Genomic DNA, 144,179 nt, shown 5'->3' on the forward strand with positions numbered 1-144,179 from the left:
AAGGGACACACACTGGGTTTGATTCTGGATCCATGAATGTGAGCCATGGTGGGACATCCTGGAGATGTTCAGTGCTGACCTGGCTCACAGTCTTGCTTTCCATCCCCATTCACTTAAACGCAGTCCCTCCCCAGAGCCCGGGCCTGCACTGCACCTCTTCCCCGGGTCACACTGGATTCAGCCATTTCAAGCAACTGCTCCACCCAGTTACCCTAGCTGCTGCCCATGACTGCCGAGCCTCCCAGGTTTGCGGTTTTCTCATTCCCATTCAGTTTAGTTCAGTTGCTCAGTCGTGTCCAACTCTTTGCGACCCCATGGACTGCAGCATGCCAGGCTTCCCTGTCCATCACCAACTCTGAGAGCTTGCTCAAACTCATGTCCATTGAGTCAGTGATGCCATCCAACCATCTCATCTTCTGTCATCCCCTTCTCCTCCTGCCCTCAATCTTTCCCAGCATTAGGATCTTTTTCTAAGGAGTCAGTTCTTCACATCAGGTGGCCAAAGTATTGGAGTTTCAGCTTCAGCATCAGTCCTTCCAATGAATATTCAGGACTGATTTCCATTAGGATGGACTGGTTGGATCTCCTTGCAGTCCAAGGGATTCTCAAGAGTCTTCTCCAACATCACAGTTCAAAAGCATCAGTTCTTTGGTGCTCAGCTTTCTTTATAGTCCAACTCTCACATCCATACATGACTACTGGAAAAACCATAGCTTTGACTAGATGGACCTTTGTCAGCAAAGTAATGTTCCATTACATATACTTTGACCTTCTGGAAATGTTGGTCCCTTGATCTTTCTAATTTATTTTTCTTTTACTTTTCTTGGCGCCTCCATCTCTTCAAATGGCCCCAGACTCCAAGGCTGATCATTTAGATCCTGCTCTTACCAACACCTTTTATTCCCTTGCACCCTCTTCCTCTGTAGCATCTCAAACAACACTTCAAGCCTGGCTCAGTGTTATAATCTGCTTTCCTGCTTACTTAATTACTAGAGAAAAATGTCTCAATCTTGCAGAGAACACTTACAAATCCTCCACCTTCAGCTGCACCCTCAGCAACTACCTCAATCCTTTCCCTGCCTGGTTTCCCTGTCAATTGTTGTTGTTATTTAGTCACTAAGTTGTTTCAAACTCTTTTGTGACCCATTGGACTGTAGCCCGCCAGGCTACTCTGTCCTTGGGATTTCCCAGGCAAGAATAACTGGAGTGGGTTGCAATTTCCTTCTCCAGGGGATCTTCCTGATCCAGAGATCGAACCCAAGTCTCCTGTACTGGCAGGTGGATTTTTCACCACTGAGTCACCGAGGAAGCCCCTCCTTCTCTCTTGCCTCCTGTGTTACAGAGAAAACCTTAAGAGCACCTTGCATGCTCTCCCTGTCACCCTCCCACCTAGAAATGTATCAACACCCACTCCCTTCCTTACTGCGTTTCCTCCCATGACAGAGAATGGACTGTCCCTTCCGCCCAAGGCCAGCCCCCAGCCTCCTCTGCTCCCTCACAAGCTACACGCCATCTCTCTTCCTCTGCCGGCTCCTTTCTTTCAGCTTCTAAACGTGCTCCAGCTTCTCCTCCTAGACCTCCCCTGCCCTCAACATCCCCTTAGCTGTTGCCCAACTTCTCCGCTGCTCACCCAGACTGCTCGAGAGTCAGTCTCCACTTCCTCACCTCACACTTGCCCCTCACCCTGCTACAGCCTGACTTTCACCTCCAACCAGCTCATAAAACAACGTTCTGAATTGAGAGCGTTTTTATCTTCCTGGACCTCTCTGCTCTATTCTGTGTGTGTGTGGCAAAACACGCATAACGTAAAAAGTACTGTCTTACCATCTTTAAGTGTGTAGTTCAGTAAGTAGTAAGTATATGCACAGTATTGTGCAACCATCTTGTAAAACTGAAACTCTGTAACCGTGAAACAACTCCCCATTCCCCTCAGCCTCTGGTAACCACTATTCCACTTTCTTTAAATCTGACAACTCTAGAGAACGTATATAAGTGTCGGTGTGTGTGTGTGTGTGTGTGTGTGTGTGTGTGACTTATTTCACTTAGCATAATGTTCTCAGAGTTCATCCATGCTATAGGATGTGTCAGAATTTCCTTTCTATTTAAGGCTGAATACCATTTCATTGTGGGCTTCCCTGGTAGCTCAGACAGTAAAGAATCTGCCTGCAATCACAGGAGACCTGGGTTAAATCCCTGGGTTGGGAAGATCCCCTGGAGGAGGGCATGGCAACCCATTCCAGCATTCATGCCTGGAGAACCCCATGGACAGGGGAGCCTGGTGGGCCACAGTCCATGGGGTCACAAAGACTTGGACACGACTGAGTGACCAAGCACAGCACAGCACAGCACACCATTTCATTGTATGAAGAGACCACATTTTCTTGATCCATTCATCTGTTGATGGACATTTCAGTTGCTTCCACCTTAGACTACCGTTTGCTGCAGACACATGTATGAAAATCTGAGACCCTGCTTTCCATTCTTTCGGATGCCCAGAGAAGCGGGGTTGCTAGATCAGATCATCTGCTCCATGTTTAAAGCCCATCGTTTCCTCCTTCCTAAAGCTCTCTGCTCCACTGTTTCTGTGGACACCGTCCTTGTTGTCACATCCAGTTCTCTTTGTACCTCGCTTTCTCCATTTCCTTTCTGGCTCTCCCTCTGCCTGCCCTCGGGGTCTGCGCCCATCAGGATCCATTCAGAAAAACAGAAACTGCCTTTCAAAGAGAGGGTCTTTGATGCAGAAAGTTGGTTATAGAGTCAATGGAAAGTTGAGAGGATGTGAAGGGGGATGTCAAGGTAGCCCAGCTCAAAAGCCACAGGAAGCCACTCCCACTCCCAGAACTGGGGAACAAAGGAAGAGATGAGGTGAACCCTCATCGTCGTTGGGGCTCAGGGTGGGCCTCCCCAAAATTTGCCACCATGGCATATTATTTTGAATTAAAATTACTTAAGAAACAGGCTATGGGGACGTCCCTGGCGCTCCAGTGTTAAGATCCATGCTTCCACCGCTTGCAGGTTCTATCCCTGTTCGGGGTACTACAATCCTGCTTGTTCCAAGGTGAGGCCAAAACGAGAAAGGAACAGCCTATAAGAAAAAGACACCCGGGCACTCCTCCCTAAAAGCAGGAAATGAATCTCCCCTGTGAAAGGTGCCCTCCTTGCACCTGGAAGAAGGACGCCCTCGTTGCCAGAGCTGGGAATTCAGGCAGACAGGTCTGTATCCACAAACCCTGTTACTTCTTTAATGTACCACCCCAAGCCCAAACTCTGTTTAGATTCTTCGCTAATTACATACCCAAAGTCTAGGTTTCTTTGTCCTGTCAATTCTTCACAAGTTTATCATTTATCTAAAAAGTATAAACGTGCTTATAGACATCTATAAGACCTCCATGCATAAACAACCTGTTTTGTTTTTTTTTCCGCCCTCCTATTAAACTCTGTTATATCCGTTTTAATTATTGGACCAGCCAAAAGTACACAAGAAGGGTAAGGGGGAAATGTCCCCTCCCCCACATCCCCAAGGGGCGACTAGAAGTTCTCTGGACGCTCACCCAGGGTGCTCAGTGCTGAGACTTGAGTAATAATGGCAATTAGAAGCAGGAAGAAACTCCATTCTGCCCCCTTCATGCTTCCCTGTCTCCCTTTAGTGGGTCTCACTGCCAGAAGCCAGCAGGAATCCAGCTGGTAAGGGAGGCGGAGGTGGGGACGGGAACCGGAAGTCCCAGCTGCAGCCTCAGCTAGCACAGCCTAGAGGGCAGATGTGGAGCTGGAGACATTGCACAAGCGCTGAGCCTGGGCTTCTAGCCTGGGCCCACCATTCTCACTAAACACACTTGAGGGGAGGCTTTTCAGTTTTCTAGGAGTAAACTCTTACGTGCTGCCATGCCAAGCTAAGTTGCTTCAGTCCTATCTGACTCTTTGCAACCCTATAAAATGTAGCCTGCCAGGCTCCTCTGTCCATGGGATTCTCCAGGCAAGAACACTGGAGTGGGTTGCCATGCCCTCCTCCAGGGGCTCTTCCTGACCCAGGGATCGAACACGCATCTTTTCAGTCTCCTGCATTGACAGGAGGGTTCTTTACCACCAGTACCACCTGGGAAGCCCCGGTAAACTCTTATGGTGACACCCAAACTTGTCTCTTTCTACTGAACTTCAGACATGTTTTTCCTTCAATTGCCCGCTAGAAATCTCCAGTGCAGTGGCTCACAAATTGAACAGGCTACAAACTGGACTCGTCATCTTTCCTCCTCAGCCTGCTTCTAACCCTGTTCTTTGTCTCTACCAGGCCCCACTTAAGCCCATTAGCTCATCCAGAAGCCTGCAGTCTCCTCCTCTCAATAGCTTCTTTGCCTCTCATTTATCTCTTCAGATCCTCCCTCCCTTCTGCTCCATCTCTGCTCCATGGTCCAAGTTTGGGCCCTCATTCGGTTCCCCCTGGAGGATTCCATAACCTCCTCAATGTTCTGTTTCTTCTTGCCCCCCTTAAACTTACACAGTTGCCTAAGTGGTCCATTCAAAACCCTTCCTTTAATAAACTCTTTGGGGCTTCCCTGGTGGCTCAGAGGTTAAAGCGTCTGCCCGCAATGCGGGAGACCTGGGTTCGATCCCTGGGTCGGGAAGATCCTGTGGAGAAGGAAATGGCAACACACTCCAGTATTCTTGCCTGGAGAATCTCATAGAGGGAGGAGCCTGGTAGGCTACAGTCCACAGGGTCGCAAAGAGTCGGACATGACTGAGCTACTTCACTTTCTTTCTTTTCTTTCTTTCGGTGGGTCCCACTGTCCTTCCCTCCTCTGGCCCTGCCTCTCCTCCCCAGCTTCATCTCTTGCCCCTGCTCCCCTATCCTGTACTCTGCTCCGGCAATTCTGAATTGCCCGAGTTATGCTATTTCTTCGGAGAAGGCAATGGCACCCCACTCCAGTACTCTTGCCTGGAAAATCCCATGGATGGAGGAGCCTGGTGGGCTACAGTCCATGGGGTCGCTAAGAGTCGGACACGACTGAGCGACTTCACTTTCATGCATTGGAGAAGGAAACGGCAACCCACTCCAGTATTGTTGCCTGGAGAATCCCAGGGACAGGGGAGCCTGGTAGGCAGCCGTCTATGGGGTCGCACAGAGTCGGACACGACTGAAGAGACTTAGCAGCAGCGGCAGCAGCATGCTATTTCTTGGGCTTCCCAGGTGGTGCTAGTGGTAAAGAACTGCATGCATGCTATTGCTCATCTTTTGTTTTCTCTGCCTGGAAAACCTTTCCTCCTCCATGGCCCCTTGGAGCTAATGCTGTGTGGCATTAGGGAGCTTAGTTTCCCAACCAGGGCCAGAACCTGTGCCCCCTGCATTGGGAGCACAGAGTCAACCGCTGGACCATTAGGGAAGTCCCTTCATGAATTTCTAAGCCAGTTTACCTCCCCATCTTAAACACTCTCTGGGACTTTGTGCTTCTCTCTTTGGAGAAAATATCTCAATTATAAAATTGTATGATTGTTTAATGTCTGTTTCTCCCACTTAGTAGCTGACAAGCTCCACAGAGGCAAGGACTAGGCTTGTCTTGGAGTCTTAGTGCCTGACTTGATAACCAGCACATAGTAGGTCCTTGCTATGGTTTGTTTCTTGCTATGGTTTGTTGAATGAATGTCAATTAATGTTTGAATTAAAATTAATGTTTTCCTTTAATTTAATCTCTATGTGAGAGGATGGATGTTCATTAAACTTATTGTGGTAATCGTTTCATGATGTATGTAAGTCCAGTCCTTATGCTGAACACCTTGAGTTTACGCAATGCTGTGGGTCAATTATATCTCAGTAACACTGGAATAAAAAATAATATGATGCAATTAAATGAAAGTAATGTTTCCTCACCCTTATCTCAGATGGGTTAGGTGTGTCCTCTCTGTGTCCCCATTATACATGGTTCTTGTTCAGTCGCTCAGTCATCTCCCACTCTTTGTGACCCCATGGACTGCAGCCCCCCAAGCTTCCGTGTCCTTCCCTGTCTCCCTTAGCTTGCTCAAACTTGTGTCCATTGAGTCGGTGATACCATCCAACCATCTCATCCTCTGTTGTCCCTTTTTCCTCCTGCCCTCAATCTTTCCCAGCATCAGGATTTTTTCTAGTCCGTGGGATCACAGAGAGTCAGATGTGACTTAGTGACTGAACACGCATGCAGGCACTCAAGAAAAATGTTTAATGAATGAATGGAGCCTCTTGAGGGGAAAAGAATAGGATCAAAAGTGGGAATTCATCGTAGGACCCAGATTTGTGCATCATCTCAATGGGTTACATTTAAGATTGAACTTTTGGGGTCAACCATCATTGAGGGGAAGGAGGGAGAGGAGATAGCAAAGGCAAGGCCAGAGATCCAGAGGGTTACTGCACCAGGGACATTAAAGAAAAAAAAAGAGTTTCAAGAAGGAAGGACAGTCTGCTGGGTCATATTTTGCTGAACGAATAAGGAAGTTGAGGACTCAAAAAAAAAAAAAAAAAAAGGGTTTAATTCCCCTAAAAAGAGGAAGTTCTGCACAGTTTTTAAAAACACTGTGGAAATGGAAGCCAGATTTATGAAAAAGAAGAAGGGAATGGTTTCCCAGGAGAGAGCAGAGACGTGGACTGTTTCTTGAAAGGGCTTGGCAGCGTGGAGGCGAGGCCAGCTCCCCTATTTGGATAAAGTAAAAGGAGCTCCCGAATACTCCCTCTCATGTTTTCTTCTCAATTCTCCTTTCTGTCCTTAGAAGTACAGAATGGGTTGAATTCATGACAGAGAGTTCAATTTCCCATTTCTTGCTGTTAGCATATTGTTTATTGAATACTATTTTCACTGCTGGCATAAAATAACATTCTCTTCCTTCCCCAAACTTACATAAGGACTCTGGTGACTTTTCATGTCTATTCAGAAATTGTGAATGAAATCTAAAAACATAAAGTCTTTTTTTTTTTTTTTTCACAAAAGGTGCTAACATACATTTTTCTACCAAGAAAAAGAAAATTGAAAATGCTTTTAAAAAATATCTTCATGGACTCTCTAAAAAACATATTCTAGAGCAATTTTACTCCAAGAGTAAGAATGTGGAGAATAAATTACTTTCTTAACATGTCTAACAGTATGTGCCTCTGGCAACAGGGAGAGACGTGAACAAATGCCTCTTAAGAAGGATCAGAAGATGACAAACAGGAGTTTTCTAAATTAAACACCTTGGAGGCTGGGAAATCTAGCCAAGTTTCAACCTGAAAGCAACCTCTGCAATGCTGGCCAGATAAATCTGCCTTTGAGTCATAAGGCTGAATCACCAGAGTGAGGGAAAGCCCAGGCAACACTGTCCCAAGCAACGCTCAACAGGTGACAATGGAGGGAAATTTACTGAAAGTCACCAAAGACCTTTTGACAGAGAATGTCTCAACATAACTGTGAAATTGGAGCTCTGATGAAAGAAATTGCTACAGGAGACTATTTTCCAGTAATGAGAGTTGAACTCATAAATTGCCAACAGGTGGAACGAGGTTCCTAGCTGAACTCAGACAAAGGCAGCCTTACTGGGAGTATGTGAACTCGGACTGAGAAAAGTTTATTCATTTTCAGCAAACTCTACCTGGAATTTAGCATTCTTTTCAATTATGGATGTAGGTAACAAACTACTAGGATTATAGAAACCATGAATTTTTGTACCGCCTTCCAGCTATTGCAGGCACTATGTAACACGATTTACACTCATCATTACTAGTTATTCAGCCTATCACTAGATTTTTATTTAATGCATTATAAAGTAGCATATGTATCATAATGCCAGAAATTTGAGGTTTAAAAATATTTTGTAGCTTTATTACATTATAATTAGATCTTCAGTGACTCCATGTATTTCATTTTATGCATTAAAAAAAAAATTCAGAGGAGTCTGTAAACTTCATCAGACTCTCAATGCTGACCATTACACACAAAAGATTAAGTACCCTGGCCTAGTACTTTATGAATAAAGCTTATGGTTCATCATTTCTAGTTTCAGGCACAAAGATATGGACAAGATTTATACCATTTGGTGCCTTAGTAAGTTAGAATCCAGATACAATTTTTGCAAGGTTGTGTTGCTTAGGACTGGTCATTTACTCCATGTTGTTCTGTGCAACTTAATTTTGGTTCAAGTGTAATAAAGGAAAGATGTTCTACCTCCCTTTGGATGCCTGTTAAGGCAGAATGTTCCCAGTTAATTGCTGGAACTGGTGTAGACCCTGACTCGAACCATCAGAATGGAATCAAATCTCCAGAGTGGTCCTGGGGTCCCCCAGACATTCCTAAGGCAATGAATGGCTATGGAAAGAACACCTAGAATTCCCAGGCCAGGAGTGCAGCTTGGTGCTGGTGGTGATTCATTCTGGGAAGCATTTCAGAATGCTAGTAAGTCTAAGGTCAAAGAGCACTGGAGGAGAGGCAGCTAGGTTTCCTTTGTGGTTAGACCACATCTTGTTGATGTAAAAAAAAGGTGAAATATACAACTTAACAATGTCAGAGCTGTTTTAGGTTTCTGATATTCCATGTACCAAGCATTCATCATTTATTGCTCAGTAGGAAAACATATTGGATAATCAAACTCTCTTTATGAATTCAGGTTCTGTAGTTACCCTCTTGGCCAGAGAAATCTTCAACACTTTATAGAAATATGTCCCTGTACTGCCCCCAAGAGATAGAACCGCAGAGCTAGCTTTTCATCCCATGTAGTCAGAGAAACACGAAGCCTGCCTGGTCTATTAAGGACCTGTATACAGAATTATACTCAAGATACCAGGAACACTATTTGGATAATCAAGGCAAACATTCCTAAGAGTTTGTTCCTAGACATCACTCAGACTTTGCATGCATCCTATTCCATGCAAACATTCCACCTGGTGCCTAGCTCATAATTACACATCTGGAGAATTAACAGAAAAATCGCACTGCTCATGATTTAAGCATTACAAATCCTCACTATGAGAAGGAAAGACTAATTGCATTTTCCCTGGCTCAGGAAATATTTGAAGGTATACAAAGTAACACTGGCTTATTATTCTATACTTAGAAATGATAGAAAAGCTATGATAAACCTGGGCTTCCCAGGTGGCGCTAGAATAAAGAACTCACCTGCCAATGAAGAAGATGTAATAGATGCCAGTTTGATCCCAGGTGGGGTAGATCCCCTGCAGGAGGGCATGCCAACCCACTCCAGTATACTTTGCCTGGAGAATCCCATGTTCAGAGGAGCCTGGCGGGCTACAGTCTATAGGGTCGCAAAGAGTCGACATGTCTGAAGCAACTTAGCTCACATACATTCATGACAAACCTAGACAGTATATTAAAAAGCAGAGACATCTCTTTGCCAACAAAGATCCATATAGTCAAAGATATGGTTTTTCCAGTAGTCATGTATGGATGTGAGAGGTGGACCATAAAGAAAACTGAGCACCAAAGAATTGATGTTTTCAATTTGTGGTACTGGAGAAGAATCTTGAGAATCCCTTGTATTGCAACGAGATCAAAACAGTCAGTCCTAAAGGAAATCAACCCTGAATATTCATTTGGAAGGTCTGATGCTGGAACTGAAGCTCCAATGCTTTGGTCACCTGATGCCAAGAGCCAACTCATCGGAAAAGCCCCTGATGATGGGAAAGATTGAAAGCAAAAGAAGAACGTGTTGGCAGAGGATGAGACGGTTAGATAACATCACTGACTCAATGGAAGTGAATTTAAGCAAACTCCAGGAGATAGTGAAGGACAGAGGAGCCTAGCATGCTACAGTCCATGAGATTACTAAGACCCCCCATTCACAGCAACATGAGTTCACAGAATCTAGGACTTCAGGAGTCTACTGTGCTTCTCAAGTGCCAATGTGTGTGGAGCCACCTGAACCTGTTCTAACAAGCTCCCAGGTGATACCAAAGTTGCTATTCCTGGAGCCCTCCCTTAAGGGTTTATAGACAATGATGGTGCCAGGACTAGGATTTAGAATAAGTAACACTTAGCAGCAGCAGCAGCAACACCACCAAGCAACCAGCTCAGGAAGATCTTAGGGGCAGCCTTAGCAAGACCGAATCACTTTGGATCACTTAGAGGGTATTTTCACAATGACAATGACAGTAGTAAATTTTTGCCTTACTCTTTCCAGGTTTCTTGAAAGTCCTAGAGAAAAATAAATTGTGATGCAATATCATCCATAAGCATCAAAATGCTACTTTTCCTTGGGGGTAAAGTTTCTTCTATTATTAATAAGCCTATGATATTAACCTCTCTGTTCTTCACAAAGATTTCCAGAACTTTCCTTAAAATATTTTGGTAATGATGCTAAGTCACTTCAGTCGTGTCCAACTCTGTGAGACCCCATAAATGGCAGCCCACCAGGCTCCCCGTCCCTGGGATTCAAGACACTGCTTATTATGGTATTAGTTGACTGTTTCAGACAGTCTGCAAAGTTAGATTTATTTTAATTATGTAAGGAGTTGTTAGCACTTTTTTGGAGGTAATTATCATCATTAGCATGTCATTGTATTTTGGGAATAACAAAAACATTATTGTTTCTTAATGATAGTATTTACCTTCACCAAACGTTTTTATGTCTCACTCCCAGACTAGGCTAACAGGTTTGTTGCTACAGTGTCTAACACAAATATCTTTTGTGTTATACTGTTTACTTTCTCTTGTATTTTTAAACAGTTTGCATTTTTAATAACCCTGATTTATTGAAGGATAACTCCCAGTGCCACAGTCAGAATTCATTATTAATACTGCCTATTCTAAGAATTGTATTTATACAACTCTAACAAATAGAGTTGTATAAATCTAGTGATTAGGACAGTCTGTTTTTGCTATAGATAATGTGCCAACCTGAAACCAATGATGCTGCTCACATATATTCTCATTACAAAGAGACTGACCTTCCATAATTCTCTGGAACCTCAACAATATGGATTTCCCTTATGGAAACATGGGCTTCCCTGGTGGCTCAAACAGAAAATAATCTACCTGCAATGAGGGAGACCCAGGCTCGATCCCTGGCTTGGGAAGGTCCCCTGGAGAAGGAAATGGCAACCCATTCTAGTACTCTTGCCTGGAGAATCCCATGGACAGAGGAGCCTGGCAGGCTACAGTCCACGGGGTCGCACAGAGCCGGACACGCCTGAGCGACTGACACTAGCGCTATGGAAGCACACTGTGGTGCTGGGGTGCAATCCAGCTGCTCCAGAGCGCGCCCTGGCAGTCCAGGGTGTCCAGTGCTGGGGCCGGGCTCATCCCCGGTTGGGGAAGAAGCCGCTTGGCATGGCCTAAAAATAAGGAAGTAAATCAAGCCGCTCTATTTCCATGGCATGTTTTTCCAAGCATTTTTCACTGATCTGGAGAAAGTGGGCAAATGTGTATCCATCTCAAGACAACTGGCTACACACCTCCTTAAACTGTGCCTCAGGAAGAGTTTTACAGGAAAGTCGTGTAGCTAGGTGTACACCGGCAGCCTGACCCTCATAGCTCCTCCCGCTTCACAGGTGGACCAGCCAAACCAAAGGCAAACCCAGAGATCCCAGCCTCTATTCCCAACAGCGCAGGACTCACACAACCATTCCCCACCCGTGTCCTTTTCTATTTGTTCTGCGACGTGCCCCAATTACCTATTTCCTCCTCCTTGTTTGCTGTTGATTTGGGCCTTGGCACCTTGTTTTACCTGATCATCTGCTTTGTGATTTACCCTTCCATGAAAAGCTTGTGCCTTCTTTCCAGGCTCAGCATCTCTTCTATTTTCTGCATGACTACTTTTTTTGGCTGCTCTGCAAATCTTGTGAGATCTCATTTCCCCTACCAGGGACTGAACCCAGGCCAAGGAAGTAAAAGCATGGAATCTTAACTGCTAGGCTACTAGGGAACTTCCCTGCATGGCTATTTTGACAATCCCACAAGGCCTGGTGAGCCACATTCTGGGCAGCCAAGAATGGTCCCTTCCTTTTTCTTAGTGTGTCTAGTGGACAACAAGGAAGAAGCCTAGAAGAAAGGTATTAGATCCACAACAGTTTCCACAGGGAATGTCTGCTCCAAAAGAAACAGCAATGCATAATGCAAATAGTTTATTTTATGATCCCCCGGAGAAGGCAATGGCTACCCACTCCAGTATTCTTGCCTGGAAAATTCCATGGACAGATGAGCCTGGTGGGATACAGTCTATGGGGTCACAAAGAGTCAGGCACAACTGAAGTACTTTCATTTTTTCAAACATGTATTTGTTGGAGTGGATATAAAATTCGTGCAGTAAGGTGTATAAGTTATGTCACTGAAATCTGACAAATGTTTATACTTGTATACACTTGTGTAGCTCCTGTCCAGACTGTGGTAAAGAATGTTCCCTTGTGTCTCTTTTCAGCCAACCCCCCTTAAACCTGTTTTACTGACTTCTATCATCAAAATTTCTCCTTAAGGAATTCCCTGGAAGTCCAGTTGTTAGGACTCCACACTGTTCCCGCTGTAGGCCCAGGTCTGATCCCCAGTTGGGGAACTAAGATCCCATAAGATGCATGGTGTGGCCAAAAAGATTAAAAAAAAAATTCTCCTTAAAAGCTAATTTCTTTTTCACTCAGTCATTTCTGTACTCATAGCACCAAGTAAAGTGTCATGATTGTCTCTCACACACACTAAGTCTAGCTTTTTAAGTATTATAATAAGCAGTATTAAAGTAAAAAATTATTTGCTTAATCCCAGAAAAATCAAAATTAAGAACTACAAACAGCCTTTCCCTAATTTTTTGTTCTGTAAGAAGGACTGTACTTTGGGATGATACAAATGGATCTTCATCACAGCTGCTTGGAGCCAGCTGTGTTTCAGAATCTAGAAACTTTGGGATTTGGGAAAACATTCCAAGGAGCATACACTGTATGTTTTATAATGTCCTCAGTGGGATCTGAGGTAGTGCCATAAAAATATTCATATTACTAAAGAGAAATATATGAATACTTACATCATGTTGGGAAACAAAGACTATAGACAGATGTGACAATTTCTTATTTGTCATCAAATAAACTCTGACACCACCAAAGTAACAGAATCCCCCCAGATGGGGAAAAAAACATTTTGGGTTGTATAATTATGGATAAGAGTTAGTGAACTTGTATGTAATATATTAAAAAACTTCTCTGCTTAAATCAAGATTCGCTCTTATGTTGTATCCTCCACCAAGCCTTCTAGGTAACATACGTTGAAGAAATAATTACTTCTGGGAGTACCTCTCTGCTTGCCAGATGAGATGCTGCTGGGATTCATGAATAAAGCCGATTAGATCTTCTAATTTACTGTTAAATTTTGTTTTTTTCTTAGCAGATTGGAGACAGTGATGGGCTCCAAAGTGAATTTCCAAAGGCCTTTGGAGACAAGCAAGCAGAAACATATGAACGGCACCCAAGAACTCTGAGTTCACTGTATTTTTCACCATTCATGAGAGCTGTTGAATGAAAACATATTTCCTAGTATGGAGGAAGCCGGGCAGCAGTGGGAGGCAAGAGGCTGTGCGCAGGGTGCAATGGTTACCCTCAGAAGCTTCTCACACTAGCAGCCTATCTCTCCCATCAAACTAAGTCAGCCCTGCATGCATGACCTCTACCTGACCATACAGACACATGCAAGAGATCTCATGATTGAAGATGCCTGCTCCAGAGCTATATTGGGCTTCCCTAGTAGCTCAGAGAAGAGTCTGGAGAGTCCCTTGGACTGCAAGGAGATCCAGTCCATCCTAAAGGAGTTCAGTCCTGGGTGTTCATTGGAAGGACTGATACTAAAGCTGAAACTCCAATACTTTGGCCACCTCATGCGAAGAGTTGACTCATTGGAAAAGACCCTGATGCTGGGAGGGATTGGGGGCAGGAGGAGAAGGGGACGACAGAGGATGAGATGGCTGGATGGCATCACTGACTCAATGGACGTGAGTCTGAGTGAACTCCGGGAGTTGGTGATGGACAGGGAGGCCTGGCGTGCTGCAATTCATGCGGTCGCAAAGAGCTGGACACGACTGAGCAACTGAACTGAACTGAACTGAGTAGCTCAGACAGTAAAGCATCTGCCTGCAATGCAGGAGACCCAGGTTCAATCCTTGGTTCGGGAAGATTCCCTGGAGAAGGAAATGGCAACCCACTCCAGTCTTCTTGACTGGAGAATTCCATGAACAGAGGAGCCTGGCAGGCTACAGTCCATGGAATCGCAAAGAGTTGGACACAACTAAGCAACTAACACACACACACACACACACACACACACACAGAGCTATATTACACAATTCCATCTAATCTGATTTAGGTGATACGATGGTAATGTTGATGAAAATAATCAATAAACAATCTATGAGAAGAACCAAAAAGAACTTCATCTGAGCCAAGCCGAAGACTATAGCCCAGAGACAGATCTAGTGGAGGTGATGGAATTCCAGTTGAGCTATTCCAAATCCTGAAAGATGATGCTGTGAAAGTGCTGCACTCAATATGCCAGCAAATTTGGAAAACTCAGCAGTGGCCACAGGACTGGAAAAGGTCAGTTTTCATTCCAGTCCCAAAGAAAGGCAATGCCAAAGAATGCTCAAGCTACCGCACAATTGCACTCATCTCACACGCTAGTAAAGTAATGCTCAAAATTCTCCAAGCCAGGCTTCAGCAATATGTGAACCGTGAACTTCCAGATGTTCAAGCTGGTTTTAGAAAAGGCAGAGGAACCAGAGATCAAATTGCCAACATCTGCTGGATCATGGAAAAAGCAAGAGAGTTCCAGAAAAACATCTATTTCTGCTTTATTGACTATGCCAAAGTCTTTGACTGTGTGGATCACAATAAACTGTGGAAAATTCTGAAAGAGATGGGAATACCAGACCACCTGATCTGCCTCTTGAGAAATTTGTATGCAGGTCAGGAAGCAACAGTTAGAACTGGACATGGAACAACAGACTGGTTCCAAATAGGAAAAGGAGTTCGTCAAGGCTGTATATTGTCACCCTGCTTATTTAACTTATATGCAGAGTACATCATGAGAAACCCTGGGCTGGAAGAAACATAGACTGGAATCAACATTTCCGGGAGAAATATCAATAACCTCAGATATGCAGATGACACCACCCTTATAGCAGAAAGTGAAGAGGAACTCAAAAGCCTCTTGATGAAAGTGAAAGTGGAGAGTGAAAAAGTTGGCTTAAAGCTCAACATTCAGAAAACGAAGATCATGGCATCCGGTCCCACCACTTCATGGGAAATAGATGGGGAAACAGTGGAAACAGTGTCAGACTTTATTTTTCTGGGCTCCAAAATCACTACAGATGGTGACTGCAAGCCATGAAATTAAAAGACGCTTACTCCTTGGAAGGAAAGTTATGACCAACCTAGACAGCATATTCAAAAGCAGAGACATTACTTTGCCAACAAAGGTTCATCTAGTCAAAGCTATGGTTTTTCCTGTGGTCATGTATGGATGTGAGAGTTGGACTGTGAAGAAAGCTGAGCGCCGAAGAATTGATGCTTTTGAACTGTGGTGTTAGAGAAGACTCTTGAGAGTCCCTTGGACTGCAAGGAGATCCAACCAGTCCATTCTGGAGGAGATCAGCCCTGGGATTTCTTTGGAAGGAATGATGCTAAAGCTGAAATTCCAGTACTTTGGCCACCTCATTTGAAGAGCTGACTCATTGGAAAAGACTCTGATGCTGGGAGGGATTGGGGGCAGGAGGAGAAGGGGACGACAGAGGATGAGATGGCTGGATGGCATCACCGACTCGATGGACATGAGTTTGAGTGAACTCCGGGAGTTGGTGATGGACAGGGAGGCCTGGCGTGCTGTGATTCATGGGGTCGCAAAGAGTCGGACGCGACTGAGCGACTGATCTGATCTGATCTGATCTGAGTTGTGTTCTGCCAGACTACAAAATGGGGGAGGCTTATAAAAGGCAAAGCCCACAAAACTGATTAGTTGTTTGTCAACAATTAGGATTGGAGCTGGCAAAAATTTAGTTTGCTTATTCAGCGAGGATTGGTTGGGGTTCAAAATGGTGACATAGTTATGGGGGAGGCTTTGAGACCATAAAGTTGCAGCTGCTAGCAGCCATTGTTTTGAGAAAATCTGGTGGTGTCCTTGAGTCTGATTACAGCTCCAAAAACTCAGGTTCTCAGTAATGCAGGAACGTGTCTGAAACCACATCCACAATGGCCATCAGACTTTGTTTGAATGCCTGAACCACAGTTATCCCATTGTGAGTTTTCAAATGCATTGTTTACTTTCATGGTTATAGCATATGTGCAATGCACGTTTAATAGGCCACAAAATAGGCTGTTCTAGGTAGCATAGGAGAAGGCAATGGCACCCCACTCCAGTACTCTTGCCTGGAAAATCCCACGGATGGAGGAGCCTGGTAGGCTGCAGTCCATGGGGTCGCTAGGAGTCGGACACCACTGAGCGCCTTCACTTTCACTTTTCACTTTCATGCACTGGTGAAGGAAATGGCAACCCACTCCAGTGTTCTTGCCTGGAGAATCCCAGGGACAGGGGGGCCTGGTGGACTGCTGTCTATGGGGTTGCACAGAGTCGGACACGACTGAAGCGACTTAGCAGTAGCAGCAGTAGCAGGTAGCATAAGGTTTAAATTAAATCAAGTTTAAGACAAAATGACTTTCTCATACCTCAGTGTGAACATTTCTTCCATCAGTAACAAAAAGGAAATATTTTTTAAAGCTTTTCACTGTGTTTAGATTGATGTGGAAGCACTTCTGTTTAAATTTATTATAAAAGTCTTCAGAAGGGAAGTCAAATGATAATTGCCATTGCAGAAACAAAGACTGCTGGGATTTTATATTTTGGAAAACCTAGAGAAGCAGGAAAAGAATTTTAAAATGTTCATTTTGAGTTAACATCTCAACATTTCAATTTATGAGGTCATAAATGCAATTAATGAAATAAAAGAAGTAATCAGTTCTTCTGAACTACTACCATGCTTTGAGCTTATTCTTTACATGTTGCCTTTAAATTTTTTATAAGGAAATGTTCAATTATACACAGACGTAGAGGATATAGTATAACAAGCCCCCTTAAAGACAGGACTCAGTCTTAACAAATGGTGGCATTTTGCTAATCTTGTTTCAACTATCATCATTTTCCTCCCTAGAACAATGTAAAGGAAATTCATGACATCATGATTATGTCATTTCATCCATAAATACATACCTAACAACAAACTTCTCTTTGAATTCACCCATGTGAAAAAATGCTTTATCTCCATATTATAAGGTAGACTCCTTGAAGACAAGCAGTTTATCTTTTTCATTCCTGTTTCCCAATTAGCTCATCTCAGAAGAAACTTTTTAAATTTAATTAATTAATTTTATTTTTTGGCTGCACCAGGTCTTCACTGCTGCTCTCAGGCTTTCTCTAGTTGCATCGAGCAGGGCCTACTCTCTAGGTGCAGCGTGCAGGCTTCTCACTGCCGAGGCTTCTCTTGTTGCAAGCACGGGCTCTAGAGCCTGCAGGCTTCAGTAGTTGAGATGCGAAGGTCTAGTTGCCTTGAGGCGTGTGGGATCTTCCTGGACCAGGGGTCAAACACATGTCCCCTGAACTGGCAGGTGGATTCCCAACCACTGGGCCAACAAGGAAGTCCTCACCAGAAACTTTGATATACACACAAAATAAACTACACTCTGAGGATTGCTTAATGAACGCACGGCCTCAGACAGTGGTTCTTAAACTTGAGTATGTATCCAAATCAACAGAAGGACCTGGCAAAACACAGATTACTGGTCTCCAACCATGGAGTTTCAGCTTCAGTTGGGTCTAGGGTGGGGCTTGACTATGTGCATGTCTAACAAGTTCCCAGGTGATGATATGACCATCCAGAACCACGCTTTGAGAACTCTTTCATTAGAACAGAGAAGACGTCAATAGTCTAAACCTGCCCACTAATTATTCAAACATTAATCATATGTGAGGACTTAGGAGGAATACAGGGAGAAATGATTTTTATAAACCCCCACTTTCATGAAGCTTATATTGGATGAGAATTACTTTAAAAAGAAATACATGCACGAGAACTATTAAGAAACACAGGAGCTGAAGTCTCACATCAAAAGATTCTTATGTAACTGGTATAGTGACCGCAATGCATTGTTTTTAAGCTCGAAGGTAATTCCAGTGTGTATTTACATACTATTACACTAGGGTTTGGGCTTCCCCAGTGACTCAGCAGTAAAAAAAACCCCACCTGCAATGCAGGAGATGCAGGTTTGATTCCTGGTCGGGAAGATCCCCAGGAAGAGGGCATGGCAACCTAGTATTCTTGCCTGGAGAATCCCATGGACAGAGGAGCCTGGCGAGCTATGGTCCATAGGGTCACAAAGAGTCGGACACAACTGAAGAGACTGAACACGTATGCACGCACGCACGCACACACACCAGGACTCACTGAAGAGATTAGAGTTTGAGTTATGAAAGAGATTTTAATAGTTTAAGTGGGGAGAGGCTTCCCATTTCCCAGGCTAGGGGTGGGGGTGCCATTAGTTCCAGATGCTCTTTCTGGTCTTTCCAAGACAGTGAACTGCACATAAAAATACTCAAAAGTATTCAGAGTGTACACAGCATAATTTGTTTCTCTCTTCCACTTATTAGTGGTAACCTTGGGCAAGTCAACCTGTAACTCCTTTTGTAAAATGGGGATAATAATTATACCTATATCATAGTGTTAAGACAATTAAGTCATTTTAATATATACACAGGGAGACTCAGAGCCATGCTTAGCAGATAATAAGTGTTCATTGCATAATTATTTATTGAGCATCATCTACATGACTGGCAGAGAGACTGAGTGAGAATGCTTCACTTGTATCTGTATTCCTTTAACTTTACAAAGCCCTTGCTTATTTTTCATCACATTTCCTCCTTTCAAGGGCCTTTGATACCGGAAGGGGGAGTTTAATTTGGTCCACCTGACAGGAAAAAGATGTTGGGTGATTTTTCAAGAGTGTGATAGATAGAATCGTGTATTCAAACCTCCCAAAGAGTACTCTTTCTTTTGCTATAAATAAGCAAACAAAAACAAAAAAATTGAACTGAGGAATTTGTTCAACTCCTTTGCAGATATACCTTCCTATATACACATACATGTTCACAGGGATCTCGACCATCTTCTATCATTCCCAGATGATCTATAAATGGGATGTCTAATCTATCGATAATCTATATTCTACTTGGAGTTGTATTTCTCATTCAGCTGTATTTCCAGTCAAGGACTGTCAGCTCCTAACTCCATTTTCTGAAGAGAATTCTACATTTCAGAGAGGTCCTTTCATTCTCTCAAGGAAATTCACAAAGTGGAAAATGTAAAACAAGTTTGAGTAAGAAAGTCCTCTTCTGCAACATACCCATGCATACCGAAAGTTAATATAGCAACTAACATGTTCCTTTCATGTCACAGGTACTTGGAGATAGGTTACATAATGAAAGCATAGGAAAAAAGACAGATATAAGGAAAACATGAGTAATCATTCACAGAGACATAAAATCTAAAACCTTCCAAACTTTCTCTGATGGTTTCTATTAGCAAGGACCACTCCAAAAGACACAACTCCTGTAATACAGTGGTTGTTATTCTGTAATACACTGTAATACAGTGGTTGTTATTCTGCAACCAGTGAGGAATTTTCTGTATGATTGCAAACAAATATGTGGAAACTCATTCCAACACTTTAAACACAATTCTCTTAAGCTTTGAAAAACACTGTACTCTTTTGAATTTACCTTTTTAGCCTCTATCCAAAATTCTTGCTTGAATTGAGCTATTTCATCTGTAAGTGATGCTATTTTGATACAGTAATAATTAAAGTGAGACACCAAGATGTCTCAGTTCAAAGTTAAAAGGCTAAGTGCGATCACATACCACATCCCTAGGTCTCCAGAAATAATTTAAGCATACAAACAAATTTCAAGTATAGAATTATTTTTGAATGAATTTAAAGGGCCAGTATCTAATATAGTAGGTTAGTGGCACACAAAATCAAAGCAGTAATATTATCATTATTAATACAGTAATAAAATTTTAATATTAATATAGTAGTAAGTATTAATACAGTAGTAAAATAGCAACTTTAGATCTGGCATCCTTAATTTGACCTAATGGGAATTATGAGCTATCCTAAAGAAACAAGTATAAAATTAAAATAATATGACAAGATTTCTGTGCATTTTAACAGTAACTGTTAGATGTCATTGTTAGTCCAAACAACAGAAAACCTTATTTGAGGTGATTTATTCAAGCAGAGGTTTATTTCACAGAATAAGAAATATGGAATAAGAATCAAGGTGGACTGTGGCTCAGTAATACTATTGGGGATCCAGGTGCTTTGATCCTGCCAATATACTTATAGGCCTTCATCTTCTTGCTTTTCATCCTATGGGCCAATAATGGGTGCCAGGACTTCAAGCATTTCTGGTAAGAAGTGGGATGTGAAACAAAAGGTACATGCCAATTGAGTCTTTCTTAAAAAGCCTTTCCTTCTTTTAAAAAGGCCTTTTCCAAAGTCCCATCTAACAGCTTCCATATATGTGGAAGACTCCAACAGGGTCCTCTTAGACCAGCACGGTCCCACTGAAATATAACGTAAGCCACAAACTGGAGTTGTACATGCAATTTTAAATTTTATGATAGCCATGTTAAAGAAGTGAAAAGAAAGAGATGAAATTAATTTAAATAATGTATTTCACTTAACCCAAAATATCAAGATATTATTTTGAAATGTGATCAATATTTTTAAAATTGACATATTTCACCTTTTTTTTTGCACTGTTCTGGAACTCAGTGAGTATCTTAATTTAGAGTTGTCATATTTCAAATGCTCAATAGCCATATATCACTGTACTGGGAGGAAGCCTCAAACGATTCCCCAAAGTGACTAAGAAGTGAATTGGGATGGACCAGCAAACCAGCACTGTCTGCCTCTTTGACATGAACAGATATTTCATTTACTAAGGAATGAGCTGATCTCAATTTAACCGAAAGAAATCCCATCCATGATAAGCTCTCTGCAACCCTTCAAGTTGGGATGATTCTACTGTAGGACGGACTGTCTTTCAAAGACAAAATAATTTTACCTCTACTAATGAAGCATTTATAATGACACATAATTTTTAAATTTTCTGTTTTCAGCTTGAAGCATCTTGACAGTTTCTGGCAAGCAGGGTTGAGGTCATGCGTATTTTTAAAATACTTTTATTTATTTATTTTTGGCCGTGCTGGATCTTCCTTGCTGTGTGCAGGCTTTCTCTAATTGCAGAGCAGGAGCTACTCTGTTGCAGTGCACAGGCTTCTCACTGTGGTAGCTCCTCTTGTGGAACACAGGCCCTAAGCACTGGGGCTTTAGAAATTGCAGCAGGCAGGCTGAGTAGTTGTGGTCTGCAGGCTCTAGGGAATGGGCTCAGTAGCTGTGGCACACAGGCTTCGTTGCTCCAAGGCATGGGAAATCTTCCCAGAGCAGGGACAGAACCCGTGTTCCCTGCATTGGCAGGTGGGTTCTTACCCACTGCACCAGCCAGGGAAATCCCATGTTTTTTCTAGTCTCTCTGTTCCATTGATGGTTACTATAGCAGCCATAGTCACCATTTATCCTGTAACTACTAGGAAATGGCAACCCACTCCAATATTCTTGTCTGGAGAATCCCATGGACAGACAAGCCTGGCGGGCTACAGTCCAGGGGGTTGCAAAGAGTCAGACATGACTGAGCTGCTAAGCACACACTGTTTCCCCAACATGCCCCACCCTTGGATGCTCAGACAGGCACGGCTGCTCCAAATTTTACAGGATCGTCAGAGTTTAGGAGGCTAGAATCCACTTTTCTCTACTTCTGCTCAATCTTCTCTATCCTACATTTCCATCACTTCATGTTCTCATTCCATTTGCTTTGCCTCTTCTTCACCCTTTACATCTTTAAAATTCTATTACTACACTTTAAAAGCACACAAACTCCATTACAGCAAAGCATTTTCGGTGGCCACATTTTCTGAAATAAGGATGAAGAACTATCCTCCAATATCATAACCATGGGTGAATTATACATATATTAAGGTAGGGTCGCACTACTTTCACCATGTCCATTTAGGGTGCCAGTGCTTTTTTCTGAGAGAGAATATTCGAATATCTACTTATGGGGATGGTGATGACAGTAAATTCCCTGCGGGTCAAAAGTTGTGTCAGCCCATGGTTGATTCATGTGAATGTATGGCAAAACCCATTACAATATTGTAAAGTAATTAGCCTCCAATTAAAATAAATTAATTAATTTACAAGAAAAAAAAAAAGCTGTGTCAGTAACCATGGAGAGCAGCAAAGAATTTGGCAGAAGAGCAACTCGAAGGCAGACAAAAATTGCTCAAAAACATAAAGTTGTTCCTCAAGGGCAGAGGCTTCACATTTCCCAGGCCCGCTTTCTTCTGCGTCTCCATTCTCCTGGTTGGCATCCTGGTCTTCGAATCTCTGCTTTCCTCTCCCTGCCTCCACAGGCAGTCGAGGAGCGGCCCACACGCCCAGCCTTCGTCGCTTCCCGCGTTCGGGTCCTGGTGCCCGCCGACAGGTCCCACCCCGCCCCATCCCCGGCCTCGCCCGCGCCTGCGCAGAGCCTCTTCTCGCGCGAACGCGCGGCCATCTCCCCCGACCTACCCCAGCGCCCGTCGCCGGGATGGGAGGTCTGCGGTTAGCCAGCCCCAGCTCTTTCCGTGGGGCGGCAGCTGTCCTCTGCGTGTCCGGACTCCTCCCACCCTACACGCCTGCGGGCTCACTCCTGGCGATCGGGCCCATAAGGGCACCTGCCAGACCCCCAGTTACCTCAGGCTACCGGGCAGAGGAAGGTCCTTGGAAGCTGGGACACGGGCGCCGGCGGCGAAGCCCCTCCCCTTGGGGCTGGCTTCCTGCCTCCGCATTGGCCCGCGCGCCCGTCAGTCTCACCCCCTCCGTGGGGCCGCCGCGGCGGTTCTCCCCAGTCAGTCTCCTCGCTGCGCGGGTGTACTGGCTGCCTCGGCTCGAGTCCAGCAGAGCCGGCTGGTCGGAGCCTGAGCTGGCGCCGGCTCCCTCCGGGAAACCTCGGGAAGGGGAGGGCCGCACTCGGCCCAAGCTGAGCATCGTCCGGGTGGCCTGCGGGGCGGCGGCCTCTCCGCCGGCAGCACCACCTGTCGCGGGGCAAGAAGCGGGGTAAGGGTTTCGCGCGGCGCGCGGCCGCGGGCCCCCGGGGCCGGGAGTTCCGGGATGCGAGCGGGCGCCGGCCTTCTCACCCCGGCGGGCGGAGCCGCGCGTTCGGCCCGCGAGGACCCGCTGGGCGGATGGGAGACCCGGGTGGAGGGAAAGGAGCTCGCCGAGCCCGGGCTGAGAGCTCGGGGAGCGGTCGGGGAGCGGCGACACCCTCTCTGACCGTGGACACCTCTTCCCTTGCGCACGGTTTAGGAACGCGACTTAACCGAGCGAGATTCGCTGGTCCAGGGCGCCCCCCTTCCCGACCCGGAGAAAGGCCCGGTGGCCTCCGTAGCGCGAGCATCTTTTCTACCTTATATTCCTGCTCCCCTTAAAGACCGATTTTGTGGCTCTGAATCCCTTTGTCAAATAGTTCTCATTTTCTGCAGGGATGGATTAATGGCAGGAGTTAGACACTGTGTGTGTGTGTGTGTGTTTGGATCGTTTCCTCGCTTTAAAGGAAGTTTGTCGCAGGCTAGAAAGTTCCAAGATTGGAACGATTCTGACCATGTGAAACGACATCTGTGGACTAGCATTGGCAGGTGTTTCTTTGACGCAGGTGATATCCATTTTTGCCTGTGTGATGTTACACAGTGAGGTCCTGGATTTGACTTTCTTGGTCCGGAGATAATTCTAGAAAATTTACTTTGCCATTTGGTGGGAAGAAGCTTAATCCAAACAACGAATCTCAACAGAAGTGCTTCCTTACAGAACACTTTCTCTCGTATCTGTTTATCTTCTTAATGTTTATGGCAATCACTTCAAAACAAAGCAGTTGATAGCACTGTAATTTGTTTTAGTGTTGCAATCGATAACAATGGAAGCACGGATTAATGTGGCACTCCACTCCAGTACTCTTGCCTGGAAAATCCCATGGACGGAGGAGCCTGGTGGGCTGCAGTCCATGGGGTCGCTAAGAGTCGGACACGACTGAGCGACTTCACTTTCACTTTTCACTTTCCTGCATTGGAGAAGGAAACGGCAACCCACTCCAGTGTTCTTGCCTGGAGAATCCCAGGGACAGAGGAGCCTGGTGGGCTGCCGTCTATGGGGTCACACAGAGTCGGACACGACTGGAGCGACTTAGCAGCCCCAGCAGCAGAGGCCGGAGCGCTGTTTCCTGCAAGAATTACCTCAAAATAATGCCCTGAGATTGTTATTCTTTATTATCTCCGGTTTAGAAAGAGAAGGGAAGCTGGTGGCCTAGTGGTAAAGAAGCTACATGCCGATGCAGGACCGCAGGAGACACAGGTGCCATCTCTGGGTCCAGAAGATTCCCTGGAGTAGGAAATGGTAACCCAGTCCAGTATTCCTTCTTGGAGAATCCCATGGACAGAGGAGTCTGGTGGACTTCTGTCCATGGGGTCACAAAGAGTCCGACGCGACTGAACATGCATGCATTACAAAGGAGGATTAGGAAGGTTAAGTAACTTGCCCAAGATCCCAGGTTTTAAGTGGCAAAGCCTGGATTCAGATTCAGGTAGTCTAACTTAATAGCTTCAACCTCCTCTTAACCTTGTATGCTCCTTAAACATTGTTCATGTTGTAAAGCTAATTGCAGTGTTGTGCTCCTAAGTTTTGATCTTTAGTTGCCAAGCTTTCTGGATATTAAAGAAGAAACAGCCGTTTCCTTACCCCTCCCATATACACACATATTGTAGTAGTTACACAAATGCTAGGTAAATATATATTGTGTAACTACTGTAACAGTTAAGTTACATGTTACATTACATGGTTTGCAGAAGTAAAGGGAAAATAGCAATTTTCTTCTAGTAGTGGACCTTTAAATAGTCAACTTTGAGCACTGCTTTGTAACCTGTATCTGATTCTTTTATGGTAGCAATAAAGACTTGAAAGTTAAGCATAGAGGGAAGAAATGCTGATATAGCTTTACCATATGTTAGAGAAAATGTTGGGCTATGCTTTTGTAGAAGTTTTGCATTTTCTTGAGAACTAAAACTTCCTCAATGGTAGTAGTTTAGTTGATAAGTCGTATTTGACTCTTGCAACCCTATGGATTGTAGCCTGCCAGGCTCCTTGGTCCTTGGGATTTCCCAAGCAAGAATACTGGAGTGGGTTGCCGTTTCCTTCTCCAGGAGATCTTCCCAACCCAGGGATTGAACACTGGTCTCCTACATTGCAGGTGTATTCTCTACCACCTGAGCCACCAAGGAAGCCCAATAGTTATTCTTGCTCAATGCCGCTGCTGCTACTGCTGCTGCTAAGTCGCTTCAGTTGTGTCCGACTCTGCCTACTCTGCAGCCTACCAGGCTCCTCCGCCCATGGGATTTTCCAGGCAAGAGTACTAGAGTGGGTTGCCATTGCCTTCTCCGATTCTTGCTCAATAGTACTCCTAAAAGAGAATTGCTTACAGGTTTCACTTTTATAAGGTGTTTATGTATAATGTTTTTGTCTTTCAATATATTTGTTATGAAAACACTTTAAAATTCATAAAAGAAATACCCATTTACCACTTGAGAGTATCTTTTGTAAATTGACTCTTACTATGAAGCTGTTTGTGCATAAATTGTATTTAATTTCATATAAAAAGTAAGCTATTTTAAACTGCATTACATTTTATATTAAAGTAAAATTATAATCTGTTTTGGTGAATTTCAGGCCAACTCAACAACCATATTTTAAAACATAAATAACACTAAAATGTGTAGTTGTTTACTAAGGATCAATATTGGAGAAAATTCATACTAAATATCAAAGTTACTCCACATATGATTTAATGAAATGGTAATCATTTTATTAAAAGCTAACTAATTGAAAGTAACCATTTTAATTATTATACCTGCCTATTACACCTGCCCTGATCAATATATACAAATTTTTAAAGTTATGAAGAATATATTGATTATATTGTTTAGGATAACATTTGATATTTGCCTGGATCTGTATGCCATCCAAATTCTCATTCTTGACCTAATGATTTCAAATCATTTAAATAAATGTTAGCCATGATTATCCTCATAGCCTCATGTTTTTAAAGTTATATAGGGGTTCTTTTTTTAGACAAATTTTTATTGAAATATCGTTAATATACAAACTTTGTAGGCTCTTAAAATGGATTTCACTTTGGAAGATGATTCAGAAACAGCCTTTTAGAAGGCACCTTCTGACCTCCTTAGTTTATTACTACTGATAACAATAATACTTAAATAAATAACATAGAGCACTTAGAGGGCACTGTGATAAGCATCTTACATGGATTATGTGATTTTAATCTTAAAATGGCCCTATTTAATAGGTCCTGTTGTTTATCATCCCTGTTTGACTGCTACTCGAGGAGATTGAGACTTAACTGTGACCTAGTCAGGATCATGGAGCTAGTAGTGTCTTAGGGGCAAAGCTAGAATTTAAGTCCCGTGATTTGATCATAGAGCTTACTTTCGACCACTCTGCCGGATTGCCTGGATGTGGATCTTATTGAATGAACCAAGTGAAGTAGTCAAGCTCTTTGTGATGATGATAAAGCTTTAAGGGGTTGATGCTACCGCTGCTGTTTAGTCGCTCAGTCGTAGCTGACTCTTTGCAACCCCATGGACTGTAGCCTGCCAGGCTCCTCTGTCCATGGAGTTCTCCAGGCAAGAATACTGGAGTGGGTTGCCATTCCCTTCTCCAGGGGATCTTCCTGACCCAGGGATTGAACTTGGGTCTCCTGCACTGCAGTCAGATTCTTTACAGTCTGAGCCACCTGGGAAGCCTTGAGGACTTGATACTATATTTAAATATCATCATAACTGCACACAGCTGCTTAATAGGTTCCCTTCCCTTCCCTATTTTGTTGATGAGAAAAGTGAGACCTTCAAGTTAGGGGTTCCCAGACTTTTGGACTTCATCAGCAAGTTTAAAAAAAATAAAGTGTGTGTGTAGGTAGGCAATTGGGATCCCCAACTTTTAGTTCCATCGACGTTATGGACCTTTTTTAGAACTACTACAATCTACCATCCCCATCCTTTAAAAAAAAGTTTGTTTTTTATTTTTAACCACCAAAAAGGGAGGAAGATGATAATTACGACGTGGAAACAGACAATAAATTTAGTGTCATGAAAAACTATATTGTCCTAGTTTTTCTCATTTGGTTATAGGTCAGTGAAAAATGTGTTCCAGACTGATGCCAATTCAGAGACCATTTGGGAATGCTTGGGTGACACAATGATTCCAGACTGGTAATTAGCTGAGTCCAGATTCAGACTGAATGCCGAGCTTATGCTCATTGCACCTGGTCATAAACAGGAGAGAGGGTATGCTCAATTGTGTCCACCTCTTTGCGACCGTGTGGGCTGTACCCGCCCAGTCTCCTCTGTCCATGAACTTTTCCCGGCAAGAATACTGGAGCAGGTTGCCATTTCCTACTTAAGGGGATCTTCCTGACCCGGGGTCTCCAGCCTTGTCAAGTGAATTTTTGACCACTGCACCATGACTTCTCTCCAATTGACGTCTCCATTTCATTGAACTTCTGCTTTCTACCCCTAGCTAGGCAGCTGGGGAGAGGAATCTTCAGCAGTCAGTGACCTAGCAGTTTCAGTCCCAGTTGGGTTTAGAAATACCACCCAGAGTGTGAACTCACTGCCCACCCGCCCCTCCCTGCAAGGCAAGGTGAATGACACACCAGAGGAAGAAACCACAGGCATACCTCAACATCCAGGAAACTCGAGTAGTAAGCAGCTTCATTTTCCATATTTATTCAAAATGGGAAGCCCCACCTTCTTTTGTTTCCTGTTTTTACTTAACTCATTTTTACAGTTCTTTCATCCTGTCTTATAATATGAGGAGTTCAGGTGTGCGTTTTCCCCCTTTTATCTTGTTGCCTCCAGCTGGTATTAAGCCTACTGTCTGTCTCTCTGTCTCCTTAGTCCTTGGTTCTATTTTTGGCAGAAATGGGATTTTCTCCTTAAACTGTTTTTTGACTGATGCCTACTTGTTTTAAAGACATTATTAAAGTTACTTTTATTTTTGTATTTTACTCTCTATCACTTAGTAATAAAGTAATAATTTGAGTGCTATGACACCACTTCTATAAGTCTTTAATATTTTTCTGCATCTGTTCTCTCGTTTGATCATTACAATTATCTATGAGGTAGATTTGACAGGTAGTCTTTATTTTACAGAATAAATTCAGTATTTGATGGAAGCAAATTTATAGCCAGGAACTGAAGATAGAAGATTTTATGTCAGAATGTTGATCTTAAGTACTGAAAGGAAAAACTTGTTTCTTCCTACTCGCAGGCTCAGTTCTTTTGGCCACCAAGTGTGTTTTTTCCCCACACCTAGTTCTCCCCTTCTAGGCAGACACTGCCTGGGTGTGCTTCAGCTGAATTCTAACACTCTCTACCTGGAGATAGCTTCCAAGCCCACAAGTTAAGGACTCACTTCAGAAAGACTGCCCTCACTTCAGATGCCAATCAAAAGTCCCAGGTTTTGACCCATGCTTCTGACCAACTGGTTGTAGATCAGGGCTTCCCACACCGCCCTCCTCAGGTTAGATAGTTTGCTCTTCTGGCTCACAGAACTCAGAGAGACACTTATTTGCAATTACTGGTGTATTATAAAGGGATACATCACAGGAACAAATGGATGGAAAAGATACATAGGTCTGGGTATTGGGGCTGGATGCAGGAGGGCATGGCACTTCTTTATCCTCTGGGCTTGTCAACCCCGAACACCTAGATGTGTTCACCAACCTGAAAGCTCATCACCTCTCCTTGTTCAAAAGTCTTTACGGATCTTCATCTGTATTGGTCCCACCCCTTTTCCCTAGGGACCTGGAGTGGTACTGCAAAGTTTCCACTCTAATAATTACTTGATCTTTCTGATGATCAGCTCTGTTGTGAGGTTATGCAGTGGGCTCATCCTAAGTGAGTTCAGTGAGTTCAGTAGCATAAACTCAGGTATGGTCAAAAGGGTCTCCCTATGAATAGCAAAAGATACTTCTGTCACTCAAAATTTCAGTGGCTTTTAGGAGCTCTGTGCCAAGAACTGGGGACCAAGACCAAATATATTTTATTATACTTGTGGTATGACAAAATGTTGCTTTTTTTTTTTTCAGATAGTCTTTGATTTTAAATTAAAAAGTTTTTCAAACTCTTTTTTAGATTTGCCTACGTCACCACTAGACTACAATACTAATCCAGTCTTTTGGTACCAAAGTTTTAATTGTGATAAATAATGCTTTCTCTCCTGGAAGACCCATTGAAACATGATCAGCACTACAGTTTCAATTTCTGTCTTTTCAAAATTTATTTTGAAATACTTTGAAAGACTTGGTTGTATACATTATATTTCATTATACTTCATTAATTCTTCACTGTGTATTTTTAGAACAGGGATACCTGTAAATATGGTTATCAAACTCAGAAAGTTTTAAAGTATACAATACTTATAAAGTTATAGTAGATTTTCCAGTTATGCCAGTTATCCCCAATCATGTCTTTGATAGCATTTTCTGGGATCAGATTTTGCATTTAGGTGTCTTGTCTTTTTAGTCTTCTTTGAATTGCAGTTGTTACTTAGTGTTTTTCATGACATGAACATTTTTGAAGAAAACTCGTCTGTTATTTTATGGTATGTCTCTCGTGATTTTTTAAATGACTGTTATTGAAATATATTTAACATAAAACACTGTGAAAGTTTAAGAGGTACAACATATTAATCTGATACATTTATATATTGTAATTATTGCCATTGTACTGGTAATTAGCACCTCTGCATGTTATATAATTATAGTTTATTTTCAGTTATTGGAATAATTAAGCTCTAGACTCCTTGCAGGTTTGATTGTAATACAGTATTGTCGCCTGTGTTCACCAGGCATTAGATCTCTTGGACTTCTCTCTTACGACTCTTGTTGGAAGAGTCCGACGTTTGTACCTTTAAACAACATCTGTCCTGTCCCTTACCTTCATTCCCATCTCTCATGATTCTTGATCATTTAGATTGCTTGATTCTGCAGCCATATTTAGATACCACATTTATATAAAATATCCAGAATAGGCAAACTCAACACAGAAGGCAGATTGGTGGTTGCAGGCACTGGGGTAGTGGGGTACACCGCTTAATGGGTGTGGTGTTTCCTTCTGGGATGATAAAAATGTTTAGGAACTAGATAGAGGTGGTTGTGCAACATTATGGATTTTCTAAATCCCTCTGAATTGTTCATTTTATGTTATGTGAATTTCTGTTCCATAAAAATTAACTTAAAATCCTAATGTAGATGATTTTGCTGCACCCCCATATACAGCCTGGATTTCTCCTCAAGTAGAAATTCCATTAAAAGCTGTTGCGTGGAGGTTTCCCTGGTGGCTGGCTCAGTGAGAATCTGCCTGCCAATGCAAGAGACACAGGTCTGATCCCTGGTCTGGGAAGATCCCACATGCCGCAGGGCAGCTCAGCCCACGTGCCACAACTATTGAGCCTGTGCTGTAGAGCCCAGGAGCCGAAAGTGCTGAAGCTCGAACCCTCTAGAGCCTGTGCTTTGCAACAGGAGAAACCGCCGCAGAGAGAAGGAAGCCCGTGCATTGCAACAGGAAGGTAGCCCCTGCCCACCGTAAGCAGAGAAAAGTCTGCGCAGCAATGAAAACCAGCACAGCCAAATAAATAAAATCATGTTAAAAAGCTGTTGTATGATAATTACGATGGTTTGTGATGATTAAAGACATGAGCATTGTAAATTGATTTTTAGTGGAAGAATTGATACACAGAAGAATCCATTATATATTCTCATCAGTAAATATTTAAGATTTAATATGTAGTTTTCCATTTTGAAAAATTCCCATAATGTTTGTGATGAATGTGAAAGGACAAAAACATGTTTTCTAGCCAATTTGCATGATTTTAAAATAGTAATAGCTTTTCTACAAACAACGTTTTAGTACATTGAATGTAAATATTGACTTTATTAGTACCTTAAAACTTGAAGTCTAGATTAAGAATCAGATAGTTTCTCTTCCTCTGAATGTATGTATTCCAGGCTTTTTTCTGTTATAAGTCTCCCACACAATGTTTACGTTGAACCTTAGTTCAATCGCTGAGTCATGTCCGACTCTTTGCGACCCCATGAATCGCAGCACGCCAGGCCTCCCTGTCCACCAACTCCCCGAGCTCACCCAAACTCATGTCCGTCGAGTCGGTAATGCCATCCAGCATCTCATCCTCCGTCGTCCCCTTCTCCTCCTGCCCTCAATCTTTCTCAGCATCAGGGTTTTTTCCAATGAGTCAACTCTTCGCATGAGGTGGCCAAAGTACTGGAGTTTCAGCTTCAGCATCAGTCCTTCCAATGATCACCCAGGACTGATCTCCTTTAGGATGGACTGGTTGGATCTCCTTGCAGTCCAAGGGACTCTCAAGAGTCTTCTCCAACACCACAGTTCAAAAGCATCAATTCTTCAGCGCTCAGCTTTCTTCACAGTCCAGCTCTCACATCCATACATGACCACTGGAAAAACCATAACCTTGACTAGACGAACCTTTGTTGGCAAAGTAATGTCTCTGCTTTTTAATATGCTGTCTAGGTTGGTCATAACTTTCCTTCCAAGGAGTAAGTGTCTTTTAATTTCATGGCTGCAGTCACCATCTGCAGTGATTTTGGAGCCCCCAAAATAAAGTCTGACACTGTTTCCACTGTTTCCCCATCTATTTCCCATGAAGTGATGGGGCCAGATGCCATGATCTTAATTTTCTGAATGTTGAGCTTTAAGCCAACTTCTTCACTCTCCTCTTTCACTTTCATCAAGAGGCTTTTTAGTTCTTCTTCACTTTCTGCCATAAGGGTGGTGTCATCTGCATATCTGAGGTTATTTCTCCCGGCAATCTTGATTCCAGCTTGTGCTTCTTCCAGCCCAGCGTTTCTCATGATGTACTCTGCATATAAGTTAAATAAGCAGAGTGACAATGTACAGCCTTGACATACTCCTTTCCCAATTTGGAACCAGTCTGTTGTTCCATGTCCAGTTCTAGCTGTTGCTTCCTGACCTGCATACAAATTTCTCAAGAGGCAGGTCAATGGTCTGGTATTCCCATCTCTTTCAGAATTTTCCACAGTTTATTGTGATCCACACAGTCAAAGGCTTTGGCATAGTCAAGAAAGCAGAAATAGATGTTTTTCTGGAACTCTCTTGCTTTTTCCATGATCCAGCAGATGTTGGCAATTTGATCTCTGGTTCCTCTGCCTTTTCTAAAACCAGCTTGAACATCTGGAAGTTCACGGTTCACATATTGCTGAAGCCTGGCTTGGAGAATTTTGAGCATTACTTTATTAGCATGTGAGATGAGTGCAATTGTGCAGTAGTTTGAGCATTCTTTGGCATTGCCTTTCTTTGGGATTGGAATGAAAACTGACCTTTTCCAGTCCTGTGGCCACTGCTGAGTTTTCCAAATTTGCTGGCATATTGAGTGCAGCACTTTCACAGCATCATCTTTCAGGATTTGAAATAGCTCAACTGGAATGCCATCACCTCCACTAGCTTTGTTTATAGTGATGATTTCTAAGGCCCACTTGACTTCACATTCCAAGATACCTGGCTCTAGGTGAGTGATCACATCATCGTGATTATCTGGGTCATGAAGATCTTTTTTGTACAGTTCTTCTGTGTATTCTTGCCACCTCTTCTTAGTCTCTATGCTTCTATTAGGTCCTTACTATTTCTGTGCTGCATTGTGCCCATCTTTGCATGAAATGTTCTCTTGGTATCTCTAATTTTCTTGAAGAGATCTCTAGTCTTTCCCATTCTATTGTTTTCCTCTATTTCTTTGCATTGATTGCTGAGGAAGGCTTTCTTATCTCTCCTTGCTATTCTTTGGAACTCTGCATTCAAATGCTTATATCTTTCCTTTTCTCCTTTGCTTTTTGCTTCTCTTCACAGCTATTTGTAAGGCCTCCCCAGATAGCCATTTTGCTTTTTTGCATTTCTTTTCCATGGGGATGGTCTTGATCCCTGAACTTAACATTCGCTGTTTAGATGTTTCATACCCTGCCACACTTGTGTGAATTACAGAAAGGGTAAATATTTGGCTAACTGTAGTAGGTAATGTGTAAACAGTAGCAATGATTATTGTCATGGAAGGACTTGAACTGTTGTCAGAAAAAATAAATCTTTGCCTTCACACTGTTGCTTACTCTTTTATAATCCCTTCTATCTATAGAAACACAAATGTACTTTGAAAACCTTTTCATTTGTGGAAAGTGAAGCTTTCTAAATCTGCTTTTGAAAACTTGTCCCTGATATACCTACAGTTCTATAATAGGTTTCTCATTATCTTTATTTGCTTTGTTTTTCCCAGGTGAGAAAAAAGATGCTGTCCAGGTTTAAAATAGTCGCCACTCCTTGTTCTCTGGCATGCCGCCATTTGCACACAAAAGAGAAAGGCAAGCCACTTATGCTGAACCCAAGAACAAACAAGGTTAGTAACATTAACACTATCATACATTTTCTCTCTTCCTGGTAAAGGTTTGATATATTTTAGATAGATATAGTATGAAAGATTTGTATTGTGTGGCTTTATACTAAAACTGTTCGAAAGTGGGTTTTTTTTTCTTGCATGAACTTTTCTCTTTTCAGCGTTGCTTTATACCTTCTAAATTTCACCATCTCAATTTCTACCATCCAGAAAGAGTTGACTTTATTTCCTAGTTCTAGCTTAAAAAAAAAAAAAAATCCAAGAATAGCAGATAGGTCAAGAGTTTTGGCCAGATGCAGTATATTTAGATTGACTTCATTTAGTCATTTTATTGCTTTTATAAATAAATGAATAAATGTTCTATAATTTCCTAATCCCTGATGGATCATTCATTCTCACTGTACTTGGACGGAAAGAAATAGAAGAGGCCTTTTCTTTTCCCCCTAGTATGCTTACCTGCACAATGAAGAGTCTAGTTAAGGGATTTTTATCAATATTGTGTCTGAAGGAAGATAACTCAGGATCAGCTAAAGTGGGTGCACTTCTGTGTAAATCAGGAGGGCATTGTTGTGTCCACGAGCAGAAGACAGGTTTGTGAAACAAGTGGTGATGGAAGACAGAAAAGAGTAGAAGGGCAGGTGAGAGGAAGGTTGTTTCTGCTTTCAGGGCATCCGTTTTAGACTATGTCACGTTCACTTACTAACTCCGGGCCAGCAATTTAAGAATTTTATCAACTTTTATTATAAATGCTCAATACGTAAAATTATTTCTTTAATAACCATTTTGATTTCTCCTGCGCATTATAAATAATGGTTTTGAGTGTCCCTTAAATCTAGGGACAGATTTAAGGTAGGAGATAGGCAGTAAAACCTTGTGTGGCCAACTCATTTATCTTTAGCAATAGGATAAGCATTTTTAAATGAACTGTGTAGCTTATTAAATGAACTACACAGTTCATTTAAAACTACATAAAAACTCAGGGTTTTAACCCCTTTACATTTCCCAGTCTTAGATAAAATCTTATAAAGAGGAACATGACACACAAAGAATTTAGTGATTTGACTTTTTTTTTTTTCATTCTAAAGGTTCAACAGTTTTATAAGGTCTTTTCCAGAGAACTAACTTTTGGTTTAATTTTTAATTTTTCAGTTTTTTTTTCTGTTTTCTATTTATTTTCACTCTAATGTTTATTATTTCCTTCCTTTTCGCTTCAGGTTTAGTTTGTTCTCCTCCCCCGCCACCCAGTTTCTTAAAGTAAAAGATTAAATAATTGATTTGAGATCATTCTGCTTCTTTCCGCTACATCTACAGCTACAAATTTCCCTCTTAAAATTATTTTCACTGTATCCTATAAGGTTTGGTGTGTGTGTTTTAATTCATCTTAAGGTATATTCTAATTTGCCTGTGCTTTCTTCTCTGCCCACTTGCTTTTTATAGGACTGTATTAAGATTCCCCAAATATCTGTTTATTTTTATTTATTTTTTTCCCTTTATTTTTAATTTCTAATCTTGTTACACTGTGGTTGGAGATCATACTTCGGAAAACTTAAAACCTTTTAAATTTATTGAGACTTGTTGTATGGCCTGACAAAGGGTCTGTCTATCTGTACAAGGAGAACATTCCTTGTGCAGATGAAAAGAATGTGTATCCTGCTTCTGATGAAGGAGCATCTGCTGGGTCTAGTTGGTTTATGGTGCTCTTCAAGTCTTCTTTTTCCTTGTTGATTTTCTGTCTAGTTGTCTTCTCCATTATTGAAACTGAGATACTGACATTTTCAGCTTGTTGAATTATCTTTCTCCCTAATTCTGTCAGTTTTGCTTCATGTATTTGGCCCTCTTTTGTTATCTTACAAGTATGTTTATATACTTAATGGAGTGTATCTTCTTAACTGGAGTGACCCTTTCAGCAAAAGGTCCTCCTCTAGTAATGTTTGTTTCAAAGTCTGTCTTCTCTGTTACTAACGTACCTCTTCCAGCTCTGTTTTGGTTACTGTTGGCATCCTGAATCTTTTTCCATTCTTTTACTTTACACCTATTTGTATCTTTGAATCAACATGTGTCTCTTGTAGTCAGCATGTAATTGGATCATGTTATTTTATCAGTTCTGCCAGCCCTTTTAATTTTAGAATTTCATCCATCTACATTAATATAATGTCTAGTAGGGTATGATTTATGTCTGCTATTTTGCTATTTGTTTTAAAAGTCTTATGTGGTTTCTGTTCCTTGTGTTAAATGTTTTCCATTATACTATTTAAATTCCCTTGTCTTTTACTGCCTATTTCTGAGTTCTTTTCTCAGTGGTTTGCCCTGGGGACTACAGTTACTGTCTTTATCACAGTCTAGTTCAGTTTGATACTAGTTTAATTAAATAGTTCACCAGAACTTTGCTCCTGTAGAGGTCTATCTCCTTTTGTGCTGCTTTTTTGTACAAATTATATTTTATACATTGCATAACCATCAACACATGTATAGTTATTATCTTACATAATTGTCTTTTAAATTGAGTAAGAGGCAGAAACCTACAAAAAATATATTTGCACTGTTTTTTATATTATGCAGTCATCTCACCCATTTTCTTTATTTCTTTGCATGGATTTGAGTTACTGTCTTGTGTCTTCCATTTAGGCCTGAAGGATCCCCTTCAGGATTTCTTGTGAGACAGGTCTGTTAACAATGGATTCTCTGTTTTTATTTATCTGGGAATGTCTTAATTTCTTCATTTTTGAAAGATAGTTTGTAGAATTAGGAAGTTCTTGGTTGACAGTTGATTTTTCCTTCAGCACCGCCTATGGCTTCCGTGGTTTCTGATAACTTAGCTGTTACTCTTTTTCAGAATCCCCTGTATGTGATGAGTCACTTCTCTTTGCTTTCAGATTTCTCCTTTTGTCTCTGGCTTTTGACAGTTTGAATAGGATGTGTCTGGGGTAGAGCTCTTTGTGTTTTTCTTGATTGGAGCTATTGGGCTTCTTGAATGTGTGGATTAATGCTTTTCATAAAATTTGGAAAGTTTTTGCCCATTATTTTTTCAATTATTTTTTATCCTTTTCTCTCCTCACCTCTGGTACTCCTGTTATGTATATGTTGGCACTCTTGATGGTATCTTTCAGGTCTGTTCATATTTATTCCATATTTTTCCTTTCTCAGACTGGATTATCTCAGTTGACCCATGTTTAATGATTTTTTTTCTTCTACCACTCAAATCTGCTTATTGAACCTCTTTAATGAAATTTTTATTTCAGTTGTATACCAATTTGAGAATTTGTTTGGTCCCTTTTTATAGCTTCTCTGCTTATCAATATTTTCTGGTTAGTGGGAGGTTATTCTCATTCTTCCCATAGTTTGTTAGACAATGGTGTTTTTTAGTTTTTTTGATGTATTTAGAGTAACTAACTTTTTTCTTTTTTTATTGAAGTATAATTGATTTACAGTGTTTCAGGTGTATAGCAAAGTAATTCATGTTATGCACACATATATATACTTTTTCAAACTCTTTTTCCTTATAGTTCCCTGTGCTATACAGTATGTCCTTGTTGTTTATCTACTTTATATATAGTAGTGTGTTAATTCCAACTTATTTATCTGGGAAACAACTAGATAAAAACTAGAACAACTAATTAAAAATCTTTGTCTAGTAAGTACAATATTTGGACTTCCTTGGGGGCAATTTCAATTAACTGCCCTTTTTTCTTATATACGAGTCAGACTTCGTGTGTTTTTTGTTTGTTTGCCTTTATGATTTTTTGTTGAATAGTCATTCCTCCCAGGGTTTGTAGTGTTGCTGTTGTCTATTTAGTATCATTTCTGAATTCTTTCTTCTTGTTATATTTGCCTACTGCAATCTCTGCTTTGTTAACTTAGTAATCAGGGAATGATTAAGCAGAAACTTAAATACCTGGAACCATTCTTTGCCAAGGAGCTCTGTGTATCTGTGGGGGTGTGCCTTTAATTTTCTTTCTTGCATTCTCAGTTGTGTCCGACCCTCTGCGACCGCATGGACTGTAGCCTTCCAGGCTTCTCTGTCTGTAAGACTTTATTAAGGCAAGGGGAGGGTACCCCAAGGAGACTCTTCCAGGGGATTTTCCCGACCCAGGGATGAAACCAGTGTCTCTTGCATCTCCTGCATTGGCAGACAGATTCTTTACCACTTGAGCGACCTGGGAAGCCTGGGGCGTGCCTTTAGTACTCAGCTAAGCAGTTTACAGGGCTTCCCAGGTGGCGCTGGTGGTAAAGAACTCACCTGCCAATGCAGGAAACAACCAGGTTCGATCCCTGGATTGGGAGGATCCCCTGGAGGAGGGCATGGCAACCCACTCCAGTATTCTTGCCTGGAGAATCCTATGGACAGAGGAGCCTGGTGGGCTACAGTCCATGGGGTCACAAAGAGTTGGATACCACTGAGGTGACTTCTCTGAACTGTGGTGTTGGAGAAGACTCTTGAGAGTCCCTTGGACTGCAAGGAGATCCAACCAGTCCATTCTGGAGGAGATCAGCCCTGGGTGTTCTTTGGAAGAAATGATGTTAAAGCTGAAACTCCAGTAGTTTGGCCACTTCATGCGAAGAGTTGACTCATTGGAAAAGACTCTGATGCTGGGAGGGATTGGGGGCAGGAGGAAAAGGGGACAACAGAGGATGAGATGGCTGGATGGCATCACCGACTTGATGGACATGAGTTTGAGTGAACTCCGGGGGATGGTGACGGACAGGGAGGCCTGGCGTGCTGCAATTCATGGGGTCACAAAGAGTCTGACACGACTGAGTGACTGAACTGAACCGAACTGAACTGAGGTGACTTAGCACAGCGCAGAAGCAGTTTACAACTATGTGTCAGCCTTCACTTCCTGTTTACACAGAGCCTCAAGGCTAGCCAGAGGTGGCTCAAGTCTTTCCTGGACATGCTTACAGCTATGCATATGACCCTCTAGGTTCTTAAGAATATGTCTCAGCTTTTCAAAGATCCCCCTGAACTTTTCAGTTTTCCTTTTCTGTTTTTTTGTTAACCTGTTGTTTGCCCCATATGTTATCTACTGCCTTGGGGAGATGCTGCGTTAAATAATTACCTCTGATTGTTTACAACAAACTGTTCTGGGGGCTGGGGGAGAAGGCTATTCACACTGCCCGAGCTGCAAGTCAGGTCAAATAAAGACAGCCTTGTAGATAGGGTCTTCAGGTCTAACAATGACAGTTACCTGGATACTGGGCTTTAGAAGAATCTCCGACCCTTCCTGCCTTTCTCCAATGACAGCCAAGCTCTAATTTTCAAAGTGACTGCTTCACAGTGTTTGCTTTTTCAAGGTTACTGTGGAGCTGGGGAGGGGAGAATAGGAAGAAGGAAAGTTAAAATGCCATGAAGCTTTCTGTTCTTACTGAAATTCAGCAGTTTTTCTTGAATAAATGATCTCCAATTGCTGAAACCTTTGGTTAGTTTCCGGAATTCTGAACTTTTGGCCAGGGTTCTTGTTGCTTTTATGAAGGAAAATATTTTTTTAGAAGTCACTGACATCTCTTTGATAACAAAAAATTTAACCCATAGCTGAATACCAGAAATTGAAAAAGTTTATTACATAGGTTAATTTGTCTTAAGTATCATTTCTTCTTCCCTCTTCCCTCTGTTCAACCTCATTCCTGTCTAGTCATGGTAACCTCTTAGTTTGGTTTGTATTCTTTCAAACTGTCTGTTGCTTTAATTTTAATATGTGTGTGCATCTGTATATAACATGTAGTTTATGGGGATTTTCTAAACATAAAATAGGGAGTTTGTTTTGATTTTCAAGTTAACTTTTTTTCCTAACTGTGTATCTGGCAGGTCTTTCCACTATACACTTAACAACATATACAGATATGTTTATCTGTATGGAAGTGTCATAGGTTCGTAATTCTTCCATAATTGATGGACTTTTAGTTTGAAATAGACAGGAGAACTAGAAACCGTGCTACAACTAATCTCTTCGTATGTACCTCTTTGTTTATGAATATTTCTCTAGAATAACTAGGTAGAAGTAGAATTGCTATATGTGCATTCAAGATAGGGAAGCAATCTCAGTGTCCATCAACAGATGAATGGATGAAGAAGACACACACACACACACACACACACACACACACACACACACACACACACTAACAATGGGATAGCACACAGCCGTCAGAAAAGAATGAAATTCTGCCATTTGCAACAGTATGGATTGACCTAGAGTATTATGCTTAGTGAAGTAAGTCAAAGACAAATGCTGTATGATAATCACTTATGTGTGGAATCTAAACAATAAAACAAGTAAATGGATGTAACAAAACAGACTCACAGATATTGAGGACAAATTAGTGGTTACCAGTAAGGAGAGGCAAAGGGAGAGGGACAAGGTAGGGATAGAGAATTAAGAGATACAACTACTTTGTATACAATAAATAAGCTACAAGGATATATTGTACAGCTCAGGGAAATATAGTCATTGTTTTATAATAATTTTAAATGGAGTTTAAAGAAATTGAATCACTATGTTGTATACTGGAAACTAACATATTGTAAGTCAATTATACTTCAGTTAAAAAAATAAAATATGTGCATTAAAAAAAAAATCTAAGAATACTTTAAAATTGGCTTTCAAAAAGCCTAGAGCAATTTATATTCCCAGCAGTGGTATGAGAGTAATTCTTTTACTATATTCTTACCAGTACTAGATATGATCAATCTTACAAATTTTTGAAAGTCGGGGCCAAAATGTTATCTGGCTGATCTTTTTATGTTTAAATTACATTTGGTAGGTTACATTACATTTGTTACCCCTGTAATTAATAATTTTTAATTCTTTTATTTTTTTCCTTTTTAGGGGATGGCATTCACATTACAGGAAAGACAAATGCTTGGTCTTCAAGGACTTCTACCTCCCAAAATAGAGACACAAGATATTCAAGCCTTACGGTTCCATAGAAACTTGAAAAAGTTGAATGGCCCTTTGGAAAAGTGAGAGTTGATTAGACGTTTAGTTTTTTTTTTTAATTGATGTTTTGATCAAAAAAATTGGGAGTACTATTATGATGGCATGAGAAATAAGTCTCATAATGAAACTTGTATTTTAGTTGATTTATTTTATAATGATTATATTTCCTTCACTTCAGTGAATAATTCCCTTATTTTCACTGTAGTAAAATTCAGCAGGAATCAGTTTTTTATAGTTAAAATCACAGAGCTTTAAGGTTTGAATTGAATGGTAGAAGCAGAGACACCCATTCTGTTCAGCTTTTATTGATCACCTACTTTGTGTGCTGTTGCTAGCCACTGAGGATATAAAATGAGTAATAGACAGGGTGGCCATATAATATATCATCCAATCCAGGACACTTTGGGGAGTGAAAAAGAGGTAAATGAAACTGTCCCAGGCAAACTGGAATGTATGGCCACCCTGGTAACTCACAGCCTGCCTTCTAGGAGCTCATCCATACGGAGTTATGCTATGACCATCATTGTAGCTGTACTGCAGTGTGCAGGACAGCGAGGAAGAGGGACGTGCAGAGTACATTCTGAAAGCATGAAGATGGATGCCTTCTGCAGCCTGGGAAAGCACTTCCTGGAGGAAGTGATGCTTTAGTTGAATTTGAAACAGTATGTTACAGGGAGCAGGCAAAATGAGAAGGAAGGACAGGGTATTTTGGGTAAAGGGATCAGTCTGACTATAGGACTAAAATATTCATTTGGTTTGTAAAGCATAGGGGATTATTGGATATTGGTGACAAGTGAGACTGGTTTCTTTGACATTATGGGGCATAATGTCAAATGAGTGAGTGAGTGAGAGTAATGAGTGAGAGACTACACACATATACATACATACACACATGTGTGTGCTGTGCTTAGTCACTCAGTCATGTCCAATTCTTTGTGTGACCCCATGGACTGTATCCCACCAGGCTCCTCTGTTCATAGGATTATCTAGGCAGGAATCCTGGAGTGGGTAGCCATTCCTTCTCCAGAGGAACCTTCCCAACCCCAGTCTCCTACATTGCTGGAATCGTTACCGTCCGAGCCACCGGGAAAGCGCATATACGTACGTACGTACATATGTACGTGTGTGTGTATAGTCTCTCACTCATCACAGAGGGGAAAGAAAGTCAAAAAGTGGTGTGAGGGTCACAGAAGGAGTAGGGTGTTATGGGACCTGAAAATCGGAAAATCTAAAATTTATGTATGTGTGGTGGGGGATGGGAATGACCGAAAAAGACAGCAGAGAGTGCGCCACCTCCGCTGCATTTGGAGAGCATGAGTAGAGAGGACCCTGCCTGCGTAGAGGGTGTTCCAGGCAGCAGGTGCGTTGTCGTGTGCTGCAGTGCCAAGGTGAGAGTTCTGGTGCGTTTGAGAAACTGAAGCAAGTTCAGTACAAAGACGAGGCTGGAAAGTAGTCAGGGAAATCTACTTAACTATTTTAAGAGCTTAAGGCTAATAAAACTGGTGTTTGAAAGCCATTCAAGGAGAAGAGAACTGATCAGAGGTATGTTTTTAAGAGAATAGATTGGAGCAGGGGAAGTTGTTTGTATAGAGACTTGTTAGAAAGGGAGGAAACAACTGTGTGAAAGGTATTTAGCAGATAGTCTCTGTAGGACCTGTGGATTTATTAGGTTGGGATTGGGGAGGGTGGGAGAGGAAGAATTCAGGAATGGACTCCAGATGGATTCCCATTTGATCAGATGGTAGCAGGAGGAGGAACAAAAGAGAGGAAAAAACAAGTCTATTTTATATTTAATTCAAGGTGATAACTGATTTTTCAGCCCAACATCTCCCTATTTTCTAAACTTTATTCTTTAAAAGCTGTTATTTATAGTTTTATATGAATTAACCATTGCCTCCTTCATGCTGCTTCTGTGCACTATAATAGACTTAAAATGCTTCTAAGTTTCCTGGATTATAAACTCCACGAGAACAGGGGCACTTCTTACATCTCTGGAGTTTACGATAGTGCCTGGCACATATTTAGTATTTAGTGAATATTTGAATGAATGCCACTTTATTTTGTTTTCTTGTTTACATGTCAATCACCTTGAAGATTAGCTCCTTAAGGGTGAGGTGGTGGTTTAGTTGCTCAGTCGTGGCCGACTCTGCGATCCCTTAGACTGTAGCCCACCAGGCTCCTCTGTCCCTGGGATTCTCCAGGCAGGAATACTGGAGTGGGTTGCCATATCCTTCTCAAGGGGAATCTTCCCAACCCAGGGATTGAACCCAGGTCTCCTGCATTGCAATCAGATTCTTTACCGGCTAAATTACGAGGGAAGCCCCTAAGGGTGGGGGCCTCATGGTAATTTTTGCATTTCCAGTGCCTGGTTCAGAGCCTGACTCACAGGGCTCAGTAAAGGTTAGCTGTTGCTTCTGATTCTTTTCATCATCATCATTTACCATTTAAGTGCATTTTTATTTTTTAATCCTGAGTATTGCATAAGGATATATAGGGTTTTGTTTTCCAGGGGGAGGGGATCCTCAATTGTACATGTTTAAATTTCATTTCAAAGGCTAAAATCTTTAATGCTGTCTGATGTAGACATTATTTACTGTGCTCAATTTCAGATACATCTATATAATGGGAATACAAGAAAGAAATGAGAAATTGTTTTACAGAATACTGCAAGATGATATTGAAACTCTAATGCCAATTGTGTATACACCAACAGTTGGCCTTGCCTGCTCCCAGTATGGACACATCTTTAGAAGACCTAAGTAAGGCTTATTTTTAAAATATTTTTGCAAATTAACTATTATATAGGAAAAAAATCAGCACCGATTACATTTCTATTTTTTGTGTTGCAGTCTTATCCAACCACAGTTCCCTTCCTTAAAAACTTTTCCCTTCCACAAAAACTTAATTTGGACAGAAAGGGATTCATAAAAATCTAATGTGTCATATTCTTCATTTTGTAGAAATAGCATCATTCATTCCTAACCTTCTTTAAGTTTTGATTGTTAGAGAAATTGTGCATTTTTGTACCGAAAAAATAAGTATTCTCCATTTTGGTAGCATATTCTGCAGAATAATCATAAAACTTTTTGACAATCTGGCTGACTAAGAGAGTAAATCTCATTTTTTATCAGCATAGTTCAAGCACTTCCAAATATTTTAAGTGGAAAGGATGCTGGGGTGAGCGTTGGCTCAAGCCTTTGAGTAAGTAAGTTACTTTATCCCTCTGAATCCATTTATCATAAAATAGGGATTTCAGTACCTTTAAAAGAGCTGCTGAGAAGGTCAGATGGGGAAACTGATGTGACAGTTCTTTATAAACTTTTAAGTGTTGTGTAAGTGCTATTTTTACTTAATTTGAGTTTTCTTGTCTTGTTCCTCTAACCTGTAGTCATTTCCCACCATCCTTATATCTTTCCAATGTCCTGCTTACATACTGATACAAATGTAGAAATTCAAACACCATGTGACAGCATTTGTCCTCAGTCTCCTCTCCTCTAGTCTGGTGGCTCTCAAACTTTAACATGCATATGGAAACATCTGTGGGACTTACTTAGTGTTGATCCTTGCCAACTTTTCCTCTCCTTCCTATTCCCAAGATTCTGATGAAACAGAGAAAGGTCTGGAGGTCCGGATTGTAATGAACACCGTCGGTGATGGTGTTACAGGTATTCCCCGGAAGACACTTTTGAAAACACTGTCTGTTCTGTGCTATCAGTTAATGTGTCTAAACATTTCTGTGATATGGCCCAGCTCTTCAGCTCTTTTATCGTTTCATTTTCACTTAGAGTAGTAGTATTTCTCAGTTCAGATAAAGGGAAGATAAAGGGAAAACAAAAGGATCCTGATGCCCTGCTCCCCTCCACCATACACACAGAGGTTCTGATTCCTTTAGTGTAGAGTTGGGCCCAGGTATTACTGTTTCATTAAAGCTCCTGGTGTGATTTTGTTGTGCACCAGAATTAAGAACTCACATGAAACATAAAGAGCTTTTGGATGAGGGCAGATTCTATGTATCATTTATGCAGTGACAGTGGGTTTTTTTTTTTTTACGTAGGAGATGGTCGGTGAGTCTTGGTTGGTTAACTCCAGGCCAGTTAAATCAGAATCTCTGGGGTAGAACCCTGGAATTTTTAAAAAGCTCATCAGATGATTCTACTATACTAGGTAGCTATGGTTGAGAAACTGTTTAAACTGCTTTGAGCTAGGATAGTAATGCCAGAGTTAAGATGTCAATGAGAAGAATGGATAAACAAGATCCTACTGTATGGCCAAGGGAACTATATTTAGTGTTCTGTGATAAGCCATAATGGAAAAGAATATCAAAAAGAATGTGTGTGTGTGTGTGTATGTATATATATATATATATAAAACTGAATCACTGATGTACAGCAGAAATTAACACAACATTGTGAATCAGCTATACTTCAATAAAAAAAATTTTTTTAAAGATGTCAATGAGAAAGTTAAATATAAGAACCTGTTGGCCCTCATTTCTACTTGCCCTGTTGTCCAGAACCTATGTTTCTTTCTCTCTCTTTCCCTTCTCTCTTCCTTTTTTGAAACCTGGATTGATTATCTCAATTGGATAACAATATACTGTATTTAGAATAACTTTTTCCTTTTTCCTAATGCTGCAAGGATGTATTTTTTATTTGAGATTACTGTAGTTTTCCTCTCTCCCTTCCTGCTTCTTCAGATTTCAAACTCCAGTGACTTTTAACAGTAGTTTACTTAGTGGTTTCATGTTCTGTTGCATTGATGGGATGTCTTTATATTGATTTTTGGAGGTATTTTATGGAGGTATATTGAGTTTATTTGAGCAGGAGATATGGATACATTTCTTCTTGGGTAAAATGATTGCATCATTTAATAAGAATCTTTGTTGCAGCTACTGTGTGAACAATGCAATTACAGCTTCAAGTAGCTGAAAATATTTGAAAATAAACCAGTGTTACTTAGATCTGCTTGGAAACTACACTGTGTCTTGATGTTTTTATTAAAATATCTAAATATTCCAATTATGAACAAAAACTTAGAAAAAAACCAAAAACTGTCATGAAATGCAAAGGTGTTTTTGTTCTGTTGCAGGGGATTATTTATTTCAATCTCAGACAGAGGTCATGTTAGATCAATTGTGGATAACTGGCCAGAAAATCATGTTAAGGTACTAATAGCACAACCTTCCTTTCACAATGTTTTTTCTTCCTATGTAAGTTACCTCTCAATTTCCAAGAACAGTTTTTTTCATTGTTGCTCTGTTTTACTTTATACTTACATACATGCAGATTTAGTGCTCTGAGAAAATCATGATTGTCTTTACAAAAGGGGATGGTATAGAGTTTGCCGTGGGAAAGCAATTGCAGTAAGGTGAGCCTGCTCACTTCAGTACCACTGGTACCTCCTGCCTTCAATTAATATTGTTCTAGGTAAAGAAAATACATTAAAATGCCCTAAAAACTTCTATTCTGGTGGGTGATGAGGAGGATTCATTATGTCTTTTTTCTTATAAATCCAAGGTAGATTTAGATTCTTAATCAATCTGGCTGTCTTTCACAAAACAAAAACTAAGGACTTATTTAAGATCTTTTTGTAGGCTTTTGTGTTTATTATAGGCAGTAATCTTGCTTGCCTTTGTTGCGTGTCTTCCTCACCAAAATAATCTTTGAATTATCATTTGTTCAAAGAGCCTAGAAAAAATTCAGTCAGATCATTAAGTTCATAGTATCATCTTAAAACTTTGTAGGTATATTTTTTATTTTCCATTTTTTTCACCATTGCTGAGATTTTTCTTGTTTGGCTTCAGTTGTTGTTTGGAGTAGCATGTGATTTCTAAACTCCAGATGGCAACACACTCCAGTATTTTTGCCTGGAGAATCCCATGGACAGAGAAGCCTAGTGGGCTACAGTCCATAGAGTCGCAAAGAGTCGGACACGACTGAGGACTTCACTTATTTTTCTCTTAGGATTAATCCTTATCAGCAGTTTGTTCCTCCCTACCCTGTTTAGTCATTTGAACATATTTAAGTTGATCCTCTAGTCAGGGGGCTTCCCTGGTAATTCAGACAATAAAGAATCGGCTTGCAATGCAGGATGTCCAGGTTCTTTCCTGGAGAAGGAAATGGCAAACCACTCCAGATTCTTGCCTGGAGAATTCCAAGGACAGAGGAGCCTGGTGGGCTATAGTCCATGGGGTCACATGGACATGACTGAGCGACTAACATTTAACACTTTCTAGTCAGAAGCATTCTACTCCTAAACCAGAGACAAAGAAATCAAATCTAGTTAATTCTCCTTTTTACATCTAGAGTCTAGAAATCCTCGAATTTTAAATATTCTTGGGTGGTTTATTTTAAAAGTTAGTTAAGAAACAATTTTATTTTTTAAAGTGAGAGTGAAAATATGTGAAGAAAATATTTTTTTAATTTCTTTTTTATTTAATAGCTTTTCTGAGATATGATGCACAGACAATGCAATTCACCAGCTTAAAATGTAAATTCAGTAATTTGTAGTATATTTGGAGTTGTACAGCCATTATAATTTAGAAGACTTTCATCACAGCTCCCTCATCCCCACCCGCCAGAAAAGCCCTGTACCCATTAGTGGTCATTCCCTTCTCCCCAGCCCTAGACAACCACTAATGTACTTTCTTTCTCTGTAGATTTACGTATTCATGTGAATGGAATAATAGAATACGTGCTATTTTGTGATGAAGAGAGTCTTTTTTAAAAATGCTTTTGTTTAGTGCTCCATTTTGGAAAACTTTTAATTGGTATTTTTTTTGTGATTAAGGCTGTCGTGGTGACTGATGGAGAGAGAATTCTAGGTCTTGGAGATCTGGGTGTCTATGGAATGGGAATTCCAGTAGGAAAACTTTGTTTGTATACAGCTTGTGCGGGAATACGGCCTGATAGATGTCTGCCTGTGTGTATTGACGTAGGAACTGATAATCCGGTGAGTAAAATTACTTTCCCTCTCTGATCCTTCTCCCACAGCTTTATTGCATCCCTCTTTTAAAGATAAGAAGAGAAAATTCTGTGATTAGATGTTAGCCTTTTTCTTAAACCTCTTTTAGTATCTATATGAATAACAATAGATTAATACTATTAAAAGTTTTTTAAGAAGAGCAATATAGTTATATTGTTATAATAATTATTAACTTTTTTATACTTTACAGTTTCTATTTTACAGAATATGTTTACATTGGTTATGTAACAAAAAACTTCACATTTATGTTTGTTCTGTTTTATAGGCCCTCTTAAAGGATCCATTTTATATGGGTTTATATCAGAAAAGAGATCGATCACAGCGTTACGATGACCTAATTGATGAGTTTATGAAGGCCATTACTGACAGGTATTTTTTCTAAAGTTTGAGTATATGAAAGCGTCTTAAAAAAATAGAACCACTGTTTTGTTTTCCTTTATCTTTTGTGAAGATAGAGGAGATTAAACGTTTGAGAACTTTGGTTCTTTCCTGCCCAGTTTGATGTACTGATATGTGGTAGTAATGCTCCTGCTTTGCTTTCCTCAGTTATCTGACATCCTGAGCACACTGAAATCTTGAAGTCTATACTCACTGCTCCTAAGTAATACCTTCACTGTGCAGTTCTTTCAACCCTCAGCATCCAGGCTCACTTCACCATTTCAGTGAAATTCTTGTGCAGCTTTCATATTTTAAATTTTGGTCTTTTCTCTCCTCCTGTCTGCAGCATCTGACCAGGTTTTCCACTGCTACATCCTTGAAATTTTCTCTTCTCTTGAACTAAAAGACTTTCCTGACTTAATCTTTCTCTAGCCGTTTTTGTTTCCTTTGTCATCTCCACTGATTTTTTTCTTGTTCTCTTCTGGTAAATGTGGGTGAGTATATAGTTCTTTCCTCTTTTGAGTCATGTAGCCTGTGACTTTTATGCTTGTGACTCTCAGCCCATGAAAACCTATCTCTGTAGTCCCACCTTCCTCTGAGGCTTGCATTTCCAATAGCTGGAATCCTCCCTCTAGAGGTTTTGTTGCTATCTCCTTCCCTTTCTAAATTGTCTGAAAGTGAAAGTGAAGTTGCTCAGTCATGTCGACTCTTTGCAACCCCATGGACTATAGCCTACCGGGCTCCTCTGTCCATGGGATCTTCCAGGCAAGAGTACTGGACTAGGTTGCCATTTCCTTCTCCAGGGGATCTTCCCTACTCAGGGATCGAACCCAGGTCTCCTGCACTGCAGACAGACGCTTTACCTGTTGCCTATCTTTAATAAATCTAGCCTCTGTTAATAGCAGTAGCATGTACCCTCATCACCAAACCTTTGATCTTGTCTAATCTTTGACTCTTCCTTCTCTTCTGTCAAACCCATATAGTGTCATTCAGTCCTCACATCCCTTGTACTACCCCGTACAAGCCTCAGAAATGCATCTTTTCTTTTCCATTGCCACAGCCTCTTTGCAGATCCTCATGTCTCTTTTGGATTCTTCAGAATCTTCCTCTAGCTTCTCTCCTCACCGTTTCCTCTCCACCTTACCACCAGATTAGTCTTTTAAAAACTACTGTTTTTAAACTACTGACATACTGTTTGTTATGTCATTCTTTGGCTTAATTTCCTATTGCTGAAGGGTAAAGTCCAAACATTTTATGATCTAGCCCTGCGCTACCTTTTTTTTTTTTTCCTGGCTGCCCCTGGTGGCATACAGGATCTTAGTGCCCCAGCCAGGGCTCAGACCTGTGCCCCTTGCAGTGGAAGCATGAAATCTTAAACACTGGACTGCCCAGGAAGCTTTCCTGCCCTACCTTTTAGATTACTGGTACATGGATGATCCTAAAAATTAACTCCTTTTCAGAGTCAAAGTTGTTGCCATATCTAAAACTAAACTTTTTATCATCCCAGACATTGCCACCTCTTCCTCTTCCCCTTTTTAGTCATCCAGGCTGCCTTGGCATTTCAGTTGCTTTTCCCTCTTCCCAGGTGTGGTCCTCATCATCAAGTTCTGTTTGTTCATTCTGATGTCTCATAATTATCCCTTTCACTTCCTGTGGCTTCTGCTTCACGTCTTCTTGTTTTCGTGCCTCAGTACCTTCCTGATTATTTTCCCTTCTTTCTCATCTCTCTGTGCATTTGATATGTGCTACGCCTCACTGGCAGCTTTATCCTTCCTCCAGGGAGTCTTAGATGAATTTTTCCCTTCTCAAGCCTTCAGTGATTCTGTATCAGACACAGAAAAAAGTCCCCTTCCCCAGTTTTGCTTTCAGAATTCTCCCTTATCTGGCTCTAACCTCCCTTAACCAACTTCTCCCTTATACTTTTATATAAACTCTGAAATATGTAGCCAGATTTGAAAATTCAGGAACAGCAAAATAGACCTTGTATTTCTTCCTACCACTTTACTTTCTGTTCTTTTGGAACCCAAATAAAGTTCCACCTCCTTTCATGCCTCCCCATACTTTACCTCACCAAGATGACTGATATCTTTTTTTGAAAGCCAGTGAACTCATACAGCAGTTGTTTTTTAAACTGCTTATTTAATATATACTTTACTGTGTTGCTGTTAACTGTGAACGTAATGAAAATTCACATATCAAACACATACTTTTTGAGACTCAGAGACAGAAATCTCTTCCTTTTTAGGAAGTTATTTGTGTATATATGTGCTGGGCACCCCCCTGAAAGTGAAAAGTGAAAGTAACTCAGTCGTGTCCAACTCTTTGCAACTGCATGGACTATACAGTCTTTGGCACTTGAAAATAGTTTGTACAGATTAGTATCCCTTTGGTCCATCATGGTGCTACATTCATTTTAACCATCCCATAAATTTTTCTGAATAATAGATTTTTCTATATGTTGAGTCTAGTCTTTCACAGACTCTAAAAATTGTTAGTGTGGCCTTAAGTGAACTAACTTAGTATATTATTTTAAAAATGTTTAAAAGTGGTATTTCATCACAACCATAACGGGCTTTGCTGTTTTTTAGATATGGACAGAACACACTTATTCAGTTTGAAGACTTTGGAAATCATAATGCATTCAGGTTCTTGAGAAAATACCGAGAAAAATACTGTACCTTCAATGATGATATTCAAGGTAAAGCAAAAACAAAAACTTAGGTTTTTTATTCCTGCTTAAACCTTTTTTGTAGTGTGCCCACTTTTCACTGTACCATGTTTTGCCTCTCTTACAGGGACGGCTGCGGTGGCTCTGGCCGGTCTGCTTGCCGCGCAAAAAGTCATTAGGAAACCGATCTCAGATCATAGAATCTTATTTCTTGGAGCAGGAGAGGTAAGTTTCTGTGAGCTTTTAAGTTTGAAAACCAACACTGTGCTTTAGACTGGAAAATGGGGCATAATGAACTTCTAATTTTGTTGAGATAGAGGGCATAAATTCAAGATCTCTGTTGTGAAATAGGTAATTTAAAATCTTTGGAAAAATATCACAAAGAATCAAGTTTTGTGTGCTTCATAAGGGAAGAATAGATCCAGTATTTCTCATACCATATAATTCTCATATATAAAGTAACTTATCGCATCACACTCTAATCTTTGTTTTTGAAATTTCTGTTTTGTTGGACAGGCTGCTCTTGGAATTGCAAATCTGATAGTTATGGCTATGGTTGAAAATGGCCTCTCAGAAGAAGAGGCACGAAAGAAAATTTGGATGGTTGACAAGTTTGGTTTATTATTTAAGGTAAGGTATTCTAAACCTTGGAGAAGCAAAAGTATGTTGTTATAATGATATTTTTAGAGTTTTCTTTTCATATTCAAATCATAATGTCTATGTTGGCACCAGATGTATTCTTTCTTGCTTTGTTTTCTGACTCCTGACTCTTTTAAACCTAGTGGCTTTTAATGGGAAGTCAGAAGTTCCTAATTAAATTGTTAGCAGGACATCTGATCATTTGAACAGAAATCCTTTAACTCTTTGGAGATCACAGTCTCTTGTAGCAATCTAATAGAAATTTATGGACCTTTTCCCCAGAAAAAGGCATGTATTCCTAAGGTGAAATGATGGATGACAGGTTTATCCCAGGTCAACTTGGTATCCTTTATTCTTGCCCACCTTCCTATCATTGATCGCCATTTCTAATAGCTCAAGAAATGCCTTGTATCCTATACTGTGTAACACATCAAAGAATAGGTAAACTGTTTCATAGTTGAGCTTATGCAGTACACAATGTTGTTATATTTCTGTGGTGTTTATTGATATTTATAAACTACTTGTCATTTACATCTTTGGAGCAAGCTTATATCATTTACTTTGCTCTAGTTCCTGAAATCTTTTCTTAATTAGTAACAGTATTCTATTAGTACAAAAAATGAAATAAAAAACTGAAGTATATGAATGAAAAATCTTGAATGTTTAAATTTTAAATAATTTTTTAAGTATTTAAAAAGTGTATCACACATTGTGATTAACTTATTTAACCTTTTTTTTCCCAATCTCATTTGATCTTATCAAAAATTTTTTGAAATTTTACAAATGAGGGAAGAGGTTTAAAAAGGTCAGGTCATTTTTCCAAGCTTGTAAGTCATGGAGGTGGAATTCCACCCAAGTAGCCTGACTATGAATCCTATGCTGTTAGTCATTCAACTGTGCCTCCTCCCAAAGCTATAACTGCCAGATTTACTTGTATGTCAGATGCAAGGATTATTGAGACCTTGTACCTGGAAGACCATTGGAGAGTGTATATATTTTTGCTAGTACACAATGAGTTTGGTGCTTCTGTTTGTGATGTTTGTTTTCATAAATGTTTTGGTTCTTTATCATGTTTGCAGTAATCAAGTCTAGGATGATGTATGTGCATCTGCAAGTTCAGGGTGTGTTTTTCCTTTAGCATGAGTTTTAGGCTTTGTATCTCTTCTTGGGACTCAAAACACTGCCCTCTTTTTTGAGACTTTGAGAGTTTCCGATTGAAGCCCTCATGGAAGAGATGTGGTCTTCTTGGGAGCAAGCATGTTAAGCCACTGTTCTGAGAACTTGGATCTACTGAGGCTGTATTTCAGTCTTTTAGTTAATTCCCCAGCCAAGTGATGATGGAGTTTTGCTTTTCCAGGCCCCTGCTTGTCATCACAGACAAGCTGGGGCTTGTCTGGAACTCTGATGTAAAAAATCACCTTTGCCGAGGGAGGTCTTTTCTTTTGCCGAAATAAGGATATGAATTTGTCATCCTGGTTGGTTTTTGCATTCAACATGTTTTTGTTTGCTTTAAACTATTGAGAAATTCATCACTGTTCTAACATGTCAGTGGTATATCTCCCACACTTGTGACACTACTAAGGAGTTTATTTTTAATGGGTTTTGACCTGGGATTTGGTGAGGAAAGCATATTACTTCATTCAGCTCTTTTAAACCAGAATTCCCCTTTCCTGAACTCTTGGTAGTATAAGTCCATAATGTCTATCTAAAATTCTGAAATCCCTGAGTTTTTCCTGAAATTCATTTGGTAATAAATCTGACAGACCTGAAATTTATGCTAACTTTAGTAGCAAGACCAAAGATGATATTTCTAATTTTCACCTTTTGTACTTGATGTGACTATTCATAACTTCCGTTCAGTTGTGGAGTGCCCACTGAGAGAGTGTTTGTGATAAATTACACACCCTAGTATTCTTGCCTGGAGAATCCCATGGACAGAGGAGCTTGGTGGGCTATAGTCCATGGGATCGCAGAGTCAGACACGACTGAGCAACTAGCACTTATAATATATTATCATAAGACATTTCTGAAATATGAAATTCTAAGCTCTAAAATGCAGCTAGCTCACATAAAGAATTGTATGCCTTTGTGCCCTGTTGGATTTAGGAAGACTTCACAGAGTAAATGAGTTTTTGAAAGGGATTAGAAATTTTTGGTTATAATGGAATTTGACGCATGTTTTATATTTGGGTTTATGGGCAGTATGAAGAAAGAATTGGAAGATAATGAGTTGAAGAGAAATGTAAATGAAAAAGAAACATTCTTACTGTAGTAACAATATGTGACTTATAATGATGTCTTCTCAACTAATCCTCAATAAACATTTACTAAAAAATTGTATTTTATCTAAAAATTCAGGGGCGGAAAGCTAAAATAGAAAGTCATCAGGAAGCATTTGCTCACTCAGCTCCAGAGAGCCTACCTGATACTTTTGAAGAGGCAGTAAATATACTTAAGCCTTCAGCTATAATTGGTGAGTAAAGTTGTTGCCAAGTCATTCTGTTACTTACCTGTATAATGCCAGGCCTAATTTGCATGCAGGATTACTAAAAGTGAAGTGACATATTTTACCTAGCTTTGAGCATATATGTTTCTGTGATAGCTTTGTTTTTAAATTGATCTTTATTGGAATATAGTCGCTTTACAATGATGCATTGGCTTCTGCTGTACAGCAAAGTGAATCAGCTATATGTATGCCTATATTCCCCCTCTTTTTGGATTTCCTTCCCATTTAGGTCACTATAGATGTGATAGCTTTTTTTTTTAACTGAAGTATACTTGATGTGCAGTATCATATAAGTGACAGCTGTACAGTGTAGTGATTCACAAATTTTAAAGGTTGTACTCCATTCATAGTTATTAAAAATGTTGGCTGTGTTCCCTGTGTTGTATGTGATAGCTTTTAGGTACAGTGTATACAGTTCTGTTAACAGATGTTGCTTGTACTTTTAACTTCTAGAAGCTGTGTGATTGCTCATGCTTTGCTTTTAGAGTTGGTATGACTGGTGGGCTCAAAACCTGAAAAAGACCAAGGTTATTTGACAGACTGTACCAAGAAAATCCCTTGCAGAGTCAAAGATTTTCATTGACAACAAAGCTGAAAGCTTTTGGTATGTTTTAAGAGTCAGGCATTTAATAGCTGTCATCAGACTGTGTAACATAGCATTAACAGAAAATGTAAAGAGTATTTAAAAGAGGGACTATTTCATTTCCTATACAGCTATAATAAGATTTGTATACATATATCATTATATATATATCATTTTATATATGTATCATATATATATATACATCATATATATATATACATCATATATATATACACACACATATATATATCATATATATACACACACACACATATATATGTATCATTTTTCTTATATTTTACCAATTTCTTGGAGGAGCCCTATGGAATTTTAAATAGTAAACTGTTTTAAGTCACCAACAGTTTTTATGGTTAGGAAAAGGATATTAGGTTCTTTACTGATTGAAACTCACAATTTTTTAGAGTGGGAAGTAATGTTTAAGATTGTGAGTGCATTTCTCTCAGAACTCAGTTTTTTGTTGTTTAGTTGCTAAGTCATGTCCGATGCTTTTGTGACCCCCACAAGACTATAGCTCACCAGGCTCCTCTGTCTATAGGATTTCCCAGGCAAGAATACTGGGGTGGGTTGACTCAATATGGAAACCTAAGAATCTGTCCATTGACTCCGGCCCTGGAGGATGAAGGAAATGAGAAAAAAAATGTTTCATTCTTTTAGAACTCATGGATTCCTAAGAATATGTCCACATACCCCATGTGACCACATGGGAAAACACTGAGTATACATTCCTTTTTCACATGAGGAAAACAAGCGCAGAGTTATTAAACAACTTGCCTGAGATGTTGTGAGTATCTCATATAGCCAGGAGTAACAGAGGAAGCACTAAAATTCTGGTCTCCAGATCAGTATTTCTCTTTATTACATGTCAGTTTATAAAATGGAATTTAAACTTTCTTTGACTGTTGAATGTAAGTCTTTTCATTGGATGAACTACGTAAGCGTTCAGCTGAGGTGCTCCTTGTCATCCCAGTTCCCACTCTGGGCTGAGTTCTTCTTTCAGCCATGCCTCTGTGCGCTGCACACTGAGCGCCCGGGACTGGTCTTCTGGTTTTCTCTTTACTCTGTTGTTTTCTCTCTCAACTCCTAAGCTGCCTGCATTATACTCACTTTTATATCCCAGTGACCTACATACAGTGTCTGAGACATTGTCAGAGCTTACTAAAAGTTCATTAAACTGATCTCTATCAAGAAAGTGGATGACTATAGTCAAGAAGATCTTTTTTTCCCTTCTAAACTCCTATTATTTTATAATGAGTACCACAGAGTATAACAAGTTAACATTTAGAGATGCAACTTTTTCATTTAAAAAAGAATTTTAATTGTGGTAAAATATATATAACTTAAAATTTGCCATCATACCCATTTAAAAGTATACAATGAGGTAGTGTTAAATGCATTCACATTGTACAGCCAGTTTGCGGAACTCTTCACCTTTTAAAACTGAAGCTCTATGCTTATTAGACAACAATTACATGATGGAAGTAGTCTTTTTTTTCTTTTCCCTGTTGCACCATGTAGCATGCAGAATCTTAGTTCCCTGACCAGGGATCAAACCTGTGCCCCCTGCATTTGGGAGCATAGAATCCTAACCACTGGACTGTCAGGGAATTCCCTGGAGGTTGTCTTATACTCTTTTTTTTTTTTTTGCTCACAATTTACTATGTCTGGGGTAGATAATAAATATTTAAGTAGAAATTTTAGTGTTTTTATTGTTTCTCTTTTCAGATGTAAGATTGGAATTATCTTAGCAATGCAGAATTTTATCTTTGTAATGGGAGTTTACCTGTGCTTTTGTTATGTTAAACCTGTTGTAGAAATGCTGTTGATGGGAATGCTGTGTTTTACTTGTAATGAAGTTGCTTTTTTCTCCCCTTTACTTATGATAGGAGTTGCAGGAGCTGGCCGACTTTTCACTCCTGGTGTAATCAAAGCAATGGCTGAAATCAATGAAAGGCCTATAATATTTGCATTAAGTAATCCTACGGCACAGGCTGAGTGCACAGCTGAAGAAGCATACACGCTTACAGAGGTATTAATAACAATATGAAATGGTTATGTCTATTATTTTCCCTCTATTAAGGAGAGTTTAAATTTTAGTTCTTTTGAATTCTTTGCCACTGCCACTGGTTTATATTCCAGTTATAAATATCTGCTTATATACCATTGGAACAGTTGGATTTTCCCCTCCTATTCCATAGGGATATAGTTGTAATCTCCACAATGTAATCCTTTTCTGTATTGTTCTTGCAAGTGACCTTTAAGAGGCTCTAGGAAGTAGGTTTTTTCTTTTTAATTTGGGTACAATATTGTGTTAGTTTCAAGTATACAGCAAAGTGATTTGGGTTTGTTTTTTTTTTCTTTTTTCTGTTTTTTGTATTCTTTTCCATTTTAGGTTTTTACAAGATATCAAATGTAGTTCCCTTTGCTATACAGTAAATCCTTACTGTTCAGGAAGTGATTTTTAAAACCTTGTTTAACAGTGATATATAGCAGTAATTATTGAGACATGGCCTTAAGAATAATTCATATGTCTTAATTTTTAGTGTTCTATCTCTATTAAAAGTTGTTTTATTATGGAAAATTTGAGGTATATACAAAAGTAGAAAGAATGATATAATTTAACTCCCGTGTACCAATGTTTTTGTTATTTAGTTGCTAAGTCATATCTAAATCCTTTGTGACCCCATGAACTGTAGACAGCCAGGCTCCTCTGTCCATGGGATTTTCCAGGCAAGAATACTGGAGTGGGTTCCCTTCTCCAGGGGATCTTCCCGACCCAGGGATTGAACCCAGGTCTCCTGCATTGTAGGTGGATTCTTTACCAGTGAACCACTGGGGAATCCCATCATGTACCAATATTCTGCTTCAGAAGTGGTCAGCTTATTGCCAGTCTTGTTTCTTTGACATCCTACTCACCTTAGATTAGGAAGCCAGCCTCAGGTGTATCATTTTATTATTAATATTACAGTATATCTCTCAAAAGTTAAGAATTATTTTAAAAATATAATCACAGTATCATCATCACACCTCACAGGTTTTTTTATTTATTTATTTTTAATTGTGATTATTTCTTTATTTTTGGTTGTGTTGGGTCTTCATTGCAGCTCATGGTCTTTCTCTGGTTGTGGCAATTGGGAGCTACTTGGGGTGTGCGGGCTTCTCATTGCTGTGGCCTCTCTCGTGGAGCACAGGCTCTAGGTGCATGGCCTATCACACTTCACAGTTTTAACAATTTTTGAATGTTTATTTGATGCTTTTGTATAGCTCTTGGTTCTCTACTAAAATTTTGTCTTGGCATTTAATTTCTTGAATACATGAATTATAATTAAAGTAAGTATCTGATAGTAACAAATATCTTGCTCTCTATCAATCCATTTCTATTATGTGTTTTGTTTTCTTCTTGGTTATCCAGTTCTTGTCTTCGTAAGCCGACTTTTGCTTTTCACTTCTTTGTTGACTGCTAGGTAGTGCAGATAAAGAACTGTAGCAATAATTTGAGGCCCAAGATGAAGTTAGCTTCCTCCACAGGGACTTTACCTATCCTTCTGGAGACTGGGGTGGTGGTGGTTGGTGGTTTAGTCACTAAGTCATGTCCGGTTCTTTGTGACCCCCTGGGCTGTGGCCTACCAGGCTCCTCTGTCCATGGGATTCTCCAGGCAAGAGTAGTGGAGTGGGTAGCCATTTCCTTCTCCAGGAGATCTTCCTGAACCAGGAAGTAAACATGTTTCTCCTGTGTCTCCTGCTTGGCAGGCAGATTCTTTACCACCAAGTAACCTGGGAAGCCCTCTTTTCTGGGGTAATCCCCCGTAAGTTCATCAGGATGTAGTCCATGAGAGGCCTCATCTGTGTTCACAGTTAACCTTTTCTCTGGAGTATAAGTCAAAAACCCTGGAGTATTTATTGGCACCTCACCCCTACCCCTAGTGGTCTATAAACTTTACCTTTTTTCCATCATCATGGGACTCGTGACACTTTTGCTGTTCAGGCTCTCAGCCACAGATTTTCCTTTTGAAATCACTCACCTGAAGGAGGAGAGCTTCAAATGCTGAGTTCGAATGTCTTGTTCTCCTCATTTTGTGAATCTTGACCATCTCTACCTCCAAGCCCTCCCTATCTAGGTTGCACTCCTATTTCCTTGAAACATATGTTTAATATATTTTATAGAGTTTTTCTCCCTGTTACCAAATGGAGAATTGGTGTGAAGCAACCTAGAAGACTATTCGCAAAGTAGAACTCTGTCTCAGAACTTTCCGAACTTCATATTCATGCTTTTGATATATTTAGCATTATTTCTCGTTGTTATAAATTTTATTTTGACACATATATTCTCTCAAAATTCCTTCTGAGTCTATATTGCCATTTTGGTTCAGTTCAGTTCATTTCCTCAGTTCAGTTCACTTCAGTCGCTCAGTCGTGTCCGACTCTTTGCAACCCCATGAATCGCAGCACACCAGGCCTCCCTGTCCATCACCAACTCCTGGAGTTCACTCAGACTCACGTCCATCGAGTCAGTGATGCCATCCAGCCATCTCATCCTCTGTCGTTCCCTTCTCCTCCTGCCCCCAATCCCTCCCAGCATCAGAGTCTTTTCCAATGAGTCAACTCTTCGCATGAGGTGGCCAAAGTACTGGAGTTTCAGCTTTAGCATCATTCCTTCCAAAGAAATGCCAGGGCTGATCTCCTTCAGAATGGACTGGTTGGATCTCCTTGCAGTCCAAGGGACTCTCAAGAGTCTTCAACACCACAGTTCAAAAGCATCAATTCTTCAGTGCTCAGCTTTCTTCACAGTCCAACTCTCACATCCATACATGACCACTGGTTTGCTCAGTCATGCCCAACTCTTTGTGACCCCATGGACTGCAGTATGCCAGGCTTCCCTGTCCATCACCAACTCCCGGAGTTTACCCAAACTCACGTCCATCAAGTGATGGACATTCAACCGTCTTATCCTCTGTCGTCTCCTTCTCCTCCTGCCTTCAATCTTTCCCAGTATCAGGGTCTTTTCCAATGAGTCAGCTCTTTGCATCAGGTGGCCAAAGTATTGGAGTTTCAGCTTCAGCATCAGTCCTTCGAATGAACACCCAGGACTGATCTCCTTTAGGATGGACTGGTTGGATCTCCTTGTAGTCCAAGGGACTCTCAAGAGTCTTCTCCAACACCACAATTCAAAAGCATCAATTTTTTGGCGTTCAGCTTTCTTTATAGTCCAACTCTCACATCTATACATGACTACTGGAAAAACCATAGCCTTGACTAGACGGACGTTTGTTGGCAAAGTAATGTCTCTGCTTTTTCTAGATTGGTCGTAACTTTTCTTCCAAGGAGCGAGCGTCTTTTAATTTCATGGCTCCATTCACCATCTGCAGTGATTTTGGAGCCCCCCAAAATGAAGCCTGTCACTGTTTCCATTGTTCCCCCGTCTATTTGCCATGAAGTGATGGGACCAGATGCCATGATCTTCGTTTTTTGAATGTTGAGTTTTAAGCCAGCTTTTTACTCTCCTGTTTCACTTTAATCAAAACTAAAGGTTATCATACCCCAAATTATCAATTAGTCTTATACAATGCCTATTTGGTACGTATACTAGATGTATTATGGGCCTTGGCATTTCCAAAATATAAAAAACTTAAATGTTTTGGGCGTATCAGTAGAAGACTGTTCAAACATTTAAGAATTTTATTTTTTAAGATGTACACTGAATGAGTGACAACTCCCCAAGGAGACTGGTTTGGTATACTCTATTCCATTAGTTCTCAGTTGCAAATTTTTATATAAATTTTGCCTTAGTGTTACATAAAATAATGATATAAATATATATATTTGTCAGTTCAGTTCAGTCACTCAGTCATGTCCGACTCTTTGCGACCCCATGAATCGCAGCACGCCAGGCCTCCCTGTCCATCACCAACTCCCGGAGTTCACCCAGACTCACGTCCATCGAGTCAGTGATGCCATCCAGCCATCTCATCCTCTGTCGTCCCCTTCTCCTCCTGCCCCCAATCCCTCCCAGCACCAGAGTCTTTTCCAGTCAGTCAACTCTTCACATGAGGTGGCCAAAGTACTGGAGTTTCAGCTTTAGCATCATTCCTTCTAAAGAAACCCCAGGGCTGATCTCCTTCAGAATGGACTGGTTGGATCTCCTTGCAGTCCAAGGGACTCTCAAGAGTCTTCTCCAACACCACAGTTAAAAACATCAATTATTCAGCGCTCAGCCTTCTTCACAGTCCAGCTCTCACATCCATACATGACCACAGGAAAAACCATAGCCTTGACTAGATGGACCTTTGTTGGCAAAGTAACGTCTCTGCTTTTTAATATGCTGTCTAAGTTGGTAATAACTTTCCTTCCAAGGAGTAAGCGTCTTTTAATTTCATGGCTGCAATCACCATCTGCAGTGATTTTGGAGCCCAGAAAAATAAAGTCTGACACTGTTTCCACTGTTTCTCCATCTGTTTCCCATGAAGTGATGGGACCGGATGCCATGATTTTCGTTTTCTGAATGTTGAGGTTTAAGCCAGCTTTTTCACTCTCCACTTTCACTTTCATTAAGAGGCTTTTTAGTTCCTCTTCACTTTCTGCCATAAGGGTGGTGTCATCTGCATATCTGAGGTTATTGATTCCAGCTTGTGTTTATTCCAGTCCAGCGTTTCTCATGATGTACTCTGCATATAAGTTAAATAACAGGATGACAATATACAGCCTTGACGTACTCTTTTTCCTATTTGGAACCAGTCTGTTGTTCCATGTCCAGTTCTAACTGTTGCTTCCTGACGTGCATACAGATTTCTCAAGAGGCAGATCAGGTGGTCTGGTATTCCCATCTCTTTCAGAATTTTCTACAGTTTATTGTGATCCACACAGTCAAAGGCTTTGGCATAGTCAATAAAGCAGAAATAGATGTTTTTCTGGAACTCTCTTGCTTTTTCGATGATCCAGCGGATGTTGGCAATTTGATCTCTGATTCCTCTGCCCTTTCTAAACCAGCTTGAACATCAGGAAGTTCACGGTTCACATATTGCTGAAGCCTGGCTTGGAGAATTTTGAGCATTACTTTACTAGCGTGTGAGATGAGTGCAATTGTGCAGTCGTTTGAGCATTCTTTGGCATTGCCTTTCTTTGGGATTGGAATGAAAACTGACCTTTTCCAGTCCTGTGGCCACTGCTGAGTTTTCCAAATTTGCTGGCATATTGAGTGCAGCACTTTCACAGCATCATCTTTCAGGATTTGGAATAGCTCAACTGGAATTCCATCACATCCACTAGCTTTGTTCATAGTGATTCTTTCTAAGGCCCACTTGACTTCACATTCCAGGGTGTCTGGCTGTAGGTCAGTGATCACACCATCGTGATTATCTGGGTCATGAAGATCTTTTCTGTACAGTTCTGTGTATTCTTGCCATCTCTTCTTAATATCTTCTGCTTCTGTTAGGTCCATACCATTTCTGTCCTTTATTGAGCCCATCTTTGCATGAAATGTTCTCTTGGTATCTCTAATTTTCTTGAAGAGATCTCTAGTCTTTCCCATTCTGTTGTTTTCCTCTATTTCTTTGCATTGATCGCTGAAGAAGGCTTTCTTATCTCTTCTTGCTGTTCTTTGGAACTCTGCATTCAGATGCTTATATCTTTCCTTTTCTCCTTTGCTTTTCGCTTCTCTTCTTTTCACAGCTATTTGTAAGGCCTCCCTAGACAGCCATTTTGCTTTTTTGCATTTCTTTTCCATGGGGATGGTCTTGATCCCTGTCTCCTGTACAGTGTCACAAACCTCTTTCCATAGTTCATCAGGCACTCTATCTATCAGATCTAGGCCCTTAAATCTATTTCTCACTTCCACTGTATAATCATCAGGGATTTGATTTAGGTCATACCTGAATGGTCTAGTGGTTTTCCCTACTTTCTTCAATTTAAGTCTGAATTTGGCAATAAGGAGTTCATAATCTGAGCCACAGTCAGCTCCTGGTCTTGTTTTTGCTGACTGTATAGAGCTTCTCCATCTTTGGCTGCAGAGCTGTTTTTTTTTGTTTTTGGTGGAGGGATGTTTTGGTGTTACTCTCACTCCCTCTGCTGCTGAGTGAGAAAAATTCTTAAAAAATTTTTTTTCATATTTTATTGGTCAGTTAGTTGCTCCTAGAACAAAGAACTTCTACTGAACATGGACTTCAGAATGAGACTTCTGTTAATAAGTTCTTGCCACTATAGGTTGATTATGAAAGAAGAATTTTAAAAGGATGGCATGGAGAAGATGAACTGCAGTTGAATCTTGCCATTCTAGAGAAGATGCCCAAGATCTTTCTAAATCTCCAAATTTACTGATGCCATGAGGACATAACATTTTTCCCATGAAGAGCTATATTGTATAGCCCACTTAATAAATCTATTAAAATTAATGGTGGCACAAAGATAACCTATATTACACACATTGTGGTAACACACATGGCATTAGCCATGAACTAACCCTTAATCTGGCTTCCCTGTGGCTCAGCTGGTAAAGGATCCACCTGCAATGTGGGAGACCTGGGTTCCATCACTGGGTTAGGAAGATGCCCTGGAGAAGGGAAAAGCTACCCACTCCAGTATTCTGGCCTGGAGAATTCCAAGGACTATATAGTCCATGGGGTCACAAAGAGTCAGACACGACTGAGCGACTTTCACTTTCACAACCTAAATCTTCAAAGAAAAAATTTTTGTCACAAATAATGCTGTACTTAGAACAGGTAGAGAATGGGACTGGCTACAGCTGTCTGGATTTGTAAGTCCAAGACAGTCACCTGGGCCCACCACTGGCGCAGTTGACTTGTTTCTGTACCTAAACCTGAGATCATTTTGAAACTGCAAGTATGTCTTGTAAAAGTAATAATTACTATACACAGTAGATCTTCAGAGTGTCCAAAGGGTCAAATTCTTGAGTACTAAATCCACTAGGGTCTACTGTCTTTCAAAGGACACTCACTCTTGGTATAATACACGTTTGCATGTGCTCGTGCTCAGTCATGTCCGACTCTTTGCAACCCCGTGGACTGTAGCCCACTAGGCCCCTCTGTCCATGGAATTTCCCAGGCAAGAATATTGGAATGGGTTGCCATTCCCTCCTCCAGGGAAATCGTCCCAACCCAGGGGTTCACCCCACATCTCTTGCACCTCTTGCATTGGCAGGTGGATTCTTTACCACTGTGCCACCTGGGAAGCCCAGTGCACATCTTTTGATGTAGGGAGAAGCAGACAAAGCATTATCTAAACACTTAATGTATTATGGACTTCCCTGGTGGCTCAGTCGGTAAAGCATCTGCGTACAATGTGGGAGACCCGGGTTCGATCCCTGGATCGGGAAGATTCCTTGGAGAAGGAAATGGCAACCCACTCCAGTATTCTTGCCTGGAAAATCCCATGGACAGAGGAGCCTGGTAGGCTATAGTCCATGAGGTCACAAAGAGTTGGACATGACTGAACAACTTCACTTTCACTTTTAATGTATTACATGACATTTCAGAGCACAGTACTAAAATTGATGGATACAACAATTTTGGAGACTTCCGTTTCTTTAGAAGACAACATGCCATATATTTTTGGAGTGACTGGTTACACCATATGCCTTTTTTATAAACTGGGGGGCATTGTAGCATAATAGAAAAACCATGCGTTTTAGAGTTATGAAAACCTAGGTTCAAGGTTAATGGCTACAGTTGTGATACGTGACTTTTTACAAAGTATTTGGAAATATTTAAGCCTTAGCTTTCTGAGATTTTTAAAAAAATACATATTAGTGAAATGAGATGATAATCTTATAAGCCTTTTGTGTGGGTTAAATTAACTGAGTTAACACATATAACGGACAAGGCAATGGCAACCCACTCCAGTACTCTTGCCTGGAAAATCCTATGGATGGAGGAGCCTGGTAGGCTGCAGTCCACTGGGTCGCTAGGAGTCGGACATGACTGAGCGACTTCACTTTCACTTCTCACTTCCATGCACTGGAGAAGGAAATAGCAACCCACTCCAGTGTTCTTGCTTGGAGAATCCCAGGGACGGGGGAACCTGGTGGGCTGCCGTCTATGGGGTTGCACAGAATCGGACACGACTGAATCGACTTAGCAGCAGCAGCAGCAGCAGCAACACATATAAAGCACCTGGTACAGAGCCAAAAACAGCAGATGTGCAGTAAATGGTAGTGATATAATTTTTGATGTTCCCCCCTCATTCACAGATGTTTATAGTAGTCCTCATTTATTATTAGGGATGATATTTTCTTACCATCTACATTTTTAAAGTTTTAAAGGAAAGAGGAGTGTCAGGTTTTGAATTTATTAATGGACATTTTTCAACTTTATTTGAATGTATGCTGTGCATATAACAAACCTCATTCTAATAAGGATTTTAATAAAAGGATGGGGAACACATGTATACCTGTGGCAGATTCATTTCGATATATGGCAAAACTAATACAATATTTTAAAGTTTAAAAATAAAATAAAATTTAAAAAAATTATAAAAAAAAAAAAGTAAATTGTGCCTTTTGCAGGTAATATGTTGATCTACTACAGATTTTAATTTTGTTTTCATTCACCTTAATTGTCTAGTCTACATAAAGTGACAAAATTGAGATTATTTCATTTCTCAACAGGGAAGGTGTTTGTTTGCCAGTGGCAGTCCGTTTGAGCCAGTGAAACTCAGTGATGGGCAAGTCTTTACACCAGGCCAAGGAAACAATGTATATATTTTTCCAGGTAAGTGCCATCATTATGTTAGAGTAATCATTAGTTACAGTAAAATTCTTCTTGAAATTCTTTAGAAATTAATATTTGAAAAACAATAGTATTTACAGGATTTTGCTACAAATGTACAGGAAAAGTCAAGGAATTAAGCAAATCCGTTGTGCTCTATTTCCCCTGAAAATTTATTTAATCATACTGTTCATTAAATTTGTTTTTATTACAGAAGTAAAATAGTACATGGTTCATAAAAATGCAAAAGGAACAGAATGTTAAAAAATTAATTAACCGTGTTTATCTCCCCTTGATACCTCCTTATCATACTTACAAGTTATAACCACTGTGGTTTCCTTTGAGTCTTTGTGATGGTTACCGTCATGACTGGCACACGTATCTCCCCTTACCTTGATTCTTCTAACTCTAGACTGATGCATGTGAACTTCCAACTATGACATCTAAGTAACAGTCCACACATACCTCCTATTACCTTCCTTTGTCTCTACTCTCAATTTCTGTTACTACTTTTAGTTTTCCTAGTAGTCAGCTTTATCTCTACATAATGAACTTAAAAGAGCTTTTGTAAGCAATTTAAGATAGTTTTATTAGCTTGCCACAGTGAAAAATGAAAAAAAAATCTAGTATTTAGCTTCCTTATCTCTTATTTCATCTCTCAGCTATAGTTAGTTAATATTTCTGTTGTAGAGAAATTCTTGAAATTTACACTGTATTTTGTTGTTTTCCATGTTTTGTCTTTGGATTGATTCTGAAATTAACTGATGATATGTTATTCATGTCTAAACAAGAGTGTGGTTTGATAAATACAGTAGAACATGCAATTCTGTATCACAAAATTTTTGACATTCAAAGTCTTTTAAGTGTCAGGTGTAATGAATCCTCCTTTAATTTCTTGCTTGCTTTCTTCATTTCATCTAATCCTACCCCACAGTAAATCATTTCTGTGGTGGTTCTCTTGCCCATGTACACTATTCCTTTGCTGATGTTAGCCTGAGCTATTTAAATTCCACTTGGTTTTCTTTTAAATTCCTTTGTTGTTGTTCAGTTGCTAAGTTGTGTCCTACTCTTTTGTGATCCCGTGGACTGTAGCCTACCAGGCTCCTCTGTCCATGGAGTTTCCCAGACGAGAATACTGGAGTGGATTGCCATTTCCTTCCCTATGGAATACATCTTTGAATAAGTTTTTGTTTTTAATAAAGCGTGGATGAAAACTGAGTTTTTATATATATGAAATGTCTTCATTTTTTTCTCTGTTGGTTGGGTGAAGATTTGCAGATTCAAAGTCTTCTTCTTTTTAGTTGTGCCGTGTGGCTAGCTGGGTCTTAGTTCACTTCCCCGACCAGGGATCGAACCCAGGGCCCCAGCAGTGAGAGCACTGACTACTAACCACTGGACTACCAGGAAATTCCCTCAAAGTCATTTTGTCAGACCTTTGAAAACATTTCTCCATTCACTTTTAGTGGCCAGTGTTGCTGACAGAAAATCTGGTGTTGATGAGATTCTCATTCCATTGTACATACTAGTTTTGTGTCCCTGAAAATGTTTCGGTGTTCTGTTTCTCTTTAGGATTTCTGAAAGATTGGTAAAATGCATTCAGGTTTGGGCTTTATTTCCATTTATCATGCATGTCTGCAAGTGGGCCAATTTACTGTATCTTCTTTTCCAAAGGATTTTTTTTTCCTGTTTTTATTTTCCCTCATTAATTTCCTTCCATTATTTCTGTTTTTTCCTTTTGGAACTTGGGTTAGATGACCATGGTCAAATCCCTCTGTTGTCCTTGACTTGTAAATTTTATTCATGTTTTTGCCTCTTATCTTTTTTGTTCTGTAATATTGGGGATTTCTGTGGTGTTCATTCATTCATCTGTATCTATCTTGGTTTTTAGCACTTCTAGTATATGTTTTGTTTCAACAGTCTTCTTTCTTTTTATTATGGAAAATTTCAAGCATATACAAAAGTAGAGGGAAGAATGAAGTCCCGTGTTGCCTTCTCCCACCTTTTGGCAGTTATCAACTGGTAGCTGATATATTGGAGAAGGCAATGGCACCCCACTCCAGTACTCTTGCCTGGAAAATCCCATGGATGGAGGAGCCTGGTAGGCTGAAGTCCATGGGGTCGCTAAGAGTCGGACACGACTGAGCGACTTCACTTTCACTTTTCACTTTCATGTATTGGAGAAGGAAATGGCAACCCACTCCGGTGTTCTTGCCTGGAGAATCCCAGGGACGGGGAAGCCTGGTGGGCTGCTGTCTCTGGGGTCACAGAGAGTCAGACACGACTGAAGCGACTTAGCAGCAGCAGCAGCTGATATATTTAATCTATATTCCCACCCATTCCACCTTCACTGGGTTATTTTAAAGCAAATCAGAGACATCATATAATTTCATTAATAAGTACTTCTGTATGTGTCACTAAAAAAGTGAAAACATTTTTTTACTTAAACATAACCATAGTACTGGTATCACATCAAAGAAAATAAACGATAATTGCTTAATATCATATCAACTCAGTAGGGTCAAATATTATTTTTTTTTATTCCCAGTAACCTTCTATTCATAGAATAACTCTTTAATGGCCACTTTTCTTTTTAAAGCTAGCAGTGTCCTTTCAGCTCTCTTCCTAGAGTTAGTAAGACTCTTTTAAATATTTCTTCCTTTGTGTTGTTTTATTTTCCAGCAGTTTCTGGTGATCCTTCATTTATTTGTTTTAATGAAAGAATCATGTATAGTAAAATAGTGGCTTGGCATAAGTTTCCTTTGTACTTGTGTCTTTTCCTTGTGGGCTCTCCCTGAGCAACCGCAGCCAGCTGTAAGACTTTATGACAGGTAGAGCTATAGCATGCAAAGGCTGGCATCAAGGCAGCGTGTTATTATAACTCTTGTTAAAATAAAGATTTGGGGCCTGTGAATATCCTGGCGCTCTTTCCTCCTCTTCACCCATGTAGTTGTGATTGTCTTAGAGCTCCACTCTGCTTGTCTCTTGAGAGATAGCATCTGTAACAGAAATTCTCCCATCATTGACTATCTCTTTCTAGAACTTATAATGTTCAAAATCAGTCTGTCCCATCCAACATTATTTCTCTAGCATACAGCCTTAAAAACATGAATACTTTTCTGTTGACTTACCAAAGCCATTTTTAATATTGCATTTGACCAATAGAGCACTTGACAGTTGATTACTTTTATATAACACTTCCCTGTCCAAACTTAGCAATAACAGTTATTAGGACTATAAATATAGACATAAAAATGACTTGGTAGCAGAGGTTAAAATGGATTTAAAAACAAGATTGGCCAAAAGAATGTTCATGAAGCAAGTAAAAACTTAAGGCTCTGTTTGAATTGTGTGCTGTAATAGTTATAATTGGATGAACAACAGAAATAAAACCTGAAAAGGGACTGAGGTTTCCTAATGAGGAAAAAGTGGCCAAGAGGTAAAGCTGTGCTTCTCAGCGAGCGAGGACAAGAGTTGGAGTCTGGCGCCTGTGGAGGGTGGGCTGCTAGTGAACCATCTCCTCCTCTAGGTTGAAACCCTGAAGGACTGTACTTTGGAGTGTGGGGATAGTTTACCCTTGAAGTTACCTGTAAAACCTCAAGCGTTTGTTTTGGCCTGCCAGTGCCCAGAAGTGCTCAGCAGAAACAAAGAGAGATCTTCTCTGGTACAAGACCACAGTATCCTGCTCCTCAAGTTACTCTTACAAGTAAATCTTCAAATTCAACCCCAGTTAAGAAATAAAAAAGAAATGAGGCACATGAAGAGACAAGACAAACATAAGCCAAAAGTAACAGATACAATAACAAATAACCCTCTGGAACTCTAGATATCAGACAAATGCTCTGAAACAAATAACTTATGTTTGAGATAAAAGCATTCAGCCAAGTAACACTAAATTCTAGAATTGAAAAATACAATGTTAACTCAGTTAATGAGGCTTATAGAGATTAGACCAAAGAAAATTAATAAACTGGAAGATAGACCAGAAGAAACAATCAAGAGACAAAAAAAAAGATATATTAATAATTATATTAACATATTAATTGAGGTACATTTAATTGAGGTCCAGAGGAAGCTGTGAGTAAGAATGAAGAAGAGGCAATATTTACAGGCTTCATGGCTGAGAATTTCTTAGACCTGACAAAGGACATCAATACACAATATTCAGGAAGCTCGGTGAAATCCACATCTAGGGACATCATCATGAGGCTTCAGAAAATGACAACAAAGAGAAGACTATGCATGCAGCCAGAACAAAAAGGTTTCCTTCAAAGGAACAATTGTTAGACCAACAACTGACTCCTCAACAGCAGCAAGATGCCAGAAGGCAGTGGAGTGATCTGTGTAAGTGGCTTTTACAAAATACTTATTAAGCTTAACTCGTTACACAGTGTAAAGAACTTTCAAGAATGAAAACAATGAAGACTTTTTAGAAGGGGAAAAAAAAAAGTTTTCACCGTCTATCTGCAGACATGTAAAAATGTAGAGTAAATTCTAAAGAATATTCCTTAGACAAAGGAAATATAATTCCAGCTAGAAGTGCAGAGATGTAGGAAAGAATGAAGAGTAAAAAAGCTGTGATTATTTGAGTTAAACAAAAGGAATGTCATATATATAGGGCAAAGCAATAATGATATATGGGATTTTGAAAAATACATAGACAAAATACACAATAATAAGAGCTTATTGGTTACACAGAGTTAAACTGTTAAGGAGATACTTCCATTGCCTGGCAGGAGGGTAAATTAAAAATTAGCATGAAACTTTTAATCAGGATGTATGTTACAAATTTGAGGATAACCACTAGAAAGCTAGGAGAAACTTCTAAGCTATGATAAGAGAATATGAGGGAAGAAAGTAAAATGATTTTTTTTTTTAATTCCAAAGGCAAGAAAGAGGAAAGGGAACATGAAACAGACAAAACAATATAAGAAGACAACAGATCTTGCCCCCAAGAAATTTCAAGGAGAGAAAAGAAAAAAGGAGGGAAGGAAATTATCGAAGACTGTTAACATTTCCCCAGATCCAGATTTCCAGATGGAAAGGGCCCACCTACCACATGCCAGATATGGTGGGTGAGAGTAACATACCTCAAGGCACATCATTGTGAAATTACAGAACATTAGATACAAAAGAAAAAAAAAAAAAAGATCCTATGTCATTCCAGAGATGCAAAAAAAAAAAAAAAAGATAATCACAGGAAAAGTATCTGGAATCACATTGTCACCAGACTTATCAACAACAATGCTGGAAGCTGGAAAGTATTGAAATAATGTGTCACAATTCTGAAGGAAAATTACTTCCAAACTAGAATTCTAAACCCAGACAAACTATCAAATAAGTGGAAGGTAGTAAAAGTGTGCGTGTGCATGTGTGTTGAAGGACCAGTGAGAGCTCTTCAAAAATGCAAGATTTAAAAAAATGTATCTCCCATGTACTGTTCTTTAGAAAACACTGGAGAGTATAGCCTACAAAAAAAAAAAAAAAGAGAGAGAGGAACAAAAATACTAGGAAGAAGTGAGATTTAGGAAATGGACTCAACTTAGAAGCAAAGGGAATCTGTATGAAGGTGAAGAGTTTCCGGGAATAGCTCCATATCCAGGATGGAGAGCAACGAGGCCAGATTGGAGCTTCAGCAGATTTATTCTGGGGGTGAAACGAGAGAAATGTGAGGTTGTTGAAATTGCTAGATGATTGAGACAACTAAATGAATGTCTCAGCATGAAATAATTTTAAGTACTCAAAAATCAAAGGAAAAGCAAAAAAGACAGTAACTTTGAGAGAAATAAAGTTATGCAGAAGAGGAAAAGTTAAGATACAGTGTTAATACACTGTTAATAGCACTTAAGAAGGAAGTCATAATAATATAAACACTGAATATTGATTCAACCAAAATTATTCTCTAACTCTATTGGGAAGAAGGCTGGAAATGTGCCAGAAAGCTAAATATTTGTTTGCCACAGGAATGAGTCCGTGATCTGCAAAACTAAAAGTCAATCAGAAGAGAAATAAAGTTATGCAGAAGAGGAAAAGTTAAGATACAGTGTTAATACACTCTTAATAGCACTTAAGAAGGAAGTCATAATAATATAAACACTGAATATTGATTCAACCAAAATTATGCTCTAACTCTATTGGGAAGAAGGCTGGAAATGTGCCAGAAAGCTAAATATTTGTTTGCCACAGGAATGAGTCCGTGATCTCCAAAACTAAAAGTCAATCCGAAGAAATAGAGGCAAGCTTTGTGAGAGAGAAATGTTATTAGGTTAGTGAGAAAGCAATTGCGGTTTTGGACCATGGATTTTAAGTCATTGTAACTAGGTTCATCATGACTTCCCTGATGGCTCAGCAGTAAATTATCCTCCTGCAGTTCAGCAGACACAGGTTCAAGCCCTGGGTCAGGAAGATCCCCTGGAGAAGAAAATGAACCCACTCCAGTGTTCTCGCCTAGAGAAGAATCCCATGGACAAAGGAGCCTGGTGGGTCACAAAGAGCCGGACATGACTGAGTGCACATGCACATAACTAGGTTCAAATACATATTTATTAATCAAAATAGAAACCACTACAATGAACACATTTTTGCCAATGAGAAGTTTGTTTATTCTTGTAGCATAAAAATCCATGCTTTCAGATTTGACGAACTCTCAGAAAGCATTTTCTGCCTCCTGCTGATTATGGAAGCTGGTTTTCTCTGCAAAAAGTTGTTGAGATGCTTGAAGAAGTGGTAGTCAGTTGAGAAGAGGTCAGGAGAATATGGTGGATGAGGCAAAACTTTATAGCCCAATTCATTCAATTTTCGAAGCATTGTCTGTATGACGTGCAGTTGGGCATTATGAGAAACATTGGGCCCTTTCTGTTGACCAAGGCTGGTTGCAGACGTTGCAGTTTTCGGTGCATCTCATTGATTTGCTGAGCATACTTTTCAGATGTAATGGTTTCACCAGGATTTAGAACCCTTTAATAGGGGCAGCAAACCACCAAACACTGACCATAACCTTTTTTTGGTGCAAGTTTGGCTTTGGGAAATGCTTTGGAGCTTCTTCTCTATCCAAGCACAGAGCTGGTCATCGCCTGTTGTATCAGTTCAGTTCAGTTGCTCAGTCATGTCCTACTCTTTGAAACCCCATGAACCGCAGCACGCCAGGCCTCCCTGTCCATCACCAACTCCCGGAGTTTACCCAAACTCACATCCATTGAGTAGGTGAGGCCATCCAACCATCTCATCTCTGTCGTCCCCTTGTCCTCCTGCCCTCAATCTTTCCCAACAGCAGGGTCTTTTCCAATGAGTCAGCTCTTCACATCAGGTGGCCAAAATATTGGAGTTTTTCAGCTTCAACATCAGTCTTTCCAATGAACATCCAGGACTGATCTCCTTTAGGATGGACTGGTTGGATCTCCTTGAAGTCCAAGGGACTCTCAAGAGTCTTCTCCAACACCACAGTTCTAAAGCATCAATTCTTCGGCGCTCAGCTTTCTTTATAGTCCAGCTCTCATGTCCATACATGACCACTGGAAAAACCATAGCCTTGACTAGACGAACCTTCATTGGCAAAGTATTGTCTCTGCTTTTTAATATGTTGTCTAGGTTGGTCATAACTTTCCTTCCAAGGAGTAAGCGTCTTTTAATTTCACAGCTGCAGTCACCATCTGCAGTGATTTTGGAGCCCCCAAAATAAAGTCAGTCACTGTTTCCACTGTTTCCCCATCTGTTTGCCATGAAGTGATGGGACCGGATGCCATGATCTTTGTTTTCTGAATGTTGAGCTTTAAGCCAACTTTTTCACTTTCATCAAGAGGCTCTTTCGTTCTTCTTCACTTTCTGCCATAAAATCTACTTTTTGTGACATGTCACAATCCAATCGAGAAATGGTTTGTTGTTGTTGCGTAGAGTAAGAGAAAGTGACACTTCCAAATGACTATGTTTTTTCATTTTTAGTCAGCTCAGGAGGAACCCACTTACTGAGCTGTGTTCACCTGTCCAATTTGCTTCAAATGCTAAATGACCGTAGAATGGTCCATGTTCTTCGGCAACTTCTTGTGTAGCTGTGAGAGGATCACCTTCGATGATTGCTCTCAGTTGGTTGTTGTCGACTTCTGGTGGCTGGCCACTATGCTTCTCATCTTCAAGGCTCTTGTCTCCTTTGCAAAATTTCTTGAACTGCCACTACACTGTACATTCGTTAGCAGTTCCTGGGCCAAATGTATTGTTGATGTTGTGAGTTGTCTCTACTGCTTTACAATCCATTTTGAACTCGAATAAAAAATCACTTGAATTTGCTTTTTGTATAATATCATTTCTGTAGTTTGAAATAAATATAAAATAAATAGCAAGTAATAAGTCATTAGCAAAAAATGTACATTAAAACTATATATAACATGATCACATTTACTTAAGAATGTATTCCAATATCAAATGGCAAAATTGAACAATGCAAAACTGCAGTTATTTTTGCACCAAACTAATAAAATAATCAGCTAAGAGAATTAAAAACAGTCACCTCTGTAGAGCAAGAAGTAGAGGATTAGAGATGGACTGGGAATTAATGTTTTTGTAACAACTGTTGATGAATTATATACATTTGTAAATTTGATAAATGTGAAAACTAAATTGCGAAAAGCCATTTGATATTTCTAAAATTATTTTTTCTAGTAAATGAGAATTGTAATAGTTAAAGATCATTTGATTTTAGTACTCAGATTTCTGTTTTCTCTTGGCTGCTTTGTTTTTTCAGATAGGTTGTTTGGGGGAGGGATGCCTTACCATTAATTTGGTTTAAATCTAGGAATTTTATTTCACTCCTTTCATAATTTGAAGTGACCTTACTAAAAAAAAGTATTTTAAATGTATTCCAGGTGTGGCTTTAGCTGTTATTCTCTGTAACACCCGGCATATTAGTGACCATGTGTTCCTGGAAGCTGCAAAGGTTAAGTGTTTTAAATATTGTTTGGTTATTTTATAAAGGATGAATTATAAAAATGAATTTATCTTAAAAACAGAGAATGAGTTAAATCTGCCTTATGAATGAAAAGGAAATGACTCATCCATTGTTTTTTTGATATACCTTCTTCTTCTACATAAATTAATTTACCATGATTTTTCCAGTGTTTAATTGCAAGCTGTGAATCCTTTCATATATACTCTACCTGTATTATACATATCTGAAGGTTACATAAGTGATAGCACAGATAAAATGTCTCTAAATATGATTAAAAGTCTTTGCTGCTGCTGCTGCTAAGTCGCTTCAGTCGTGTCCGACTCTGTGCGACCCCATAGACGGCAGCCAAATCTAAATATTTACTGTTTAGTGGAAAGCAGTTTTAATTTCTGCAGTGGATTAAGTGTATTCCTGCTAGAAACAAGAATAACAGAGAATTATTCTCTGTTCCCCCAACCCTTTTCCCATTTCATTTGTCCTTATTACTCTGTTATTTATGCAAACAAAAATGAAATTATTTTCTTTCTCTTCAGGCTCTGACAAGTCAGTTGACAGATAAAGAGCTGGCTCAGGGGAGACTTTACCCACCACTTTCTAATATTCAGGAAGTTTCTCTTAACATTGCTATTAAAGTAAGTAATAATTTGTACCTCTTCACAGAAATTTTAATGGTGTTTTTACACAACTAACACAGGTTCGAGAAAAATTGGGAACATTTAGAGAGGGCAGACAAGAAATTTTAGGTTGCTCATATTCTTACTACCAGAATGTAAGTCTGCTTTGATGCCTTCTAGTCTTTTTTTTCTTCCCACAAACATATAAAATGCACACAGGTGTAGTCACCTGTGCCTGTTTTTAAAACTGTTTCCTCACTGCTTTGTTTCCACTTAATATATTGTAAGTATAGTATGTAAATCAATAATAATTCTTAGGAGCACTAATATTTGTGGAATTCTCTTTGTTGTTAGATCATAATTTGTTTAACCATTTCTCTGTTTTGGGGGACATTTAAGCATCTTCTGTTTCACTAGAAATAATATTATAGTGAATATCCTTAGATGATATTATAGTGAACATTCTCAGATAATATTACAGTGAACATCCTCAGGTAATATTATAGTGAACATCCTTAGATAATATTACAATGAACATCCTTAAATAAGTCTTTATATGCATTTGTGATCATTTTTTCTTAAGGTAAATTTCTCATCATAAGAACAAAGGATTGACATGTTAAGGCTTCTGATAAACATTGCCAAATGATTTTTCAGAAAAAAAGTATTAATTTATACTGCCCTGTTAGATAGGAATGTATTCTGCCAATACTTAGAATTACTTTTTTAATTGCACATGTTACTTTCATTTAAAGCATTTACTTTATTAAATTGAATATTTTTGTTTTTATTGAACAATAGTATTCCTTCTGTATTTGTCTTCTACTTTCTAACAGTAGGCTCTTTAAACAGTAAGGGTAATGATCCTTCTGTTTTCTGTGCTGTAGGTATTTTCCCCTTTGTCATTTACTTTAACTTAGTGCCATTTTTCACACTTTTTTTAATGGAATGATCCGTTTATGGATTGTTTTCTTACCTCCTGTGGATGTTGATGCTTTCTCCCTCTCCAAAGTCATAAACGTCTACCTGTATTTTCTAATAACATAAAACTTTTTTTTTTTTTAACATAAAACTTTTTAATCCCTCTGAGATTTTAGTGTATGATATGAGACAGAGAAACATTCTTTCCTGAAAAGTTAACCAGTTGTCTCAGCACCAACTGACTGGGAATGCTACTCTTGTTAACATAAAAACAAACATTGGTTCCTTTACTAGGAGTCTGTTGTGACCATATTTGCCTATTATTAGGCACTGTTTTCGTTTAATAATGTTTGCTATTTGATACTACCCATTATACATATGAAACCATCATTATGGTTTTTTCAGGATTTTCTTTCTATTCTGACCTTTTTATTCTTTTGGATGAATTTTTGAGTCAGTTTTTTTAATTCAAAACCCTTCAAACTGAGACTATGTCATATTTATAAATTGGTGAAATTGAGTCTGTCTGTATTGACTCTTCCCTATTCGATATCTCTCTCTCCATTTACTAAGGTTTTTCTCTAAGTTTTTCAGTATAATTTTGTTGTTTTCTTTTTTTTTTTTTTCCTCTAATTTTATTTTATTTTTAAACTTTACATAATTGTATTAGTTTTGCCAAATATCAAAATGAATCCACCACAGGTATACATGTGTTCCCCATCCCGAACCCTCCTCCCTCCTCCCTCCCCATACCATCCCTCTGGGCCGTCCCAGTGCACCAGCCCCAAGCATCCAGCATCATGCATCGAACCTGGACTGGCAACTCGTTTCCTACATGATATTTTACATGTTTCATTGCCATTCTCCCAAATCTTCCCACCATCTCCCTCTCCCACAGAGTCCATAAGACTGTTCTATACATCAGTGTCTCTTTTGCTGTCTCGTACACCGGGTTATTGTTACCATCTTTCTAAATTCCATATATATGCGTTAGTATACTGTATTGATGTTTTTCCTTCTGGCTTACTTCACTCTGTATAATAGGCTCCAGTTTCATCCACCTCATTAGAACTGATTCAAATGTATTCTTTTTAATGGCTGAGTAATACTCCATTGTGTATATGTACCACAGCTTTCTTATCCATTCATCTGCTGATGGACATCTAGGTTGCTTCCATGTCTTGGCTATTATAAACAGTGCTGCGATGAACATTGGGGTACACGTGTCTCTTTCCCTTCTGGTTTCCTCAGTGTGTATGCCCAGCAGTGGGGTTGCTGGATCATAAGGCAGTTCTATTTCCAGTTTTTTAAGGAATCTCCACACTGTTCTCCATAGTGGCTGTACTAGTTTGCATTCCCACCAACAGTGTAAGAGGGTTCCCTTTTCTCCACACCCTCTCCAGCATTTATTATTTGTAGACTTTTGGATCGCAGCCATTCTGACTGGTGTGAAATGGTACCTCATAGTGGTTTTGATTTGCATTTCTCTGATAATGAGTGATGTTGAGCATCTTTTCATGTGTTTGTTAGCCATCTGTATGTCTTCTTTGGAGAAATGTCTATTTAGTTCTTTGGCCCATTTTTTGATTGGGTCGTTTATTTTTCTGGAGTTGAGCTGTAGGAGTTGCTTGTATATTTTTGAGATTAGTTGTTTGTCGGTTGCTTCATTTGCTATTATTTTCTCCCATTCTGAAGGCTGTCTTTTCACCTTGCTAATAGTTTCCTTTGATGTGCAGAAGCTTTTAAGGTTAATTAGGTCCCATTTGTTTATTTTTGCTTTTATTTCCAATATTCTGGGAGGTGGGTCATAGAGGATCCTGCTGTGATGTATGTCGGAGAGTGTTTTGCCTATGTTCTCCTCTAGGAGTTTTATAGTTTCTGGTCTTACGTTTAGATCTTTAATCCATTTTGAGTTTATTTTTGTGTATGGTGTTAGAAAGTGGTCCAGTTTCATTCTTTTACAAGTGGTTGACCAGATTTCCCAGCACCACTTGTTAAAGAGATTGTCTTTAATCCATTGTATATTCTTGCCTCCTTTGTCTAAGATAAGGTGTCCATATGTGCGTGGATTTATCTCTGGGCTTTCTATTTTATTCCATTGATCAATATTTCTGTCTTTGTGCCAGTACCATACTGTCTTGATAACTGTGGCTTTGTAGTAGAGCCTGAAGTCAGGTAGGTTGATTCCTCCAGTTCCATTCTTCTTTCTCAAGATTGCTTTGGCTATTCGAGGTTTTTTGTATTTCCATACAAATTGTGAAATTATTTGTTCTAGCTCTGTGAAGAATACTGTTGGTAGCTTGATAGGGATTGCGTTGAATCTATAAATTGCTTTGGGTAGTATACTCATTTTCACTACATTGATTCTTCCAATCCATGAACATGGTATATTTCTCCATCTATTAGTGTCCTCTTTGATTTCTTTCACCAGTGTTTTATAGTTTTCTATATATAGGTCTTTAGTTTCTTTAGGTAGATATATTCCTAAGTATTTTATTCTTTCCGTTGCAATGGTGAATGGAATTGTTTCCTTAATTTCTCTTTCTGTTTTCTCATTATTAGTGTATAGGAATGCAAGGGATTTCTGTGTGTTGATTTTATATCCTGCAACTTTACTGTAGTCATTGATTATTTCTAGTAATTTTCTGGTGGACTCTTTAGGGTTTTCTATGTAGAGGATCATGTCATCTGCAAATAGTGAGAGTTTTACTTCTTCTTTTCCAATTTGGATTCCTTTTATTTCTTTTTCTGCTCTGATTGCTGTGGCCAAAACTTCCAAAACTATGTTGAATAGTAATGGTGAAAGTGGGCACCCTTGTCTTGTTCCTGACTTTAGAGGAAATGCTTTCAATTTTTCACCATTGAGGATAATGTTTGCTGTGGGTTTGTCATATATAGCTTTTATTATGTTGAGGTATGTTCCTTCTATTCCTGCTTTCTGGAGAGTTTTTATCATAAATGGATGTTGAATTTTGTCAAAGGCTTTCTCTGCATCTATTGAGATAATCATATGGTTTTTATTTTTCAATTTGTTAATGTGGTGTATTACATTGATTGATTTGCGGATATTGAAGAATCCTTGCATCCCTGGGATAAAGCCCACTTGATCATGGTGTATGATCTTTTTAATGTGTTGTTGGATTCTGATTGCTAGAATTTTGTTAAGGATTTTTGCATCTATGTTCATCAGTGATATTGGCCTGTAGTTTTCTTTTTTTGTGGGATCTTTGTCAGGTTTTGGTATTAGGGTGATGGTGGCCTCATAGAATGAGTTTGGAAGTTTACCTTCCTCTGCAATTTTCTGGAAGAGTTTGAGCAGGATAGGTGTGAGCTCTTCTCTAAATTTTTGGTAGAATTCAGCTGTGAAGCCGTCTGGACCGGGGCTTTTGTTTGCTGGAAGATTTTTGATTACAGTTTCAATTTCCGTGCTTGTGATGGGTCTGTTAAGATTTTCTATTTCTTCCTGGTCCAGTTTTGGAAAGTTGTACTTTTCTAAGAATTTGTCCATTTCTTCCACGTTGTCCATTTTATTGGCATATAATTGTTGATAGTAGTCTCTTATGATCCTTTGTATTTCTGTGTTGTGTGTTGTGATCTCTCCATTTTCGTTTCTAATTTTGTTGATTTGATTTTTCTCCCTTTGTTTCTTGATGAGTCTGGCTAATGGTTTGTCAATTTTATTTATCCTTTCAAAGAACCAGCTTTTGGTTTTGTTGATTTTTGCTATGGTCTCTTTTGTTTCTTTTGCATTTATTTCTGCTCTAATTTTTAAGATTTCTTTCCTTCTACTAACCCTGGGGTTCTTCATTTCTTCCTTTTCTAGTTGCTTTAGGTGTAGAGTTAGGTTATTTATTTGACTTTTTTCTTGTTTCTTGAGGTGTGCCTGTATTGCTATGAACTTTCCCCTTAGGACTGCTTTTACCGTGTCCCACAGGTTTTGGGTTGTTGTGTTTTCATTTTCATTCGTTTGTATGCAAATTTTGATTTCTTTTTTGATTTTTTCTGTGATTTGTTGGTTATTCAGCAGCGTGTTGTTCAGCCTCCATATGTTGGAATTTTTAATAGTTTTTCTCCTGTAATTGAGATCTAATCTTACTGCATTGTGGTCAGAAAAAATGCTTGGAATGATTTCTATTTTTTTGAATTTACCAAGGCTAGCTTTATGGCCCAGGATGTGATCTATCCTGGAGAAGGTTCCATGTGCGCTTGAGAAAAAGGTGAAATTCATTGTTTTGGGATGAAATGACCTATAGATATCAATTAGGTCTAACTGGTCTATTGTATCGTTTAAAGTTTGTGTTTCCTTGTTAATTTTCTGTTTAGTTGATCTATCCATAGGTGTAAGTGGGGTATTAAAGTCTCCCACTATTATTGTGTTATTGTTAATTTCTCCTTTCATACTTGTTAGCATTTGTCTTACGTACTGTGGTGCTCCCGTGTTGGGTGCATATATATTTATAATTGTTATATCTTCTTCTTGGATTGATCCTTTGATCATTATGTAGTGACCTTCTTTGTCTCTTTTCACAGCCTTTGTTTTAAAGTCTATTTTATCTGATATGAGTATTGCTACTCCTGCTTTCTTTTGGTCCCTATTTGCATGGAAAATCTTTTTCCAGCCCTTCACTTTCAGTCTGTATGTGTCCCCTGTTTTGAGGTGGGTCTCTTGTAGACAACATATGTAGGGGTCTTGTTTTTGTATCCATTCAGCCAGTCTTTGTCTTTTGGTTGGGGCATTCAACCCATTTACATTTAAGGTAATTACTGATAAGTATGTTCCCGTTGCCATTTACTTTATTGTTTTGGGTTCGAGTTTATACACCGTTTTTGTGTTTCCTGTCTAGAGAATATCCTTTAGTATTTGTTGGAGAGCTGGTTTGGTGGTGCAGAATTCTCTCAGCTTTTGCTTGTCTGAAAAGCTTTTGATTTCTCCTTCATACTTGAATGAGATCCTTGCTGGGTACAATAATCTGGGCTGTAGGTTATTTTCTTTCATCATTTTAAGTATGTCTTGCCATTCCCTCCTGGCTTGAAGAGTCTCTATTGAAAGATCAGCTGTTATCCTTATGGGAATTCCCTTGTGTGTTATTTGTTGTTTTTCCCTTGCTGCTTTTAATATTTGTTCTTTGTGTTTGATCTTTGTTAATTTGATTAATATGTGTCTTGGGGTGTTTCTCCTTGGGTTTATCCTGTTTGGGACTCTCTGGGTTTCTTGGACTTGGGTGATTATTTCCTTCCCCATTTTAGGGAAGTTTTCCACTATTATCTCCTCAAGTATTTTCTCATGGTCTTTCTTTTTGTCTTCTTCTTCTGGAACCCCTATGATTCGAATGTTGTAGCGTTTAATATTGTCCTGGAGGTCTCTGAGATTGTCCTCATTTCTTTTAATTCGTTTTTCTTTTATCCTCTCTGATTCATTTATTTCTACCATTCTATCTTCTAATTCACTAATCCTGTCTTCTGCCTCTGTTATTCTACTATTTGTTGCCTCCAGAGTGTTTTTAATTTCACTTATTGCATTATTCATTATATATTGACTCTTTTTTATTTCTTCTAGGTCCTTGTTAAACCTTTCTTGCATCTTCTCAATCCTTGTCTCCAGGCTATTTATCTGTGATTCCATTTTAGTTTCAAGATTTTGGATCAATTTCACTATCATTATTCGGAATTCTTTATCAGGTAGATTCCCTATCTCTTCCTCTTTTGTTTGGTTTGGTGGGCATTTATCCTGTTCCTTTATCTGCTGAGTATTCCTCTGTCTCTTCATCTTGTTTAAATTGCTAAGTTTGGGGTGTCCTTTCTGTATTCTGGCAGTTTGTGGAGTTCTCTTTATTGTGGCGTTTCCTCACTGTGTGTGGGTTTGTACAGGTGGCTTGTCAAGGTTTCCTGGTTAGGGAAGCTTGTGTCGGTGTTCTGGTGGGTGAAGCTGTATTTCTTCTCTCTGGAGTGCAATGAAATGTCCAGTAATGAGTTATGAGATGTCTATAGTTTTGGGGTGACTTTGGGCAGCCTGTATCTTGAAGCTCAGGGCTGTGTTCCTTTGTTGCTGGAGAATTTGCTTGGTATGTCTTGCCCTGGAACTTATTGGCCCTTGTGTGGTGCTTGGTTTCAGTGTCGCTATGGAGGCATTTGATGAGCTCCTGTCAATGAATGTTCCTTGGAGTCAGGAGTTCCCTGGAGTCAGGGTTTGGACTTAAGTCTCCTGCTTCCGATTATCGGTCTTATTTTTACAGTAGTTTCAAAACTTCTCCTTCTATACAGCACCATTGATAAAACATCTACATTAAAGATGATAAGTTTCTCTACAGTGAGGGTCACTCAGAGAGGTTCACAGGGTTACATGGAGAAGAGAAGAGGGAGGAGGGAGTTAGAGGTGACCCAAATGAGATGAGGTGAATCAATAGTGGAGAGAGTGGGCTAGCCAGTAGTCACTTCCTTATGTGCACTCCACAACTGGACCACTCAGAGATGTTCACGGGGTTATACAGAGAAGAGAAGAAGGAGGAAGGTAACAGAGGTGGCCAGAAGGATAAAAGGGGGAATGAAAAGGAGGGAGACAGATCCAGCCAGTAATCAGTTCCCTAAGTGTTCTCCACCGTCTGGAACACACAGAAATTCACAGAGTTGGGTAGAGTAGAGAGGGGTTAGGGAGGAGACACAGGCGACCTGGTGGAGAAAAAGGAGGGTCCAAAGGGAGAGAGAGCAGTCAAGCCAGTAATCTCACTCCCTAGTGAAAAATGGGTCCTGAACACTGGGTCCTTAAAGGTACAAAATTGGTAACAAATACATAAAAGCAAAAATTAAAAATCTAGAGTAGAGTTTGGAATTTCAAAAATACGATGTTAAAGAAAAGAAGAAGGAAAAGAAAGAGAGAAAGAACGAACAAACAAAAACAAACAAGGTCGTGAAAATTATAAAGAAAGTACAGGTACAAAATTGATAACTAATACCAGAAAGCGAAAATTAAAAATCTAGAGTAGAGTTTGGAATTTCAAAAATACGATGTTGAAGAAAAGAAGAAGGAAAAGAAAGAGAGAAAAAAACGAACAAACAAAAACAAACAAGGTCGCGAAAATTATAAAGAAAGTACAGGTACAAAACTGATAACTAATACCAGAAAGCAAAAATTAAAAATCTAGAGTAGAGTTTGGAATTTCAAAAATACAATGTTAAAAAAAAAAAAAAAAAAGAAGAAGAAGAAAAATAAAGAGAGAAAACAAACAAATACGAACAATGTCACAAAAATTATAAAGAAAATACAGGTACAAAATTGATATCAAATACCAAAAAGCATAAATTAAAAATCTAGAGTAAAGTTTGGAATTTCAGATATACAATGTTATATAAAAGAAGAAGAGAAAGAAACAGAGAAGAAGAAAAAAAAAAGTCACAGAAATTATATAAAAAAAAACTATAGGTACAAAATTGATAACATATACCAAAAAGCGAACATTAAAAATCTAGAGTAGAGTTTGGAATTTCAAAAATACAGTGTTAAAGAAAAGAAGAAAAAGACAAAAACAAAAAAAAAAAAAACAAGGTCAAAAATTATAAAATATATATATATGAAGTTTGCTGAAGAAGAAAAAATAGGGTCTTTTTTTTTTTTTTTTTTGCAAAGTAATAGGTTATAAAAGTGAAAAAGGAATAGAGGACTTAAAATTTTTTTTTTAATTAAAAAAAAGAATGATCATAAAAATAATAAAAATATATCTAGGACTTTTTTGTTTTTTTTTTTGTGGGTATTGTGGGTTCAGTTCATTTTTGGCTAGTTCCTTGGTCAGATTTATATTTCTCAAGATCTATAGGCCCCTTCCTATGTAGTCCGTAGTAACCACAGGGTTTTGATCTATTGCCTGTAGCTTCCAAGGCGTTTCCCTCTGTTATATCTTCTTCTGTTTGCTAGTCTCTTCAGTATCTGGTTTCCGCCCTGACTCAAAGGGCACGGTGGAGGACACTTTTTTTTTTTTTTTTTTTTAGGCTTACTTGTTCAGTCGCGCTGTGGGGAGGGAGGGAGGGATGCTGCAAACAAATAACACTGGCGTGGGCTCGCAGTGCCTCAGCCACCCTGGGGCTGCCCCCGCTCACGGCGCGTGTAGCCTCCCTGTCCACACTGCTCGGACTCTAGGTTGTTCCGCCGGGAACAATCCGAGGCTGGCCCTGGGCTGCATGCACCTCCCAGGTCCAAGCCGCTCAGGTTCAGGCACTCGGGTAGTCCTCAGAGGCGCAGACTCAGTTGGGCCTGCGTTTTGTGCTCTTCCCAGGTCCGAGCGCCAATTTGCTCTTCCCAGGCGAGCGCCAATGCTGCGACTTATCGCCTCCCCGCCACTCGGTTATCTGGATGTAAAACCGGCGCACGTTCTCAGGCAGATGTTGACCGTCCAGACCCCCAAGAAGTTTTAGTTAGCAAAGAAGCCTGCTTACAATTTTATAGATAATGTCTCTCTGGGGCTGCGATTGCCCCCTTCCGGCTCTGGCTGCCTGTCACCGGAGGGGGAAGGTCTGCAGCCGGCTATCTCTGTTCAGTCCTTTGTTCCGTGCGCAGGCCTGGCGGTCTTAGGTTAGGGCTGGCTTTTCGCGTGGTAGGTATCCCACAGTCTGGTTTGCTAGCCCAAATTATTTCGCTCAGATAGCGCTCAGGGTATTCAGGCCAGATTCTTACTCTCAGCGATGCAGCCCACGCCGCGCCTCCCTGCCCAGCCCCGGTTTGCTAATGGCGGATGCAGGCGTCTGCGCTGCTTCTCTGCTGGGGGAGTTACCGTAGGGCTCGCAATCTGCGAGTTTTAAATTGTTTATTTATTTTTTCTCCCTGTTATGTTGCCCTCTGTGCTTCCAAAGCTCGGCACAGATTCGGCAGTGAGAAGGTTTCCTGATGTTTGGAAACTTCTCTCTTTTTAAGATTCCCTTCCCGGGACGGAACTCCGTCCCTCCCTCTTTTGTCTCTTTTTTTTGTTTTTAATATTTTTTCCTACCTCCTTTCGAAGAGTTGGGTTGCTTTTCTGGGTGCCTGATGTCCTCTGCCGGCATTCAGAAGTTGTTTTGTGGAATTTACTCGACGTTTAAATGCTCTTTTGATGAATTTGTGGGGGAGAAAGTGTTCTCCCCGTCCTACTCCTCCGCCATCTTGGCTCCTCCCCTTGTTGTTTTCTTCATTGAAATGTGGCATGTTTCCTATTACTTATTTTCATAGATATTCAAAATTTTCATTATCCTTTAAAATAACATTTTCCCTTTCCATATATATTTCCTCACTGGTCATGTCTAATATATAGGGAAGGTATTTATTTGATAACAGGGTTCTTTGTTGAACTAAGTTAATTCTTTTGCAATTGTTGAGTTGTGAATTATCTGAAAATGACTGTTTTTTTAATGTATATAACTCACTTTTTCCCTATTTTACTAAGTCCCTTGCTATGTAAGAGCAGTTTTAAATAATTGAGTTGATAAGGGCACACATCCTAGTATTTTAATAAGGATTGAAATAAGTACTTTTAAAATCTTTTTGAAGAAGTAGGCTTATGTTCCTACTGTTTACTAAGATTTTCTTTTTTCTTTTTGGCTGCTCTGCATGGCTTGTGGGATCTCAGCACCCAACCAGGGAGTGAACCCAGGCCTCTGTTCCACTAGGCCACCAGGAAGCTCCCAAGATTTTCATAAATATCAGGATTAGATGTAGAATTTATCAGTTGCACTTTCAACTTAAATGCTGATGATCGTAAGATTTTACCCCTTTGAGTATTAATGTTATTGTTGCATTATATTAATACTCATAAAATAAGCAAAGATTGGAAATTGATAAAGAATGATATGCCTAGGAAATAATCAATTCAGTTGACCTGGAGTCTAGAATATAGATGGGAAAAAGGCATTAGGTAAGATTTGAAATTAAGACTGGCTGTACAGATGCACAAACGCCAGGTTTAGGACTCTGAATACTATTGTAAAACAACTGAAGAACTTAGAGCCCAGCATTTAGATGAATAGAGTTCAACTTTAGAGTGTTATAGGTGGGACAGATTTTGGAAGATACCAGTCAATTAGATTACTAGTATGTGCACATGAAACGTAATATATAAGGAAGAAGATCTGTGCTTGGGGGTGGTATGGGAGCAGAGCCCCCAGGATTGTGTCTCTTCCCCCTCTTCCTCCTTCTGTGTCCTAAGGTTTTCCTTTTATGGAGCCAGGGGATCAGGAGAGTAGACAGTGCTTTGTGTCTATCCCCCAATGCTACCCAAGGCCACCGGGCAGCTCCACATAGCCACTGGTCACCTGCTGGATATCTGTGCAACCTCCTTGGCCCTGCCCCTAGTCTTTCCTGTGAATACAGACGTGTTTCCTACAAAAGACTAGACAATACAGGTGACCCTTAAACAATGTGAAAGTTAGCTGCTGACTCTCTGCGCAGCTGAAAATCTACATATTACCTTACTGTTGGTCCTCAGGGTCTGAGGTTCTGCATCCACAAATTCAACCAACTGGGAATCCCGTGGTATATATTTAGTAAAAGAAATTCACATATAAGTGGACCTGTGCAGTTCAAACCCTTGTTGTTTGAGGGTCAGCGGAATTTGACACATTTTCCATCACAAAATATCATGAGAGTGAGCTCCTAAGACCAAGTTCAGTTCAGTTCAGTTCAGTCGCTCAGTTGTGTTCGACTCTTTGCGACCCCATGAATCGCAGCATGCCAGGCCTCCCTTTCCATCACCAACTCCCGGAGTTCACCCAGACTCACGTCCATTGAGTCAGTGATGCCATCCAGCCATCTCCTCCTCTGTCGTCCCCTTTTCCTCCTGCCCCCAATCCCCCCAATCCCTCCCAGCATCAGAGTCTTTTCCAATGAGTCAACTCTTCACATGAGGTGGCCAAAGTACTGGAGTTTCAGCTTTAGCATCATTCCTTCCAAAGAAATGCCAGGGCTGATCTCCTTCAGAATGGACTGGTTGGATCTCTTTGCAGTCCAAGGGACTCTCAAGAGTCTTCTCTAACACCACAGTTCAAAAGCATCAATTCTTAAGCATCATCCTAAGACCAAGGATTACCTTTAATAACCATCATTTTTCCTTAAATATTTCTTTTAGAAAACTGAAAGAACTAATAGTAATCATCATTTAGAATGAAAATTAGAGGAGGAGACATAATTGTTTGAAAAAATAAATTTTTTTCTATCATGTATCACTACGTTCTTTTTAAAGTTAGACCATAACTTCAGAACTTATCTATATGATAGACACTGTGCTACCCTGTGAGGAAGCTTTTTCATTCTGCCTCATTTTACAACATAACTAAGACTCAGAGGGTTTATCTTTACCACCAGTCATGGTGTGTGGCTTGCTACAAAGATCAGAAATTCATTCAAGCCAGTTTAGGTATGAAGTACCTAACTTAACTTTTTAGGGTGGTCTGCGGTCTAGTCTCAGAATGCTGTGGGCTTGAAACATATTTCTCACTTTAAATACCTTGGGCAAGTTACTTAAACTCCTCAGACTTTGTTGTTCTCATGTATAAAATGAGAATAATAATAACAGTGGAAACAGTATCAGACTTTATTTTTTTGGGCTCCAAAATCACTGCAGATGGTGATTGCAGCCATGAAATTAAAAGATGCTTACTCCTTGGAAGGAAAGTCATGACCAACCTAGACAGCATATTCAAAAGCAGAGACATTACTTTGCCAACAAAGGTCCGTCTAGTCAAGGCTATGGTTTTTCCTGTGGTCATGTATGGATGTGAGAGTTGTATTGCGAAGAAGGCTAAGCACCGAAGAATTGATGCTTTTGAACTGTGGTGTTGGAGAAGACTCTTGAGAGTCCCTTGGACTGCAAGGAGATCCAACCAGTCCATTCTGAAGGAGATCAGCCCTGGCATTTCTTTGCAAGGAATGATGCTAAAGCTGAAACTCCAGTACTTTGGCCACCTCATGCGAAGAGTTGACTCATTGGAAAAGACTCTGATGCTGGGAGGGATTGGGGGCAGGAGGAGAAAGGGACGACAGAGGAGGAGATGGCTGGATGGCATCACTGACTCGATAGACGTGAGTCTGGGGTGAACTCCGGGAGTTGGTGATGGACAGGGAGGCCTAGTGTGCTGTGATTCATGGGGTCACAAAGAGTCGGACACGACTGAGCGACTGAACTGAACTGAACTGATAGGGTTCTTGGGAGGGTTAAATGAGATACCCATGGAAAGCACATAAAAACATGCCTGACACTCAGTGATGGTGGTGCTGAGTTATTACCATGTACAGGTTCCAGTCCTTACTTTATTTGACCTTATAGTTCTAGTGTCCAACACCTGGTTTGTAATAATTTCTGTGTCCTTTCATCGAAATTGTAGAGCAAAAACACCTGGCTCACTTGGGTTAGATTTTCACCCTAGCCCCGTCAGCTGTGACCAGGAAGTCGAGTCTCCCACACACATCTCAGCAGGGCTGTGGGAAAGGACATAGGCAGGGCAGGCTACCCAAGCAGGTCTGCTGGACCCGTACACGGTAAAGCGGAAGGTTACTGCAGTGTCAAGGAAATGTTGATATTTCAGGGCAAGGGGAACTTTAAAGTCACTTTAAAGCATATCAAACTTATGGTGAGAGTGCAGATATTTTTAATCTTCTAATAGTTTCTGAATGTTTTGAAGTGAGTCCAAGTAATGTTATTTTTTCTTTTGAAAAAAACACCATCCTTCCAAATTCATTACTTTGTGATTTAATAATACCTTTTCTTTTAAATAGGTTAATACTCAGAGCCATACAGTAATCTTATTATTTTTCAGGTTACAGAATACCTGTATGCTAATAAAATGGCTTTCCGATACCCAGAACCTGAGGACAAGGCCAAATACATTAGAGAAAGAATATGGCGAAGCGAGTACGATTCCCTGCTGCCCGATGTGTATGAGTGGCCAGAGGCTGCGGCGCACCCTCCCCCCATAACAGAATAGAAGCACACCACTGATACTTTCCATGCATCAGGGAGCTCCTTTTTTTCAGACAGAAAGAGAGAATGTTCTTAAATTCATGCTTTTTTCTGTTTAACTCCCCCCTCCACTTTATTTTTGCCCATGAATCCACACTTCTGTACCAGGGTGGATGTGTTGACTACTCTGCCCACCTGCACCCTGCAATCAAATGACCATAATGCTTTTACTCTCGTTTGTAGCTCACGTCATATCAGAGATATTAAAAATGTTCTTGTGAATGTCTTCACTTGTGTTCTTGTTCACTCTTAGCAAAATATTTGCTAGTTACTACTACAGCTAAAAATCCCTTGTCCAGTTCTTGTAGGGCTACTAAAATAGAAATTTACTTCTGTGGATATGAGTACAGAATTTTGAGAAGAAGCCAAATTTAACCAAATTCTAAGGACAAGTTGTCAGCATCTAAAAATATCTTTTTATATCTGCTTTATTTGACCTTCATCCTCTGAAATGCCTTTCCAGTAGACAGATACAGAAAAATCTACCCTATTATTTATTTTCTGGGACTAAACTGAAGCTTAATTATAAAGTGAAACAGGAACTATTGCTGCCTTTCGACAAATTAAATAGTCATTGTTTTCAACAGTGTGTGAAAATCACAGTGTAATTTTGTAAAATAAAGGTAGTATCTTAAATTTAATTGCTTTAATTATGATATTTTTATTGCATAACTAGAAATTTAGGTTTGCTTATTATGAAGAACACATTTTCATTTTCTCCTGATTCTAAAGAACAGGGTATAGGTAGACTTCATAAATTATGATTTTTGACAAGTGATTTTTAACAAACTGACCATGTGTTTCCCATCTAAATGAGTCACATTTAGACTCATCTACGTGAATCTATACCCTTATTCCAGTAGTGATGGTCTTTATTGAGATAATTTTGGAATGTTCCTATGATATGTTCCTTTAAATATCATTAGTAGTAATAACTAACTCCTTCTCCATTGAAGATGGATTTAATTTTTTGAAGTCACCAAAATTAATTTAGAGCTAAGTGGGAGTGAATAGGTGTTTAGACCAGTAAATGTCATTTTTAGTCCCAGTGACATGGGTAATAACTACCTAGTCAAATCAATTTTCTTATGTGGCTTATACATTGGAGAGTTCTAAAGGAAAATCCCAAACATTTTGAGAAGTAGTCTTGCTATATATAACCCTAACATAGTTGCTTTGGGGCAACAAACAAAACTTTAAAATGCCCATTTTACAAGATAAACTATAAAAAATTATTCATGGCTGCATATCAATGTGCACATTGTTTGAAGTTTCCCTCCACAGTTCTTGATACGTTAGATGTAATATTCTGGAGGGGGATAGAAGGGCTTCATTTTTATGTTCCTGTTTCCTTTTACCTGATAGGTAGAGATTAATTGAGTCATAGTAATTGTGAATGTAATTCAATGTTTTAAGAATGCGGCATTGCCATTTTGAGTATGGAAAAATGCAGTTGGTTAAATATACTTAACAGATGAGTAAAATCAGGTATGTTTTATCTGTTTGGTAAAATAAACAGATCACTGTTTTCCTCAATTAAAGATGAAAGGCTTATGGTTATCATGTTACCTTTGTCAAAATCATCCACAAAAATACTCTCTGTGAAATCTTGATTTTAGTTTAACATTACAAGTAAAATAATTACAGACCTGTTTTTTCAATCAATTCTTCTTGAAGACAGGAAAATGCAAAATTAAAGTAATTTTACTCAGATGTTTGCTTATTCAAATGTGTCTAATACAGTATACATGGAAATATTTTAAGGAGAAAGCAAGGCTAAATGGCATATAGCCTGCTTATTCAAATAAGACAGAATAAAAGCTGCCTACTCTCATTATGTGTTATTTACGAACCAGAATTTCAACACATAACAATTTTTGGATGTAAATTAAAATGTTCTATTATTTAAGCCAAGAATACAGGCAGGAACTATCATCATGGTGGTAGGGGGAGGGGTGGCATCATGGCAACAAATTGGAAAAGAACCATTTGAACCTAATAGGAATGGACAGTTATTTTCGTTCTTTTGAAGAAATTCTGTAGATCAGGCTGTCAAATTATTTAGTAGGGAAAAGTGAGAATGCATGTTTTTCGAATCTGGAATGACCTATCACCTGTACTGTGAAACAAATTGGATAGCGAGTGAGGGTAAAGGTTTATTGACTATAATGGGAAAATGTCAAAGATTTTAGTTAAAAAAATTTTTAAGGGATGGATTCTTAACCAGGAGTGGCCACCAAATTACTGTGAAGTTTTAAAATGCAGATGCCTCTGGCCCCTCCTCTAAGGGCCCTACACCACCAGCACCAGGAGCTGGGTGGTCGCGGGGAGCTAACCGACCCTCCTGCTGACGCAGCGGGCCTGAGATGGGGCCTGAGATTCTGCACTTCAGATAATCTCCCAGGGGTGCCCATGCTGCTGTGCAGAGGACATGTGTGTGACACTGCTCCTGAGTCCTGAGTGTAGTGTGTGTTTAAGTGCTCAGATAGTATATGCTGTCTCTGGAAAAGAAAACTGAAATTCTGTTCTTAGACCAAATTTGTTTCATCTGCTTTTGTTATGTATAACCTATATAGGATGTTCATAAGAACAAAAATAAAAAACTTTTAAACAGCTGCTTCTGAAAATACGTAATTAGAACATTGTTCAGTTCTTAGATTAATATACTTTGTTAAGTAAAACCTAGCAACTAGTTTTTCACTTATAAAAGATTATCAAGTAGATATTTGTTCTATTATTATTTGTTTTATGATATAACTTACCCTATCTTTTGTCTTTTCTTTCTCTAAATTATCAGCCTCTGGAGAAATAAGATTCCACATTTTCCTTTGCAAAGGAGTTGCTAATGAATTAAGACCAAAGCATAATAGTTATTGAGGGGCATGGAGCATTATTTACTCTCAGATTACTGAAAAAGCCCAAGGGGGATGGCAGGGTAGTGGGAAAACTCTTGCCTTAGGAAAAGCATTTCATCTGGACGCTGCTGTTGCTTTTCCCAAGCCCATTCAGTATGCCTCAAAAATAACCTCTTCAAGCCCAGAACAGCTCCAGGGTTCTGTTAAATTGACCGAATCAGAATCAGCTCTGCTGAGCATACAGAATACTGGAGAACATTAATATAAAGCTCAAAGCTCTCTACTGGGATTCCACTTAAAGGGACTGTCCTAGTGAAGTAGCACCAATATCATATTTCCAGCCAAGGTAGGTACACGTGTATTGCTGACTTTATAGAAAACGGCAGAGATACTCCTTGTCTACTTCGGCTCTCAACCGATGTATGACTGGCATTTCGATGTTCATCCAGATTTTAAAAATATCAGTCCTCCACAGACAAGCTAAATAAGAGTAACATACATAATATTTAAAATGATCAAGACAGTTTTACTACAGAAACCTTACCCCTCATCTGAAATCAAGAATAGAAGTGGAGAAAAAGCTCAATGCTTTGTTCCGAATTTTATAAATTCAACTGGGCCTAATTAGGACACGATTCTTATTGCATAATTCCCTTAATCCTTGCCAGGAGTTACTCAGATAAACCAGTGATTAGATTTTAAAACAATAATTATTTTCCTTACATGGATACGGAAGACAGTGCCTCTCAAGGAGAAAAAGGTCTGGAAATGTGTGCATAGTTCAGTGACATAAAATACACAAATTTAAGTCACGTGACTTGGATGCTTTGCATCTTTCTGTAACAGCTTTTTGCCAGTAAACTGACTCTTCCTTTGATGTGGCTATTTAATCAAGCCTGTTTTTCCCAAATAAAGATGTATTTGCTACTTTGCTTTATGGGAAATTACCCCTACAATCAGCACACTTAAAAGTTTTAAGACAAAGGGGAAATTAATGGGTATTTATTCCCCAGTTTTCAGTATGTCCTTTTATGTTCTGGGAGAACTGTTCTCCTTGACTTTCCTAATTTTAAGTGTCATTCTAGCAAATCGTTGATTCCTACATAGTCACTGAATTATCACCAACACATCAGGTATGTTCAGTTAGCAGATGATGATAAACTAAATTTTATGGATAGCACCTAGTCTGCTGGTCACTGTTCTAAGCATCTTACATGAGGCAGCATACTTAATCCTCATGACCACCTTCTGTCACTAGCCTCTCTCAGAGAAGGACACAGATGCACAGAGAGATTAAAAGATTTGCCCAAGTTCTCTGCTGGTAAGAGGCAGAGCTATGCCTCACCTCAGCCCTTAGTGGGGAAGAGGGGCCTCTGTGACAGGCGATTTTATCTGGATCTTAAATACCTTACTTTTAGGAATTGTTATTTCAAGTGAAAATTTTTCACTTGTTCTCGTAAGATTAGTCTTAGGTCCTTTTTCATGTGGTTTACTGGTTCATGTGATTTTTTTTTTACTTTGTTCCCATTTATAATTCAAATACAGTATAAACCTATTTAATCCATTAGTCTTAAGCATTTTAAGTACTGAATGTAAACAATAGATCTGGTTTTGAATTTAGTAGATTACACTAAAACTTCCAGATCACTAACATCTTTTGATTTGGTAATCTTCAAAAATTACCACAAAAGGGCTTCCTTTGTAGCTCAGCTGTTAAAGAAATCTGCCCTCTATGCAGGAGACCTGGGTTTGATCCCTGGGTTGGGAAGATCCCCTGGAGAAGGGAATGGCTCCAGTTTTCTGGCCTGGAGAATTCCATGGACTGTATAGCTCATGGGGTTGCAAAGAGTCGGACAGGACTGAGTGACTCATTTTCCCTCACATTTTCAGCTGCCAATCTTCAAAAAACCACCAACCGCTATCACTGTTTCAGTAGCACTTAAACACTTTGTATTTTGTTTTAACTTTCTTTTTTAAATTATAGTTGCTTAACAATGTTGTGTTGGTTTCTGCTGTACTACATTTTGTATCTTGACATCTGCCAATGTCAACGTGAATTGGGAATTGTAAGATGTATTTTTAATGATATCTATTATATGCATGTCTATAACTTCTTCCATTAAAATGTCATAATGGAAAATATTGATAGCATCAAATGTATGCAGAATAAGGAATTGAGGAATTTCTGAAGCCTATTTTAGTTAAGTATTTGACACAATAACATTTCTGCCTAATGTTTTATTAAACTTTGTCTAATCACCTTTAAAATTAACTGAAATTAAAACTGTGTTTTTGCAATTGATATTGTATTTCCTTTGGTAACATGTGAAGCATTCATTATTGACTTGAAGGGAGTTGCATGTAGCAAAAGTCATTACCCTTTCTCACCTTTGTATTTGGAAGAAGCAGTGTTGTGGAAATAGCCTATGGAAATACCAGTTTAAGGGGAAAGCCTTGTGTAGAGTGTATTATACCAGATTGACATATTCCAGATGCTTCCAAGAGTCAGTCTAAAAACTTCCTAATGGTATGAACTATTTTTTCTCATTTGTGATATATAAGTTCTACTGAAATGTGTGTATTTTCTTTTTTTAATGGAAGTATATAGTTCATTACAACATTGTGTTAGTTTCAGGTGTACAGCACAATGATTCAGTTACATATATATATATTCTTTTTCAGATTCTTTTCCCTTAGAGGTTATGACAAGATATTGAATATAGTTCCCTGTGCTATACAGTAGGGCCTTGTTGGTTATCTATTTTACATATAGCAGTGTGTATACGTTAATCTAAAACTCTGAGATGTGTGTATTTTCTTAATAAAATTTTGCTATGTATCAAAAATGTGTTATGATCTTGTTTTTAAAGGCAGCTGTAAGGTATTATCTTGGTATTATCTTAAAACACACGCACTTGGTATTAAACCGTAAACGCATGCCAAAATACTTGATCCCCTGAGAATATGCTGTTAGACTGAAGTTCGCTGTAGACCTAGTGATTCTGCTCATCTTTTCATTTCCTTCTGTCTGTTTCTTTACCCTCTTTCTCTCCTTATTTTGTTTAATCAGAGGAGTAAAGGAATGATTTCTCACCTCTTCTCCCACCACATACACCTTCCCAGACCTTAGTGTTAGAATACTAAAGCAGAAAGACTGTATGTTGATTCTGTGATTAAGGGAGAAGATGGCATTAGAGCTCATACTTACTGAGTGCTTCTTCAAGCCAGGCCCTGTCCTAAGTACCTGATACTTTTTTACTCATTCAAGCATCACAAGGAACTTCTGAAGTGTTGACATTTCCCCCATTTTACAGATGTAGGATCTGAGGGGGTCACATAGCTACTAAAATGCAAAGCCACGATTCAGAGCTCTTGTGACATGTTTGTGACAGAAACTTCAGTCCCGTTTAGACTCTCCTCTTAAGCACAGCCCGCCCTGCACAACAGGGCAGCTGAACATCACGGTCCTGCTGTCTCAGTGAGTCAGAATCACGAACTTCAAGACAGCCTCAATGCTCCTGGCATATCCCAGTCCGGTACTCCGGTACCTTCCCTTCTCTCAGATCCCTGATGTTCTCCTGCATCCTAGCTCTCAAGACAGCCTTGCTTCAATCTCACAGAGAAATGGGACGATCAGAAGAAGGTGTCCCCAAGCTCCCCTTCCCCTCATCTCTCCAGGAACCTTGAGAAAGTGAAAAGCGGCAGCTCTCAACTTCCAGGAGCTGACCTGATAGTAGGAACTCACGGCTGAGCTCTCCTATTGAATGGGATACACTCACTGACACCCAGAGTTCCCCCCGTGAGCTGTCCCTGCGGCAGTGAGTGATGGATATCTCACAGGACATTGACAAGGCGACTGTGACCACAATGGATTAAGACAAAAACAAGGTCACTCCAACATCACGTCTTGTTTAGTCACTCAGTTGTGTACAACTCTTTGTGACCCCATGAACTGCAGCATGTCAAGCCTCCCTGTCCATCACTAACTCCCAGAGTTACCCAAACTCATGTCCATTGAGTCGGTGATGCCATCCAACCATCTCATTCTCTGTTGTCCCCTTCTCCTCTTGCCCTCAATCTCTCCCAGCATCAGGGTCTTTTCCAATGAGTCGGTTCGTTGCATCAGGTGGCCAAAGTATTGGAGGTTCAGCTTCAGCACCAGTCCTTCCAATGAATATTCAAGGTTGATTTCCTTTAGGATGGACTGGTTTGATGTCCTTGTAGTCCAAGGGACTCTCAAGAGTCTTCTCCAACACCACAGTTCAAAAGCATCAATTCTTTAGCGCTCAGCCTTCCTTATGGTCCAACTCTCACAACCATACATGACTATTGGGAAAATCAGCATTGACAATACGGACTTCTGTTGGCAAAATGATGTCTCTGCTTTTTAACACACTGTCTAGGTTTGTCATAGCTTGTCTTCCAAGGAGCAAGCGTCTTTTACCTTTGTGGCTGCAGTTACCATCTGCGTTGATTTTGGAGCCCAAGAGAATGAAATCTGACACCATGTAGACCGTCACGTCTACACACGGGCAAAACCTGAGTATCATCCAAACCACAGAAATGACCTCCCTTTGCACCCAGAGTTATCCTTTTGTTAAAAACTAATAAACAGGGGCTTCTCTGGTGGTCCAGTGGTTAAGACTTCAAGCTCCCATTTCAGGAGGCCCTGGTCTGACCCCTGGTCTGGGAACTAGACCCCACATGCCACAACTAAGACCTGGCACAGCTAAAGAAATAAGTAAGAAAAAATATATATATTTTAAAAAACACATTGAGGTATCATATTTTAGAATTTGTTGTTCAGTCACTAAGTCATATCCAACTGTTTGTGACCCCATGGACTGCAGCATGCCAGGCTCCTGTGTCCTCTACTATCTTTGCTCAAATTCAAGTCCCTTGAGTTGGTGATACTATCTAACCATCTCATCCTCTCCCACCCTCTTCTCCTTTTGTCTTCAATCTTTCCCAGCATCAGGGTCTTTTCCAATGAGTCAGCTCTTTGCATCAGGTGGCTGAAGTATTGGAGCTTTCAGCTTCAGTATCAGTCCTCCCATGAATGTTCAGGGTTGATTTCCTTTAGGATGGACTGGTTTGATGTCCTTGCAGTCCAAGAGACTCTCGAGTCTTCTCCAGCACCACAATTTGAAAGCATCAGCTCTTCAACGCTCAGCCTTCTCTATAGTCCAACACTTTCTCAACAGCCATTTTTCACCTTTCAGAACATCTATCATCAAAAAAATCTCAAACAACAAATGTTAGCAACAGTGTAGAGAAAAAGGAACCCTCCTACACTGTTGGTGGGAATATAAATTAGTGCAGCCACTGTGGAAAACACTAAGAAATGTTGTGAGAAAACAGAGTTTTCTCAAAAAACTAAAGAAAGAACTACCATACAATGCATCAATTCCACTGTTGGTATTGATCCAAAGAAAAGTAAAATGTTAATTAAAAAGATACATGTATTCCTTCAATTAAAAAATAAATTAAAAAAAAAGACACATGTACTTGTGTTCACAGTAGTACTGAGAAATCTCCATATTGCTTTCCACAGTGGCTGTATCAATTTACAATTGCCAAGATATGTAAGCAACCTACATGTCCATCAACAGACGAACATACAGAGAAGATACGGTATCTATATGATGGAATATTTGTTGTCATTTAGTGTCTGACTCTTGTGACCCCATGGACTGCAGCCTGCCAGGCTCTTATGTCCATAGGATTTCCCAGGTAAGTATACTGGAATGGGTTGTGATTTCCTTCTCCAAGAGATCTTCCTGACCCCAGGTTCAAACCTGCATCTCCTGTATTGGCCAGCGGATTCTTGATCACTGAGCTACCAGGGAAGGGCCACTCAACCATAAAAAGAGATGAAATTTTGTGTTTGCAACATGGATAAACTTGGAGGGCATCGTGGTGAGTGAAAATATCAGAAAAGACAAGTAATGTATGATATCACATGTTGAATGTAAAAAAATAAACTAGTAAATATGACAAAGAAGAAACAGAACTCACATATTTAGAAAACTGTTAGTTACCAACAGAGAGAGGGGATGGAGAAGGAGTGAGATAGGGTTAACAGATTAAGATAACTATGTATAAAATAAATAAGTTACAAGGATATATTGTATAACACAGGGAACAAAGCCAGTATTTTATAATAACTGTAAATGGTTAATTAAGGGCTAGGTTATATTTGCAGGGGCAGGGTTCTAAGTGAAAAAAACTGGACATAATAACTATTGAAGATGAATGATGATTCTATATAGAGGTTCATTAAATGTTTTCTCAATTTTTGTGTATGTTAAAAATTTCCCATACATTTTTTAAATGAACATAAAGCACTGTCTAGAACTCTCTAAAGCTATAATAACCTCTGAGAAAAGCAGTTGTAAGAAATCTTGATTGGGGTGGGCATAGGGGATGGTAGGTTTAAGCCAGGAACCTCTGGAATGGGCAGATCTATTGGGGGCACTGCTACAGGGAACCCCTAGCCGAGTTGTGGTCAAGACCTAGTTGTAGAATGTGTCTTCCTGAGCATTTCTCAGCCAGGCAAGTGTCTGAATAAACAACGTTCAAGGTCCTGTTTTTTAAAATGTTGATAAACCAGTTCCCGCTTGAACAAATCCACCTTATTTCCTTATTTTTCCATTTCCAGGAGATTAATCCAAGTCTCAACCTTCCCACAAGACCCAGCTCAAGTCTAACCACCCCCTGCTTTTTTTTTTTTTTTTGCAAGGCAGTGAGGTCTTAGTTCCCTGACCACGGATTGAACCCACCCCTGGCAGTGTAAGTGCAGAGTCTTGATCACTGGACTCCCAGGGAATTCCCTAACCCTTCCTTAATTTAATGATCTCCCTATTTTTGTCACTGTCTGTTTTCTCCTTTGCTCCCTCATTTTATTAGTGACTTTCTGCTACTTCTTTTTCCAACCTTGGTGTATGCTCCTAAAACCAGGAACCATGACATATATTAAAAATTCATTATCAAAGTCGGATTCTCTCTCCACAAAGGTGGAGCTTAAGCAACGCTTGCATAAATAAAATCTTTGAACAGGCCCAAAAGTAAATGATCCCACTCTCCAAGTAGTGTTAAAAACCCTCCATCCACAGCACTTCTAACCTTGTTATAGAGCTGCTGGATAATTTGACCACCTCCAGCATGTAAGCAAAAATCAGTACATCTGACACTACGCAAGAGTGTGAAGCTTTGAAAGCTGGAGTTTGACCTGAATCAGTTTTTCCACCAGGGCCACGTGCAGTTTCGGCCGGGGCTCCTCACCCACGTGTCCAGGAGGCGATGCTGTGGCTGTGCGCTCCGCTCAGCAAGTGAAAACACCGGCGACCCTGCTGCGGGCACAGCACCCGCAGCTGCGAATTTTTCAGGAGACATTCCGCGGTATCCCTGGAAGTGCAAAGTGGAATCGAAAGAAGACTTGGGATCTAGAGTAAGTTCTACTATGAACTCTGATTCCAAGGCACCGCACGCTTCCGTTTTTAGTGCTTCAGATAGATTCATCCCCATAAAATCACAGACTTTACGCAAATATGCCAGAGCAAAGCATCTGGGAGAACGCTCTTGTTTGAAAACGTTCAGTTCAGTACAGTCGCTCAGTCGTGTCTGACTGAGCACGCCATGGACTGCAGCACGCCAGGCCTCCCTGTCCATCACCAACTCCCGGGGTTTACCCCAACTCATGTCCATTGAGTCAGTGATGCCATCCAACCATCTCATCCTCTATCGTCCCCTTCTCCCACCTTAAAACTGTCCCAGCATCAGGGTCTTTTTAAATGAGTCAGCTCTTCGTATCAGGTGGCCAAAGTATTGGAGTTTCAGCTTCAACATCAGTCCTTCCAATGAACACTCACGGCTGATCTCCTTTAGGATGGACTGGTTGGATCTCCTTGCTGTCCAAGGGACTTAGAAAAGTCTCCACACCACAGTTCAAAAGCATCAACGTTACATGGCAAAAAAAAAAAAAAAAAAGCCATACAGTAGGGACTTCTCTGGCGGTCCAAGTGGTTAAGACCTTGGGCTTCAAGGGCAGGGGGTGAGGGTCTGATCGCTGGTTGCAGAACTAAGACCCCACATGCTCCCAAGCAGTGGCCAAAAAATAAAAATAAAAAAGCAACCCACACGGCAGACATTTTTCACTTCAGGCGCTCTGGTCTTCCCGGGATACCGCAGCCCTCTTAGGGGCAGTCCCACTCGCCGCGGGACAGAGCGGCGGACCCACAGCTCAGCCTCACGCCGGGGTCGCGCTCCGCGGAGAACCACCGAGCGCGGACCTCCGGCGCCTCCTAGAGCGGTGGGTCGCGGACTCGGCCGGCGGCGCACTTCCGTCCGCGCGCGTCGCCGCCCCGCGGACGGCCGGGCCTCGCCGCGGGCCTCGGGGAGTGGGTGAGTGGGGCACGGCGCGCCCGAGGTGGGGGGCGGGCCGGGGTCTGCGCCACCGAGGCCTCCCCCGCGCCCGCCAAACCGATCGAGCGCTCGGGCGACCCGCGGAGTCGCGGGCTGGGCCGGAAACCGAGGACCCGAGCCGGGGAGCTAGGACGCGCCTTGTCCACCCACCGCCCCTCATCGCGCCTGCTTACCCCGACCTGCGGGCCGAGGACACCCTGCCCCGCGCCTCTGCCGCCTCCCACCCTCCTTTTGCTCGATAGGCGTGGAGGAGCTGCTGGGCCGGCCGGCGGTCGGAGACCCGGCCTCTGGCCACAGCTGGCTAGGCCTTGGCCTCGCAAAGGCCACTCTCTGTGCAGAGGGCCTCGGCCCTTTCATCTCTAAAATGGAGGATGACAGGACCTGCCCTGCCGGCACCGCTTGGGTGGATTGCAGGCTTGGCACCGCCTCTGCCTGAAAACTCCTTCGGAGCCCGACAGTCTTTAGAATCTTCCGGGGAGCTTCCCCAGTGCTGAGAACCCCAGAACCACCGGGCGATTGTAGTCTGCAGCCAGGACTGAGAGCCACTAGCCCAGAGTGTCAAGTGACCCTACTGAGCTCGATCGTGTGTTGTATTCTCGCTAGGAATGTGTACTATCAGAAAACAAACGGCTGAGTTTTGTTTTGTTTTGTTTTGTTGTCCAAGTAGACAAGACCCAAAACCTGGTTTGCTTACTTATTTCCTAGTGGTGCATAACGCGCACCAGTGATTAAATTTCTGGTTACTTCCCGACCTAATGGAAGAGTTTTGGTTATTTGGCTTGCTTTTAAACTTTTTATTATGGAAACTTTCAAATCTATACAAAAACAGAATCGTGTACAGAATGTACCAACTCATGTACTAATCGCTAATTGATCTAGTTGCATCTGGCACCCTCACCCCCACTGGATTATTTTAAAGCAAATCAAAATGTACCATTTCATCCATTAAATACTGGCTTATGTTTATACAACACAGTAACTCCTTGAACATAACAGCATTATCAGTCTCATAAGAATCTCCTGTTACTCTCTGGTGAAGTTTACATTTCCCCTGTGCTCTCATTTTTTTCCCCCTCCCATCATCTGGTGGTCCAAATCAGGATTCAGACAAGCTAGACATGTTACGTTTGTTTGATGGCTCACATCTCTTTGTCTCCTTCTCTCTCTCAATTATTATTTTTCCTAGTATTTAGGTTGTTGAAGAAGTCAAGCCATTTGTCCTGTACTGTTTCTTACACACTGATTTTTGCTTTTTCCTTCGCTGTGGTGTGCTCTAATAAACGTGTTTAGAAGACAGCCTTTTCCAGATACACGTTATATTTTTTGGCAAGAAAACCTCATCGGTTACTGTGTGCTTCATATTGCATCACGTCAGGAGTTGGATTAGGTCGTGCCTCTGTGGTGTTAAGATTGATCACTGGCTCTTTTCCATACAAATTGTATTGCAGGGTGACTGATTGATCAGGGAATTACAGAAGGATACTAATAACTACAGAAGGAATGAGAGAATATCACCTTTTGACAACCCCTAATGAAATAATGTTTCCTGGAAAGGATCACTAATGGTTGCTAACATCAGAAAAAGAGAGACAGTCAGACAGCTTGTGCTTCCTGGTGGAACTTCCCAATACCACTTGTTACATATTCTTAGGTGGTAGATGGGGGATAAAGAGGAAACAGGATTGACCTTGAGTTGATAATTGTTGAAGCTCAGTGTGACAGTACGTTATACTAATCTCTCTCCTTTTGTGTGTGTTTGAAATTTTGCATAACAAAATTTTTTTTATTTTTTTAATTGACTTGTTGACTAGTGAGTTCAGTTCAGCCTGATCCATCCATTGTAGTTCTCCACTAGCCTTTCACTAACTGGTTCTCAAAACTGACTGCATGTTAGGATCACAGGGGAAGAATTTTTCTTATTCAGTTCTAAAACACATGTCTCTTGCGGAATTTCCTGTTGATTCTGGGATGGAGCCCAATGGTTGATGTTTTAAAAGATCTCCCGGTGATGAGTACTTCAGGATTCTGTATCACTGGCTTAGATCTACTATCAGTTACACATGCAAAGTGTTTATATTCTATTACACCCTCTGCATTTATTACCTTAAATTTTTGACTTTCTGTATTCACTTTACTCTTGTGGCTCTTGCAAACTGCAGTCCAATCAGAAAGCCTTTGCAAATTAAACTATAGAGTTATCAGAGGAAGTCTTGATCTTGGAAGTGAAAATGTGGAGTAAGGCATGGAAAGGTCACTAGCAATAACCTAAAAACTCATGTGTGGGGTGGAGAGATGTACCACCCACCTGCTGTGTGAGGTGTGGGGCCGGGGTGGGGAGCTGACTGTACCCCCAATGGAAAGGGAGATGAGGTGACACATAGTCAGAAAAGCATGTTTAGCTTTATGACACATTTTTTTTAAGTCATGAAGTAAATTAAATGCAAAATAAAGTCAAATAGGTAAATAAAATGCTGCTTATTGCAACCAAAAACAATTCAAGGATTTTTTTAAAAAGTTAATCTCCACCACCATCATTTTAATCACCCCCGAGATAACCATTGTAGCAGTACGGTGTATATTGTTCCTCACCAGACTCTCTCTGTCTTGTATAACATAGATGTTTGGGCATTGTTTTAAAAATGAGATTATGCCATAGCCATCTGTAACTTTTCTCATTGTCATCCCTTCAGTGCAGGAGTCACAGACCTAGCTGAGCTATAGAACAGATAGTTCATGATATGAATGTACAATAAAATACTCAGTTGTTTCCATATTTATATTTATCTATCTATCTGTATATTCAGATGGTTTCCAAATTTTAGCCACCTTAAAAGTTTCACAGTAAATATCATTCATGCTTATTGGCCCTTTGGATTTCTTTTGTGAATTTCTAGTGTATGTTCATTGTTTTAGTTTCCTATTTTGTACTTTTCTTTTTTAATGCATTTGCTTGAACCATTTCTTAGGGGCATTAAATAGTGAAGTGAAGTCGCTCAGTCGTGTCCAATTCTTTGCGACCCCATGGATTGTAGCCTACCAGGCTTCTCCGTCCGTGGGATTCTCCAGGCAAGAGTACTGGAGTGGGTTGCCATTTCCTTCCCCAGGGGATCTTCCTGACCCAGGGATCAAACCTGGGTCTCCTGCATTCCAGGCAGACGCTTTAACCTCTGAGCCACTAGGGAAGCCCCTTAGGGGCATTAACCCGTTATCAAACAGTACAGTTTTTTCCAGATTTTTTTTTTTTTTTTTTGGCAGGGGGAGGTCCTTTGACATTAAGAGTCTTTTGATATATGAAAATTTTTATGTAGTAAAAATGTCTTTTTAAAAGCTTTATGTTTCATGTCTTGCCAGTAAGGGATTTTCATGCCCAAATTTGTATACATATTCTCCTAATTTTTTTTGAACACTTTTGTTTGGACCTGAAAGGTCCAAATTTAAATGTGAAACATTTAAATTTCTGAACCATGTGGAATGTATTTTTATATAGGATGCAAGATAAGAATCTTGCTTCACTTTTTCTGCGAAAATAACCAATTATGTCAGCGTCATTCATTTAAAAAAGCCACTCTTTTTACATTTCTGTTACATATTGATTTCTGTGTGTACCTGGGTTTATTTCCAGACTATCCCTTCTCTTACTTACAACTTTATGTTTGTGGCCAATAATGTATCTTTCCATTGTGCGTGATTAGTGTCATGTTACTACCTAGAAAAGTAAATCAGTACTCACTACTTTGTATGCTTTTCTTGCCCATTCTCAGACCTACTTTCTTTCTTTCATGTGATCTTTGGGTTACGTTTGTTCCAAGATGAATCGCACTGGAAATCTGATAGAATTTGCATTAAATATACATGCATTAATTATGGAAAGAGGCATTTCGGTGATAGTAAATCTCCTATCAGAGAAGCTAATGTATTTCTCTCTTTGAGTCTTTTAGGGCCTGTTCCTTTCTCGTTAACTTTATTTCTAGCTATAAGACTTTTTTTTTTCTCTTGTGACTGAGGGTTTTTTTCATTTTTGCAAGGACTGAGAAAAGTTTCTGATAGGTGTCTTTCCCCCTGTAGATAGTATATTTATCCAGCTCCCTGTCAAGTTTTCCTGTTTTAGTAGTTTTTCTTAAACTTACATGTTTGTTTCCTTCCTTGCCATCCATGTGGATAATCTGTAATTGGTTATATATAACTTTGGCAAATAGATTTGGAAACAGTGGAAGCTGACTTTATTTTTTTGGTTTCCAAAGTCACTGCAGATAGTGACTACAGCCATGAAATTAAAAGAGACTTACTCCTTGGAAGGAAAGTTATGACCAACCTAGATAGCATATTAAAAAGCAGAGACATTACTTTGCCAACAAAGGTTTGTCTAGTCAAGGCTATGGTTTTTCCTGTAGTCAGGTATGGATGTGAGAGTTGGACTCAAAAGAAAGCTGAGCACCGAAGAATTGATGCTTTTGAACTGTGGTGTTGGAGAAGACTCTTGAGAGTCCCTTGGACAGTGAGGAGATCCAACCAGTCCATCCTAAAAGAGATCAGTCCTGAGTGTTCATTGGAAGGACTGGTGTTGAAGCTGAAACTCCAATACTTTGGCCACCTGATGTGAGGAACTGACTCATTGGAAAAGACCCCGATGCTGGGAAAGATTGAAGGCAGGAGGAGAAGGGGACGACAGAGGATGAGATGATTGGATGGCATCACCGACTCAATGGACATGTGTTTGACTAAACTCTGGGAGTTGGTGATGGACAGGGAGGCCTGGCGTGCTACAGTCCACGGGGTCATGCAGAGTCGGACACAACTGAGCGACTGAACCGAACTGAACTGAAGTTTGGGTTTATTTTACTAGATGCGTATCTCCTGTCAGAGAACTGTATCAGAGGGGTTTCCCTGGTGGTCCAGTAGTTACGAATCTGCCTTGCAGTGCATGGGGCACCGCAGTGAGAAGCCTGCACACCAAATGAAGAGTGGCCCCCTCTGGCTGCCGCTAGAGAAAGCCTGAGTACAGCAGTGAAGACCTACTGCAGCCAAAAAGTAAATCAATAAATCTTTTTAAAAAGGAACTGTATCAGAGATAGATATGCCCAAAAATAGTGAAAGGAAAAAGAGATATCAGGAGTTGGCAGAAATCTACACACTCCGCAGGTTGTTGCTGATCACCTGTGAGAGCAGAAGCCCAAGCGCTAACCCCTCATGGACCCTCTTATCAGGGGAGTGAAACGTTCCCTCAGCGTTACTGTGTGTTACTCACATTGCTGTCGAGTGTTGTAGCGTTTTGTTGTGGTTTCTGATGGTTCAGAGAAAGGGCTGCTCACCATGAGCTGCTCACCAGAGAGAGATCACTTAGTGAGCATAATTAAGTTCCCTCTCCTGCCCAGAACCTCACTAGAGCTGTTTATTATTAGAAGGATTTTCAAAAAAATTAATCAGCAGGAAGTACAGAGTCCTTATATACCCACTCCCCACCACTGCCCCTCATCAGATTCCCCTAGTGCTGACATCTTACGTTAGTGTGGTTCAACGGTGATGAGCCAGTATTGACCCACAGTTTACATTAGGGCTCATTCACGTTTTGTGTTGTATATACTATGGGTTTTGACCAATGTATGATGTGTCTGTCTTTACTGTATCATGCAGAATAGTTTTACTGCCCTAAAAACCCCATCCCTCCCTCCCTTCCCCCCCAAACCACTGTCTTTTTACTATCCCCATAGTTTTGCCTTTTCCAGAATGTTGTGTGATTGGAATTCAACTACAGTTTGGTTACATATATATATATAATTTTTTGTATTTATTTATTTTATTTTTGGTTGCGCTGGGTCTTCGTTGCTGCACAGGCCTTTCTCTAGTTGAAGCAAGCAGGTTCTAGTTGCTGTGCACAAGCTTCTCATTCTGATGGCTCCTCTTTTTTCCGTTCCCGGGCTCTAGAACACAGGCTCAATAGCTGTGGTGCACAAGCTTAGTTGCTCCACAGCACGTGGGATCTTCCCAGACCAGGGACTGAACCTGTGTCTCCTGCGTTGGCAAGTGGATTCTTTACTATTGAGCCACCAGGGAGGGCTCTCCAAGTGGCTCAGATGGTAAAGAATCCGCCTCAGTGCAGGAGACCTGGGTTCTATCCCTGGGTCAGGAAGATCCCCTGGAGAAGGGCATAGCAACCCACTCCAGTATTCTTACCTAGAGAATTCCATGGACAGAGGAGCCTAGCGGGCTACAGTCTATGGGGTCACAAAGAGTTGGACACAGCTGAGTGACTAACACTTTCAGTTTCACCAGGGAAGCCCTCAACTGTAGTTTTTAATTAACTGAGTTTGGCTTTTTTTTTTTTTTTAATTTATTTTTATTTGTGTGAGCAGTCATACAAGGTTTGGTAATTTGTAGCTTTTACTGATTAAGAGTTACTAAAATCTTTCTTTAGATTTCTGCGGAAAACTATTAGAGAACAGGAATCCACACTGTTCTCAATATATAGAAGTTAGATAACCGTGAAACTCAAAGAACCTGTTTTCGGTGATTTTGAGCAGTGATGTGTGATAATCCCTAAGTGACCTTCTCGTTGCAGGGTGGAAGATGTCTATGGATGTGACATTTCTGGGGACAGGTGCAGCATACCCATCCCCGACCCGGGGTGCCTCCGCACTGGTCCTTCGGTGTGAAGGCGAGTGCTGGCTCTTTGACTGTGGGGAGGGGACCCAGACACAGCTTATGAAGAGCCAACTTAAAGCAGGTGAGTATACGTTCTACTTTCTAATTAGGGCTGTCTCTTGCTCGTCTTCATTTTCTCGGCTCTCCTTGGGCCTTCTACCCAGAAACAACCCCAGCAGTTGTACCCCATTTCAGTGCTGGAGCCCTGGCAAGACTTGGAAGGCATTCAGGCATCTGGCCACACCCAGATGCCTAGATGAACTAGCTGAATGACTACCCAACTTACTTCCTCCTTCTCCTTCCTTCCCTTCAGTCCTTCACTTTTCATTCTTCCTGTAAATTGAAGAGGAAGGATGTACATAGGCTTAGGGCATGGAGAATGGAGTGGGATACATCGGACACGTTAAAAAGACACTGCTCAAGCACGGGAACATGCTTACTTCCCCCAGGAGGTGGGTGTAAGTATCATGAGAGGGAAGTAGGTGTTCTGAGGAGTGAGTGGTTCTTTTCTGCTTGGGGTCATCAGCGAAGACATCTGAGAGGGGGTGATATGTGAGTTGTTGAAGGAGGAGGAAGGGCTCCCTGGGCTGAGAAGAAGAAGGGCATTTTGGCCAGAGGGAACAGAGCGAGCCTCGCCCCAGGCCCACCGAAGGGTCCAGTGTTCACAGAGCCTTGGCCCAGAGTTGGGTAGACCAGGAGTCCAGTCCCAGCTGTGTCTCTGCTTATCACCTTAGCAGACCAGCAAGCTTGAGTTTTTCTTCTCTCATCTTTAAAATGGGGTTAAACCCCCCCTATCAGGGCTTTCCTGATGGCTCAGCTGGTAAAGAATCTGCCTGCAATGCAGGAGACCCCGGTTTAATTCCTGGGTTGGGAAGATCCCTTGGAGAAGAGATGGGCTACCCACTCCAGTATTCTTGCGCTTCCCTTCTGGCTCAGCTGGTAAAGAATCTGCTTGCAACGCAGGAGACCTGAGTTCGATCCCTGGGTTGGAAAGATCCCCTGGAGAAGGGAAAGGCTGCCCACTCCAGTATTCTGGCCTAGAGAATTCCATGGACTGTATAGTCCATGGGGTTGCAAAGAGTCGGCACGACTGACTCACTCACTTCACTTAAACCCTCCACTTAAAAGGGGTGATGTAAGAATTGTATACAATAATCCCTTCTCTGTGTGGTTGTCTACTTCTCATCAGTTAAATCTCAACCCAAATGTTGTCTCCTCAAAGGCTTCCCCCAAACTTCTTGGATTAAGTAATTTCTCCCTCACCCCAGGCATTCTCCTGCTTTGTGCTGGTTCTCCTGACTTTTTAGCATCATCAGGGTCTAAAATTGTGTTGCTCAGGAAGTTGTTTCTGTGTTCACTGTGTGTTCCCTGTACGACTAGACTCGCTGAGCATGTGCGCACCTAGGGGATGCCTGGTGATATCTGTTAATGCGTGAGTAAGATGTTCAGCTTAGTACCGGGCCTCTCACTCGTTAGATCTTGATAAGCGGTAGTTACTGAAATTATTCCTACGGCTCATCACAGCACCTGGCGTTTAATGACTAAAAGAAAGATAGCTCTAGCATCCAAGGATCCCTTGATCTAGTGGTGGAAACTGACGTGCAGACAGTCATGGTGAGATGTGACAAGTCAGAATTAAGAGGTGTTTTCTAGCTACTTTTGAAGCACAGGGGAGGAGGACACTAACTGTTCAGAGAAAGCGACTCAGAGATAGTAACAGTCGGGCGAGGATATAAGAGATGAATAGACGTTTCTCTGGGAGGAGAAGCAGGGATGGATATTCAGGGAACAGATGACAGAGTGAGCAGGAAGTAAGGGAGTTTCCAGAGACATGACGTGTTTGGGGAATCCTAAGCCATCCAGCACTCTGAGTACTTGACTGCAGAGATGAGAGACAGGAATGCTTAAAGTGAGGGCCGGCTGTGAAGACTTCTGTGGTATTCTAAGGTATCTGGGCCTTATTATTTAGGCTGTTGTCAACAAGAAATAATTAAATACTTTTTAATCCAAGAAATGACATGGTCTGATTTGTGTTTTAGGACAGTTTTCCAATAGCAAATGTATTGGGACAGAGAGTGGCATCAGGCCCAAGGCAGTTGCATTCACCTGGTGAGAGAGAGAAGATGAAGATGCTGGAGCAGAAAGTAGGAATAAGGATGAATTTGAGAGACTCAAAGAGATATGTGTAGAGCCAGCAGGAGACGTGACTGAGTGAATGTCTTAGGATGTGAAGAAGTACAGAATTACTCCAGGTTATAGGTGGTGATGTCCCAGACCTAGATAGAGGGTTAGGAAGAGAACTGTTGGAGGAAGGAACCAGGCGTATCACTTGGGACAGGTGTACACAGTTCAACCCTAATCACACACTGTCTTATGTTGAAACCCTGTGGTCAGAGCAGTGTTATGCTTTACTTCCCTGGGATCACACAAGGCTTCCTTTCACGAGACCTGGCAGGGTAGGCACACGCCAGAGTGGTGGCTGTAATATTTAGAGAGTAGGAGTTGAGGTGGCAGGGTAATTAAAATAGAAACAAGTGACTGTTGTATTAAGAGGTTTGGGTTTAGGGATAAGTCTCCAGTTTTCACTCAGTACCTGTGTCAGTTATCTAATTCTGCACAACGGATTAAAAATTTAGTGGGTTACTTGCATTTATTATCTCATAGTTTCTGTGGGTCAGGGACTTCAGGCCAGGCTTAACTGGATTCTCTGTTCCAGGATCTCAGCAGGCTGCAGCCCAGGTCTTGGCCAGTGCTGGGGTCTCATTTCAGAGCTCACTCAGGTTGTTGGCAGAACCTTCTAGGTGCTGAATGAAGGCTGCTGCGGCAACCTGAGGCCTGCTGTCGGTCCTGGTCATGGGGGTTTCTGCTGCAGGCTAGCCTGCTTCCTTTTACTGCCTGGAAGGGAGAAGGAGACTTAAGAGCAAGTCTGCCAGCAAGATGGACTCTTAGAACATAATCGCAATGCATCCTTGTGCTGTGTTTCACTGGTTAGAAGCAAGCACCCAGTCCCACCCACACTCACAAGGAAGGAATTATAGAGGGATGTGGACAGCTGGAGGCAGGGGCCACGGGTACCGCCTTAACTCTATTTGCCGTAATACCTTTCTCTCATGTTTTATATTTTACAGTTATTTTTCAACAGATCACAAAGCTCAAGCTTTTTAAAATAAAAGTTTGGCCAAAAAATAATAATACTAAAATAAAATCTAAAGGGAACTTTTAGCTTATTAAATTTTTATTGATTTAAAAAAAGAATTCCTGGCCTCAGGGAGGAGATGATATGGTAATCCCTGAACATCAGCAAAGACACTCTAGCACTTCTAAAGCCCCAATCTCAACCTGGAATCCTCAATACATCTTGGTTTCTCTCAGTAACCAAATATGGACCCATCACTGTTGGAATCTTCGAAACCCTTTTAGCTTATACTACCTCCTGGGGTAATAATATTTATGGGTTTCATAAGGAAGTACTTTCTGTCTGTCTAAATATACTTCTTTCAACTTTCCATGGTCCTGATATCCAAGCATCTGATTAAAAAGTGTGCGTTTGTCATATCTATTTTTTTTCATAATTTTAAAGGTAAGCTTAAGCTTTTTTTCCCCCTCAAAAATGATTACAAAAAAGTATTATACAAGTATAATTTTAAAATGATTATAATAAGTATACATGCTCATTGTAAAAGTTTAAACAAAACAGAAAAATATAAATAAGAAAATCCCAAATCTCTCTCTCTGGTCAGTGAATTTTCTATACATATAGTTATGGTAATGGTGCAGGTATATTTGTGTGTGTGTTTGTATATAATTTTGCATAAATGCAATCAAACTATATTTGGTATTACTTTTTTTTTCCAACTGAATATAGTATGTGTCAATAATGTAGACATTTTCCTACCGCAGTAAATATCAGTGCATCATTCCTTTGGGCGTAGAGGATGCTTAGTCTTCTGCTCCTATATGGATGACATTTTCCCTGGTAATTTTCGTGTTCTTAAGTGAAAGGGAACTCAGGCATTTTTCTTTTTTCATTTGATAGCTTCCTCTTACCTTTGATAATTGTGGTTGCCATTCCTTCTCCCACTGAAATCAAGTTTCTTAAAAAATGAAATGTCTGTCTTCCGTGAAACTGTGATAACTGTGCAAGTTACTTTTTCTTACCTAACGTGTCTCACTTGCTTTGAGTTCACTAATTGTTTGGTATTCAGCTTTGGCTGTGCTTTGCAGTAAATAGGGAGAGGCCCGGAAAGTCTGACTTGGCAGTTTTGAGGTCAGTGTGAGACCAGGACTCAACAACTGATGCAGTTCTTTTGTCTGCTGATTCTTTAGGTCCCACTTGGGAGGGTGGGGGGCTGTTGGCAGCCCAGACAGCAGAAAGGGGGAAATGAAAGGGTTCCAGAAGTAAAAAAACAGCAAAAACAAAGACTAAACCAAGACAACAAAAAGGAGCATGTTGGGGAAACTTCTAGTGTGCCTCCTGGGGATTCTCAAGGTTCAAGATCAGCCCCTACCTGGTCCATTGTTCTCTGCTACAGTGCCTGGCTTGATGTAGTAACACTGAGAAGACTCGCTTGGAGCACACTGTTACCTGGATGTCACAGGACAGATCCCATCACAATAAACTAAATAGGCAGGTCATGAGCTATATTAAAAATATGTTAATTGTGATTGTTACTTTCAAAAGGCTTTGTGGTGCATCTCTGAAAAACGTTGATGTGGCATCCTGCCATGTACCAGGAGTAGATTCAGTTTGTTGTTCAGTCACTCAGTCATGTCTGACTTTTTTGCGACCCCCATGGACTGCAGCCCGGAGGGTGTTTCAGTCCATGGAATTCTCCAGGCAAGAATACCAGAGTGGGTTGCCATGCCCTCCCCCACGGGATATTCCCGACCTAGAAATCGAACCTGCATCTCCTATTTTGGCAGGCAGATTTTTTACCTCTGAGCCACCAGGAAAACCCATACAGTTTACCATTGGCTAAATCAAGTTACAGCCTAAGTCAATATGCACTGGAAGAGCTGCTGTATTAGTTCAGACCGAAAGGAAGGGATGGACCCACGTGCCTTTACGAAACACCATGGGGGGTTTACCCTTGGATATGCACTCCAGCATCTGTTGCCTCCTCCTCCATGGTCCTTCACCTCTATCCCTTTCTCCCGACCTCCTTCTCCCTCCTCCCTGTCCTCCCCTCCCTCATCCCCCTTGCTTTTTCCTCCTTCTCCTTCTGTCTCATCCAGGCAAGCAGGCTCTGGCTTGGTTAGTTAGTCTTTGGCCAGTGTGGAGTCCTTAAAAGGCAATTTTGGTTTCAGGCACTGGTCCAGTCTGTTGGAGCCAAAGGAACGTTTGTTAGCATGCTGGGAGTACATACTTGCTGTTCTGAGAGGGAGCAGCAGGGGGCAGTGTAACTGCCAGATACTTTCGCACTTGAGGCCTAGCTGATTACTGAAGTGAATCGTTTTGGTACACGTTTTCCTTTTTTCTTTTTTCCAGTGAGAGAACTTCCCTGGTGGCTCAGATGGTAAAGTGTCTGTCTACAATGTGAGAGACCTGGGTTCGATCCCTGGGTTGGGAAGATTCCCTGGAGAAGGAAATGGCAACCCACTCCAGTACTCTTGCCTTGAAAATCCCATGGACAGAGAAGCTTGGTGCAGGCTACTATCCATGGGGTCCCAAAGAGTCGGGCACGACTGAGCGACCTCACTTCACTTCTTTCCTTTTCTCATTTTTCCAGTAAGAGGATGTATAGGAAAATACTCTTAAAACTGTAACACTGTATAATTTGAAGATGTTTTATGAAAAAAGTTGTATCTTATTAAAACCTTCCAGTGAAATAATACTTGTCTTTCTTGCTTCTGGAATCATGTAGAAAAATACATGCATGTTTCAAGCAGCTTTGTGTGGGTTTTATTTCTGAAAAATTCAAAAATTTGTTTTTCTGCTTCAATCAAAAGGGAGAATTACCAAGATCTTCATCACGCATCTTCATGGAGACCATTTCTTTGGCCTTCCTGGCCTCCTCTGCACAATCAGCCTGCAGAGTGGGTCCATGGTCACCAAACAGCCCATCGAAATCTATGGCCCTATGGGGCTTCGGGACTTTATCTGGCGAACCATGGAACTCTCTCACACGGAGCTGGTCTTCCCTTACGTGGTCCATGAGCTGGTGCCTACAGCGGATCAGTGTCCTACAGAAGAACTGCAAGAATCTGTGCAGGTGGATAAAACAGACAACCCCCCCAAAGAGGGAGAAGGACGAACTATCCTGTTAGACTCAGAAGAAAACTCGTACCTCCTGGTTGATGACGAACAGTTTGTTGTGAAAGCGTTTCGCCTCTTTCATCGAATACCCTCCTTTGGATTTTCAGTCGTGGAGAAGAAACGCCCAGGTAAACTCAACGCACAGAAACTGAAAGATCTGGGTGAGTGTTTGTTTGTTTTCTCCTTTCTCCTCAGTTGAGTTGTGAGCTGAAACAGTTAGAAGTGTCATAGAAACCTTCCTTTCTTGTTTCCCAGGCCTAACACTTAAACATTTTCTCCACTTACTTCCTTTTCCTGGAGTTTGTTTATTAAGGGAAATCTCTAGGGCCAGAAGATGCTATTCAGAGCAAAAATGAAGTATGTATTTGAAGTCTCTCTTCAGCTCTCTAGAGGCACATTCTTGATCTGCCTTATCTTCGGCTTTTCCTATCTTGGTTGGTGGGTGATGGTGGATGTCTCAGGTCTGGGCTTTTATTTTCTCATGTCATCTTTTTGAAGAATGTTTGAGTGGCATCTTTGGTCAGATACTTTTCACCATGGTTCTCAACCATGCAACTGCAACTAGCTGCTTTCTGAGTTTTCCTTCTGTATTGACTTGGCCTAGTCAGTCAACTTTGATTAAGTTATTAGTGATTTGGTGTTTGGAACACTGCCTCAAGCAGTTTTATTTATTTATTTATTTTTTGACTGTGCCAGGTCTTAGTTGTAGCACGTGAGGTCTAGTTTCCTGGGGAATGAACCCAGGCCTCCTGCATTGGGAGCATGGAGTCTTAGCCACTGAACCACCAAGAAAGTCCCTCAACCAGCCTTATATACCTGGGTTCATCACACTTGGAAGCAAGCATTCAAAGATTGGCTTGGGGCCCAGCCAAGGCCTCGTACCTTCTCCATGCTAGGCCATCACACGCCCAGGTCCCTCAGCACCTCTCCCAAAGCAGCGCCAGGCACATCAGCCCTCTAGTATCACCACCTTCCTTGCCATGCCGACGACAGAACCTGTGAAAAGCATGGCAGTGGTTTTTCATGTGTTCTTTCTCTTTATTTACACAATCTCTTCTTTCTTCCCCAACTAAAACAAAGCACTAAGTAATGAGGAAAACTGCCTTAGACCAAAGATATTTTTAATATCTACAAACCTGTGAGAATACCAGTGTGTTGGGAAACGGTAAACATGATCCATGTTGGAATTAGTGAACGTACTCTGTTTGCACGTATTGCCCAGAGTGATCATCAGGTGCTATTCTCGATTAATATGAGATTGAAGCCCAGTTCGGTAAGCATGGAACTGCCTCTGTTTAAAATGAAGATTGATTGTGTGTAACTACCTGAAATTCTCCTCGATGTTGTGATCCAAACAGTCCCCTCTAACAACTTTTTATTACGTTAATCAGTTTGTCGGTAACTTGTCATTTAAATGGGCTCTTTAATTTTACCTGAAGATAAGCTTATTAAATGCAGCACACAAAAACTTATTCCCATGCACAGCAGAGGATCCCAGCTGTTACCTTGACTATAATAAGGTTTTAGGGGGACTTAAGAGCTTAAACTTATCTGAAACGTGTGCTTGGAAATGTTTTCAGTACTTGGACATTGCTAATATCAATAGCCAACAGTGAACTTTTAAAAAATGTATAAATATCCCAGTTTCCCACAAGTAATAAAATATTTATAACAATTATGAAAAGAATTGGATGCCTTTTCCATTTGCTATTTGCAGTGCTGTTGAAACAGACGCTCTTTAACAAGTCATAAATTCCATTCCCGTGATGTTTTGGTATCTGCCTCCATCTTTTAGGTGTTCCACCAGGTCCTGCCTATGGGAAGCTGAAAAATGGAATTTCTGTTGTTCTGGAAAATGGAGTTACAATTTCTCCCCAAGATGTCTTAAAGAAGCCTATTGTTGGAAGAAAAATCTGTATTTTGGGTGACTGTTCTGGGGTTGTGGATGATGCAGGAGTAAAGCTGTGCTTTGAAGCAGACCTGTTGATCCACGAAGCGACCCTGGATGACACCCAGATGGACAAAGCAAAGGAGCACGGCCACAGCACGCCACAGATGGCGGCGACATTCGCAAAGCTGTGCCAAGCAAAGAGGCTGGTTCTGACTCACTTCAGTCAGAGGTACAAGCCAGTTGCCTTGGCCAGAGAAGGAGAAGCAGATGGGATTGTAGAACTTAAAAAGCAAGCTGAATCAGTGTTAGATCTCCAAGAAGTGACTCTCGCAGAAGATTTCATGGTGATCAGCATTCCGATCAAGAAGTGAAACCAGTATTCCTGACTGCATTCTGATGTGTCTGTAAATATGTTATTGAGCCAACAGTCACATTTGGTTTTTTTGTTGTGGTGGTGGTGGTCATTGTTGTTTTGGTCTAAAGTTATTTGAGTCCTCATAATCCTGAAAAGGATGGAGCTGCATTGCTGAACTAACTCAGCATTGAGAGGGAGCAAGCTTTTTGATAATAAATCACTTTAAAAAGAATGAAACCAGCATCCTTCTTAAAGTCCACATTTGACAAAATGATAGGCTATTCAGGTATACATGCTTTGTGGCTGCTGCTTCAGAGATTAGCCAATACACCATGCAATCCTGGGCTTAGCTTTATTGCTGTTGTTGGCAAAGTATGCAGGACTTGGCCCTCCTGGCTAAAAATGGTATTTTGGCAGTTTGTGTTGAATCTGTTCATGTTATTAACAAAAGAGAAATGTAATGAGATATTGGATATGCAGAATTGAAGCTGGCATGTTAAATCTTGAATTCTTTGCTAGAAGACTGAAGGCAGGGTCAGGATAGGTGTTTAGCCTTCAATTAATATTTTATTAAACTTTGCAGTTTGCTCTAAACCCAGGGTTCTCGGAGGTGATGCTGCTCCCTTAGATGGAAGTTTGAAGTTGTGGGATGTCTCTTGTCAAAACTAGAAGGGGTTACTACCAGCAGTTAGTCAGTACAGGGCAGGATGCTAGATCGTAGAGAATTCTGGTCAGTCCTAAACAATGAAGAATTATCTCATCCCACAATACATATTGCAGGTCTATTGAAATACACATCAGGATAAAACTTATACTCCTACTGTGAACATACTTTATAAAAATTCAATGACATAGGAGTTCAGGTGTTTTGGGGGCATGAACCACCAGTCTCCTTGCATGCTCCTGCAATAAACCTTTCTCTGCTCAAAAAGAAAAAGAAGAAATAGTGATGTAATGAGTTGAACTACGAGGTAAGTCAAATTCTGCAACAAGTCCTAAAAAGCTAGCTAAGTGAATGAATATATTGGAATGTCACATCAAACATTATTTGTCAGAAATGAGCTAGGAGCTGGAGCTTGCGAATCTGGAGGTTAAAAAAATGACTGTCTGTCCAACTTGGGTTTAATTTATGTGTTCTGATAAATAATTCTTTGAACACCATTTTAGTAAAATGTTCTTTCTAGAATAGCTTTTCCTGCTGAGTTGCTTCCACATCCCTTCTGTCTGTCATGGGGTATCTCTGACTCATTTGCCCACAGTATTTCTCAAAATGTATTACATGGAAAGGTAGTCTCAAGTACTGATTCAGTCAAAAAGGTTTCCTAATCAAACTGGTTTGGGGGACCCTGTATACTGTGGGTCCCTCTGGCAGAGCTGTAATGCCCACCAATGTATTAACAACAGCACTGCTTCAGTGATCACCAGTGCCAGTCTGTGATGCCAGAAAGACCTGATTCCAGAGTCCCATTCTGCACCTCACGACGGTCCCTGTGTGCTCTGAAGCAGGGTCCTTAGATCTGCTGATCTTTAGCTTGCTCATCTCTAAAAGTGAGGAAAATAATAGTAAGACCTACCTCTAGAAGTGCTGTAAAGATTAAATAAAAACAGTGTATAAAAGGAGCATAGCACGTTGCTTCAAGGCACGAAGTCCTAAAGTACAGAGGCTTGTCAACTTGAGCCCCTTTCTGAAGTCCTATTTCACCATATACTGTCCGTTAACATCTTAAGAAGCTACAGAGTTTTATAGTATACTTATTCAGAAATACTGTCATGGTGTATAGTACACTATTGGATTCCTCTGGTCCTGGGGCTTTTCTAGTAAAAATTGACTCCCGGGGGGGTCTGGCATCCCTGAAGTAGTGATGGTCTAGCTACTCAAGATCTCAGTCATTCTGAAGCAGCCTCCAGAATGGGCTGATTCAGCCCTACTTTAGGCTCCTGGCCTGCCAGAGTACCAAAGTGGACCAGAACTAATGCATATCTTGATTTCTGAACTCAAGTCAAACCAGCATTTATTAACCTACTGTGTGCTGAATGGGCTTCCGCGGTGGCTCAGCAGTGAAGAATCCACCGCAGGAGATACGAATTCAATCCCTGGGGTTGGGAATATCCCCTGGAGGAGGGCATGGCAACCCCCTCCAGTATTCTTGCCTGGAGAATCCCATGGACAGAGGAGCCTGGCAAGCCATAGTCCACAGGGCCGCAAAGAGTTGGGCACGACTGAAGCGATATAGCACACATGCACTCAACGTGTGCCCAAACCTGTACAAGAGGGAATGGCTAGTACTAGTACTTCTGATGCCTGGAGCTCTGGTGTGTAAAGGTTGTAGTTTGGTCACCTCTACATTCTTGGAAATACCCACCGATACTATGCCCTCAGAAATGTGCATGGAATGAAACGAGACCACAAAATTTAAGACCTAAAGTTTAGAACCTGTGCCTAGCCCATTTTACTGCTGGGTTTGTCCAAAACTGTAAGTGCCTGATTGGTGGTATTCCATTTACTGTGTTGGAAGTAAATGAATACAAGACAAAATTTCAAGCTCGCTGTCTTCAGTGGTAGAGACTAACAGGAAAACCCAAAGTGAATATGCAGTTCTTTCAGATCTTTCTGATCTTACAGCCTATCACTCAGTTTTGCTGTTCCTGAGCATTATTTGATAGCTGACTTGAGCTGTGCCTTTAGAATCAGGCTCTATTAATATATATGTGGGCTAAGCCCTCAGAGAACACAGGAATGTGGAACAAATTGATGTGTTGGATTAAGTGTGGGGTATCAGTTCATGGCGAGAATTCTTTCTTGGACCCTCTTCTGGCCTAGAATTTGTTCTTAATGGTAGGACACATTCTAAGAATTTGTGGAGCTAGAATTGAGTGAATTTTTTTTTCCCCCTGTTAGGCCGGGCCATGCAGCTCGAGGGATCGTAGTTGCCCACTCAGGGATTGAGCCAGAGCCATGGCAGTGAAAATGCCAAGTCCTAACCACTGGCCTGCCAGGGAGTTCCCGAGTGAACCTTAAGTTGGACTTCCCGGAGCCTGTAATTTGTTCACGGTTATATGACTCTCTAGATTAGAATATGTGTTGTGCCTCACACTTATTTGATCACTGAATCCTCTTTTGCCAAGGAGCATCTTATAACATGGAGAAATGGTGTTCCTTAATACTATTGAAAGTATTAACAGTCACCAACTATGTCCATCACCGACTTGATGGACATGAGTTCGAGCAGGCTTATGGGAGTTGGTGATGGACAGGGAAGCCTGGCGTGCTGCAGTCCATGGGGTCGCAAAGAGTTGGACACGACTGAGCGACTGAACCGAATACTGTTGAAAAGCATTTTATTTATATTTTTTACCTGCAACTTTATTGAGGTAGTAAATTCCATGTCTACACCAAATATAGTATTTTTTTTGTCTTAAGCCAACTTTCCAATTGTCAGAAATTCATACTCCTGCTTATTTAGATAAAAAATAGGCACTTTTCTGTTTCTGTTTTCAAATACTCATGCTTCATTAGTATACTTTTAATAAACTTTTAAAAGCAACATATGCCCAGTGATTTTTAAAAATAAAAAGATTTCAAGAAAATAAGATGGCTACTCACAATTCTGCAGGAGGCTTCCCAGGTGTTGCAGTTAGCAGGAGATGCAAGAGATGTGGGTTCCATCCCTGGATCAGGAAGAGCCCCTGGAGAAGGAAATGGCAACACACTCTAGTATTCTTGCCTGGAGAATCCTATGGACAGAGGAGCCTGGCGGGCTGCAGTCCATGGGGTCGCAAAGAGTCAGACACAACTGAGCGACTGAGCATGCTCACACTCATAGTTCCACCAATCCAGAGAGTGATCCTGAAACTGAAATGTGAGTCGGCATCACTCAAGGTGGTACACAGGTGGACAAGTGTGCATAGGCAGACACAGATCCTTGGGTTCTAATTCCAAGACTAATTCAGTATGTCTGGGGTAGAACCCAAGAATCTGCATTTTTAATAAACCCCCCCTAGGTGATTCTGAAGTATGTGAGTGCTAGGCCACATGCGGAGAAAAAGCTGTATTTAGGCACTTAGAAAAACTGAGGTGTACATAAATATATTTTATGTATTTAAACATGCTTATAGATGAATGTATATTACACACAGCATATTTTTACATGTAGGTTGACCTCAACTGTTTTTCTCATTTAACATGAGCATTTTCCCACAGCATTAACTGTTCTTTGAGAGCATGAATTTAATGATTTTAGATTATCCCATTCTATAGATGTAATATATGTTTTCATACTTTTGAGGCATTCGAGGTTGTTTTCCATTGTTATAAATAATACTGTCGTGAATATTCTGAGGCATAAATCTTTGTTTCTCTGAGTATTTCCTTAGCATTGATTTCTCTGGAGGTCAAAACATCTAACTTATTTTTCTGGACTCTGGTCAAGAATCTCTCACTTGTTTTCTAGCTCACACTGCGCAGCTGCAGGAGAGAGGCCTGTTTTGCTGCTCCATTGATAGATGATATTGAATATCTTTGATCAATGACCTTTCTAACACTTCTCTTCCCAGACATTTGTCTTATAAAGATTATTTTTGCCTGCTAGTGAAAACAATTTTATTATGTCTTGCAACTAGCACGTATAATTCAACTGTGATTTCCTTGAATATTCTTATGTCACCTTAAAAATGCAGTTTTTACGTAAAAGGTAAAAATCCTTACTGCTTCAAATATGCTCATGATAGATGTACAGTGAAGGTACTTTTGTCTTCCCAAAGTTATATATTATGGTGAAATATATTGATCCTGTCCTCACTGATTGATGGATTTTTTAGGTACTGAATGAGTATTTTTTTTTTTAACATGGGAAAAATAAAAAGGAAATGCTGGTGATGCTCATTCTTTGGCAGGACAAGGATAGAATTTGAGGGGGCTGTGGTGGGATGTAAGGTAAGATTGAGGAATTCTTTTAAACAGTGTTTAAAAACTAAAAAATAGTACATTAACCACACTACATTTTTAAAGGGGGTGGGGTGCGGGATGATAGTGAATACCAGATGAATGGTTAAGAGTGGAAGAAGGGATCCTTAGCAAGCGCTATGGGAAGAACTGTGACGAGGACTGTCTTATACAAGCCTAATGGCGCTAGTGGCTTCCCTGGAGGCTCAGACAGTAAAGAGTCTGCCTGCAATGCTGGAGACCTGGGTTTGATCCCTGAGTCCTCAAGATCCCCTGGAGAAGGGAATGGCCACCCAGTCCAGTATTCTTGCCTGGAAAATCCCATGGACAGAGGAGCTTGGCGGGCTACAGTCCATGAGATTGCAAAGAATTGGACACAATTGAGCAACTAACACATGTGGTATTTTGAACTATTTGTGTGTGTGTGTGTGTGTGTGTGTGTGTGTGTACATGTTCATTTAGTTTAAAAATTACATTAAAATACCTACACAACAGATGAAATGCTGCTCCAAATAAGTATGTCAATTGGGGTTTCCTTATGGGTGCTCCAGGCAGTTAACTGTTCCTTTCAAGACTTTTTAACATTCCACTCCAGTCCCCATACTGCAAAGAGGTTTTTCAAAATGCAAATCTGAACCTAGTACCCAGATCTGAATGACCTTGCCCTATCCCCTTTCCAAGCTAATCTTATTCCGCTATTTTTGCAGCCCCAGCCATGTGGGCCTTTTAGTCCTTTGTCAGAGATTTCTGTTGTTGCCCAGTCTTGGCACGGACCGCTCCCTGGGCCTGGACCCTGCTCCCTGGGCCTGGAATGCTTTCTCCTCTCCCCAGGTTAACCCTTCCTGAGCCTTCTGCTCACAGCTCTGCAGCCACATCCTCCTGGAAGCCTTCCCAGACTTCCCCACTAGGTAGCGTGTGACTGGACCCCACATTCCTGTTGCTTGTCACTTCGTATTCTCATTTTGTTCCTGTGAATATCCAGTTGATGTTTCTCTTTGCCTCCAGCACTGTAAGCTTCACAAGAGCAGCACTGTGTCTGCCTGTGCTTCCCTTTGGGCCCCAGCTCCTAGGCCAGTGCCTGGAATGTATTAGGCACTCAATAAGTAGTGGTGACTGGTTCCATTTTCCTTGCCTTCCTATTATTCTATACCATGCTCTCCTAGGGATTTTTCCTGATTAATATTAAAAACAAAAAAGCAAACATCCTCCCTTTAATCTCTAAACTAAAAACCAGGAGGAAGAGAATGGTTGCCTATAACCTTCGTGATGGTAGTTTAGTTGCTAAGTCATATCCAACTTTTGCGACCCCATGGACTGTAGCCTGCCAGGCCCTTCTGTCCATGGGATTCTCTAGGCAAGAACACTGGAGTGGGTTGCCATTTCCTTCTCCAGGGGATCCTCCCAACTCTGGGATCGAGCCCACGTCTCCAAATGAGGCAAATTTTTGTAAATACTAATTTTAAAGCTTTAGCTTGGTGTCCTAAGGAATGCAGGCAGATACCTAGAATTGGAAAGGGCTGGAAAAAGGAGTTTCTCTAAGAAAGTGGGATGTTGGCTTTCACTATGCAGAAGTGTTATAGCCACGTGTTCCGGGAAACAAATTCACTCAGAAGGACAATGCAGATAGTGGAATGCAGTCTATTACACCGGCGGGCCCAAGGCAGAGTCTCTTCTTAGCCAAGGACCCTGACCAGTTTTTGTGAAAACCTTATATACCCTAAGTGTACGTGGCCAAACCCACCTCCCCAAATTCCCTGAAACTAGTCTGAACAAAGGAAAAGAAAGATACAATCAAAGTTAACCCGTGATTCATATGCCTTAAGCCTAGGTAGTTAACAGGGGACAATTATCAATAGGCCTGTGGTCATACCCCAATAAACATGGTTCTATTCAGTTACACAGATAAAAATTAGGGTTTTCTTTTAGGCGGAGAGTCTAGGTATGAGCCTAGACTAAGAGCCTAGGCTCTTCCTTCAGGGGGCCTGGCTTTCCAGTTGGTATGTTGTTTCCATAAGTACTGGGCATAGAGCTCAAAGTCCACAGTCTGGCCCTAGATGGAGTCCTGCTTTCAAGATGGAACCTGTTCTGTCTGTTTCCTCCTTCGTAAGAAAGTCAGGAAATAAAGAATGAGAGGAGAAGGCCAAGCAAGCCTATGCAGGAGTCTGGAGCCCCGTGCAGGGTAGGGAAATGGTGGGATAGCCTTCAGAACACAGATGTCTGATGTTCAATCTTGCGGTGGCTGTGTGGATTGAAAGTGAGTCCCTCTATTTCCCTCAAATTTTCTTTGAAGTCTGCTGGACACTTAGGATTTCAGGATCTCTCCTCAACCCTTGACACCGCCAAACAAGAGGAGGTCCTGAACTCCATCACTGAGTTGACCTGGTTGGGAAATGGGCAGCAGGAGTGAAAGAATGAGACAGCCCCAAACCGATACGGTTCAGAGCCGTGGAGTCGGGTGACCACAAGGACCCGTCTCCCAGGAAGTTTCGGGAGTCAGTAAGGAGGGCACTGACCCCATGTCACCCACCAAATGGGGAGGTAATAAGGACAGAGTAACTCTAGGTGATGCCTCGACACAGATATTTATATGCCTTGACATATTTTTAAGGATTAAAAAGCTGTCATATTTAGGATAAGGAAGTTGAAGGGGGGTGCCTAAGTTTATCCAAAGTAACAAATATTTCCACTCCAAAATAAAGCTGGCTGAGAAACACTGTCGCTCTGATGTCAGCATGCTAATTATACTCAGCAGACATGGCAGGTACAAAGATTAAATTCGCCCATGAAAAAGTAAAAGGGGAAAAGGGAAGGATCAAGTTTCCCTGCTATATAAATCCCCCTGTAACTGACAAAACCGTGAGGCAGACTCAGATAGAGCTAAGGCACACCGAGCTCGGTGTCACGAAATGAAACCGAGGCTATTTTGTCTAGCTCATTGTTGTGGCTGCCAGATAGGCCTGTCTGAATGACGCCGTATCTCTCAAACGTCCTGGACTAGATCTGACCTTGTAGACGTACCCATGTCTGGGGCAGCAACCCAAACGCTGTTCCTGACTGGCTTACAAAGGGGCTTGTGTGGAACACACCGTCATACAGCGAGCAGACACTGGAACGTGATTGATCCCCTCCCTCACATGCCTACACTGAGAGGCAGTATAGCCTACTGCGGTAATCTTCAAACAAGCGTATTTGTGCCCCTGAATAGCTGCAAAGACTTTTCTAAGGATATACAGGCATGCTTTCACATGAAATGTTTCTTAAAACCAATCTCCCTGAGCACTAGCATAGGCAAACTGTCTTACTGGTTCCATCGTACCATGCTCCAGGACACCAAAGAAGGGGATAGTTGAAATACTGGTATTGGGGTGAAAACATGGATAATTAGGTAATAAATTCTTTTCAAGTTGGGTAGTTTCCAATATGTTACTTTGATAGAATTGAAGGAGGATCTAACCAAGTTCAGATCAAGGAGTAGTTATTCTGTCCAATAATAGATTTTAATTGCTTTCTTGAGATATAATTCACATACCACACAATTCAATGGGTTTTCACATATTCATGGAGTCAGGCAACTATCACCACTATCAATTTTAGAACACTTACTTTATCCCCAAAAGAAACTATGGTGACTTCCCTGGTGGTCTAGTGGTTAAGACTCCGAGCTCCGAATGCAGGGTGCACAGGTTCCATCTCTGGTTGGAGAACTAAGATCCTGAATGTCACGTGTACTGTGCCAGCCAAAAAAGGGAAAAAGAAACTCCGTACCCTTTGGCAGTCACTCTCACTTTCATCCCAAACCCCAGAGTCTTAAGCTGCTTTCTACCTGCTAATGTACTTTCTTCCAAGGAGTAAGCGTCTTTTAATTTCATGGCTGCAATCACCATCTGCAGTGATTTTGGAGCCCCCAAAAATAAAGTCTGACACTGTTTCCACTGTTTCCCCATCTATTTCCCATGAAGTGATGGGACCAGATGCCATGATCTTCGTTTTTTGAATGTTGAGCTTTAAGCCAACTTTTTCACTCTCCACTTTCACTTTCATCAAGAGGCTTTTCAGTTCCTCTTCACTTTCTGCCATAAGGGTGGTGTCATCTGCATATCTGAGGTTATTGATATTTCTCCCAGAAATCTTGATTCCAGCTTATGCTTCTTCCAGCCCAGCATTTCTCATGATGTACTCTGCATATAAGTTAAATAAGCAGGGTGACAATATACAGCCTTGACGTACTCCTTTTTCTATTTGGGACCAGTCTGTTGTTCCATGTCCAGTTCTAACTGTTGCTTCCTGACCTGCATACAAATTTCTCAAGAGGCAGGTCAGGTGGCCTGGTATTTCTATCTCTTTCAGAATTTTCCACAGTTGATTGATGAACGTGAGAGTTGGACTGTGAAGGCTGAGCGCCAAAGAATTGATGCTTTTGAACTGTGGTGTTGGAGAAGACTCTTGAGAGTCCCTTGGACTGCAAGGAGATCCAACCAGTCCATTCTGAAGGAGATCAGCCCTGGTATTTCTTTGGAAGAAAGAATGCTAAAGCTGAAACTCCAGTACTTTGGCCACCTCATGCAAAGAGTTGACTCATTGGAAAAGACTCTGATGCTGGGAGGGATTGAGGGCAAGAGGAGAAGGGGACGACAGAGGATGAGATGGCTAGATGGCATCACTGACTTGATGGACGTGAGTCTGAGTGAACTCCAGGAGTTGGTGATGGACAGGGAGGCCTGGCGTGCTGCGATTCATGGGGTTGCAAAGGGTCGGACACGACTGAGCGACTGAACTGAACTGAATGTACTCTCTGTCTCTATGAAAAAAGAGAAAGTGCAATTGTTAGTTGCTCAGTCATGTCTGAATCTTTGTGATCCCATGGACGATAGCCTGCCAGGCTCCTCTACCCATGGAGCTCTCCAGGCAAGAACACTGGAGTGGATAGTCATCCCCTTCTCCAGGGAATCTTCCCGACCCAGGGACTGAACCGGGGTCTCCCACATCGCAGGTAGATTCTTTACTGTCTGAGCCACCAGGGAATTTGTCTCTTCTGTACTTTTCATACAAATTGAATCATATGGTATGTGGTCCTTTGTGACTGGCTTTTTTCACTTAATGTTCTCAAGATGTTTCCATGGTGTAACTTAGATCACTAGTCCATCCTTTTTATGGCCAAATAATATGTTATTGTATGGACACACCGAAGTTTATTTACCCATCAGTCAATCCATTAATAGATTATAAAAGTATTTGTTTACAATATGCCTATAAGAGAATGCAAAAGGAGACATTACTACAGATCTTTTAACAAGTCAAAAGAAGATAATATAAATAACTTTAATTTTAAATAAAATTACTAAAAACTTCCTGAAAAACACAACTTTCTATGACTGACTGACACAAGAAAAAAGTATAGGACTATTCATGTTTTCTATTTATTAAGGAAGTTGAATTTGTAATTAAACCCTCCTTACAAAAACAACAAACAAAACTCCAGGCCCAGATGGTTTCAATCGTGAATCAGTCTAAACAATTAAAGAAGAAATATACCTTTCTTTCCACAGACACGGCCAGAAAATAGAAACAGAGGGAACACTTCCCAACTCATTTTATAGGATCAGCATAACCTTGATGCCAAAACTTAAGGACAGGAAAATCACAGGCTAATTTCCCTCACAAAAACCCCAAAGAAAATAGCTAGTTGAATCCAGTGACATAGAAAAAGAATAAAACATTTTGACAAAGGGAGTTTTGTTTAACACTTGAAAATCAATGTTATTCACTATGTTAACAAAATAAATGGGGGAAGGTGGTAAAATAATCTACGTAGGTGCAAAATTTTCTTTGGTAAAATTGATTACTCGTGTGTTAATATAATAAGGACACTTAGTATATTAAGAACAGAAGGGGACTTCTCTGGTGGTCCAGAGCTTAAAAATCTACATGCCAATGCAAGTTTGATTTCTGCTCTGGGAAGATTCCATCTGCCTCAGGGCGACTAAGCCAGTGTGCTACATTTACTGAGCCCACGAGCTGCAACTCCTGAGCCAGAGAGCCTCGGGGCCTGTGCTCTGCAAGGAGAGAAGCCACCAGAAAGACGCCCGGGCCCTGCCCCTGGAGAGGAGCCTCCTCTCCCCAAAACTAGAGAAAGCCTGAGTGCAGCGGTGCTAGCTCCCATGCAACCAAAAATAAACACATACTTTTAAAAAAAGAAAATCAATTTTATTTCTATGTTTCAGCAATAAACAGATTGACATTTTTTAACGTAACACCATTTGCAGGAACATTGAAACCATCAAAAAGCTAGGAATAAATCTAATGAGAGGTATATGAAACTCCTCCATTGAAAACTACAAAACATTGATATTTATTAAAGAAGACTCAAATACACAGAATGGCATACTATCTTAATGAATTTGGAAGATTCAGTATTGGAAAGATATCATTTATTCCTAAATTGAACTGTAATAATTCCAGTCAAAAGCTCCACAGCATTTTATGTGGATATATATATATGATGGAATTGATAAGTTATTTCTGAAGTCTATATGGACATGCAGAGGACCAAAAATAGCCAGAAAAATCTTGAAAGAAGAAAGAAAATTTAAGAGTTAACACTAGCAGATATCAAGATTTATTGTAAAATTGCAATCATTAAGACAATGTGATATTGCTTTAAGGAGGACAAATCAACAAAGGAGTATTAATAGTATAAAGCCCAGCAAAAAAAAACTCCTCACATATACGGTCATTTTACTCATGACAAATATGGAATTCCTGTGCAATGGGGAGAGGATTATCTTCTCAATAAATGGAGAGTCAATCAGATACCTGTAATGAAAAATAGTTACCTTTGATGCCTACATTAAACCACTCTATACAAAAATCAATTACAGATGGATTTTCTATATAAATGTGAAGATAGCATAGAATAGCTCCTTGACCTGGGAAAAGCAAAGATTTCTTAAACAGAATACAAGCACTAACAATAAAGGAAAAGATTGTTAAACTGGACCTTAAAATTAGGAACTTGTAATTATAAACAATATTATCAAAAAAGTGAAAAGGCAAGCCACAGAATGATAGAATATATTTACTGATACCAGCCATGAAATTAAAAGACGCTTACTCCTTGGAAGGAAAGTTATGACCAACCTAGATAGCATATTCAAAAGCAGAGACATTACTTTGCCAACAAAGGTTCATCTAGTCAAGGCTATGGTTTTTCCTGTGGTCATGTATGGATGTGAGAGTTGGACTGTGAAGAAGGCTGAGCGCCGAAGAATTGATGATTTTGAACTGTGGTGTTGGAGAAGACTCTTGAGAGTCCCTTGGACTGCAAGGAGATCCAACCAGTCCATTCTGAAGGAGATCAGCCCTGGCATTTCTTTGGAAGGAATGATGCTAAAGCTGAAACTCCAATACTTTGGCCACCTCATGCAAAGAGTTGACTCATTGGAGAAGACTCTGATGCTGGGAGGGATTGGGGGCAAGAGGAGAAGGGGACGACCGAGGATGAGATGGCTGGATGGCATCACCAACTTGATGGACGTGAGTCTGAGTGAACTCCAGGAGTTGGTGATGGACAGGGAGGCCTGGTGTGCTGAGATTCATGGGGTCGCAAAGAGTCGGACACGACAGAGTGACTGATCTGATCTGATCTGATCTGATAGCTGATAAGGACTTCTTGGTGGCTCAGATGGCAAAGCATCTGTCTACAATGCGGGAGACCCGGGTTCCATCCCTGGGTTGGGAAGATTCCCTGGAGAAGGAAATGGCACGCCACTCCAGTACTCCTGCCTAGAAAATCCCATGGACGGAGGAGCCTGGTGCAAGCTACTGTCCATGGGGTTGCAAAGAGTCAGACAAGACTGAGCAACTTCACTTTCACATTCATAGCTGATAAAGGGTTTGGATCTAGGATTTAATAGAGGTTATATGTTGCTACATAACCAATTACCCCTAAACATTGTTATTTAGTATCTCACAGTTTGGTAGGTCAGGAATCTGAGCACAGCTCAGCTACGTACTCCTGATTCTAGATCTCTCGTGCGGTTGTAGTCAAGCTGCCAGTTAGAGCTGCGGGTTCATCTAAAGACAGCTGATGGGGTCCATAGTTCCTATACAAGGAAGCTTGTCAGCAGACCTTGGTCCCCTGCCTTGTGGGCCTCCCCACAGGCTGCCTCATGACAGAGCAGCTGGTTCCCCACAGGGCAAGCAACCTAAGAGAAAGCAAGTACTCAACACAGAAGCATGGTCTTTTTTACAATTCAGCCTTGAAGATGATATTCTATCACTTCTTCCATATTCTATTCAGTAGAAGTAAATCAGTCAAGTCCACACTCAAGGGAAAGGCATTATGCAGGGCAAAAATACCAGGAGGCAGGGGTCATTGTAGGGGGCCATCTTAGAGGCTGCCTATGACAACAATACATTATGAAACTCTTTAAAGTCTTGTCTTAGACGGAGGTTATATGGATATGTTTCTGGAGTGTCAGACTTTATTTTTCTGGGCTCCAAAATCACTACAGATGGTGACTGCAGCCATGAAATTAAAAGACGCTTACTCCTTGGAAGGAAAGTTATGACCAACCTAGATAGCATATTCAAAAGCAGAGACATTACTTTGCCAACAAAGGTTCGTCTAGTCAAGGCTATGGTTTTTCCTGTGGTCATGTATGGATGTGAGAGTTGGACTGTGATGAAGGCTGAGCACCGAAGAATTGATGCTTTTGAACTGTGGTGTTGGAGAAGACTCTTGAGAGTCCCTTGGACTGCAAGGAGATCCAACCAGTCCATTCTGAAGGAGATCAGCCCTGGCATTTCTTTGGAAAGAATGATGCTAAAGCTGAAACTCCAGTACTTTGGCCACCTCATGCGAAGGGTTGACTCATTGGAAAAGACTCTGATGCTGGGAGGGATTGGGGGCAAGAGGAGAAGGGGACGACCGAGGATGAGATGGCTGGATGGCATCACTGACTCGATGGACGTGAGTCTGGGTGAACTCCAGGAGTTGGTGATGGACAGGGAGGCCTGGTGTGCTGTGATTCATGGGGTTGCAAAGAGTCGGACACGACTGAGCGACTGATCTGATCTGATCTGGAGTGAAAATAATCGAGCTATTCAGTTGTGACTTGGGCATTTTTCTGTATGTAGGTTATACATTAATGAACATTTGAATTATAAGAACATTTTTGAATTCTATGTCAACTATATCCAACAAAGGTGGTAAAAAAAGAAAACATTTTTGTTGAAAAACTCAGGCAGAATTCTAAAGACTCTTATTCTCTGGCTATGCAGTCTAGCACCGAACTTAGGCTAAAATGGATTTTGCAAATAGAATTAAAGTCCCAAGTAAGTGGATTGTAAAGTACATATAAAAACTTTTTGTTACAGAAAAATATGATACAGTGATCAATAAAAGTATGAGAAAAGGAAAGAATACTATCAATAAAGGGAAGTAGAATGGAAAACAAGTGAGGGAGAAAAGGAAGAGTGGCGCATTTCACAGGGAGGACCAGTACTGGTGTAGTAGACTGGAACACAAACTCTGAAATCAGACTGTAGTGTGGGCTTGGATAAATTATTGCATCTCTCTTTGGCCCTAGTTTCTTCATCCGCGAATCTGAAATAGTAACAGGATTACCATGAATAAACTGTTATTAAGATGAAATGATTTACCATAGATAAACAATTAGAACTCAAAGTGTTATATGTAAGTTATCATTGTAAAACCTCCAATCTGAGCCTGGGGTGTTCCCTTATCATTCACTTCAGTCTTAATTTCCAGCCCAGAGGGTGGCAAGGAAGTGCCGACAACCCCCTAGTTTGGGAAGGATGGGGCCAGGGCACGCTACTTTGGACCTGTTTAGGCCACGAGCCGTATGTGCTAGTGAGTACCTGAGATGTAACTAGTCCATTTTGTCTGAAAATATTCCCTGGATTTCAGACAAAATGAGAAAAAGGATGTAAAATATTTCAATCATTTTGATTATGTGTTGAAATGATATTTTGGACATATTAAGTTAAATATAAATAAAGTACATTATTAAAGTTAATTTCACCTGTCTCTTTCGACTGTTTTATATGTGTAGGGGCTTCCCTCGTAGCTCAGTCAGTAAAGAATCTGCCTGCAAAGCAGGAGACCACCTGCAGCACAGGAGATCTGGGTCGGGAAGTTCCCCCGGAGAAGGAAATGGCAACCCACTCCAGTATTCTTGCCTGGGAAATCCCACAGACAGCGGAGCTTCGTGGGCCAAAGTCCATGGGGTTACAAAGAGTCGGACACAACTTAGCAACTAAGCCACAGCCACAATAAGCAATTTCAAATAACATATGTGGTGCTCATTGAATTTCAACTGGATAGTGCTTCTTCACACAGTCCGCCTCAAGGTCAGCAATCAGAGTGATCCTTTAGAAAGATAATTCAGGTCACATTACTACTCTGCTTAAAAATTCCCAATAATATTGCATCTCACTTAAGAGTAAATGTCAAAATCTCAGCCAAGGTCGACTAGGTCCTCAGTGACCAGTTTTACCCATTGCCACCTCCAATCCCTCCAGTCTCGGCTGGGACCCAGGTTGTGCCCAATCTGAAGCTTCCACCGTAGGTGAACAGGAGGGAAAGTCAAGAGGGACTCGGGTCTTCAATAAGGAAAAGAATACAAACTACAAATATAAAACTAAGTACAGAATTGAGAGCTAATTTACAGTGAGAGAATAAATCTCAACAGTAAGTCCCTCTCCTTTGATATTCCTTTAGACGATTTATCAGACACATGTACATGGAAATGCTTCCAGATTGCAGCCTGGCTCACACCCCACCTAAAACTCCCCGCAACTCCAAAATCCCCCACAGGAGCAGAGGTCCAGGCAAGTGTTATTGGCCTCACGGTAAAGGCCACTCTGCTCCAATCTCATCTCCTCATATCCGCCACACTCTCTGCCTCCTTGCTGTCCCTCACACCAAGCGTGTGTCCACCTTAGGACTCCTCCACTTGCTGTTTCCTGAGCCTGAAACATTCCATCACCAGCTGCCCTCGGAGCTTGCCCTCTCATATCCGTCAGGTCTCTGCTCAGACGTCATCTCATCCGAGCAGCCTGGCCCCACGCTGCTCTCCTCACTTCCTCTTCTCTTCACCCTGCTTTGTCTCCAAAATATTATCACCAACTGACATAACATGTATTTACATGTTTATTTGTTATCAGTCTCCCTCCTTTAGAAAGGAAAATCCAAGAGAACAGGAACTTTGTTTCTGATGGGTATACCGAGCACCGAGAAGAGTACCTGGTCTTTCATAGACACTCAAAAAATTTTGTTGAATTGAATGAACATACATAAATCGAGTGACAGGGAAGACCTATCATTTTTCAATATGAAATCATTTCTTCAAGGAAATAATTGACTCTGCACTCCTAACCCATATCCTCAATCATCACTGGTGGTGGTGGTGGTTTAGTCACTAAGTCATGTCTGCTCTTGTGAACCCATGGATTGTACCCTGCCAAGCTCCTCTGTCCATGGGATTTCCCAAGCAAGAATACTGGAGTGGTTTGCCATTTCCTTCTCCAGGGGATCTTCCTGACCCAGGAGTGGAACCCAGGTCTCCTGCATTGCAGGCAGATTCTTTATCGTCTGAGCCTCCAGGAAAGCCCCTCAATCATCATTACTTAGGACCTACTAGGTATATGGTAGCTTTTGTTTTTTTGTTTACCTGGCATGCTTCCTACTCACACCATCCTACTCCAAGTGCTACATTCAGCATCTACTTGGTAGCCTACTCCCCAGCATCCAAGGACAAGCACACATCCTAGGTCTGGCCAATGGGAGTGCTCCAGAATGATTGGTCAGGGATGAGTTCGTGACCTGAGCTCAGCCAATCGGAGTCTTCTTCAAGATTGGTCTTACTGGAGCTGAGGGAGAGGAAGTAAAGAAGCCCAGACTGTTGTGTCTCTTAGTTCTGCTAGAAGGCTGTGAAGTAAGGGCCCTGGATGCTGTCTTCTCTCCCCAGGCAGAGAAGAGATGAATTGAAAGGAAGTGAGCTCCGGCAGCATGGAGTCCTGGGTGATCTTCTACTTCCTGCAGCTCTCGCTTTCCTCTGTCTTCAACCCACAAGCTCCCCCAGCATCCTTCCAACACATTTCTTTCTTCTTTAACAAATGCCAGTTGGGCTCTGTCACTCACAATTAAACCTCCTCAATAACACAGTGCATCAGGCGCTGGGCTGCTGGCTGAGGATGCAACCATGATTTGGACACTATACTTGTCCTCGAGAGGCTTACAGCCTCCAGAGAGAGACAAGGAGGGAAAACAACTTGCAAAGAAGTACAAATATCATGGGATTGGAACTCACCAGAATTCAAGGCTTGGACACATCTTTCATGACATTGGTCAGATCCTTAAGTTCTTAGGATGATTTTATGTTCAAAGCAATCTAGGTATCTAAGATAATAAAGCCCATGATCAAATCAATAAATACCACCTGAGCCCCTACCATATGCAAGCTCAGCGTGAAGTGCTGCAATACAGGCTTAGAAAGCACTCTAAGAGGGTTAGGAAGGTGCACTTGCAAAAACAATAAAGCATATATAGTAGAGGAGGTTCAGGAAGAAGGGGATATATGTATACTTATGGCTGATTCATGTTGATGTATGGCAGAAACCAGCACAATATTGTAAAGTAATTATCCTTCAATTAAAAATAAATTAGTTAAAAAAAAGAATATATAGTAAATATGAAGTGAAGTCATAGGATGTTTTATTCCTTCCTATCTGTGTAAAAGACCAGTTTAGCATGGTTGCTAAGAGTATAATCTTTAGAATCTTCGCTCTGTCTCTAGCATGCAACCCTGGGCAAAGACACTGTTTCTCTGAGATTCAGTGTCCTCCTCTGTAAACTGGATAATATAACAGTATCTATCTCATAGGTTGATGGGAAGATTAAATGGGTTAACATGAGTAAAACACTAAGAATAGTACCTGTTACATACTAAGTCTTCAAAAAATGTTTGCAAACAATAATATATGTAAACGATATAAACTCCTGGAAAGCAGAAGCCCTGGCATTCTTTGTGCTCAACTAACATGTAGAGCCCACTCAAGATTCTTCCACTGCTTTGGCTCAGCGACATTAATTTATTAGCAGATGCAGGCATTGTCTTGCTTGCTGGTTTCTCCATCTGCTCGAAGTTTATTACTAAATAAAAACAGTTGTGGGGTGGAGAAGGTTTTAGACATCTTTGGTCCAAATCCATTGGGCTTTTGTTTTGTTCGAAAGCTGTAATCTAGAGAGAATTTAGAAGCATCTGCTGAAGACTGTTTTTAGGCATATTTTGCAGAAATTTGTAGCATCTACTTATATTGTTATGTGCATCCATACTTGGAATCTTCAACCATTTACATGTGGTAATATCCTAACTGATGTTCCAAATTTGATGCTACTCTATGTATGAGCCTGCATATAGTTCCTAACTCTTTATAAGCTATGGATGTTAAATCAAGTTGATTTATGAGAAGCTGTACACTTTTTCACTCTTAGAATAGTCACAATTCTGCAATCCCAGGTTTGAATACAGATGTCCAGGAGTAGGGCCCCGAGATTAAACTTTACATTTGTTTGGTGCATAACAATATCTTATGTCCGTATTATACCCTGTTTAATGGTTACAGTCAGTCAGTGAGGTAGGCAAGAGGGGAGTATCATTTCATAGATGAAGAAATTCGAACCAAGAGGTGTTAACAGACCTGCCTAAGTTTGTTACTAAGCAATTCACTTTTTCACTCTTAGAAGTACAATAGTCACAATTCTACAATCCCAGGTTTACTAAGTGGTAACAAGTGGCAGAGCCAAGACTGTGCTATTTTCTAACCACCAGCCAGCGCCCTTTTCTACTCTGCTGGCAGAGGGAAAAGTTAGGAACTCTTCCACCAAGTTTTACAGCCAACTGTACAAAGGACCTGGCAGTACTTGCCAAGAGTGGCCTATGTGTGAGCCTTAGTAAATCCTGGGCTTCCTCTGGTTAGCCCCAGTAGGTCCCAGCCCCTTGACAACAAGGATTTATCTGAGGCAAATGTTGCAGATAACTGTGTTTGTTTGTTTGTTTTGTTTTGAAAGATTTATTTTTTAATGTGGACCATTTTTAAAGTCTTTACTGAATTTGTTACAATAATGCTTCTATTTCACGTTTTGTTTTTTTTAGCCATGAAGCACATGGGATCCTAGCTCCCTGAAAGTGAAAGTGAAACTCCCTCAGTTGTGTCTGACTCTCTGTTACCCCATGGACTATACAGTCCATGGAATTCTCCAGACCAGAATGCTGGAGAGGGTAGCTATTCCCTTCTTCAGGGGATCTTCCCAACCCAGGGATTGAATCCAGGTCTCCCACACTGCAGGTGGATTGTTTACCAGCTGAGCCATCAGGGAAGCCCCCTAGCTCCCTGACCAGGGATCAAACCCACACCTCCTGCACTGAAAGCAAAGTCTTAACCATTGGACCACCAGGGAAGTCCCAACAGTATTTAACTGCATCTGCTAGAACTGAGGAACTCTGGAATTGAAAGATCAAAAACAATCATCGAAGAAATAACTTGAATCATGGCGGAGAATCTTCTAGTCAAGTACTCAACCTTTCTGCTCCTCACTTTAAGCTAAAGCAGCCCATAAAACCCCACATAGTGTAGCAGCAGAAGGTATTTTTGGAAACAGAACTTTTGAACAAAAGCAATAATAGTTTTGTAGAGTCTGTTTTCATTAAAAGAGAGAGCCACCACAGTAGAATTTTTTGGTCACTAAATAGATGGGTCACAATAAACTGTGGAAAATTATGAAAGAGATGGGAATACCAGACCACCTGACCTGCCTCTTGAGAAATCTGTATGCAGGTCAGGAAGCAACAGTTAGAACTGGACATGGAACAACAGACTGGTTCCAAATAGGAAAAGGAGTACGTCAAGGCTGTATATTGTCACCCTGCTTATTTAACTTATATGCAGAGTACATCATGAGAAACGCTGGGCTGGAAGAAGCACAAGCTGGAATCAAGATTGCCGGGAGAAATATCAATAACCTCAGATATGCAGATGACACCACCCTTATGGCAGAAAGTGAAGAGGAACTGAAAAGCCTCTTGATGAAAGTGAAAGTGGAGAGTGAAAAAGTTGGCTTAAAGCTCAGCATTCAGAAAACGAAGATCATGGCATCTGGTCCCATCACTTCATGGGAAATAGATGGGGAAAAAGTGGAAACAGTGTCAGACTTTATTTTTGGGGGCTCCAAAATCACTACAGATGGTGACTGCAGCCATGAAATTAAAAGATGCTTACTCCTTGGAAGGAAAGTTATGACCAACCTAGATAGCATATTCAAAAGCAGAGACATTACTTTGCCAACAAAGGTCTGTCTAGTCAAGGCTATGGTTTTTCCTGTGGTCATGTATGGATGTGAGAGCTGGACTGTGAAGAAGGCTGAGCACTGAAGAATTGATGCTTTTGAACTGTGGTGTTGGAGAAGACTCTTGAGAGTCCCTTGGACTGCAAGGAGATCCAACCAGTCCATTCTGAAGGAGATCAGCCCTGGCATTTCTTTGGAAGGACTGATGCTGAAGCTGAAACTCCAGTACTTTGGCCACCTCATGCGAAGAGTTGACTCATTGGAAAAGACTCTGATGCTGGGAGGGATTGGGGGCAGGAGGAGAAGGGGATGACAGAGGATGAGATGGCTGGATGGCATCACTGACTCGATGGACGTGAGTCTGGGTGAACTCCGGGAGTTGGTGATGGACAGGGAGGCCTGGCGTGCTGCGATTCATGGGGTCGCAAAGAGTCAGACACGACTGAGCAACGGAAATGAACTGAACCGAAATAGATGGGAGGCAGCACGGTTAGAAGTAGAAAGAGGGACTTCCCTGGTGGTCCAGTGGTTAAGAATCTGCCTTGCAATGCAGTGGATGCGGGTTTTATCCCTGGTTGGGGAACTAAGATTCCATATGCCTAGGAGTAACTAAGCCCATGAGTCACAACCAGAGAGTCTGTGCTCCGCAACGAAAGATCTCATGACGCAGTGAAGATCAAACTGGCGTAGACCGGTGCAGAGCATTTGAAGTGAGACGTGGAAATGGGTGAAGAGAAAGCCAGACAACGTAAAGGATCTATTACATACAATAACCCCCTTTTTAGAGAAAATGTTCCTACTCCAAAATTTCCAGTAATATTCTTCTACATTTCCTTCTCCTGGTGTTATTGTTTTTCAAAGTTAGGACTTTAATCTCCTTGAGGTTTTTTTTTATACCTATGTTGTGAGATTGAACTTGATTTTTCTCCTTAAAGTGAGGCAACTCTCCCAACTGTGCACTGAACAATTCACTGATTTCCCACTGAGGAGTGATGTCTCAGTCCCCTTTGTTAGCAAGGTTTTGCTTCTGACCTCCTTTGGTTCACTGCTCTACTTGCTGTTCTTGCATCAGTACTGTCCTCATGATTCTAGCTTTGCAGTATATCCCTTTATTTGGAAGGGCACATACCCCTTCTGCCCTTCTTTTGAGAAGTGTCTTAACTATCGATAGATGTGCTTTTCCCACATATAGTTTAGAATCAGATTCTCTTCAACTAGGATTTTGATGCAATTACATTTAATTTGTAGATTAATTATTGTGAGAATTACTATTTTTACGATGTTAAGCCCTTCTACCAATGAACATAAAATGTGCTCTCGATTATTCAGGTTTTCTTTTATGCATTTTAATAGGCTTTTACATTTTTAATTCAGATATAGTCATCCTTCAGTATTCATGGGAGACTGATTTCAGAAGCCCCTCAGATAGCAAAACTGCAGCTGCTCAAGTGTCTTATATCAAATGGCATAGTATTTGCATATAACTTATGTGCATCCTCCTGTATACTTTTAATTCTTTCTAAATTACTTACAATACCTAATACCATGTCAAAGTTAGGTAAATAGTTGCCAGCATGTGGCAAATTCAAGTTTTGTATTTTGGATCTTTCTGGACTTTTTCCCCCAAGTATTTTTGATCCAGAGTTGGTTGAATCAGAGGATGTGGAACCCATATTTCATGGGCATTCAACTTTTTTTTTTTTTTTAGTTCTACTAGTTTATTGCTACCAACCCATCTCCCTCCACCCTCTTGCATGCAGGCTCAGTCGTGTAACCCCATGGACTGCAGCCCGCCAGGCTCCTCTGTCCATGGACTTTTTCAGGCAAGGATATTGGAGTGGGTTGCCATTTCCTTCTCCAGGTCAAAGTATGTTTAATTTCAACATATGCTATAGTTTCATGGCTATTAAATGTAGCATCTTATTTACTGGGTTTTGAAGGTATATGGGAATACTACTGATTTTTGTATATTACCTTGCTATCTAGCAACCTTCCTAAACTTTGGTGGTGGTTTAGTTACTGAGTTGTGTCTGACTCTTGCGATCCCATGGACTGTAGTCGACCAAGTTCCACTGTCCATAGGATCTTCCAGGCAAGAATACTGGAGTGAGTTCCCATATCCTTCTCCAGGGGATCTTCCTGACCCAGAGATTGAACCAGGGTCTCCTGCACTTCAGGCATATTCTTTACTGATTTGAGCTATGAGTGAAAGTGAACTTTATTTAGACCTAATAATTTGTTAATTCTCTTGGTCTTCCAGATAAATGGAAATGACATTTAAATGTCAAAAACAACTTCTCCCTTTTCCTCCAGTTCTTAGTCTCTCTTTCGCATGGCAATATATTGGTAGTCCTCTATTATAAACCAGAGAAGGCAATGGCACCCCACTCCAGTACTCTTGCCTGGAAAATCCCATGGATGGAGGAGTCTGGTGGGCTGCAGTCCATGGGGTTGCTAGGAGTTGGACATGACTGAGCGACTTCACTTTTACTTTTCACTTTCATGCATTGGAGAAGGAAATGGCAACCCACTCCAGTGTTCTTGCCTGGAGAATCCCAGGGACAGGGGAGCCTGGTGGGCTGCCATCTATGGGGTCGCACAGAGTCGGACACGACTGAAGCGACTTAGCAGCAGCAGCTATGATAAACGGCAGTGGTGGTAGCGGATTCCTCTGTTTTCTTTCTGAATTAAAAGAGATCAATCTAAGGGCTCACTGTGTATAGTCTCTGACTTCTAGATCCTCTTTTAAAGAGCTGCTTGATTAGGTCAGACTCACACAGGATAATCACTCTTGATTTATTTAAAGTCAACTGATTAGGAACTTTAATTATATCTGTCAAATCCTTTCCTATCCTATCCCTTAGCTATAATAAAACCTAGTCACAAGAATTGCATCTCGTCAAGTCACAGGTCCTGCCCACGCTTAAGAGAAAGCAATTATACAAAGGCTTGTCCCAATGGGAATCATCTTAGAATTCTGCCTACCACATACTTTCAGTTCAAATTCAGGACTACCTAACTTCTTCCATCTTCCACCATTATCTCTTTTCTGCATGTCAAAATCTCAGTTCTCAGTAACACCAATACACTTATTTCCTTTATCTTGCAATACACACTAACAGTCTCAGAATGATAATAAAACCAAAACTCCACCACCAATGTGATTCCAAAAAAAATTTTAAGGACTTACTTGGTGGTCCAGTGGTTAAAGCTGTGCTTCCAATGAAGGGGGAGTGTGTTCCATCCCTGGTTGAGGAACTAAGATGCCACATGCCCTGTGGTATGGTCAATAAGTTAATAAGATAAAATAAGTAAAATTTCTTGGAAATGTTTGACCTTATGTGTGTATGTGTTTGTGTGTGTGTGTGTGTGTGTGTGTGCGCGCGCACGTGTTACCATTCTTTCATCCTTTGGGTATATCCCACCAGGCATGTAGAGTCCAATTATTTGTTTTAAAGTCACTTGGAATAGCAGCTCCCTGTGAGTAATCAACTTGATGCACAGTTAGGTTTTATTTGTTTCAATTTGTTTTCATTTTTTAGGGATTCCCTTTTAATATAAATTGAATTTTATTATGTTAAATGTTTACATAGTTCTACAATAAAATCTGCAGAACAGATATATTTAGAGAATCCTAGCTTCTCTATTATTGGCTCTTCCTCACAGGCAGCTTTTTTATGATTTAGTCTCCCATTATTTTTAAATATAAGCAAATATGTATATATGTTTGTATCTGATGGAGGGAATCACATTATGATTTCACAATTTTTAATGATTATTTTTCTATTCAAACTTGTTTCTCCTTGTGTCATTAAGTATTTTATGTTTTTCCAGCTTTGAATTCCTTTCATCTAGATTTTCCAATTTATTAGCATGCAGTAGTTCATAATCTTTCTAAAACTATTTTGACTGTAAATTATTTCATTATTTTTTGCATTGTTTACATGTATATCTTTCTACTTTTTCTTGGTCTTACTACAGAATCATCTAGTCTTTTCAACAAATTGTTTTTCATTGTTATTCATATTTATTGCTTTTCTTCCTTCTCGCCCACCATCATCAAATATCATTGATTTTTTCTCTTATCTTTTGCATTGAACACTTAGCTCTTTGGTTTCAATATATCTTGTTTGTCAAATAAATGTGTGTGGTGCTATAAATTCCTTTTAAGTACTATCTTACACACACTTTGACACTTGGTGTTCTCATTGTATTTTGCAGTTTCCTTTATTACAATTTCTCTATTCTAGTATGTAATAGTATTTTTTACATTTTCAGATTTTTAGGAATTTTAAGCTACTCTTTTATTATTGATTTCTAAATTTATTGCATTATGGTCAGAGAGCATGGCCTACATGATGTTAATTCTCTGGAATTTATTGAAGGGCATGGCCAGTACATGACTGATCTTTGTGACTATTCCTTATATTCCTTGGAAAGAATATGTATCCTTTATTGGTTGAGTATAAAGCTCTCTATTAGAGTGAACTGACTAACTGAGTTATTAAAATATATTTTATCTTCACTTTTTAAATATAAACTATTCAGTCTATCAGCTTCTAAGTCCATATACACAGTTCCCGACTTATGATGGTTCAGCTTGAGATTACTCAGCTATATGGTGATGGGAAAGTGATACACTTTCAGTAGAAACTGTACCTTGAATTTTGATCTTTGATCTTTTCCTGGGCTATCAGTATTCAGTACAGTATTCTCTCCTGATGCTGGGCCGTGCAGTGAGCCACAGTTCCTAGTCAGTCACAAGATCACCAGGGTGCACAACTGATGCATTTACGACCATGCTGTACCCAAACAACTGCTTTGCTTTTCACTTTCAGTACAGTATTCAAGGTTTCCAAGATGGCGCTAGTGGTAAAGAACCCGGCTGCCAACGCAGGAGACATAAGAGATGTGGGTTCAATCCCTGGGTTGGGAAGATCCCCTGGAGGAGGGCATGGCAACCCACTCCAGTATTCTTGCCTGGAGAACCCCATGGACAGAGGAGCCTGGTGGGCTACAGTCCACAGGGTCGCAAAGAGTCGGACACAACTGAAGCAACTTAGCATACAGCACACAGTATTTAATAAATTACGTGAAATAGTCAACACTTTATTATAAAAGAGGCTTTGAGTTAGATAATCTTACCCAACTGTTGGCTAATGTAAGTATTCTGAGCATGTTTAAGGTAGGCTAGGCTAAGCCATGATTAGTAGATTAAGTGTATTAAATGTTTTCAGTGTTTTAACGTTTCAATGTTTTCAAGTGTTTGCCAGATAAAACTCCTTCATAAGTCAAAGAAGATCTCTATATTAAGTGTCCAATTCTGCTTGTTGATTCTTCTATCAGTCGTTGCTTTCTATTTTTTGAGGGGATATTGTTGGGTGCATATAGTTTATAGCTTCTCAGTCTTGTACTGCCTATGAAGTCCTCTTTGTCCCTTATGAAGGTTTCTACTTTAATGCCTATTTTGAGTGATATTAAATGGTTTCTTTTGATTCATATTTATCCTGTATCTCTTTTTCCATCTCTTAATATTCGAATAATGATTCACTGGGCACTCTCTTTGGCAGTGTCATACAATAAACATCAGGATGCCCCCGAGTCCAAGTTCAGCTCCTCAAGTTGCAACAGGTAGCCTCAGCTGTCTCTGATCCTGCACTGTACCCTGCTCATTTTCTCATCATTTTTCTCTCCCACAACAGTCTTGTTCATTATTATATTCCTATATTGTAGCACTGTACCTGACATTTAGTAGGCACTCAGTAAATATTTGTTCAGTATGAATGCCCGCAAAGAACATACAGCCTTGTTAGGGAAATAAGATCCCTTTAAGAATAATTGATGGAGCACTTACTATCTGTGAAATCTTTCTGACACATATCCCCTCTCTGATCTCATCTCCAACCTTCCCCTTCCCTCTGACTCTGTTCTCTCTGCACTGATCCTACCGTTGTTGCGTTTACCAAGCTCATTTCTGCTTCAGGATCTTTATACCTGCTCTCCCCCGACTTTTCATAGCTCACTCCTTTACACTTCAGGTCTGCTTGGATGGCATATCTTCAGACAACCTTCCCTAATCATCCTATTTAAAACACTACCCTCTCTCCCAATCTAGTCATTCTCTGTGGTAATTTTTTTCTTTTTAAGTAACAGTTATTACTGTATAATATTACATTATTTGTTTGGCTACATGCTTATTGTCTCTAGAATGTAAGTTCTGACTTCACTTTTTCACTTTCATGCATTGGAGAAGGAAATGGCAACCCACTCCAGTGTTCTTGCCTGGAGAATCCCAGGGACGGGGGAGCCTGGTGGGCTGCCGTCTATGGGGTCGCACAGAGTCGGACACGACTGAAGCAACTTAGCAGCAGCAGCAGCAGGGCAGTGCCTGGCAAAGAGTAGACACTCACTAAATTTTTGTTGAGAGAATTTTCAGTCAATTCTCAAGTAAAAAGCTTTAAAGAAGTGTGAGGGTACCTATTTTTTTGGATGAAGTAAATAAAGCTGCTGCTGCTGCTAAGTCGCTTTAGTCGTGTCCGACTCTTTGTGACCCCATGGACTGCAGCCCACCAGACTCCTCCATCCATGGGATTTTCCAGGCAAGAGTACTGGAGTGGGTTGCCATTGCCTTCTCCAAAAATAAAGCTGAGAAGTTTCAGTAACTTGCAGGAACATAGCGATGGAGCAGGATGTGAACGTAGGTCCCTTTGATTCCACAGCCCATCCATAATCCCCACCACCGTGTTACTGTCTCCTAATGAGGGAGATGCAAACACACAAGACTGCAGGGAATCAAGTGCGAGCTGGGGGCTTGTGGTTTTTCCGATGAGATCAGCTGGGATGAAGTCATTGCTCAGCAGAGGGCTGGGCGCTTTGGATGACTGAGAGTTGGAAAGGTAGGGACGGGAGTGAGGGCAGATCCCCGGCTTGGTCCATGATTGCTCACCGTAGCCTTGTCCTTGGCTGAAGAATCGGTTCTGATTTGCTCCCTGGGGGAGCAGGGAGGGTAGAGGGTAGGCTGTAGGGGAGAAGGGCATGAGCCTGCCCTCCAGGGCCTTTGGGTCAAACACTTCAACAAAGAACCCTTACCAAGGAGCCTTGTGGACTGTGGTTAGGAGGGAGGAACAGATGCGAATTCTAACAAGTGCAGCCTCGGGTTAAGTTCAGACCAAGTCTAAACTCCCCTTTGAAGCCGATTATCTGTGTTGGGGAGAGCAGTTGAGGGGCGGGGGGCGGACATCCAGGCTGGAGGGGGCTTCTGAGCCAGAGCTTTTATTTATTCATTTATTATTTTTGGCTGTGCTGGGTCCTTGTTGCTCCATGCGAGCTTTCTCTAGTGGCAGTGAGCGGGGCTACTCTCTGGTTGTGGGGCATGGACTTTTCATTGCAGCAGCTTCTCTTGTGGAGCACAGGCTCCAGCTGTAAGGGCTTCAGCAGCTATGGCGCACCAGCTCAGTAGTTGTGGCCCATGGGCTTAGTTGTCCTGCAGCATATGGAATATTTCCAGCTCAGGGATCCAACCTGTGTCCCCTGCGTTGGCATGCAGATTCTTAACCATGGGGCCACCAGGGAAGTCCCAGGGTGTCTTATTTAGAGAAGATAGGGGTTACTGTTGAACCGGGTAGGAGCTGACCTGATCATCAGCCTCCCCCAGAAAGGATGAGGGTGAGGAAACAGCTTTGACCACAAGTGGCGTCCAGGGCCTTCTCATTTCCAGCGATGGAGGAGGCTCGCTTGGCCTGGGAGAGGGCTGTGGCCCCCGGACGTCTTAGGAGTAGACCGTGGCTCCTGCCACGCTTCCTCACAGGGGTCACCTTGTGGGCCAGGCTCCAGCCAGTTCTGGATAACCAAGGCAAGGAGAGAGCAGAGGGCAGGAAGCGTGTAGGGACAGTTCAAAGGCAGCAGCTGGGGGCAGCTTATCAGCTGTGCCTGGGAAGTGAAAGTCAGCCAGGCAAAGGAAAAGGGAAGAAGCAAAAGCAGAGAGGCATCAGCCACCACCGGGAAAAAGGGAAAGAAAACTCTGAGTGGGCTCAAAGTGTTCTGGGAGCCTCAGAGAGTGAGGGTCCTGCTGGCCACTTCTTTTTTTTAATTTTAATTGTAATTATCTATTGGCTACCCTGGGTCTTCGTTGCTGGGTGCGGGCTTTTCTCTAGTTGCAGAGCATGAGCCATGCTTCAGTTGCAGTCCGCAGGCTCCTCATTGCGGCGGCTTCTCTTGCTGCACAGCACGGATTCTGGGGTGCAGCGGGCTTTAGAGCAGTTGTGTGCATGGGCTCAGTTGCCCCACAGCAAGCAGAATCTTCCTGCACCAGGGATCGAACCTGTATCCCCTGCATTGTCAGGCACATTCCCAAACACTGGACCGCCAGGGAGGTCCCTGGCCAAAGGTTTTCCTGGAAGAAGGGGACTGAAAAGCTGAGTCTTGGAACCAGGTATCCTTATCCTTTTCAGGGCTCCTTCCTGAGAGGTAGATGTGAGGTGTATGCTGCTCAAAGGCTCACAGCATCCTTCTTCTTCAAACTGTTGTTTAGTCGCTAAGTTGAGTCCGCCACTTTGTGACCCCATGGACGGTAGCCCGCCAGACTCCTCTGTCCATGGGATTTCCCAGGCAAGAGTACTGGAGTTGCCATTTCCTCCTCCAGAGGATCTTCGCGACCCAGGGATCAAGCCCGCATTATGGCTCCTAAATTGGCAGATGGATTCTTTACCACTGAGCCACTAGGGAAGATCCTTCTTCAAATGCCTCTTCCCTAAAAGACGGCACTTGATTATCCTCAAACCTCTGAAAAGGTAGTAACTGTAATTTTGGTCCTAGGTAAGGTCAATTGTTTCCTTCAAGGTTGTCTCCCAATAAAAATGCTTTAAAAATAATAAAAGATGTTGGTGATGTTAAGGTAAGATACCTTCCCCCTCAGGGCTGAAAGCTAAAAGTCCTTTGTACAAACACTCATTATAAAATTATTAT

General features: G+C 40.8%; 2 protein-coding genes and 2 long non-coding RNA genes across 8 annotated transcripts; 3 read left to right on the forward strand and 1 right to left on the reverse strand.

Moving 5' to 3' along the window:
• Positions 1-23,094: 23,094 nt before the first annotated feature.
• On the forward strand, positions 23,095-88,709 carry ME2 (malic enzyme 2). Of its 4 annotated transcripts, XM_061400213.1 has the most exons (18): positions 23,095-23,176; positions 25,356-25,508; positions 33,500-33,619; positions 40,441-40,574; positions 43,161-43,310; positions 43,688-43,756; positions 45,640-45,715; positions 47,341-47,502; positions 47,801-47,904; positions 50,502-50,611; positions 50,709-50,806; positions 51,098-51,211; positions 53,579-53,693; positions 56,214-56,356; positions 64,943-65,045; positions 73,895-73,965; positions 74,511-74,609; positions 88,281-88,709. In XM_061400213.1, the coding sequence occupies exons 2-18, from the start codon at positions 25,410-25,412 to the stop codon at positions 88,446-88,448; spliced, it is 1,935 nt and encodes a 644-aa protein (XP_061256197.1). In that variant the 5' UTR covers positions 23,095-23,176; positions 25,356-25,409; the 3' UTR covers positions 88,449-88,709. The 4 variants fall into 4 exon arrangements, with proteins under 4 accessions (XP_061256197.1, XP_061256200.1, XP_061256201.1 ...); XM_061400216.1 differs by lacking the exon at positions 43,688-43,756; XM_061400217.1 differs by lacking the exon at positions 25,356-25,508 and having other exon boundaries at positions 23,096-23,176.
• LOC133237749 (uncharacterized) lies at positions 65,055-70,233 on the forward strand. The gene is made up of 2 exons (XR_009733322.1): positions 65,055-69,383; positions 69,927-70,233. It is a non-coding gene; the product is annotated as an uncharacterized LOC133237749 (long non-coding RNA).
• LOC133237748 (uncharacterized) lies at positions 71,565-98,549 on the reverse strand. Its single transcript, XR_009733321.1, has 2 exons — positions 98,464-98,549; positions 71,565-73,338 (listed from the first exon to the last, which is right to left on the reverse strand). It is a non-coding gene; the product is annotated as an uncharacterized LOC133237748 (long non-coding RNA).
• On the forward strand, positions 97,381-115,497 carry ELAC1 (elaC ribonuclease Z 1). Of its 2 annotated transcripts, none has more exons than XM_061400218.1 (4): positions 97,381-99,741; positions 106,319-106,483; positions 112,351-112,818; positions 114,453-115,497. In XM_061400218.1, the coding sequence occupies exons 2-4, from the start codon at positions 106,327-106,329 to the stop codon at positions 114,917-114,919; spliced, it is 1,092 nt and encodes a 363-aa protein (XP_061256202.1). In that variant the 5' UTR covers positions 97,381-99,741; positions 106,319-106,326; the 3' UTR covers positions 114,920-115,497. The 2 variants fall into 2 exon arrangements, with proteins under 2 accessions (XP_061256202.1, XP_061256203.1); XM_061400219.1 differs by lacking the exon at positions 97,381-99,741 and adding an exon at positions 103,192-104,790.
• The last annotated feature ends 28,682 nt before the right edge of the window (positions 115,498-144,179 follow it).

Source organism: Bos javanicus, chromosome 24 (genome assembly GCF_032452875.1).
Source record: "Bos javanicus breed banteng chromosome 24, ARS-OSU_banteng_1.0, whole genome shotgun sequence".
Classification (NCBI taxonomy): domain Eukaryota; kingdom Metazoa; phylum Chordata; class Mammalia; order Artiodactyla; family Bovidae; genus Bos; species Bos javanicus.

Coding starts and splice junctions, on each gene's coding strand:
- ME2 (XM_061400213.1), top strand. CDS start 25,410: ATGCCGCTGCTGCTACTGCTGCTGCTAAGTCGCTTCAGTTGTGTCCGA. Junction 51,212..53,578: donor AGTTTGGTTTATTATTTAAG/GTAAGGTATTCT, acceptor CTAAAAATTCAG/GGGCGGAAAGCTAAAATAGA. Junction 53,694..56,213: donor TAAGCCTTCAGCTATAATTG/GTGAGTAAAGTT, acceptor TACTTATGATAG/GAGTTGCAGGAGCTGGCCGA.
- ELAC1 (XM_061400218.1), top strand. CDS start 106,327: ATGTCTATGGATGTGACATTTCTGGGGACAGGTGCAGCATACCCATCC. Junction 106,484..112,350: donor GAAGAGCCAACTTAAAGCAG/GTGAGTATACGT, acceptor TTCAATCAAAAG/GGAGAATTACCAAGATCTTC. Junction 112,819..114,452: donor ACAGAAACTGAAAGATCTGG/GTGAGTGTTTGT, acceptor TCCATCTTTTAG/GTGTTCCACCAGGTCCTGCC.